General features: G+C 50.5%; 3 protein-coding genes and 2 long non-coding RNA genes across 14 annotated transcripts; 2 read left to right on the forward strand and 3 right to left on the reverse strand.

Moving 5' to 3' along the window:
- Positions 1-25265: 25265 nt before the first annotated feature.
- On the reverse strand, positions 25266-36701 carry LOC309631993. Its single transcript, XR_014246683.1, has 3 exons — positions 36063-36701; positions 27911-28685; positions 25266-26061 (listed from the first exon to the last, which is right to left on the reverse strand). It is a non-coding gene; the product is annotated as an uncharacterized lncRNA (long non-coding RNA).
- A 116-nt stretch (positions 36702-36817) lies between these two features.
- On the forward strand, positions 36818-65224 carry NUB1 (negative regulator of ubiquitin like proteins 1). Of its 3 annotated transcripts, none has more exons than XM_082398948.1 (15): positions 36818-36935; positions 39407-39524; positions 42046-42213; positions 43924-43982; positions 45006-45076; positions 47552-47734; positions 48242-48333; positions 49593-49699; positions 54818-55004; positions 55684-55791; positions 57216-57368; positions 61007-61153; positions 63106-63201; positions 63889-64066; positions 64309-65224. In XM_082398948.1, exons 1-15 carry the CDS (start codon positions 36865-36867, stop codon positions 64485-64487), a joined length of 1917 nt encoding a protein of 638 aa, XP_082255074.1. In that variant the 5' UTR covers positions 36818-36864; the 3' UTR covers positions 64488-65224. The 3 variants fall into 3 exon arrangements, with proteins under 3 accessions (XP_082255074.1, XP_082255075.1, XP_082255076.1); XM_082398949.1 differs by having other exon boundaries at positions 36929-37064; XM_082398950.1 differs by lacking the exon at positions 36818-36935 and adding an exon at positions 37129-37149.
- WDR86 (WD repeat domain 86) lies at positions 57375-94828 on the reverse strand. Of its 8 annotated transcripts, XM_082399001.1 has the most exons (10): positions 93577-93664; positions 89861-90059; positions 88159-89726; positions 87828-87952; positions 87103-87212; positions 83981-84122; positions 81056-81476; positions 73469-73604; positions 70323-70426; positions 69710-70022 (listed from the first exon to the last, which is right to left on the reverse strand). In XM_082399001.1, exons 4-10 carry the CDS (start codon positions 87860-87862, stop codon positions 69849-69851), a joined length of 1122 nt encoding a protein of 373 aa, XP_082255127.1. In that variant the 5' UTR covers positions 87863-87952; positions 88159-89726; positions 89861-90059; positions 93577-93664; the 3' UTR covers positions 69710-69848. The 8 variants fall into 8 exon arrangements, with proteins under 8 accessions (XP_082255128.1, XP_082255127.1, XP_082255126.1 ...); XM_082399000.1 differs by lacking the exon at positions 87103-87212 and having other exon boundaries at positions 87828-88670; positions 89635-89726; XM_082399002.1 differs by lacking the exons at positions 69710-70022; positions 87103-87212; positions 87828-87952; positions 88159-89726; positions 89861-90059 and adding exons at positions 57375-57771; positions 94314-94379 and having other exon boundaries at positions 93577-93864.
- LOC309632003 lies at positions 94416-101294 on the forward strand. Its single transcript, XR_014246693.1, has 2 exons — positions 94416-94541; positions 100850-101294. It is a non-coding gene; the product is annotated as an uncharacterized lncRNA (long non-coding RNA).
- Positions 101295-109869: 8575 nt separating this feature from the next.
- On the reverse strand, positions 109870-117906 carry CRYGN (crystallin gamma N). The gene is made up of 4 exons (XM_082399015.1): positions 117720-117906; positions 115540-115788; positions 113692-113837; positions 109870-110114 (listed from the first exon to the last, which is right to left on the reverse strand). The coding sequence occupies exons 1-4, from the start codon at positions 117738-117740 to the stop codon at positions 109979-109981; spliced, it is 552 nt and encodes a 183-aa protein (XP_082255141.1). The 5' UTR covers positions 117741-117906; the 3' UTR covers positions 109870-109978.
- Between the last annotated feature and the right edge of the window lie 12422 nt (positions 117907-130328).

Raw genomic sequence — 130328 nt, forward strand, 5'->3', positions numbered from 1 at the left:
CCTCTGGACCAGGTGGGGGATTAATACAGGTCAATAGCTCACTACACCAGGTAGAAGGAAGGAGACCAGTCACAGAGGCCAGCCCCAATGCTGGGGGTTACAGCAAGTAGAATGGAGGGTGCCAGGGACTGTGGGGAAGCAGGAATGGGGAGTTAGTGTTAATGGGGACAGAATTTGTGTTGCTAGATGAAAACAGTTCTGTGGATGGACGGTGGTGATTAACAATGTGAACGTAGTTAATGCCACAGAACTGTACACTTAAAAATGGTTAAGATGGTAAATTTTCTTTTATTTGTATTTTACCACAATTAAAAAAAACTTTCTAATGCTCCTAGAAAGTAAGAAAGATGTGGGATTTCCCTGGTGGTCCAGTGGTTAAGACTCCACGCTTCCACTGCAGAGGGGCACGGGTTCAAGCCCTGGTCAGGGAACTAAGATCCCACATGCCACGTGCCCCACCCCACCCCACCCCCACCCCCGCCAAAAAAAAGTAAGAAAGACGTGTTTCCTCACCCTCACCACGTGTCCAGCGCTATATCAGGTGTTTGTTCTTCCCAACAGCCCTGCAGGACGGACATTATTATTTGCATTTACAGAAGTTCTGGGAGGTCAAGTGACACGTCCGAGGCCATGTAACTCGCACGTGGCAGAGCTGGGGTTCAAATCCACGTCCGTTGGGCTTCTTCCCATGCCCCCCCCACAGGCAACTCTGCGGAAGAGGGTGGGGGGTACGTTCATGGAAGAGGCAGCCTTGGTGCTGAGTCTTTTTTTTTTTTTTAACATCTTTATTGGAGTATAATTGTTTTACAATGTTGTGTTAGTTTCTGCTGTATAACAAAGTGAGTCAGCTATACATATACATATATTCCCATATCCCCTCCCTCTTGCGTCTCCCTCCCACCCTCCCTATCCCACCCCTCTAGGTGGTCACAAAGCACCGAGCTGATCTCCCTGTGCTATGCGGCTGCTTCCCACTAGCTATTTATTTTACATTTGGTAGTGTATATATGTCCATGCTGCTCTCTCACTTCGTCCCAGCTTACCCTCCCCACCCCGCCGTGTCCTCAAGTCCATTCTCTACATCTGCATCTTTATTCTCAGCCATAAAAAGAAACGAAATTGAGTTATTTGTAGTGAGGTGGATGGACCTAGAGTCTGTCATACAGAGTGAAGTAAGTCAGAAAGAGAAAAACAAATACCGTATGCTAACACATATATATGAAATCTAGAAAAAAATGGTTCTGATGGTGCTGAGTCTTGAGGAACCAAGCACCGGCCTGGTGAACCGAAGGAGCAGGCAAAGGAGGCTACCCGGTGCGGGGGTCCGGGGTGCTTGCCCAGGAGTTTGTGCTTTGTCCCGGGCTGGTGGGCACCAGCAAGGGGCTGCTGTACCTTCTGGAGTTCTGGGCTTTCCTTGGGGTTTTCAGGACTCGTCAGCCCCCTCCCCTGCTTCACTGTCCCCCAAACATACCCACAGATCAGGGCAGGGAAGGTACAAAGATTCCAGAAACTGCTCTGAGAGTTAATCAGATTTTTTCTGATTTAGTGCTTTTCTTTTTTTAAAGGGTCCTCCCTCAATTGTATAAACTTCAGGCCCCACAAACACCTGGACGTGGTCCTGACTGAACCCATAGAATGAACTGTGAGTGCTCTTCTTCTCCTGGGCAACTTTTGTTTTTCTCTGGAGTTCATAATTAGCTTAAAAAATACTTTATTTTTTAGAGCAATTTTAGATTCACAGCAAAATGGGGTAGAAAGTACAGAGGGTTCCCATATACCCCCGAGCCCCCCAACCCCGACACATGGCCTCCCCCATCATCAACATCCCCCAGCAGAGGGGTACACTTGTAACTATTGATGAACATACACTGACACGTCACAATCACCCAAAGTCCATAGTTTACATGAGGGTTCACTCTTGGCGTTGTACATTCTCTGGGTTTGGATAAATGTATAAGGACATGTATCCAGCATTATAGTATCATCCAGAGTAGTTTCACTGCCTAAAATCCTCCGTGCTGTCTATTCATCTTTCCCTCTCCTAACCCCTGGCAACCGCTGATTTTTAACTGTTTCCATAGCTTTGCCTTTTTCAGAAGGTCATATACTTAGAATCATACAGGATGTAGCTTTTTCAGATTGGCTTCTTTCACTTCGAAATATGCATTTAAGGCTCCTCCTTTAATGTCTCCTTGTGGCTTGATAGCTCATTTCTTTTCAGAATAATATTCCATTGTGTGGATGCCCCACAATAATAATTACCTTTGTTAAAAAAATGCTTGTTTGTTTGTTTGTTTGCTTAGTTTTCTATGTACTTATCAAATCAACCCCAAAGCTCTGCAGACTATCTAGACCTCTTCTCAGGGCATTCAGGCTCTATAGGCTCTTCCGGAGCCTTCTGACCTGTTCCACCCGGACTGGCTGCCCTCAGCTGTCATCCTGGAATCTCCCTTCACCTTAATCTTGGGAATTCTCTTCCCAGCTCTACTGTTCTTTCATTCATTCGACGAGTTGGTGTTGAGAGCTTACTGTATGCCTGGTGTTGTTTTGGGAACTAGGATACAGCAATGAACAAAATGAACCAAAAAGTTTCTTCCCACTCGGAACTTGACTTCAAATGGGAAAGATAGACAACAAGTAAGAAAAACATGTGAGATGTTCATTCCAGGCATGCAAGGCTGCTTCAATATTAAAAAATCTATCAATGTTGGGACTTCCCTGGTGGTCCAGTGGGTAAGAAGACTCTGCCCTCCCAATGCAGGGGGCCCGGGTTCAATCCCTGGTCGGGAAACTAGGTCCCGCATGCATGCTGCAACTAAGAGTTCGCATGCCGCAACTAAGAAGTCCGCATGCTGCAACAGAGATCCCGCGTGTCGCAACTAAGACCCGGAGCAGCCAAAATAAATAAATATTTTTTTAAAAATCTATCAATGTAACCTACCATATTAACAGGCTAAAGAAGTAAAATCAAATGATCACATCAATCAATGCAGAGAAAGCATTTGACAAAATTCAACACCCATTCATGATAAAAACTCTCAGAAAAACTGGAATAGAGGGAACTTCCTCAACTTGATAAAGGGCATCTACAGAACACCTTGAGCTAACACTACACTTAACTGTGAAAAACTGAATGCTTTTCCCCTAAGATCCAGAACAAGGCAAAAATGTCCACTCTCGTTACTCTTATTTAACACATTGCTGGAAGTTCTAGCCAGAGCAACAAGGCAAAAAAAGGAAAGAAAAGACATAGAAATCATAAAGAAGAAATAAAAGTATCCCTATTTGAAGATGACATGACTGTCTACACAGAGAATCCCAATAAATCTTAAAAAAAAGCCCACAAACAAACAAACCTCCTAGAACTAATAAGTGAGTTCTGCAAGGCCACAGATTATAAAAGGACACAAAAATCAATAGCATTTCTATGTACTAGCAATGACCACGTGGACACTGAAATTAAAAAAACAATACCATTTACAATTACTCAAAAGATGGAAATATTTAGTGTAAATATAACATGTGCAGGATTTATATGCTGAAACTACCCAGTGATGATGAAAGAAATCAAAGAAAACCGAAATAAATGGAGAGACATAGCATGTTGATGGTTTGGAAGATTCGACCTAGTAAAGACATCAATTCTTTCAAAATTGATATTCAGGTTAACTCAATTCCTATCAAAATCCCAGCAAGAGTTTTTGTAGATAAAGAGAAGATTATTTTAAAATTTATATAAAAAGGCAAAGGAACTAGAGTACCTAACACATTTTTGAAAAAGAAGAAGAAAGTGGAAGAATCACTCTCCCCCATGTTGAGGCTTATTCTATAGCTACAGTAATCAAGACAATGTGATATTGGCAGAGGGATAGATACGTAGATCAATAGAACAGAACAGAGAACCCAGAAATAAACTCACACAAATATGCTCAACTGATTTTTGACAGAAGTGCAAAAGCAATTCAATGGAGAAAAGATAACCTTTCACCAGATGGTGCGGGAACAACTGGCCATCCAAAGACACAAAAATGAACTCCACTTAACTCTCACACCTTATACAACATTAACTCAAAATGGGTCACAGATTTAAATGTAAAAGATAAAACTACAAAACTCTTAGAAAAAATATCAGAGAAAATCTTTGGGATCTAGGGCAAGGTGAAGAGTTCTTTGACTTGACACCAAATGCACCATCCATAAAAGGAAAAACTGACAAATATTTTTTAAAATTTCTCTTGAACGACTCTGCTAAGAAGATGACAATAAAGGCTAAAGGATAGGAGAAAATATGTATAAAACACATATCAGACAAATGACTAGTATTTAGACTATACAAAGAATGCTTAAAACTCAGAGGTAAAAAACCCCCAGACAATCCAATCAGAAAATGAGCAAAAGACATGAACAGACACTTCACCAAAGAGGACATAAGGGTGGTAAATAAGCCCATGGAAGGCTGTTCACTACCTCTAACCATTAGACTACACAACTATCAGAATGGCTAAAATAGAAACTAGTGACAATACCTAATGCTAGTGAAGATGTAGAGAAACTGAACGACTCACCCATACATTACTGGTGGGAATGCAAACTGGTCCTCTGGAACACAGTTTGGCATTTTCTTATAAAACTAAACACTCACTTAACACAGTAATTGCACTCTTGGGCATTTGTCCCAGAGAAATGAAAACTTATGTTCACCCCAAAATCTGCCTATGAATGTTCATAGCAGCTTTATTCATAATAGCCCCAACCTGGAAGCCACCCAAGTGTCCTTTGGTGGGTGAATGGTGGGTTAAACAAACTTGCATATCCATCCCATGGGCTCCCACTAAGCAACGAAAAGGAATAAGCTATTGGTACATACAGCTACACAGGTGACACTCAAAATAAGTATGCTGAGTGAAAACAGCTAGTTTCAAAGGTTACATACTGTGTGATTCCATTTATATAACATTCTTGAAATGACAAAATTATAGAGATGGAGAACAGATTAGTGGTTGCCAGGTGTTAAGGAGGGAGTGGGGATGGGAGGGAAGTGGGTGTGGCTCTAAAGGGCAACTTGAGGAATTCTGTGGTGATGGGAATGGTCCTGTCTTCACTGCTGTGCGAAGTTGGTAATGGCTCCCAGAGGTAGGTCCAAACCTAGTGCCCAGAACCTGTAAATGCTGCCTTCTTTGGAGAAAAGGTCTTTGCAGATGTAATTAAATTAAGGATCTTGAGATCAGGAGATTATCCTGGATTATCCGTGTGGGCTTCAAATGTCATTACAAGTGTCCTTATAAGAGAGAGGCAGAAGGAGATTACACATGCGTGGGCACGCACGCACAGGAGAAGGTGATGTGAAGACAGAGGAGAGGAATGTGCAGTGGACCAGCCACCTGAAGCTGGAAAAAGCAAGGAGCAGATTCTCTCCTAGAGCCCCCGGAAGGGGAGATAGCGCTGCCTACACCTTGGTTTGGGACTTCTCGCCTGCGCAATCGTGAGAGAATAAATTTCTATTGCTTTAAGTCACCTAGTTGGTGGTAATTTTTACAGTAGCCACAGATAACTAACATATTCACTGTGTATTATACAATAGTTTTGCAAGAGGTCACCATTGGGAAAAACTGAAGGATAAACAGGGCCTCTCTGTATTATTTCTTACAACTGTATGTGAATTGACAATTATCCCCAAATAAAAAGTTTAATTTATAAAAACTAGGGAAGGGAGATGAAAAGTTCGCTATGGGAGCGGGGTCAGGAGGGGATACCAAGTGCAAAGGCCCTGGGTTTATGGGCCTGTGTATTAAAGGAACCTGGGTGTAGCTGCAAGCTCTGAGGTCAGAGAGATAACAGCCTCTGTGTGTATGGGGGGTGGGGAGGAGGGACCACGCAGGGCCCTGTAGGCTATTTTGAGAGCCTTGCCTTTTGCTGTGAATGAGATGGGAAAGTGTTGGAGGGTTTGAGCAGGACAGACATGAGCTGACTTACGTGGAACTGGACCAGTACGGCTGCCATGCTAAGCAGTCACGGTAGGGGTCAAGGCAAGAGCAAGGAGGCCAGATGGGAGGCTGTCCAAGCACTCAGGTGATACAGAGACCGGATTTGAATAAAAGGTAGTAATAGAGATGGTGAGAAATAGTTGCATTCTGAGCATATTTGGAAAGCAGAGCCACTAGGATTTGCTCGCAGGTTGACCCTGGGTGTGGCAGTCCTGCAAGTTACAAGGACCTTGTAACCTCCAGGTTACAAGGACGGCATGGCGTGAGTGCCGGGAGGAACGTGTTTGAGAAGAGGTCGGGGCTCCATTCTGCACGTGATGCATTTGAGATGCTTGTTAGACATTCAAGAAGAGACGTCCAGTTGGCATTTGGATGTTAGGCGTCGGGCGTTTAGGCTGGAAATGTACATGTAGCAGTCAATGTTTAGAAAGTGTTAATGCCACAAGACTGGATGAGGGTCCCAAGAGAATGAACATGGTTAGGGAAGAGGTCCAAAGCCTGAACCTTGGGGCAGTCCAGCGTTAAGGGGTCAGATAACAGGAGAAACCAAGAAAGGATGCGGAGAAGGGTCCGTCACAAATTAGTAGGAAAAACAGAAGAATGTAGCGTCCTGGAAGGCAGTTTGAGGAAGCATTCTAGGGAGAAGGCAGTGGTCACTGCGACAAATTTTGCCGATTGTCACTGAAGTCGAAGACTGAGCAGAGGCCACAGGCTATAGCCCTGAGGAGGCCGTTGGTGAACGTGGTAGCAACAGCCTTGGTGGGTCCAGGGGGCAAAGGGAAGAAGAGGAATTACAGACAAAAGTACCCTTCAGAGAAGTTTTGCAGTGAAGCAGTAGCTGGAGGGAGAAATGGGGTGGAAAAGCTTTCTTTAAATTGGGAGAATTAAGAACATGTTCGTAGCTGATAAGAAAGAGCCAGTGGAGGGACAAATGAATGATGCTGGGAGGGAGGGAACGATTTCTGGAACAATGTCCTTGTGTAGGTGAGAGGGGAGAGCACGGGTCGTTCATCTACGGCAGCAGTTTTCAACCTTGGATGGACGTTAAAGTCATCTGGGAGCATTTAAAGATCTCCAGCCCAGGCCACACCCCTAACCCATTAACTCGGGGTCTCTGGGATGACTTAGCAGAGAACGGGCAGGAGGGGAGAGTTTGGGGGCACAGAGGCAGGTGGGTGGGCAGATTGATTGTGGGAGAAGCTCTCTCCTGACTGCTGCTGCTTCCTTGGTAAAATGGGAGCAAACTCACTACTGAGTGTGAGGATGGAGGAGGAGATTTTGGAGGCTTGAGGAGAGGAGAAGCTTTGGGTGAGGATTTGGGCGTGGGAAGACTGCAGTCATGTTAATGACGAGGTCTAGGGTAAGACTGTGGAAGCGAGTGGCTGAGGGAGGGCGGAGATCAGGATCAGAGCGGGAGACGAGTTTACGAAACTGAGAGGCCAAGATTCTGGAAGTATACTCTACGTGGACAGTCCACTTATCAGGAATTAAGATGGCAGCAATGGTGGAGAGAGTGACAACGAGCTAGAAGGATTCTCTCTGGACCCCAGACAGTGTAGGTGTGGAGCTGGGGGAGGGGCAGCTCTTCCATCACCCTCGCCTTGCTATTATTTAGGCTTCAGCAAAATTGAACTTCCTAAAGATCCCAGATATTGTGTTGGAATTCCTGTTTCTTGTAACCCATATCATCCTCTTTCTTTAATTCCTTGTTTGGATGGTAGTTCTTCATAAGTTATTATTATTATTATGATTGCTAAGACTATTGCAGTAGTCCCCTTACTGGTGTTCCTGCTTTTAGTCTTGTTTCATTCCACTTGTTCACTGACACACCCCACGTCTTCTCCACATTTCCTCCAGAGTAACTTCCTGAACCACCAAACCTGACCTGGTCACTTCCTTGTTTAAAACCCTGCAATCACTCACTGTCCCTAACAACGTTATCACTTGCTGTGCCAGGCACTGCTTTAAGTGTTTCACATGCCTTCTTCAATCTAATCCTCAGTCACTCCAAAGGTGTGTCCTATCATTATCCTTATTTTATAGGGGACGAAACTGAGGCACAGAGAGGTTAGGTGGCTTGTCCCGTGCGTGGAAAACTGACACTATCACAGTATACAAAGCCTCTCATAACTGGTCACCCTCTCTGTACAGCTTCCTTTCTTACCACTTCCTCCCACCTTAAACTTTATGCTCCAGTAAAGCTGAATGACTTAAAGGTCCGAAGATCAGTCAAGCTCCCAGCAGGAAGTGTATGGCACAGAAAGAAGGTTTAATTGAAGAAAGTTAATGAAGGGCCTCTTTACGAGATGTGGGCAGGGCTAAAGGAACCAATCATGATGATGCGACATCCAGACACTAGCGCCAGACGGAGACCAAGGGGGCAAGGAGAGGGGATGGCATTGTCAGGACCACATGGGGTCAAGGCTGCGGAAGAGGGTCTGCCCAGCAGGGACCGTAGGGACACGCAGCCACTGTGGAAACCATGATAAATCCCCTGACCTACCTCTGATGTCCCGCAGCGCTTCCACTGGCCACATCCAACTAGAAGCCGGAAGGTGAGGGAGTCCGGATGATGCGGTCTGTCAAGGTCAGCCTCCTGGGACACAAAGCAGGCAGGAGGAGGACGGAGGACGGATCAGGAGAGACTTTTTGTCCCTTGCTTAGAGGAATAAATCTTGTGGTCCCACCCAGGGGAAACACCAAGTCCCATCAGCCACTCATCACAGCGAGGTGCTGTCAGTCGGTCATAATTCCAATAGGAATAGCGTTAGTGACCGACACTGCTCTGCATAGAAAGTAACAGGAAAAAAGGAAGAAAGAGAAAGCCCACTTGTTGCTGGTCACAAGACCTAAGCTGCTGCTCTCAGTTTCCTTCTTCCACTGCCCCGTCTGTATTTCCCTTGCCTTTTGACAGGGGTGGCCCCATTCTTCATTCCCATAAGATTCAAGTTCTTAGCTGTCCTACCTTTCTTGAGTCACCAGTTTCCCGCTGGCCACTATTTTTGGACTGAGGAGACTGTGAGGCACTCCAGCAAACCCTCTGGTTCAGATACTGTCCTCCATGGCCTATCCTGTGCCCACAATCCAATTTCCCCCGGTAACTGCGACCAGTCAACCCGACCAGTACAGTTGGTTCAGCAGCACGAGAAGCCCCAAAGCGGCCAGTAGCAAATCTGAGCTTCCAATGTAATGGGATCAAGATTGTGTTCGCTGGGGACAGTGCTCCTTCTTGAACACTAGCACCTCCAAACCTACTGAACCCAAGGTTATGGGGGAGAAGCAAACGTTCTGTAAGAGGGCTGTTTGATGAAGTAGCGAGAGAGGCATTTCTTCGTCCACCCTAGTCCTTCTGCACCTCCACACACCTAACGAGTACTTCATGCCTCTCCTCTCTCCTTGAATCTCTCCAGGTTACACTGGAGACCAACTCGCATCTCTGGGGGTACCCTGTCAAAGAACAGGCCCTGTGTATTCTGACTATGGGGGAAATAGCACCCTATATAGGTGGTATCTCCCAGAGGAGACACCACACCCTCGAGGGGGGCACCTAGCCTTGCGGGGTGCTGGCTTCCAGTGGGTGCCAAAACTGAGCCTTCAGGAGTCCATTCCCCGGTTCATCTAAACAGCTGCAACTGAGTATTTTGGTAACTGTGCACAGACCAGTGAATTCCTTGGGCATGAACTCAGTGCCACACATCTTTTGCTCTATAATGAGTTCCTTGGTTGGAGAGGGTGTTGTGTGGGTTACCATGACAACGAATAGGGCATTCTGAAAATCTGGTGCCGGCAGAAGCTCTGCAAGTAGGGAAAGAAAGTCTGTATCTGGAACAGGACTCCATTCCTAAGGGAACAAATGACTAGCTCCCTCCATGAAGGAACAATACGGATTATTAGGCTGGTCCGCCATGTCGGGGATTCAGCATCGCTCTTTGTTGGTATTTCTCAGTCCGGGACCTCAGTGGAGATGACATGCATACTGGCCCTAGTGAGGAGTACCTACTGAAAAAGCACCGGGGGGAGGGCCAGAGAGGCTGACGGACATTCACAGGACAGACGGGTCATTTCATCAGCCTGATGACCCAGATCCTCTTCTGCCCCTGATGGGAACTTACATGACCCCTTTGTGTCTTCACCTGATGCCCCTTCTGGGACTTCCATCCATGGACCTCTTTCCCAGACTTCCTGGTCTTGACCATTAGAGGTGCCCGACCAGCCAGCCAGTCTGTTGCCCGTCGCTCATTAGTCAGTGTAGATCCAGAGCCCCAGCCACCTCTCCTCCAAAGCAAAGCAGACGACCAGACTGGCCAAAACGGGACCACCGGGCGGCTCTCCCTTCACTACTGTCTTTCAGGACCATCCCTGAGTGGGACTTGATGCAGTGGTCGCACACCTCCATTTGACGGCAGCTATTGCACAAAGCCCCCTGTGAACAACAGACTGATTCTCCCTCCTCTGTTGTATAGGCGTAGGGAGCTCCTCGTGAAGCTGTAGAGAGAATACGTGTCTGTTGCGTAGGCCACCAAGTTTGTGGTGATGCGTCACAGAAGCCACAAGAAACAAAACTACCTTCCTAAGCCTCGGTTTCCTCGTCTACAAAACACATAGGTGGTCCCTTTGGGTGGGAGAAGAGACACTCCCGGGAGGCTGCAGGGGGGACTCCCCAAGGCCCAGCCCACCCCCCTCGTCCCCCCTCCTCTCCCCTGGACCGCACAGGTGCAGGTCGGGCCCGTGGGCCCCAGTACTATGTGACCCAACTGGCCAGAGCTGATCCAGGTCAGCAGACCCGGGTCCTTCTGATCTACTCGGTGTCTCCCCCGCTGGCTGGGCTGCAACAAGCCTCCTCCAGCTCCCAGGGCCTCCGTTTCCCGTCACGTGGGCCAGAGGTTGGGAGGAAGCCTGGAAGGAGAGAGTAGCTAAAGCCAAGGGGAGAGAGGAGCCGAGAGCAGAGGAAGGGGTACTGGGCAGGGTGTCCTGTCGGGATGAACAGCACTGAGCAGATCAAGTGAGCCCACCTTGGGGCCACCTGCTAGCTCATCTCACCTGGGAAAGCCCAGCTCATCCTGAAGCCGGCGCCCTGGTCCCCAGAACTCCCTGCTCTGCCGGCCCACAACCTGCCCGGCCCTTGCTGGACTGTGTCTTCTCAAGAACCCCAGCTCGGCCAGAGCAGAGGTGGGCTCCGCCTTCCTCGCTGCAGCTCCCTGGCACCCAGCACACAGCAGGCACTTGTCGAGAGGACGAATGAAAGGGGCCGGCCTAAGATGGGGTCTGGAAGAGGCCAAGTTAACGAGAACATCACCAAGGGACACACTGAGCTCAGCATTTAGGATGGTCCCCTCGAAGCTTCAGAGCTATCCTTGGTGCCATCGTTCCCATCGCTTCGATGAAGATTTGCACCCAGGAAAGGTGAGGTAGCCTGCCCAAGGCCAGCCGGCTTGCCAGGCAGAGCTGGGCCTTGACCCCCCCACCCCAGCCCGGCTTTGGAGCCCCGAGCAGCCTGCCAGTGGAGATCAGGGACAAATACAACCCTTGACCCCCGCCTGCATGTGCCCCCTGTTTCCTTGGAGGGACTGGCCCTGAAATGGGGGCGACGTGAGAGGGCGGGACACAAGGAAGGAGCAGAGCAGGCCTGTCCTCCACTGCAGTCAGTGCAGGAGAGGAGCAGCCCCGGGAGGGAGGCAGGAGGGCAGCTCAGAGGAGAGATGGGCTGCTCAGTTCCTTGGGCACGGGGGACCAGCTGGGCAGAGACAGGGGCCCAAGATTTAAGCCTTACGAACTGCACTGAATTTCTGGGACCAGACAGGACAGCCCCGGAAGGCACTAGTCGTCCGTTCTGCTCCTTCACCGTCCAGCTGACCTGGATCTGTTTTGGGGCAGGAGAGAGTGGTCCAGGGTGGGGAGGGTGTGGGCCGGACCAGGGCTCCCCAGCCTGTCCCTCACTGTCCGCGTGACCCAGCTCTGCAGCAGTCCACACGAGGAACTGCGGGGGGTTCCCTCTCCCCCAATATGCCCACCACCCCGCGCCCTGTGTGGAGGGCCGGCTCTCTACCTGAGCCTGGAGGTCCCAATCCTCCATGCCTCAGATTCCTGATCCAGGACCTGCAGTTGTTCAACGTTTATGGTAATGACATTGTGACTACGATTTTTTAAAGTGTGCTTCTTTTATAGAGTTACCAACAGAGAAATTTACATGAAATGATTGGATGTCTGGGAGTTGCCTTTAAAAATAAAATGGGTGGGGAGGCATGGGTGGACGCGGATAGGAGAAACTGGATTAGCCTTCGCTCTGCTTTGGTACATATTTGAAAATTTTAAAATTTCCACTGAAAACAATTTTCCCCTAAGGCTGCCGAGGCGGGGTGCTAAGATGCACCCTTGAGACCCGGCTGCCTCCCCCGCGCTGGGTTTGACCTCGGCGCCCAGGGAGGGCGCGGCGGGGACGCGCGGGCTCTGGCGCCACCTGGCGGCCCTCGCGGGACCGACACCCTGCGTTGCTTCCCGGGCGCGGGCAAATAGAGCGCTCCAAACCGGAGCCGGCCGCCCACGCCGGGCCCCACCCGGTGCTGCCCTGACCTCCGGAAGCCCTTTCAGTACCCCACCCAACCGCGCCCTCCCAGTCCCCCCTCTGACCCTCACTCCCCACTCCCCGTCGAGTGCCTTGGAGGGGCAGGTCTGGGATGTGAGTGACGCGACACACCGACACACCGGGGGACCTCCCGAGGGTGGCCAGTAGGCCCGGCCCACGCACACGGCACATCCACTCAACTCCTTAGGGTCTCGCTTTTTGTAATTTTACCAAAATTACACAGACTGAAGTCAAATAGTTACAGGAGACTGGTAAGAAAAGCAGCAGTTCCCACCTCCCCACTTCCTATTCGCGGGGGCAGCTGTCTGCGCTTTTAGCTGATTCTTTTATGCTTTACCTCCACGTCACAAAACAACAGATTTATAATCTCCGTTTTTCATTTGAGGTGTTTTCTGCTAAGGATGGAGAATGAAGATTTAGCTCTTCTTCACCCCCTTACACTTCCTGTCTCCTCACCTCCCAGTTGCCTCTTATTTGGGGTTAGATCAAGTTCCCCTTTAACAGATTAGGTAACTGCTACTCACAGATGAGCCATGGTTATTTCTTCCTCTCTGCCATGTTTCATTTGCTCTGGATTTTATTGTCTTGCGTGGGCTTTTGCTTCCTGCTCCATAGGTTTATCACTATTTTATCACCAAATTCTAACCAATTTACAAGTTGTATAAACTCAGCTATATTAGATATTCTATTAACTTCAGTGTGTTGAAGAGTTCTTTCCTGGGGCCTTCTGCCCTGCTCTGATGTAAATGGGCTCGTATTTTCGTCTGGGGCCCAGCTGGTATCCTGGACTTACCCTCCTCTCACTTGGGTGGCAGCCCATTTCCTGGATCCTCTTTCTTCTCATTTCTTGCTTTATCCTCCCATTTTGACTGAGCACATCCTTCAGTAGCTTTCTGAGAAAGGGTGTGTGAGAGATGAAGTCTTGAGACCATGCACCTGTGAACGTGTCTATTTCATCCTAGCCCTCCACAGCTGAGCTGGGTATATAAATGTTGTTTGGGAATGACCTTCCCTCAGAGTTTTGAGGGCACTGCTACTGCCTAGTGTTGATAAGAAGTCTGAGGCCGGGCTTTCCTGGTGGCGCAGTGGTTAAGAATCTGCCTGCCAGTGCAGGGGATATGGGTTCAATCCCTGGCCCAGGAAGATCCCACATGCCACGGAGCAACTAAGCCCATAAGCCACAACTACTGAGCCCACGTGCCACAACTACTGAAACCCACACGCCTAGAGCCCGTGCTCAGCAACACGAGAAGCCACCGCAATGAGAAGCCCGCGCACCACAACGAAGACCCAAAGCATCCAAAAATAAATAAATAAATACATTAAAAAACAAAAAAAAGGAAGTCTGAGGCCATTCTGATCCATGATCTTTCCTATCAAATCTATTCTTTTTCTTTTTGGAAACTTTTAGAGTTTTCTCTTTATCCTTAGTATCCTGAAAATTCATGATGATGTCCTTTTGAGGGGGTCTAACTTTACATTGTATGGGGCATTTAGGGTACTCTTTCAATATGTATTTCATGACCTTCGCTTCTGGGAATTTAGGAGAGAAAATAAAATTAGAAGATAAATCCAGAATATCCAAATTGCAGTTTTGGAAACAGGGAACAAAAAATATAGGAAAGAAGTTAATTTGTAAAAATACATGAACATTCCCCCAAACTGAGTATCGTTAAGTCTGCAGATGAAAAGTCCTTGGAAGGGGCTTCCCTGGTGGTGCAGAGGTTAAGAATCTGCCTGCCAATTCAGGGGACACGAGTTCGAGTCCCGGTCCGGAAAGATCCCACATGCCGCGGAGCAACTAGGCCCGTGCACCACAACTACTGAGTACTGAGCCTGCGCTCTAGAGCCCGCGTGCCACAACTACTGAAGCCCGCGTGCCTAGAGCCCGTGCTCCACAACAAGAGAAGCCACTGCAATGAGAAGCCCGGGCACCTCAGCGACCCCACTCACCGCAACTAGAGAAAGCCTGCGTGCAGCAACGAAGACCCAACGCAGCCAAAAAAAAAAGAAAAGTCCTTGGAAGTATTCAATGTGATGAATGAAAAAAGACCACGCAAGGCATGTGCTGGTGACATTTCTTGGCTTGTATGTTTGAAGCTGCATTTAAATATTGCACAGAAATGATCTAGACCTTAGTCTACAGTTTGGGCACTAAGTGCTACGGCTGAAACGGGGCAGAATTGATGCTGTTTGGCTGCATGAAGATGTATCCAGGAAGGCTTCACAGAGGAGGTGAAACTTGAGCTGGATTATACGGGATGGGTGGACGGAGAGGAGAGCTAGACATTCCAAATCAGGGAAACACTGAGCTTGTACTGAACCAGCAGGGTGTGTGTGTGTGCGTGCACAGGTGACTGCGCTGGGGTCAGGAGGCCAGGCTGGCTGGGATATCAAGGGAAGGGGAGGTGGGACCCTATCACGGAGTCCAGTCTGATCTGGCTGTAGCGGAGCCCTGCTCCTTATCTGAGATTTTCCACGGAGAAAACAATGGCCTCGCTGCGTTCAACCCAAGCCCAGTCACACCAGAGAGGACCCGGGCAGCAGAGGCCGACAAGCAGGTAGAGGTTCCTCTCGGAACGGAAGGGCAGTGGGTTCTGCTCATGTAAGTCACCTTCTCTCCCCACGGAGTCAGAGTCTAGGCACCAGGAGGGATCTTAGAGCTACCCAGACACTGAGCAGAGGCCAGACAGGGCACGGGATTTGCCCAAGGTCACACTGTTCATTAGACACAGAGCTGAGTTTAGAACCCCATCTCTGGACACCCCGCCCTGGGCTCTTTCCTCCCTGCCTGTGCTCAGGTGCTCACAGCGGGAGAGGCAGCCTTTCATCTGAAGGTCACCTGCACTCAGCTGCTCAGCCCTGGGGACATCATGGGGTGTCCCGCTGGGGAAGGAGGGGCCAGAGGGCCAGAGAAGAGGGGTTGCTGTTGGCAAAATCTGACGTGAGGATCTGCATTTTAAGCTCATGTTGAGGACGTTAAGTGCTAAGGGCAGTTACGTCCACTCTGCACGTGTTCCAACATAACATCCCACTGCTCTGCGTGTCGCCGCCGTATTCCCCAGGTCAGGGTCCTCAGGATGCCCCCTGTCAGAGGGTCCCGAGCAGCCAGCCCTCACAGGGAACCACAGCCAGATGAAACACGGGTTCAGTTCAGAAATGACCCAGGTGCTCAGGTTTGCGTCAAGGTTGCTGGTAAGCAAGGTTTGGCGGTACTTACCCTCTGAGGTTGGGGTCAGCTCCTTAAAGGCCGGGGTCCAAGGACACCGTGTCAGGAATATGGGGTTTGGGGGTGGTGTCCCCTGTCCTTCCTGGCTTGTGATTTGATCTCTGACCACTTTCTTTTTCCAGGAAGGACCAGTCATTCTTGTGCTCCCTGAGTCCCTGCTAATTTAATGTCATTTGCATTTGCAGCCTTTTAGGTTATTTCACCTGTAAATTTCCCTCAATAATCCCAGCTACATTACTTTCAGAGTCCTGATTGCAGCATTTAAATTTTTTAGTATTCCGTGCACCTCCCTCCAAGATATACGGGCGCTGTCATCAGGGCATCCAGAAAGGCCTCGGCTCAGCGGGATCTACGGGCGTTGCTTGTACAGGGGCTCGGAGACAAATGAGCTGCAGGAAGTGGTTGTCACTGCGCTCGGCCGCATCCAAGGATTGTCCGTAATGTGCAGCTCCTCACCGGCTGGTAAAAGCCCACCTCATGGAAGCGCTTACCATCCCACATCTTGGTCACTCATGGGAGATTATACATGTCCACACTTCTTTGTTTTTTAATATATTTATTTATTTATTTATTTTGGCCGCGTTGGGTCATCGTTGCTGCACGCGGGCTTTCTCTAGTTGCGGCGAGCGGGGCCTACTCTTCGTTGTGGTGCGTGGGCTTCTCACTGCGGTGGCTTCTCTTGTTGCAGAGCACGGGCTCTAGGCGCGCGGGCTTCAGTAGTTGTGTCTCACAGGCTCAGTAGTTGCAGCACGTGGGCTCAGTAGTTGTGGCGCACGGGCTTAGTTGCTCCACAGCATGTGGGATCTTCCCAGACGAGGGCTCGAACCTGTGTCCCCTACATTGGCAGGCAGATTCTGAACCACTGCGCCACCAGGGGAGTCCCATGTCCACACTTCTCAACTTCCAGCCCTGCAGGGTGTCCCCCTTGTACCACCACCGTGCCCCCAGACTCATTCTCCACCCTTCCTGTGTGGCTGGGTCTCGGGGCTGCACCCCCAGCTGCTCAGGGGTGGACCGAGGAGGCCGGGCGTTCTGGTGCCTCAGGACGACTGCCCCTTCGGGCGGCCCCTCGCCCGCCTCCAGGCTTCACGGGCTCTGCTAACACGACTGCCGAGGTCAGGCCTGGGTGTGGCTGCTGTCCAGGTAGGGCCCTTCTTGGGGCAGCTCGGTGCCTTTACCCTGCCCGTAGCTCTGCCGTCCACTTCTGTCTGCTTGTTGCAAAACCAACCTCCCCAAAACTGAGTGTCATAAATGATTGGGTTTTTTTTTTACGCACCTGGGTTCTGCGGGTTGGGAACCCAGAAGAGGCAAAGAGAGGAAAGTAGTCTCTGCTCCACGGTGTCCAGGATCTCAGCTGGGAAGAGTGGAAGGCTAGGGCGACTCGACAGCTGGGGCTGGAATCCCGTGGAGGCTTCCTCGCTCACTGCAGGTCTGACAGTTGAGACCGGCTGTCAGCCAGAGCTCCTACACAAGCCTCTTGGTGTGGTCGCTCTACACGAGCTGGCTTGGGCTTCCTCACGGCATGGCTGCTGGGTCCCGGGAAGGAGCCTCCCACGGAGCACGGTGAGGTCCATGGCGTCTTATGATCTCACCTCACGAGTCCCCCGGTGTTACCCACCCCATACTCTACCACTCCAGGCAGCTAGAGCTGCTACTGCCGCTGCCTCTGGACACCGGATGTAGCTGTACCAGGGCTAAATGAGTCTGCATAGACCGACCTCGTTTAGTCACTAGCTTCCCATCTGAGGTCTGGGACGGATGTGGCTGATTGGTGGAAACTTTTATATGTGCTTGCCCTGTAGCTGCCAGGGAGGCTGAAAGGGTGAGGTGCCTGGCATTTTCTGCTTGGGGTGGGGGAGGTGATTTTTGCCTGATAAAAGGGTCTCCCTAGACACAGGAATACAAATATATTAAAAGAGATGAAGAACTTCAGATGCTGTGGTGTGGGAGGGATTACTGAGTCCAAAGGAGGGAGGTTCAGCTCTGCAGCCCAGAGAAGACTGTAAGTTCTGACTTGTCTGTAACAGGTGCTGTTGGGACGTGCCCTCAGCTCGCCCCTTCGGCAGAGTATAAATTAAGTACAGTGTACATTTCCCCCCTTTTATCGATGGGAATGGTATGTCTGAGAAAACTGGGATACCGTCTTTTAACTGCAATTTCAAAACCTGTTTCGGAACATTTTAATAAAATGAGTGAGAAATTATAGACTCTAGATTGCGGTTATAGGATATCTTCTTTTGGCATCTTTAAATTCAACTTAAAATCAGCAGACTCTACAAAAGCAGTGACGATGAAAAAGAAATTCAATATAAATTATTCTGACATTGAGAAGCAAATTGTAACAACTTTCAGATCACATAAAAAGCAGTAATTGATTCAGGGGAAAATATAAATTATGAATAGAAGAGGACTTCCCTGGTGGCACAGTGGTTAAGAATCCACCTGCCAATGCAGGGGACACGGGTTCGATCCCTGGTCCGGGAAGATCCCACATGCCACGGAGCAACTAAGCCCGTGAGCCACAACTACAGAGCCTGCGCTCTAGAGCCAGAGAGCCACAACTACTGAGCCCACATGCCACAACTACTGAAGCCCGTGTGCCTAGAGCCCGTGCTCTGCAACAAGAGAAGCCACCGCAATGAGAAGCCCACTCACCACAACGAAGAGTAGCCCCCGCTCACCACAACTAGAGAAAGCCCGCGCCCAGCAACAAAGACCCAACGTAGCCAAAAATAAATACATAAATTAAAAAAAAAAAAAAAGAAGAAATGAATAGATTTTTGGATTGTTTGATAACCCAGTTAATGAATCGCATGAACACACTGGAAAAGAATGTAACTTCTTTGCCAATTTGACGTGAAATGCTGACATCGACAATGACAAAATAAAACTCATAGACTGCCACTTCAGGGAGGCCATCCGTGACACTCTGGTTAATAAATGTCATTAATTCAAAGGGTTTTTAAGATTAGTCACTGAGCAAAATAACTCAAAATGCCCTGAAACCTTACAACTCATATGTGAAATTTGATAGAGATTTCCTTAAATGCAAAAATAATCCTTAAAATTTACCAACAATGGGTTGTAAAGATGTTATTAGTCAGGGTCCAGTCAGGAGATAGAAACCTCACAGCAACTTGAACTTGAAAGTTTAACATAAAGAATTAACTTTAACACTGTATACAAAAATAATCTCAAAATGGATTAAAGACCTAAATGTAAGACCAGAAACCACAAAACTCCTAGAAGAAAACACAGGCAGAACATTCTTTGACATAATCAATATTTTTTTGGATCTGTCTCCTAAAGCAAAGGAAATAAAAGCAAAAATAAACAAATGGGACTTAATTAAAAAGCTCTTGCATAGCAAAAGCAAACAAAACCATCAACAAAATGAAAAGACAACCTATTGGGGAACTTCCCTGGTTGTCCAGTGGTAAAGAATCCGCCTTCTAATGCAGGGGACACAGGTTTGATCCCTGGTTGGGGAACCAAGATCCCACATGCCGTGGGGCAACTAAGCCCGCATGCCGCAAACTACAGAGACCACGCGCCCTGGAGCCGCACACCACAACCAGAGAGAAGCCCACGCGTCACAACGAAGAGCCCGCACTGCAATGAAAGATCCCGTGGGCCCCAACGAAGACCCCACGTGCCACAACTAAGACCTGACGCAGCAAAAAAATAAAGAAATATTTAAAAATAAATAAAAAGGCTTTGTTAACCTTAAAAAAAAACACACTGATAACTATTAAAAAAAAAAAAAGACAACCTACTGAATGGGAGAAAATATTTGCAAATGATGTGATGGATAAGGGGTTAATATCCAAGATATAAACACAGCTCATACAACTCAACATGAAAAAAACAAACAACCTGATTAAAAAAAGGGCAGAAGACTTTAGACATTTCTCCAAAGAGGACATGCCAATGGCCAACAGGCACACGAAAAGATGCTCAACATCACTAATTACCAGGGAAATGCAAACCACAATGAGATATCACCTTACACCTGTCAGAATGGCTGTCATCAAAAAGAACACAAATAACAAATGTTGGCGAGGGTGTGGAGAAAAGGGAACCCACATACACTACTGGCGGAATGTACATTAGTGCAGCCACTGTGGAAAACAGTACGGCAGTTTCTCAAAACACTAAAAATAGAACTACCATATGACCCCCAAATTCCACTCCTGGGTATATATCCAAAAAAACAAAAAGCGAATTCGATGCACCCCAATGTTCATAGCAGCATTATTTACGGTTGCCAAGATATGGAAGCAACCTAAGTGTCCATCAACAGATGAATGGATTAAGAAGATGTGGTATATATATACAAGGGAATACTACTCAGCAATAAGAAAGAATGAAATAATGCCGTTTGCAGCAACATGGGTGGACTTGGAGGGTATTATGCTAAGTGAAATAAGTCAGACAGAGAAAGACAAATACTGTATGATATCACTTATACATGGAATCTAAAAAATACAACACACTAGTGAATATAACAGAAAAGAAACAGACTCACAGATATAGAGAACAAACTAGTGGTCACCAGTGGGGAGAGGGAAGGGGGAGGGGCAACGCAGGGGTATGGGATTAAGAGGTACAAACTGTTAGGTATAAAATAAGCTGTAAGGATATATTGTAGAACACAGGGAATACAGCCAATATTTTATAATAACTATAAATGGAGCATAACCTTTAAAACCTGTGACTCACTATATTGTACACCTGTAACTTATATAATATTGTACATCAACTTCAATTTTTAAAAATTTTTTTTAAAGAATTAACATTAACAGGGGATCAGAGTAATAAAGGATTGGCTAGAAAGAAGTAAAGATGCTTACTTAAAGAACGCAGGCACAGCAGATACGGGGAGTGGCCATCACCCCGGGTGAGACAGAGCTCCCACGGAAGCGGTCCCTCTGCAGGGCTGAGATCCAGAACTTCTTGGAGAGGGCTTGGCTCGCTGCAAGGCAGAGAAGTCACTGAGGTGCCAGGTTGGCAGAACTTGCTGGAAATCTGCCCCTGGGGTGCCAGAGGGACCATCCACGGGGAGGTGTCATGCTTTAGAATCTGACCCAAAGCCATGGGAGAAAACGCCAGGGGAATCTGTTCACAGGACAGTGCCTTACGGGCCACAACCCCCCGTGAAGCTGCCCCGGGGGTGCCAAGGGAGCTACTGGCTGCTGGGAATCACTGGAGCTAAGTGCTGCGGAAGCCGCACGTGCTGCTGGAAACCCTGTGTCTTGCGGGAGCCAGATGCTGGCGGATCCCCCTGTGCTACAGGAGGTGGCCACCAGGAACGCACCTGAACCAGGAAGAGAAACCCCTTTCTCCTCCAGTGTCCCTCCAGCGCCCTCTGCTGGCGAAGCTTAACACATAGCAGCTGGCAAACAATAAATATTTCCAGGATCCAGCTTAATTAATTATAGGAGAACAACGAAGAGATATTGGGAGCTGAGATGCAATAAATTGACAACTGGCACAGAAGGTAAAGGAAACTTTTCTAAATTACTAAATCACTAACTTTTTATCCACCATGCTGGAGGGAAGACCATCTTTTTAATTTCTCTGACAAGATTATTGTCATTTAAAGAGTTCGCCAAGTCTATTTATCTCTTGTAAAAATAAAATACAGAGTGTGTGTGTGAAAAAAAAAAAAAAAAAGAGTTCGCCAAAGAACTTGTAGCCAGAAACTATAAGGAAAAAATGTTATAAAGGTGTAGCAGATAATTAATAATTCTATTTTATTTTTCTGGATTTTATAATGTTTGTGGTAGTTTTCAACTTAAAAAAATTTGTAACATATTTTTCTCATTCTAAGTATTTACTTCCATTCCTAATATTGTATTTGTAGTTATTGCGTTATTTTTCTCTATGAAAAAATGCTTTTTAAAAATTATATATTTTAGAGTTCCCTGGTGGCCTAGTGGTTAGGATTCCAGGCTTTCACTGCCAGGGCCCCGGTTCAATCCCTGGTCGAGGAACTGAGATCATGCAAGCCACACGGTGTGGCCAAAAAAATAAAATTAAAAATTATGTATATTTTAAACTTTATTGCCTAGCAGCATTCAATAAATGTTTGCATGAATTAAGATATATCTCCTGCTTCCTCTACTACATTATAAATTCCCTGAGGGCAGAAGTAGGGTTAAACTCAGAGAGGAACATCCAATCTGATCGGATGGGGAACTCAGAGAGGTCATCCAATCTAATCTCCTACGGACAGGAAGGAAAACGAGGCCTATGGGGCAGGCCACCCGGGTGTCATGTTCAAGCCCAGTGCTCTTACTAGCCTTCCCTGTGTGTGTGTGTGTGTGTGTGTGTGTGTGTGTGTGTGTGTGTGGTGGGGAAGGAGGGCAGGGATAGAGAGAGAAGTGCAGCCTGAGCCCCTGCATCCCCGGGTGGCTGAGTTGGGCACCCGTCCACTCCCCTGCCCATTCTCGGCACTGAAAAATGTGTTGGGAGCAGAGCCCCAAGAGGCTGTTCTTCAAAAATGGGAGTGGTTGGGGACATGTAATCAAAGTCTTACAAAGGTCCTGACAATCCCAGCAGCAGGCTGGGCCAGGGTCATGACGGTAGTCTTAAAAGGGAAATCAACAAATCAAAAGGTATGAACTTCAAAAAAGCTTAATATTCTTCATTTTCGCTCAAATTTTTGTACCAATTTATGTCTTCACCAACAAATTATGTAGAAGTGTATTTCCCAGTCCCCTCACCCTTGTCAACCTTGGATATTATCAACCTATGTCAGTCTAATAGCAGGCAAATGATTTCTCATTGTGGTTAATTTGTGTTTAATTACTAGAGGGGTTGAACATCTTTTTAAATGTTCGTGGATCAATCACTTTAATTTTTTTTTTTTGGTGAAAACATATAGTTGTTAGTTATTGCTGGGTTCCTCTTTTATTTAAGTGCTTCTTTAAGCTTTTTAAAAGAGAAGTAAAGGGCAGATTCTACTAGTGGATGGCAGCCTAACAGTAGATCACTGAGTATCACGCCTGCACATAGTAGGTACTCAACAAACCTGTGGTAAATTAATGAAAGATCATCAAGCAACCCGCTTGGTGAAATGTGTAGGGTACTATTCTGTCCTGCTTTTTTGCCCTCCTGATTGATTCCGAGCTTGGGTAGAGAAGTGAAATCTTTTCCTGCTTTTGAGGGGAGGGGAGCCAAGGTGGAGATAGGATGTGATGGTCCAGTATGAACAGGTGAACTGAATCCTACTTGGCTCATGATTTATAGAGATGATCCCAGAAAATACACCAGGGAGGGTGTGGCTTGCACACCACGGCACTTTTAGTTCTTGCTTGATGACAGACTCCGATTCTGAATCTCACCACAAGAGAGAGCCCTAAACTCGGGATGATTCCAAAATGTGGCAAGGCGCTGTCTTCAAAGATACCCCTCACAATTTTCAATCTTCCACCTAAAATTTTCCATCACACGTTTAAAAGGATGCAACTCCAAATTTAGTGCAGCTATTAACATATTTTAAAATAAGACTTATGTGACTCTTGGCTATACATGCAGTGATATCTAAATACCATAGCAATTTGATACCCACCACTTAAAAATACATAAACACACATCTTTGGTCAATTAATCTTTGACAAAGGAGGCAAGAATATACAATGGAGAAAAGACAGTGTCTTCAAGTAATTGGCATTGGGAAAGCTGGACAGCAGCATGTAAATCAACGAAGTTAGAACACTCCCTCACACCATACTCAAAAATAAACTCAAAATAGCTTAAAGACTTAAATATAAGACATGACACCATAAAACTCATAGAAGAGAGCATACACAAAACATTCTCTGACATAAATCATCACTTTCCCAGGACAAAAGAAATAAAAGCAAAAATAAGTAAATGGGACCTAATCAAACTTACAAGCTTTTGCACAGCAAAGGAAACCATAAACAAAACAAAAAGACAACCAACGGAATGGGAGAATATACTTACAAATGATGCGACAGACAAGGGCTTAATTTTCAAAATATACAAACAGCTCATACAGCTCAACATCAAGAAATGCAAACTACCCAATGGACATAAGACCTAAATAGACTTTTCTCTAAAGAAGACCTCTAGATGGCCAACAGGCACATGAAAATATGCTCAACATTGCTAATTATTAGAGAAATGCAAATCAAAACTACGTTGAAGTATCACCTCACACCAGTCAGAATGACCATCACCAGAAAGTCTACAAATAATAAATGCTGGAGAGGGTGTGGAGAAAAGGGAACCTTCCTACACTGTTGGTGGGAATGTAAATTGGTGCAGCCACTGTGGGGAACATTATAGGGGTTCCTTAAAAAACTAAAAATAGGCTTACCATATAATCCAGCGATCCCACTCCTGGGCAAATATCTAGAAAAGATGAAAACTCTAATTCGAAAAGATACATGCACCCCAATGTTCATAGCAGGACTATTTACAATAGCCAAGACATGGAAGCAACCTAAATGTCCACCAACAGATGAATGGATAAAGAAGATGTGGTACATATATACAATGGAATACTAGTCAGCCATTAAAAAGAATGAAATGATGCTGTTTGTAGCAACATGGATGGACCTAGACATTATCATACTAAGTGAAGTAAGTCAGAGAAAGACAAATTATCACATGATATCACTTAAATGTGGAATGTAAAAAAATGATACAAATGAACTCATTTACAAAACAGAAACAGACTCATAGACATAGAAAACAAACTTATGGTTATCAGAGGGGAAAAGGGTGAGGGATAAATTAGGAGCTTGGGATTTAGAAAAAGAAAATTAAGTAAATAAATAAATAAAATAAAAATATATAAGTTTTTCTTTAACTGTTCCTTTTTCTTCCTAAACTTGTCTTTCCATCCACTTCCCACATCTAATTTTATACTAATATAATATATGCTATGTTTGGAAGTCTTCTATGAATTATTCCTATCAGGTTTCTCAGCAACATAAATATAAATTTAAGGAAAGTTTACATCCTATGATCCGAAGTCTTTAAGTACTGAAAAGTTTCTTCTGGCTAGGGTTATCATTGCCATTATTAGTAACATGTATTTGATTAAAGCAATATATATGGGTTGCTAATTTTGGTAAATAATTGTTAAACATAAAAAATAAATTTTTATTGGAAATGCATCTCTTAATGAGGTGAATGAGGTTGTTTTTCTCTCCCAATCAGTTTATTTCTCTCTCTACTGGAATAAGATACATTAACATCAGATCAGTTCCTTTTTTTATTGTTACAGGTGCTGGTGCTGAGAAACTTCCACATAGTTAAGTACAAGACAAAGGAAGGGTTTTTTTTACAGCAATGCCACAAAAGTTTTTGGACTCGAGTTTTAAGCCAGAAATCATGCAGTGATCAGCAAGAAACTAACATAACATTGTAAAGCAACTATACTCCAATAAAAATTAAAAATTAAAAAAAAAAGAAATCATGCCATGATCCATCATTAGCAATTCTTTTTAAAGGTCTATCAGCTGATGATACAATCAGTTCTTGTGTCCTTCCTTGGTTCTGCGTGCTCCTGTGGTGTCAACATCATCTTCCCTGGGCATTTATGCTGTCAGCCTGTGGCACTCCTCCGAAGTGAAGAGGAGATATTGATACTTCCCACCATACAGTCAGTGCGTGCTGCACTCAGTAACTTCATGGTATGCAAAGAAAAAAACGGACAAAATACTCAAACCCACTTTTCTGGGTAAGGTTTAGCTCAGTGGCCACCAAAACACCTCTGCCTGCTGGTTCCTGGGGATGTCTGTGCAGGTATCCAGCTTTTGCCCGACTCTCATTTCTGCTTTGAGCAGAAGCACAAGCATACCTTGTGCTTCCTCTACACATCTTCATTGCATAAATTAGCTCCTGCTCGGCACTCACTAGAGTTTTCTTCTTGGTGACCACTCAGGCTGGCACATTTGCTGGAGCAGTTTCTCAACACTCATTCTCCTTATTTCTGCAAAAGGTGAACCCATTGTTGTCAGAGCTCTGAGCCGCTGACAAGTCCCCTGCACCACGTTTCATCTCTCTGTGCTCTGAGCCTTGTGCTTTCTTACGAATCCACGTCTATGCCTTCGATTTCTGTGCGTGAGCACAGATGTCTCAGAGAGTTATATGTGTAGCCAAGATCTCTCCTCTTTTAGTCATATTCTTCCCAGACATCCCTCTTGCCCATCTCAAAGATGTTTCCAAACTTAAATTTAATATCTCCAAAACTGAACTTTTGAGTCCTTCCAAACCTCTCCCTCCTAAAAACAATAAACAGAAATGAAACAGGCCAGTTCTCTTCCAGGGCCTCCCATTCCCATTCAGTGACTGGTACTGCTGTCCACCCAGCCAGAAACGTGGGAGTGACCTTGACCCCTCTGTCCTGCCCACTTCCTGTAGCCCATCCCTCACAACCCCTGGAAGGTCCAATCTCTAGCCATCTCTTGGTTTGGCCGCTCTTCTGCATTCCTAACATGCACACTGGTTCTCACCATCTTAGTGGATTCTTGCTCCCAAGGGGCAGTCATGCTGGGCCCCACGAGGCCGGCTCATCCCTCCAACCTTGTCTGACATCATGTTCCCTTTGTTCTCTCTCTCCTCTAACCGCACTGTCTTACTTGGGGGGCTTCCTCCTGCCACAGGCTAATCCCCTTGCTGAAACTGAGTCCCCCTAAAACCGAGTTCCCTTACTAAGTTTATGACTGATCTCTATCCCAAACTTTATTCCCTTTATTGTCCCACCCCTCTTCCCTTTCAGGACTGAGGAGTATCAAAGAAAAGGGGTGGTTTAAGCCAAGCAGGACCCTGCAGGACCTCCCTTAGTACAAAAGCCCCTGTGCTCTGGCTCTGAGTATCCCAGGACCTGCCTTCTTCCAGCAGCCTCTCCAGTCTGGTTGCCTCTCCTGCCTGGCTCGCCTCCCACACTGCAGTCTCTTTGGACTAAGGGGGTGTCCCTCTTGGTCAGACCCGCTCCAGGAGAGGCGGTCCCTTCCTGTCTGACACCCTCTTCATATTATGGGAAGGGCATGTATGGTTCCTAGCAAAGACAATGGGTATTTCTATGCTCGTGTAATGTGTCCAAAATAGATTCATCTTGAAATTTATGGAGTAATCAGAGAACAGAAGCTTCTAATAAGTGTTCCTAGGGAATTATTATAAATTAGTATATATTTACTAGGCATCTGCTGTGCTAGGCACTGATGGGAGAAATAGAAATTTAAGATCAAGTCTCTCTTCCCTCAAAGAAGTAATACGTGCTTGTTGTCAAAATTAAAACAGTTCTGAAGTATAAAGAGTAAAAGTGAAAGGCCCTATTCACTCCCTTTTCAGTCCCTCTTGGTGAGATCTTTCCAAGCTGTTTTCAATGTTCTTAGAGGTAAATATACATGCATCTGTAAATGCACGTATACACATACACCGGGTTTTTAATGGGACTATGCTAGACACATTGTTCTGTAACTTGCTTCTTACAGTTTTACACCTTCCCATGTCCTATGTGCATATAGATCTACCTCATTCTTCTTAGTGGCTGCATCGTGTTTATAATAAGGACATACTATCATTCATTTAACGTTGTGTATTGATGGACATTTAGGTTAGTTCCAGTTTTTCCTTATTAGAGTCACATGCATAAGAAATTAACTTGTATAAATTCAACCATATGTGTTCAGCAAACAGTGAAAACAAACAGAGGAACAATGAAGCAGTAAAAACAATGAGTAAGCATGTGTGGTGAAGAACACGAGCTCTGGAGCCAGACTACTGGATTCAAATCCTTCTCTGCCGCTTAGTAGCTGGGTGATCTTGGGCAAGTTACTTAAGATCTCTGTGCCTCACTTCCTCATCTGGAAAATGGAGGTAGTAATGGTGCTTTTCTCATCGGGTTCTTACAAGGATTAAATGATTAACACATGCAATGCGTTTAGAATAGTTCCTGGTGCATAGGGAGTACTAAATAAATGTTAACTATCATTTTATTATTATTATTATTAATTATTTACAGAGTAGAAGGTATAGAGGAAGTTTTATTAAATATGGCTAACATTTATGAATTGGTTAACATTACTTCAAAATTATTTTGGCTAAAAGAAAGTGGTGGGGTGTACCTACCTTCTCTGGTCTGCAGCTCGAGGGACACTGCAAAGTATGGTAGAATAAGTCCAAGTAAGGCCTTGTTCCCTTTTCTTTTTCACTTAGCTTTTGAACCAGGCAATGGTACAATTATAAATAATCTGAACAGTCTCTATAGTGTGACTTGTGATATAACAAAATTTAAAGATACCTTTATGGATGTGTTTTACTAAACCCAGAGACACTGGGCTGAGCCTACCTTGTGCTTTGGGTCTCCCCAGTAACAGTGCTGATTATATCAGACTTGCACCTGCTAATGCAGTGGCGGTGGGGGGGGGGCCCTTCCCAGCAAGGGTGAGGAAGCCGGTGGATGGCACAACCAGGAGAAGCAGAGACACACCTGAACAGGTAAACAAACTCCTGTTGCTAAGAAGGCAGTAAATCAATCAATCCTGTAAATCTTGGGGCTGCCCCAGACCCTTCTAGTCAAGAATTATAATCTAGTTTCCACGGAGTCCAACTGTGTTACCACGAGGCCAGACGAGGTTGAAGCTTCTGCTCTTCCTACTCCCATGTGAACCATTATAGTAAATCCTCCGTTATTTGAGATTCCTGAGTGAGTCTGATCCTTGACCTCACAGGGTCTAACTCAGACACTAGCAAATGGTTTCATAAAAAAGAAAATATGGCCAGTAAGCAAACACCGGAATGTGTTTGCCCTGCTAGTATGAAACACATACTAACATCACAAGAACCACAAAATATCTCCTTCCTTCTCTTCAACTCTCCTCCTCTTCCTGCTCCTTCTTTTTCCCTTGAAAAAGGCAGATTAAAAAAATATTATAGTATCTTATAAACTTTCAACGAGTAGTAAATAAGTCACAGGGATCTAATGCACAGTATAGTGAATATAGACAAGAGTATTGTACGATAATTATGTAATGTGATGAATATTGTGACAATGGCAATCATATTACAATACATAAATGTCAATGTAACATGCTGTACACAATGTTATATGTCAAATTTATTCAATAAAAAATTATAGTATCCAATTCTGGTGAGGGAGTAAAGAGAATGTATGAGTACAGTAAGTATGGAGAGTCTAAGATCTGTACCCTTTTATCTACTCATTCTACTTCGGGGAATGTCACCGAACAAAACAAAACAAAACAGAGCAACCAACAACCACAACAAAAACCCTAAGTATAGAAAAAGCTTTACATCAAAGATGACCTTCACCATTGTAAACAGTGAATCATTAGAAACAACCTTGCAACTAGTTGTCTGCAATCAATATCCATTTCCCTTGCTCTCTAATTATGATGGAATCCCTGACCTAGGTCAGCACATGGCTGTCAAAATTTATGACTACATTTCCCAGCCTCCCTTGCAGCCAGGTGACCATGTGACTAAGTGCTGGCCAATGGAGATACAAGCAAAAGCGAGGATGTGGCTTCTGACTGAGGCTCCCCTACTCTCTGCCTAGAATGTGGACGTAGTAGTCGTGAGCCAGCTGGGACTGTGCTGATGTGGGCAGCACCCGGGCGATGGCAGAGCAATGAGATGGAAAAAGCCTCTTTGTCTGCACCGTGGAGCCACCATACTAGAGCTGGTCTGTTTGGATAAGAAAACTGTAAATTCAAATTTCCCTTTGTTTGTTGGCCACGCCACATGGCTTGCAGGATCTTAGTTCTCCGACCAGGGATCGAACCTGGGCCCCGGCAGTGAAAGCACTGCATCCTAACCACTGGACCGCCAGGGAATTCCTCCCTTTGTTATTTTGAGTCTCTGTTCCAGCAGGCAAGTCTGCATCTAGCTAAAACACACATAAATCAAAAGGAAACAATGGAGTGGCATGTCCACTTGGTGAGATGTTAGGTAGCTGCTGAAATTAAGTGATGAAGGTGTGAAATAATAATAAACACTCTTAAGATATATTAATTTTTAAAAGGATGAAAAATTTTGCATGTGGATTGATGATTATATCTAAGTAAAGCTCTTATCAGAAAGAAAACATTGGAAATTTTACATTGAAATATTAATAATGGTTATATTTTAGATAATGAAACATTGAAGGATCTATATTTTTTCTTCTCACTTTATTATTTAAAATTTTTTAAAATTTTTTTATTTAAAATTTTTTGAAATAAAAAAACAAGAAAAGAATTGTTAAATAGTATTCCTAGGATGTTCCGGGTATTGGGATTGGTTGCCTTAGGCTAGGCCTCATGTGCAGGTAGCACAGGCATTGGCCAATGTTGTAGGGAACATGGGGAAGACACTCCCAGCAAAGGCTGCCTCACAAGACCACCCCTGATTACAGCAATTCCATTACTGACACGCTCTTTACAATAATTCCATTACTGGCTGCTATTTTATCCCCCCTTTGAGGTAACACACTAAGTGTCTGATACATTGGGATGAATCCCTTAATAGGCTGGAACAGCTTAGTAATTAGTGCTTGTGAGATAAATGGGCATGGGTGGGGGTGAGAAGGCAGATGGGGAAGAAAGGGAAAGTGGGAAACATCAAGAGATAGATGTTATCAACCTTAAGCTTTGCCTAAATGAGGTCTTGTTGACCTAGAGGCTGCTGGCTGTCTACCCAATGTCCATTCTCCCCTTCTTCCTTGCTAATTGATTACCAGGTTGTTGTTTTTTTTTGGTGGGGGGGTGAGCAGTAATTTCCCATCGTGCCTTGCAACTAGTAGTGACGAGGTGACATTTTTTTCCTAATCAGTCAGAAGTGAGAGGAAGTTTAGGAGTGGGGCTTCTGGACAAGCTATGGTTTTCCAGATAAAAATGGACAGAGTTAGTTGACATACTTTTCATTCTTAGCCCTTCCCCCTTCTTCTCATCTGGACCACAAACACAATGCCTGGAGGTACAGTTGACATCTTTTGTTGATGGCATAAAAAGTGTTAAAAGGTAAGTTTCAGAAAAAAAGTAAAATCATGCCTCACATTCAGATATAAAAATGAACATATGTTAAAGATTTTATTGAACTCATGAGGGAACTAAGCAGATGTTATAAGGTACCAAGAAGCACAAATTCATATGGAGTAAAGGAATGTTGAAATGAATGGAAAATGGAGATAAAACTGGCTTTCCACAGGGTAGGAGGGAAGACACTTGAACCTTTACCTGAAAGGGCAGAATCTGCTTAGTTACAGACAGGAATTCTGCATTGCTATTAGTTACCTACAGTTAGTTAGAGTTGTGAAATAGCTGCCTGGGTCTGATCAGGTGGAAGGGTGTGTTACAGATAACAGGTACTTTTCCATCAAAGTACAAATGTTTTTCTCCAGAAGGAAGATTAAAAGAAACTTCAGTGATGGTATCAGCTCTGGACTACAGACCTCTGGACTCCTTTGAAGGGAGAAAAATAAACCCCTATTTTCTTAAGTAATAATTGTTGGTTTCTGCTAAACGCACCAGGGAAGTCCCATCACTTTTACCTTTTAATTTACATAGTGGTCCATCAATAAATTGAATGTCCACTCTCAGGGGTGATAAAGCAGCTTGCAGCAGACCAACGTTCCCACTAACAACAACTAGAAAAGCCAGAAAGAAACGGCAGAATCCATCGCTTTGAAGGCAGTGAAGAGCTGCTGAAGAGACAAGAGCTGGAGGAATTAAGACTCCAGAAAGCAGGGGCTTCCCTGGTGGCGCAGTGGTTAAGAATCCACCTGCCAATGCAGGGGACACGGGTTCGATCCCTGGTCCAGGAAGATACCACATGCCGTGGAGCAACTAAGCCTGTGCGCCACAACTACTGAGCCTGCGCTCTGGAGCCCACGAGCCACAACTGCTGAACATGCGTGCCACAACTACTGAAGCCCACGCACCTAGAGCCCATGCTCCGCAACAAGAGAAGCCACCGCAATGAGAAGCCTGTGCACCTCAACCAAGAGTAGCACCCACTCGCCGCAACTAGAGAAAGCCCGCGTGCAGTAACGAAGACCCAACGCAGCCAAAAAAAAATAAATTAAATAAATTAAAAAAAAAAAAAAAGACTCCAGGGAGCAGAGAACCCCAGAGGGTGAGCTAATGTCTGCAGCCACTTTTATTTACCCTGAGGGCATCTGCCAATTCTGGACACAGGCATGAGGCTGAGAATCCAGACTTTGAGTCTAGAGAGGGCCACTGCTGGGGACAGGCAAACAGCGGAGCTTTTGGCAGAGACCGAGTGGGGAATTCCAAGGACATGTGCCAGATTCTGGGCAACTCTGCATTTCAAGAAACTGAAATTTAAGTGGAAAGCCTCTGAAAAGCAGAGGAAGCTTTTGATAGACTTGCAAGGTGAAGATTTGCATTTGAGACCTGCTGGGGTGCTGATGGGGTGGGTCACTGCAGAGCAAACCCCAGGCTCCCAGGTGGAAGTTGGAGACACAGAGGTAGACTGAGCCCTACCAGGATCTCAATGCAGCCGTGACTCAGTACGGTCTCTGATTAGATTAAGGAGATTGGCTACTCTTCTCATTGGTCTCTTGGAGTAAGGGGTAAACCCTCCCTGGAGGATAATAACATTTGAAGCCTCTACAACTTTTTACAAGCAAAATTTGGCACCTAATAAAAAATTACCAGATATATGAAAAACAAGAGAGAAAAGACAATAGAAACAGACCCACAGTTAAGTCAGATACTGAAGTTACCTGACTTTAAAATCACTATGGTTAACATGTTCAAGAAAATAGAGGAAAAGATGGAGAATTTTACTTGAGTATTGAAATCTGGAAAAATAAATCAAATGGAAGCTCTAGAGCTAAAAAGTACATTAAATAAAATTATAAATTCAGTATATTAGACACAACAGAAGACAGGGTTAGTGAACTGGGGACAAATCAATAGAGAATATACAAATTGAAGCACTAAAGGAAAGAATGGAAAAAATACAGAAACAAGCATTAGGACATGTGTGACACTATGAGACAGTGAAACATATATGTAATTGGTTTCCCAGAAAAAAGAAAGAGAATGGGACAATACAAAAAGAGATAATAACCAAGAGTTTCCCCAAACTGATGAGACATCAAATCATAGATTCAAGAAGCACTATAACTCCAAAGTAAGATAAACACAAAGCCAGCCACACCTAGCACATCATAGCAGGACTGCTGAAAACCAAAGATAAACATAAAATGTTAAGAGAATCCAGAAAAAAAAAAAAGATACATTACCTTTGAAGATTGTTGGCTGACTTTAGAAACAATAAAGCCAGAAGACAATGGAATGGCATCTTTAATGTGATGAAAGAAAATAAACCTGTTAAACATTCCCCAAAGTTTTAGGCATTAGGTTTTATTTAGAGAACAGGGATAGTGAAGATTTCTGATTTTATCTTTTTTTTTTTTTTTGGCCGTACTGCCTGACATGTGGGATCTTAGTTCCCCGACCAGGGATCGAACCCACGCCCCTGCCTTGGAAGCACGGAGTTTTAACTACTGGACCGCCAGGGAAGTCCCCCTCTGATTTTATCTTTTTAATTGTCTTGCATAATATGTGATTTATAAGTTATCTGGAATTAAGTAAAAAAAAAGAAAAAAAAAGTATTCTAGCATTCCATAGAAGTTTTTCAAACTGTAAGCCTACAGCAATGATTAGCTACTTTCTTGCCTTCATAGTCACCTTAGTTTTAATTCATCCCTAAATTTAAATCACAAAACAAATGTTGTATATAGAATTCTTTTTAACTTTAAAAATGGATTAAACAGTAGAACACAGATAGATTACCCAGAACTTAATTCAATAGTATTGATACCATGGTTTAATTTACTTCATCATCTCTGCCCTTATTTTATTTTATTTTTCAAAGTTAGTACATTGCCTACGTACGCATCTTTTGGGAGACAGATGAATGGAGTACTTGTGTTAAACATCTGGGACCAGGATATGTCAGAGATTCAAAACCAGGACACAGAACATGAGGGCTAAATGCTTCTAGAATGATTCTACCCGAGTCACAGGTGAGCAGGCCAACTCCTTTCTGATAGTACCTGAGATCTATTCTCCCAGCCCATGTCTCCTGAGTCTCGGAGTAACTCTCATCTGATATTTTCATAACTCCTTTCAGCTTCTATCATTTTCAAGGGTGACTGAAATTATGTATTCCCAATCAGATGGGAACAAACCTCCCTCTCCACCCGCTTGTTTTCTCTGTTCCTTCCAGTCTTCTCATCCAGCCAAGATGCTGAATAAAACGACCATATCTCCTAATATCAGTGAAACTGAAAACTTACCAGACTGAAAGTATGAATCATCATTCAAATTCCCCCCAAAATTCTAGTTTATAACCACTCCTCGGAAATTCCCATTTATAAGTAGAAAAATCAAGAATGAAGTTATTTTCTTTTCAAATCCATTTCTCCATCTATAAAAAAATTAGTTTACCACACAACTTAACCCACTGCATGTATATTGTTCTGATCCAAGCAACTATAAATAAAGCTGAACTGCCAAAACTTCCTGTTTCTTTTCATTTTTTCTAGCAAGAATTGGTAACATTTAGCATTAAATTTCACTGTCATGCAAAGGATGTTTAAGGATTTTCCGGTTTTACTCCACCGGAAGTAGGAACAGTTATGCAGAAGTCCCCTGATTCTTTATCACCACAAAACCCACAGCAACCAAAACACATACACAAATTAAGAATTCTTCATCTCAAGAAATTGCAGTTGAAGCCACTAAATGTAAGAGCAACAGAAAAGAGGCAGATTAATAAAATACAGTAAGACCCATAAAAGTTGAATTATGCATTTTCATCTTGAAAGATACTGCTGTATTGCCCTCTTAAGAGTTGGACCAATTTAACCTTCCACAAGTAAGGTATGAGGGTGCCTATTTCCACATAGCCTTGTTATCATAGCATGGTATCCAATTTTTTTTCAATCTGAGAGGTAAAAAGTGGTATTTTGGTGTAGTTTTATATTTAGTATGTCATCATGAATGAGATTAGTAATTTTTTGTATGCTTACAAACCATTTATATTTCCTTTTCAGTGAATCATATTTTAGTAGCTTTTGCCCAGTTTTCTATTTTGGTCTTTTTCTTATCAAATTGTGAGAGTTCTTTATGTACTAAAGAGATTTGTCTCTGATGTGAACTGGCAATATTTTCCCCCGTTTTGCCATTCGTCTTTTGCCTTGACTAAGAAGTTGATTTGGCCCAAGGTAAAGAACTTTAATTTCAAAGCTTTCCTAAGTGGTTGTGTCCTCAAAGGAGGCTACGGAGGTAGGAGACTCTTGTCTGGAAAGACACAGCAATCTGCCTGCTTCCTATGCCCTGTCAGGCCCGTGGGCAACGCCTGCAGGTCAGCAGAGGAAAAAAGGGAACAGGTGTCGCTCGCATGGTGTGTGCAGAGTCCTCCCGGTGGGGGCCAGGAACACTGGCACACAGGGCACCTTTGGGAACACGTTTCTCTGCCCGAAGATGGATTTAGGCGCACATCCCACCCGAGGCTTCCCCCAGAGAGTCGGAGGGCACCAGGAGGGGGGGGTCGTGTTTCCCTCTCCTGGTGGAGGGTGTCAGAGCGTGTGCAAAGCCTCTTTCAGACCGTCCACGGCTCCTGGTGAGATTCTAGACCCAACACATTCATTTTGGGAAAGGTGGTGCAGGGGCTACTCGTGTCCTGGGGATTGTCCCGGTGTAGGGAGAGGGCCAGATCCTAGCGCACGGTTTCTCCACGGTGCCCCGGCAGGCAGCGGTACTGTCGTCCCGGGTGAGGTGGGGGCCGGGTAGCTTGCCCAGGTACCCAGGGCTGGAACCGGCTGCCGGGTGCCGGGCCCAAGCTCTCAAGCCCCAGCCCTCGGCAGTGCTAGAGCGGGTCCAAGGAAGGGCCTTGGGATTCGCAATGGAAGGGCCAACAGCCTCACCGGAGTAAACTTTCTGGGGTCTGAGACGGACTCTAGCTTCCATTCCCGGGTCCTGCCAAGGGCGGGTGTAACCATCTCTCAAAGCTCGGCCAGGACCTGTGCTCAACCACCCAGGCTCTGCTCTCGACCTCTGAGCATTTCACACACTGCCCTCAGTTTTTATGCACCCTTGTCTTTTTGTTTGTTTTTTGGCCGCGCCACGTGGGATCTTAGTTCCCCGACCAGGGATGGAACCCGCGCCCCCTGCACTGGAAGCGCAGCGTCCTAACCCCTGGACCGCCAGGGAAGCCCCTGTGCACCCTGGTCTTATTTCCTCACCTAGACATCCGACATCGGCCGCGCAGAGGTTTACGTGTATGGACCACATCCGACGGCAGAGCGCTTCGGCAGCCGGCGGATCTCCACGGATCTCGTCGCCGACAGCGTGTGGGGACCGGCTCAGGAGGGCCAGCAATGAGCGGAGAGGCGCGAGGGCAAGGGACCGGGAAGTTCACCGAGGGGAGGCCCCGGCGGGGTGATGGACGGCGGGATGAAAAGCCGGACTTTAGGGGGTACATCACATCTGGCCCAGTCTGGTGGGGGCGGGGGGCGGACCCGGCTGCAGAAGGTCCAGACTCTCCCTCGGGGGGAAAAAGGGACTTCCTGCCAGGTGCTCTGGCCTCTTTCGAGGTTTCTGGAGAAACGAAGCCAGGCTCCATTTCCTCAAGTCAGGCAAACCGGGCCGGGCCAGCAGTCCCGCCCTGACAAGTGCCTCAGCCCTCAGAGGCTAGGCCGGCGGTCTCCGCAGCTCCGGGCTGAGGCCTACAGCACCTCGCGGCCCGGGTCTTCCCGCCAGCCCCGCCCCCGACCCCCAGCAAGTCCGGGGTTGGGGTCTTCGCCCCAGCTCCTTCTCGCCCTCCCCTCTGCCCACCCACATCTTCCCCCAGTCTCCAGCCAGGGTCCTCGCCCCACCCTTGTCCCGCACTCCCGCCTCGCCCCCGGGTCCGTCTTAGCCCCGCCCACAGCCTACCCACAACCCCGCCCCCATCTTAGCCCCCGCCCACAACCCTGCTTCGCCACCGCGTGGGGGCGGGGCGGCCCGGCGACAGAGGCTGCGGGGGCGGGGCCGGCCTCACCCGGAATGAAAACAAACGGCGGCCGCCGCCGCATCCGGGCATTCGGCGGGTCGCGGTTGGCGCTGCTGTGGCGCAGGTGAGGAGACGGCGGCTGGGCGTCCAGTCCCAGACCCGGGTCTCAGCCGCGCCGCCTGGCGCCCCCGCTCCCCCGGCGCGACCCCGACGCCAACCCCGTGTGGGTCGGGCGCGACCGCAGCGGCGGGAGGTGGGCGCCCTGCGCGGAGGCTCGGCCGGGACTGGGGTCGGCGGGCCGGGGCTTCAAGTCGCGCCGGCCGTTCGCCGCGCCCTAGGTTTGCTCTGGGCTGGGCAGAGGTGCTGGGTATTTAAGAAGATTGAATAGTGTCTTTGGAGGGAGAAAGAGAAATATATGTATATATTAAAATTAATTAGCCATACAAAAAGCTTGAGTCATAACACTGTAATTCCAGATATGCCATTTGGGATTTGTTTGCAAAGACAGATTTTCTTTGCTGTTTAATGAGAAAACACTGTTTATTTTCTCCAACCTTGACGATCTGATTCTGTATTTCTCAACTCCTTCCCATACTCTTATTTTTTAATACAAGATTCTTGTAATAGTCTGCCTAAGAGAAAAATTAATGTATTTTGAATGAATATATATATAGATATATATTTGAAAAGCTCTGGGGAAAGGTAGCGTTGATCGATTTATTACAAAAGTGAAAGTGAAATTTTAAAGGAACGTTTGATACCCTTTCGCTTTCAGTTTAGAGCAGTAGTACTAATGAATTTCTGCTTTTGGTGGGGGGCTGTGTTGCCGAACATTGTATGGCATGCATGAAACGTTCAGTTCTCCAGTTAAAATCGGAAACTGATTTATTAAACCTTTTTCCCTTTTGATTTGATTCAAAATATGTATCCTCGTTTATTCGGTTGTCTGGAAGTGAAGTTTTGTAAGTTTCAAGACAGTGGTGTAATCTTTTCTCAAACATGAGTGGTGGTTCATAGACCCTCCTTGCTGTTTATTTGCTGGTTGGGTGGAGTGTGGGCCGAACACTAGGTTTAGGAAATCCCTTGAGACTTTGATCAGGTAGCTGCTTGGATGGCACAGGGCTGTGCATTCAGCCTTCGAGATAGCTTGGCTCCAGTAAATGGCCCTCTCCCCACAAGTGATACTTTAGTGGGAATTTCTGAACATTTATGAGTAGAGAACTAACTTTGTGTAGTGGTCCTGTAAGTTATTTGTGTTTGGAAAGCTAATGCTCGTAAGTGCTAATATGCTTTTCTGTGCGAGAAGCAGTTTATTAGTGCTTGAAAATCTGGGGTTCTTTTGTAGGTTACCTGGATGCACACAGCCCCCTCTTTGATGTGTTTTTTTTCTTTATCCCTTTTCTCCCCGCTATCCTGATTACCCTTTTTCTTGCCTCCAAATTGATATAAAATAGATTTGAACTTTCTTTTAAGACACTTGTTTATGGAATACACTTAAGTTCTCAAACTTGATTTAAAAATCGGGTGAATTGAGTTTTGGGGAGTGTGGAATACAGGCCCTGAATAAAAAAAAGAAAGTTACTTATCTAGGTTACATTAACTCTTAACATATTTTTTCACTCCCTAGAATGTGTCTTCATCCTTCAGGAGTAATAACTTTTGACTTTTCTTACTGCTTATCTGTTTTGGCTGTACTGCCCCTGTCAGCTGTTTCATTCTCTAGCAGCCTCACTCACCCCTTTGAGTTGGTGTGCTAGTGAAGGACGAGTAGACAGCTCCATTGCTGCGTGTGATTCTTTGGGAGAGAGTAGTTACATACACAGGACAGAGAAGCAGCAGGGGATTTCGCGACAGAAGGCAGAATCCAGTGGTCCAGTGTTGTAGGCAGAAGTTCCAATGCTAGTTATGATGCTGCCTAATTTTGCATCCTTGATCGAGTCATTTTACAAACTTGGGCCTTGGTTTTCTCATCTGTAAAATGATGGCCCAGCCAGTATTGATTTGAATAGTATATGTAGATTTGCTTTTATGCTTTATCACAAAATAGCATGCATAACTTTTCTAGTATTGTGAACACTAAATTTTTAATTTAAAAAATTAAGATATAGAAAATATTTATTATTGATAGTTCATGGTTCAAGCTAGCTTTTCTTCATGTATACCTGCCAGGTTGATTGGTCTTTTGTGTTGAAATAGCCAACATACAGGAGAATTGATAAGCTCTGCATCAAATTGTTTAAGTTCACTACTTTAGGGATTTATCTTATCTTTTCTCTTAGAGAATAATAGCAGGTTAAGAAATAGAAAAGTGTAATAAACCTTGCTACATATTAGCAACTTTGAAATATGTATTTTTATGTAATATATATAATTGCATATGTAATATATATTTCAGTCTGTATGTAATATGTATATCTTTTAGAGAAGCCTGGAGCTAGTTAAAACCTAATCTAAAAGTAATTTAGATTAAACTGGAGAAGGAGGAGTGGAGGAGACCTCTGCTTGCTCTACAAAACCCGTCAGTGTATTAGGTAAGTTATAAAACACTTTGAAATGTGGCGTGGGGTATCATTGATGTACTGTTTTGCTTTCAAGGATGGCGCAAAAGAAATACCTCCAAGCAAAATTGACCCAGTTTTTAAGGGAAGACAGAATTCAACTCTGGAAGCCTCCATATACAGATGAAAATAAAAAAGTTGGTTTGGCATTGAAGGTATTTTTCTTTTAAGACATTAATACTTAGTTGTGTTGTAAGTCTCCTTGGTAAGTAAGATTCTGAAGTCACCAGAAATTGCCAGGCACAACCAGGTAAACTTTTGTCATAACCAAAAACATTAGTGAAAAGCAGGTTCCCACATTTTATTAGCAGTTGGCAAGCTTATTTTTATTTAAAAAGATTTTATTTATATGAGAATGGCATCTAATTATTTTGGCATATATCATTTCTAATACCTTCACGATGTTACCTAAGTTTACTAATCTGGGTGTTCCTGCTAGCGGGGCAGTTCCAGTCAGAAGCTTAGTGTGTGAGCTGTTCAGGGTTAGCGTTCTGGTGGGTTCTCAGCCCTCCTTGCTACTGTGGTCTGCTGTAAGACAATGCTTCCCTCCCCCAGCTTTGTTTACACTATGACTATCTGTTCATTTTTCCAAAATATATTTTCCTAATAATTATGCCTCGGTTTTTTATGGTATCATCAGAAATGGCATCATTTTACATAAGTGAAACTTCTAGAAATTGAAGTTTGCCTGCCTTTCGAAGCTGAGGAACATTAATCATTTTTGATAGAAATCTATTACATTGGAATATCCTAGAATGTACTTCTCTGTTTTCTCAGTCTGAGTATATTGAGATAAACAGTGTAACATTTATCAAGGACTAAGGATTGTCAGGAGGGCATCAAATTGTCCTGTGTTGTGACACAGTGACGTGCTTGGGAGGTGATAGCTGTGTCAGGATCTTAGAGTTTTCCTGTCTCTCTCGTTCCTGACAGGACTCACTTCTTAGTTGTTGCAAACCTTCTGATCTTTCTTCTGAATCTGCTTGTTATAAATTCTTGGCTTAGAAACTAGGTGTGACATAATAAGAAAGCTGTTTTCTGTCCCCAGTTCCTGGCACGGAGCTCCTAAAACCCTTGGAAATTCCCGAGTGGTAAGGGTGACAGGGGCATCTATTGTTCTAAGAGGCAGCTCTTTGGAGAGAGCTTCAGGGTGGGGCTGCTCGCCTAAAAGACCAGACTTTGATTAGAAGCTTGCAACTTTCAGCCCTACCCTCCCACCTCTGGTGAGGGCAGAGGGCTGGAGATCAAGCTACTCACCAACGGCCAGTGATTTAATCAATCCCAGTGATTTAATCAATCGTGCCTACATAATGGAGCCTTCATAAAAACCCTTAAATGATGGATTTTGGGAGCTTCCAGATTGGCAGACACGTCCATGCGCCAGAGAGTAGCACATTGCAGCTCCACAGGAACAGAAGCTCCTGCACTCTGGACCCTTCCAGACTTTGCCATATGTACATCTCCATATAGATGTTCATTTATACTCTTTATCATAAACTATAATAATAAGTAGAGCATTTTCCTGAGTTCTGTGGAGTTGTTCTAGCAAATTACCAAGCCTGAAGGGGTAGGGGTTGTAGGGACCCTTGACTTTGTAGCCAAGTCAGACAGAAGTGTGGGTAACCTGGGGGCCCGATACCTGGTGCTTGAAATGAAGGCAGACGTGTGGGATTGAGCCCTTAGCCTGTGGAGTCTGCCTCTAACTCCAGGTCGTTAGTGACAGAACTGAATTGAATTGTAGGACATCCAGTTGGTGTCAGAATTGGTTGGTGTCAGGAGGGGGAAAAAAACCCTCACTGGGTAATTATGTTTATGTTTTCTAGAGAATTACAGAAAGTTTTGTTTTTTGTTAAATTTATTTTATTTATTTATTTTTGGCTGTGTTGGGTCTTAGTTGCTACGCACGGGCTTTCTCTAATTGCGGTGAGCGGGGACCACTCTTCTTTGTGGTGCACCGGCTTCTCATTGCGGTGTCATCTCTTGTTGTGGAGCACGGGCTCTAGGCGTGCAGGCCTCAGTAGTTGTGGCCCACGGGCTCTAGAACGCAGGCTCAGTAGTTGTGGCGCACAGGCTTAGTTGCCCCATGGCATGTGGGATCTTCCCGGACCAGGGCTCGAACCCGTGTCCCCTGCATTGGCAGGCAGATTCTTAACCACTGCGCCACCAGGGAGGTCTTCTGATCTGTTTTGTAACTTATGTGTAGCATGAACATCTCCCCTATTATAAATATATACTTACACCATCATCTAACCTGACTTGTTCTCACAAGTTAGGAAAATTAGAATGTTTTCTCTGTTTGTGTTTTTGGTTTTTTTGTCCCCACCCTTTAGTGGTATTGAACAGTTCATTATTCCTTAAAATAATTATGTATATACTGCAGTTACATAAGTCACAGCCCACCTTGCTTTTCCCCCCTAGCGTAATCCCAACTGGTCTTACTTTCTCTCTTGGGCCTATTTTCCTGTCCTTTCCTGGTTTTGATGTTTCCCTGGGTCCTCTCTAAACTCTACACCTCTCAAGATGTCAAGCCACAGTCTGGATTTCACTATAACGGGGGTGACCACCACTCATTAGTTTTTTCGCCTTAGAGTCCCACGTGCACTGTTCTGTATTATACTTTTTTTCTTTTTTGAGTTGGTACTGTATTGATCTGTGTTTTTAAATTTTTCTTCATAGGACCTTGCTAAGAAGTACTCTGACAAGCTAGAATGTTGTGAAAATGAAGTAGAAAAGATAATAGAAGAAATACGTTGCAAAGCAGTGGAGCGTGGCACAGGCAATGAGCACTATAAAGCAACAGGAATCGCTACAATCGAAGTCTTCTTACCACCACGGGTGAAAAAAGTGAGTAGTTTCCCCAAATTTACATAGTTACTAATGCTTAGTTAACTTGGTAATGCGATTAAATAAATTATGAGTTCTTTTTGAAGATACAATCCAAAGATAAAATTCTTTTCAGTTACTTTACATGTTGAACATTTAAAAACTTAAAAGTCAATTTTATGGATTCTTAAGCTGGAACATTTACAAAGTAGTCTGGCCTGCAGGCTTCACAGAGCTGTGCGTCACATTCTTACCTTTTCTAGAGTTTGAATGAACATTTAGCAAAAATGGGGAATAAAAGATTATTTCAGATTTTCTAAAACTGTGTGCAGTAGGACACATCACAAAGGAATTCGTCTTTTTTTTCTATGCCAGTGGAAGCCAGAGGCATAGCTGAGCGCCCAAGCAGGGCCACCGTAACCTGGGCCACCTGTGTCAGGGCCACGTCCTCAGTAGTTGAAGTCCAGAAATGTTACTGAGGCAGGGCACCCAAGGGTGCCTCTTCAGACTGATCAATGTTAATTATTCTCAGAAGAAATGAAAGTAAGTGTGTATAAGAGTTACCATATGACCCAGCTATTTTACTCCAAGAGGAATGAAAGCTATGTCTACACAAAAACTTTTACATGAACGTTTGTAGCAGCTCAGTTCACAATAGCCAAAAGGTGGACACAACCCAGATGTCTGTCGGTGGATAAATGGAGTGCACCCATACAATGAATATTATTCAGCCATAAAAAGGAACGAAGTACCGATACTCTACAACATGAATGAACCTCAAAAACATTATGCAAGAAGCCAGACACAAAAAGCCACATACTGTGTTGTTCCATTGATATGAAATATCTAGAGTAGGCGAATCCATAGAGACAGAAAATATATTCATGGTTGTCTGGGGTGGGGGAAGGGGAGGGAATAGGAGGTATGGCACATGTTTGGTTGGGGAGATGGTGAAAATGTTCTGAAATTTGATTATGATAACGGTTGTATAACTCTGTAAATACACTAGAAACCATTGACTCATACTTTTAGACAGGGAACTTTAAGGTATGTAAGTTACATCCCTATAAAGCTGTTGAAAGTTTCTAGGAAAAACAAAGAGCTTTATTAGAAGAAGGAAGTTATATATATATCTATCTCAGAATGCCAGTTCGGGAATTTAAAGGACAGTATGTATATACAGGACTCTTCATTGCTAGTATCAAGTACCTGGGAAACCAGACCACCAGTCAGAAAGCTGATTGGTGAGTATGGAATCAGAGCAGATGATTTGCGTGGTCTCATAGGTGTCCCTGGTGGTCCCATATTTTCCTCTGAAGCCCAGCCATCCGAGAAGGAAAGGTTCCAAGAACACGTCTTGCTGCTCCCTCCTCAGTGGGAGCGCTGAAGGGACTATCTCTTTTGCTCACTGAGGTGGCCCCAGTGCCAGAGGTTGTGGGATGGGTCCTTGTGGAGCAGAGGCCAGCTCCCTTGAGTAGACAGGGGACACACCCCGCTGAGCAGCTGACGTCCCCCCAGAGACTGAAGCCCTGCCTGTGGTGCCACACTGCTGCCCCCTTGAGGACTTCCGGGTCACAGGGTCAGCACACGTCAGGTTTTGTTCAATAGCTTCATGCTAGGCATGCGAGTATTTACATCGTCTGATATCAACCTGTCTGGTTTTATAGGCAGAGTAACAGCTCCAAAAAGTGTCAAATTCAAGTGCATTTTATTTGTCTTATTTTTAAATAGGATAGAAAAAACTTGTTGGAGACCCGACTGCATGTCACTGGCAGAGAACTGAGGTCTAAGTAAGTATCTGTGTGCCCTGTGCCCCAGGTGCTCTTGGCTCTTTCACACCCGCTCATTTGATCCTCCCTGGCCGTCCTGTAAGAGAGATGGGGCAGGTATGATTATCGTCACTGAATGGAAGGGAAAATTGAGGCCTTGAGGCTGAAGGACTTTCGCAGGCTCACACTGGCATTTAAGGGCAAAGTGAGAACTCAGGACTCGCGGCACTCTCCTTCACTTCCTGGTGTGACTTGCGAGCAGGTGGGAACTCTGGGTGCATGTGCCTGATCCGGGTTTGAATCAGTGAATGAGTGATGGAAAGAGGACGCGGCCTGATACTGGCCAGATCGTTAGCTTTGAATTTTATTCCTCAATGCACTAATAGCTTGCTGTGGTGTTCAGTGAAGTGTTTCAGCCAGTTTCAGGCTGTTGGCCCATTTGTAAAATGAAAAAAAATACCTGCCTGTCACATACCAGTGAAAATCTAACTTTTGAGACCCGGTCAATTACTTCATCTACTTGTGTATTTTTAAATGGTAAGTATTTTGAATACCTCCAGGGATAGCCAGTCAGTGTTTCTTAAAGTGATTTTTCTCATTTTCTTCTTTGGTCTACATCAGGGCTGTTAGGGATGGATTCAGGAAGCATCATTCATTCAACACACAATGAGCAGAAGATTGTATGGAACAACCCCCCCTATTATGGGCTCCTCCAAGGAGACCACAGAAGGTATAGAGGATGGATTTTCTCCTGACATGCAGCTAGGGCCCTCCTGTTCAAACAGATACACAGCACCAGTGGTCTCTACTTCACAAGGAACCAAATAGTAAAACAGATAGTTTATAAAAGGACATTGTCTCTGACACAGTTTCAAATAACCATCTAGTAAGCTGACTTTATCTGAAGTAATGTTGTGAGTCAGTAAATTGGAATACTGGGTGTTTCTGAGAAGAATGTATAAAATAGCTATCATGATTAAAATCTATTTAATGGATAATAAATAACAAATTTGGTTACCTATAGTTTTCTGGTTTATTTTACAGAATAGCTGAAACCTTTGGATTTCAAGAAAATTATATCAAAATTGTCATAAATAAGAAACAACTTCAACTAGGTATGTTATGGCAAAGTATGCAGAATTTGTAAATCAAGTCAATAGAGAAATAATGACTTTGTATCTTTTTTTCGCACTCTTCCTCTGTTCAAAAATTTTGGGTGGCTTTATCACGTATATAATGCAAAACCAATTATTTTAGAGTTTACTAAAATAAAAATGTAAAGCAGGAAGCAACTTTTCCAGAGATACTCAGTACAGGTCTGCTGAAATGTTACAGAATGGAAGTCTAGGCGTGCTGAAAGTAAAATAGAGTTTCTAGTGAATTCTGCCTGAGGGAGAAGAGCTAAAGCTGAGTGAAGACGGGGAGGAGGCTGCGGTGGGGAGCACTCCAGACAGAGCGCCTCGTGTCAGAGCCCCATCGTGTGAACTCGAGGGACTGAAAAGGTCCGGTGTGGCTGAGTGTAGCAGGTGAGCAGAGGGCAGTGCTGTTTAAGGATGGAGGGCCAGGCGGAGAGGCCACATTGTAAAGATTATAGTGGTGGTTCTTAACCCAGGGTGACTTTGCCACCCAGGGGACATTTGGCGATGTCCGGAGACATTTCGGGTTGTCATGACTTGGTAGCAGGGGGCCAGGGGAGGTTGTGCTCATAACAGTTAATGGGAAGAGACCAGGGATGGTGCTGAACATCAGGGCACCGAACGGTCCCCACAGCAGAGACTTAGTGCAGCTCACGATGCCAGTAGTGCTGCTGAGGAACCCTGGACCTGAGCCTTACTCGGTATTAGAGCGCTTCTCTCCAGAGAGGTGGGAAGCCATTGGTGCTGGGGAGTGGACACAGTTATATTTGTGCTTCAAAGATCACTTTGGCTGCAGTAGGGGAATGGATGTGAAGGAGACGCGAATGGACTTGGGAGACGGGTTAGCTATTGCAGCAGTTCGGGCAAGCACTGTAGTCTGTTTGGTTTCCAGTAGGTTCCTATGGCCTACGGAGAGTCAGGTTCCCATCCCAGCCTGATGTAATGGGGCCTTCACAGCCTAGCCCTAGTCGGCCTTTCCGGCATCACCTCTAGCCATTTCCTGTTGCCTGTTTTAGATACCTTTGCACTGTTTGTCATCTCATCTCTACGTTAATTAGTTTGTGGTATCCTTCATTGGGCAGAAATCCTTGATTTTGATGTTATCAAATCCATCAGTTTTTCACCTTATTGTTCGTGTTTTAAGAAGTTCTTTCCTCAAGCCCAGGGCCGCACGGATAGTCTCACCAGAGGTTTTTGTTTGTTTGTTTGTCTGTTGTTGTGGCTTTAAAATCTAGTAAGATGAGTCTCCCTCTTGGCTCTTCTTTATCAAGGTAACTTGGCCATTGATGGATCTTTCTTTTTCTTTTTCTTTTTTTAAAATTATTAATTTATTTTTGGCTGCACTGGGTCTTCGTTGCTGTGCACGGGCTTTCTCTAGTTGCGGCGAGCGGGGGCTACTCTTCGTTGTGGTGCGCAGGCTTCTCATTGCGGTGGCTTCTCATTGCGGAGCATGGGCTCTAGGCGTGCAGGCTTCAGTAGTTGTGGCTCACGGGCTCTAGAGCGCAGGCTCAGTAGTTGTGGCGCACGGGCTTCGTTGCTCCACGGCATGTGGGATCTTCCCAGACCAGGGCTCGAACCCGTGTCCCCTGCATTGGCAGGTGGACTCTTAAACCACTGTGCCACCAAGGAAGTCCTTTATTTTTCAATATAAATGTTAGAATGGTTGTCGAGTTTCTAAATATATATATATGTGTATGTATATGTACGTATGTATATGAATGTGTGTCCAACTAGAGTTTTCAGAAATATGTTCAAATTTAGATGCTTATAGTTCATAATATTTTGTTATTTTATAATGTTTGCTATCTATATTTACCCTTTTTCCTTTTGTTTGTTGTTTTTTTGCATCTTTGACTTAATTTTTGTTAGGTTTGTATATTTGATTAATTTTTTTCATAGAGCCAGCTTTTGATTTTGTTCATATTCTCTTTCATTCTGTTCCACTGACTTCTCCCTCTGTCTTTATTCCCATTTTGTATGTGAGGACGTGGACAGTAAGTGGTTCACTCAGGGCCATAGAGTTAGGAAGGGGTGGAACCCAAGGTGTTTGTTTTTACCCACTTCAGTAAATCACCTCTCACGGTGTGCCTCTGCACTCTGGCCTCCAGTCCATTGCTGAGAACTGGATTATACCTCCAGCTAGAGGGGGGCAGAATTCATGTCTCTCTTTGCAGTAGATTCTCAAACAGTTGATTGCTTTAATTTGACCTTATGATGAGAATAAAGAAAATTACAAAGGATTAATTTAGTCAGCTCATTTTCACTGGCTGATTTTAACCAGTGCTTAACAATAACATAGGTAAACAGCCAAATTTAAACATCTTCTTACCAATCATGTGGCATGGTGGTTTGCAAGTGCTGACGCAGGCTTAAGAATTCCATTTAACATAGAAGATGGCCTATTACCCAGTAAATTTAATGACTTTTTATAACATGCATTTCTGATTTTGACAGGGAAAACACTTGAGGAACAGGGAGTGACCCACAATGTAAAAGCTATGGTGCTCGAACTAAAACAGTCTGAAGAGGACGTGAGAAAAAATTCCCAGGTTGAAGAAGAAGAGCAGAATGAAGCCAAACTAAAAGAAAAAAGAATTCAGAGGACTAAGAGAGGCCTGGAGATACTGGCAGAGAGAGGTACACAGAGCTTCAGGCTTTTCGCTCAAGTCCTCAAAGGTGGCAACAAATCACGCAAATGGGCCGGGGGCGTGCGTGGGAGGGGAGTATCACATTTCTTTTTTTTTTTTAATAAATTTATTTTATTTATTTTTGGCTGTGTTGGGTCTTCGTTTCTGTGCGAGGGCTTTCTCTAGTTGTGGCAAGCAGGGGCCACTCTTCATCGCGGTGCGCGGGCCTGTCACTATCGCGGCCTCTCTTGTTGTGGAGCACAGGCTCCAGACGCGCACGCTCAGTAGTTGTGGCTCACGGGCCTAGTCGCTCCGCGGCATGTGGGATCCTCCCAGACCAGGGCTCGAACCCGTGTCCCCTGCATTAACAGGCAGACTCTCAACCACTGCACCGCCAGGGAAGCCCGAGTATCACATTTCTTGTTGGCCTTTCTTCCCCTACAGTCTAACATTTTTAATGTCACCATCATCGCTTTTTAACATTGAATTAATGGAGTTCCTTTTGGTTTTGTTGCAGCTGAGATGGTGGTGGATCCAGAAACCACACCATACTTAGACATAGCTAACCAGACGGGCAGATCAATCAGAATCCCTCCATCAGAAAGAAAAGTAAGTACTGTAAGACATTTATGGCTTGTTCTTTGATCTGCTGTCAGAACAGAAGTGGTTTTCTATTTATTTTATCTTGGAATGTTATTGTAAAGGATTAGAAACAGCTTTCAGTCTGCAGCTCATAAACAGAGAACATGACCATGTGATGAGTGCTGCATCTGGCTGGCTCACCCTGTGAGTTTCAGTGCCTGAGTACGGAACGGCAGGACCTCGCTGTCCTGGAGCAGTGGCTTCCTGTGGCAGTGTTTGTTTTGCTGTAGTTTATTTTACTTGGGGGCCACATTCCCTAAGGGATGGATCAGAAGAGGGGGCTGGGGTGCTAGGTAGTTTGGGAAAAGTGTGACAGATGATTCTGCCATCTCTTCCCCTGTCTCTCCACAGCCCCGTTCTCTAATTTGGAGTAAGGGGGAAGTGGTTTTACCTTTGAACATATCCAAGGGGGTCTTTCTAGAAGCATCTACAACTTGGCCCATGAGATCAGTCTCTGAGCTGGAGTCCAGAAGCTTCTTATATGAAAAGCTTTAGTGACTGTGGGTCAAGTTAATTTTAATTTTTTGGTCTTTAAAGGACACTTTTGAGTAGGTTTCACTATATGAATTATGGATTTAAAATTAAGGATTAAAGTTAAGTTTTAATAAGAGAACTTTGTAACTGTCATTAAATTGATTTTTTTATGGCAACTATTTGCCCACTGCAGATATTACATTCGTATATTAAATGATGATATTTAGATCTTTAGGGGAAACCTTTACAAAATCGAATTATATACAAATTCAAATCTAAAAATATTAATGAACTTTAAAGAAATTTGGATCACCTTGCAAAAATTGTTTTAGAAATGCTACAGTTGACAAATACTTCAGAAAAAACCTGATTAAGAATAGAGAGTGAAATGAATGCTCTTTTTAAAAAGGATACAGTCATTACTGGCTGTTTTTTTATATGTTTAGTCTTAGGGATACTAGAAATAGATCTAGATCAGCCGATACTAAAATAAAGTGATGAAAACGAAGGGACAGTTGCCGGTTCTGACCATTTCAGCCATGTTAAATTGAGTTCTTGGTTTCAGTGTTTAAATGAAATGAAGGTTTAATTCTGTTTTCCTTAATTTTGGCTTTTAGATTTAGTTGTGATCTTGAGTTTTTTGTTTGTTTGTTTTCACATTATTTGATTTCTTTAGACTTAATATGCTTTTAATATAATTCGTTTTCTTATAGTTTAAAGTGATGTTTTTTTAAATCCTTATTTTTTCCTAGGCCCTTATGTTAGCTATGGGATATCATGAGAAAGGCAGAGCTTTCCTGAAAAGAAAGGAATATGGAATAGCCTTGCCATGTCTGTTGGACGCTGACAAATATTTCTGGTAGGCGCTTTTGTACTTGGTGAATGCCAGTTTGAAGGAAGATGACAGTTATACACAGCACCCTTCCCCCACCCCGTGCACTTCACACTTCAGATTTTCACCCAAGATGGTTAACGTAAAAGAGTAGTTATGGTGTAGACTGATTTGTGAACTGTTTCTCCCCGTTCCATTTCTAATTGATCTCTCTTCCCTGTAAAGAATTTTATAAACATATGCACTTATTTTTTTACAACAAGCATGTAGGGTATCATGTCTGTTTCTTATGACATATTGTCAGCCTGAACTGTCCATTATACAGTCCCTGTCAGCTTTTCACTTAATGATTTTGGTGTAGATGTTGATGAGCATTCCCCAAATCCATTGTTTCATTAGGCGCTCCAAAATGGTGATAACTTATTATTCCTTCTGCATTTATTGCTAGAATTCATTTGAAAAATATTTTTCCTTATCAGCTGTTTGGTCCTCCTAAGGTACAATTTGTACAGAAAGACAGAATAAAATGCTGGGTTCTTTCTCTTTATTTTCTTGTTTTCAGAATAAATGAGTTGCTTCCCTAGCATCTTCCAAAGATGACATCACCGGTGAGGTTTGCCTTTTTTTTTTTCTTTTAAGTATCAGTATGAGCTCATGGATTTTAACACATTTGATACGCTTCACACCTCAGAGCTTAAATTGGCTGTCTTCAGCTGGCAGGTGGTCCTGCATCCTTTTGACCCGATTCTGGCGTAATCTTTGTAGTCTCTGCTCTCTGGTGCCCAGAGCTGGTCCAGACTCATCCTGAATATTTCCTGCCCCAGAGCAACAGCCAGCACTTTCTCAAGGGCTCCTGGTTCCTCTTAATGGGAAACAGTACTGAGAAGCTATAATCCAGGCAGATGAAATATTTGAAAAATAGACTTGATGTTTGAAATATTCAAAAGGTAACAACATCAGTGTTATTTTCTTTTCCATTTTGAGGAATTCCCAATATATACAGTACATTCAAGAAGTTAAATGTAAGTATATATAGTTTGCCAGCTGTATTGGCAGCACCCTGTGTTATAAGTGAACAAACTTAAATTTAAGCAAAAAGGGGGATTTATTGTATAAAATATTTGGGAGGAGGGGGCAAAGCTGAAAGTAACCAGAACAAGGGCTTGGTGCCTCTCTGGTTTTCCTCCTCTGCCTCTTTGTCTCTGCTTTTTTCTGAGTGTCAGTTTTATTCTCTTCTGCTACAGGTAGCAGTGCAGGCTGTAAGTTAGGTCCTTAAATTCAGGTAAATTTTTTATTCCCTTCCATAATTGTTTCTAACTTTTTATTCTGGAAAATTTCAAACATATAAAAATAGCGACTAATATAATGAGTTCCCATACACTTATAATCCAGCTTCAGCAGTTATTGAGACATGGTTATCTTGATTTGTCTGTATGAGCCTTTCTCAATCTTTTTACCTTGGACACATCCTTGAAGTCATTTTCAGGTCTCAGGGAGACCCTGAATAAAAAGAACTCTCTCTTCATTTCACAGTACGTTAACATGTTCAGTGAGTAGTAGACATAATAATCCAATAATAATTGTCAGTGCCTTTTTAAGTAGAAAATACTGGGTTTTTCTCCTGGGGATTTGTTTATTCAGGTCAACTTATTAGTGTAATTTTTGTGCACGTTCCCTCTCTTCGTAAAGGAGATCAACTCTAATGCAAGTCAGCAGTGGAGGTGGAAGAAACTTAAGTTGTTCTTCTTCCTTTGCCCCTTGATGTTTTTCCTGCCTTCTCCAAGTAGGCTCAAAGTTCTATCACAGCTTTCTTTTGTACATCTTGGGGTATGGTATGTAGTATGACTGAGAGTAGTTTCTTTGCCCTATTTAAAGCTAAAAATGTAAGTTCTGCTTTTGGCCAAGATGGAGTAACAGGGACCGGATTTACGCTCTCCCCTGCAACAATTGAAAAACTGGGCAAAATGTGTAAAAACAGTGGTTTTCTGGCAATGCAGGACAGTGGTCCCTGAGGTGGGGAAACAAACGAGTGGAACCCTGTGAATTGTTTCAGCTCACTGCCTGGAGTTCCCAGGCCTCAGTGTGCGGAGGAGAAACCCAGGCAGAGCCTCCTGGTCTCCCCTGAGTGGAAGAGATGGAGCTCGGAATCCAGGGAGGCCACAGTGGTGGGAGGAGAGAGCTGCCTGCGGGAGAGTGCACAGGGCGCCCCTGGACTCTTCTGCTGAGTGATGGTCAGCACAGGCCTGTGAGGTCCCGCCCACCCTGCCCCCAGGCTGGGAAAGCACCCCCTCAGAGAAGCAGAGAGTTCACGGAGGGCGGGTGATAACCTGTGGGAAACGGGGCCTTGGCTAGAGAATTCAGTAGGGTGTGGCCTCGGAAGAAGGGCTAATTCTGCCCTACAGGCTGCTCTGGTCCCCACCTAACAAAGCTTAAAACTAAACCTTGAAAAGGTCACACCACTCTTTTCAAGTAACATGTTTTTAACTGCATCCCAAGCAACGCTTAATGATATTTATTGAACCCATGTACCGAGAAATACGAAAAAAAAACTACACACAATCCAGTTCCTTACAGCCAGTAATAAAACTAAAAATGACTTTTTAGCCAACCTTCCTTTTAAAAAAAGCAGATACCTAAGCTTAGCTTACCTTTCTTGAAATTAATATCTTTATTTTATATAAAAAATGTAAAACTCATGAGGCAAGTGTAATAAGTTTCTGTTAAATAACTGACTTAAGCCCAAATGGGATTTAATTTTTCTAAAGCTAGGCTCAGTATATTTTGTTTAAATCAATGTTATACATTGATTTTAATTAATGTTTTTAACATGAAAATTTATTGGCTATTGACTATTAAGGCTACTAAAGCAAAATCAATAAAAATATACTCTAAGACACAATTTTATACAAGGCTTTAAATTTTTTTCTGAGTGACATGATCAGGTTCAAATATAGTCCTAACAGTTTCAAAATTATTATATACAGGTGATGTCATGATCTCTTTTATAGGCCTATATATCAATAAAAAGTGTTATTTTTTTAAACTAAAAGAATGAAATGAACCTCTTTAATGTGAGACCTGTGCTGCGTTTTGGTTTTGGTTTTGGTTTTGGCTTTGGCTGCACAAATACTCAATTCTGGGTCAAACTTATACGCATGATTTTATTTTTAACTGAAAGGAGGCAGTTTCTGTCCTCACTCTTGATGCTTTAGACACAAACAAGCCTGTTCACATGTATGAGACTTTGAAAACTGGCTAAATGTCCGCTGCTTTCCTGAGAATGGTGGGGTAGGCTTCTCTCCCAGAAACAGAAGGCATCTACAGGTAGATCAGTAAATCTCACCTGGAGTGTAAGATCAGACCATGGTCCATGAACTTCTTCCTCTCCTCTCAATGTCACGTTCTCAGGCCAAGCAGAAGATTCAGAGAAGGTGCCCCTCACCCGGTCATACATCTGGATGTGTGTGCATGTGTGTAAAATATGGTGTGTATGTTACAAAACGTTCACAAAGAATAGAAATGTTCAAAGAAAGCAACCACAAATAAATATGGAAATCCTGCTCTGAGAGATTATTCTTATGCCCCAGTGGATTGTCTTGTACGCACCCTGGAGTGCAGGCACTCCACTTAGGAGACTTCTGCTTTAAAGCATAAATGACAGAGACTTCCCTGTCGTTTATGGCGCAGTGGTTAAGAATTCGCCTGCCAATGCAGGGGACACGGGTTCAATCCCTGGTCTGGGAAGATCCCACATGCTGCAGAGCAACTAAGCCCGTGCGCCACAACTACTGAGCCTGTGCTCTAGAGCCCACGAGCCACAACTACTGAGCCCGCATGCCACAACTACTGAAGCCCGTGTGCCTAGAGCCCGTGCTCCGCAACAAGAGAAGCCACCGCAATGAGAAGCCCGCGCACCGCAACCAAGAGTAGCCCCCACTCGCTGCAACTAGAGAAAGCCGGAGCACAGCAACAAAGAGCCAACGCAGACAAAAATAAATAAATTAAATAAATTTATTTTAAAAAAACAAACATAAATGACAGAATCAGAGCTCTTCCCCGCCCCCCACCCCGAGCAGATTTTGACGGGCAGGATGGGAAGCTTGAGGGCATGCAGGTTTTGTAGTTTTATACCAGAGCAGTCTTACTTTTAGTAGAATACCAACAAAAACAGATGAGATCTTTAAAGTTTGTGAATGTTCGAAATTTTACTTTCTTATTGAAGAGGGTTCAAACTTGAGATCTAGATTTGCATTATGAATTTCTAACATAATCACAATTTAAAATCAAAATAAGTTATCTCGATGCCCATCTTTGTCAACCTTCCGTTGCCTTGCCTGTCTTCTCCCTTTCTCTGTATCTGGGTTCAGCCTGCTGTGACAGCTGCAAAGTAGATTTAACCTGCACCTGGGCCCCAAGATCAGCTGGGCGTTCAGAGCCTGGCATTTGCCTGGATTGTTTTTCCCCTGCTGTAATGTGATTGGACATGAATGCCTTGTCAGAGTCTTCATCAAGTGAGGCATTCATAGTAAGGATTTTTTTGTTTTTTAGTGTGCTTTTAAAGCTCTGGGGTTCTGACTTTGGCTGTGTATTAGGATTACCTAGGGGGGTTTAGAAATACGACGTCGAGGCCCCACCTCCAGAGGTTTCTGTTAGAATTGATATAGTGGGGTCCTAGCATCAGTGTTTCTTAAAAAAAAAAAAAAAAAAAAAAATAGAAAAGGAAAGAAAAATTCCTCATCCTGGTGATTCTAGTTTGCAGTCAGGTTGGAAACCACTGCTTTAAAGCATGGTCTCCCCACGTTTGCTGAAGGGTTCTGACACAGTGGCCCTGATTTCCGCTTCCTGCCAAGCCTCTTTCCCAACATGGCAAGGGTGTGTGTGTGCATCTGTCTGTCTGTCTGTCTCTCTCTCTCTTTCCCCCTCCCAGGGCAGATGGTGTTGAGCTTCTATTCCTGAGCCCTAACTCCTTTTTTTTTTTTTCCCATTGGAAGGATTCAGATTATAAATACAGTTCCCTTCATAAACATTGTGATCTCTGTCTTAGGCTTTGGAAATACACCAAAAACTGGAAAAAAAAAATTCCAGTAGTTCACAAAAAGGTTTTTACTGCTTCTTGTCAGTGATGTCATTTCCTGTCTTTGGCAGCGAGTGCTGCAGAGAACTGCTGGACACTGTGGACAACTATGCAGTACTCCAGCTGGACATAGTGTGGTGCTACTTCCGCTTGGGACAGCTGGAATGCCTGGACGACGCAGAGAAGAAATTAAACATGGCCCAGAAATGCTTTAAAAATTGTTATGGAGAGAATCATCAGAGACTGGTCCACATAAAAGTATGTTGCTGTAATTAGTTTTAGGTATTAGTGAGCCCATTTGTAGAATTTGAGTTTATTCCTGTTAAAGTGTTTAGACTGCTGCCAAAGGTGATTTATTTGATAGTAGTATGCAATGTGTTCTTTTTAAGCCATATTTTAAGGGGATTGTTAAACATCTTATAAGTTAGCCTGTGACCAGAGGAACACAGTTTTCTAGTCACAGAAACCCATTTATCACTGTGACCGAGAGAGCTGGTGACTGTATTCATTAGAGTCTAATGAAAGGTTTAAATGCAGAAAATAGACATTTTGAACAGTGACAGTTCACACGAGTGAGTCACAGCTCCAGAGCTGGAATAAGGATTTTTCTCAGGCAGTTTCCACAGGTCATCAGAATTCTGCTTGGGAATTGCAGGGCAACATAAGAGATATTCCTGGTTTGGGTTTTTGCATACTTCCCTCCTGACCAGAGGGGCCCCTGTCCTGGGCACCTGGAGGTGATAGGTGTTCTGTTTGGGACAGGCGATGCCATTGTACCCTGGGATCCTTACTTTTGCCATCAGCAATAGTGAAGATAGAAACATTTTAGTAATGCCATTTTGCCCCTGTGGAGATGAAGGGAATTATAAATGTGAGTATTACAGACCTGTAGTGAGAAATAAGACAGTCTTATCTTTTTTTCCCCCAATAATTCTAGGGAAATTGTGGAAAAGAGAAAGTCTTGTTTTTAAGACTTTACTTGCTCCAAGGTATCCGAAATTATCACAGTGGAAATGGTGAAGAGGCTTATGAATATCTCAACAAGGTAAGAAAATGGATGTTCCAAAGTTGTGACCATTTTCACCTACTTTGTTTTTTAATCCCCAGAAGTTAAGTATTTCATAAACTCAGTGGTGACTGGTGAGGAAAGTGCATCTCCCTCCCTTCCCCTCTCCTTCACATATACTGTAAACACATTCGTATTTGTGAGAGTACAGGCAAGATGCTGTAATAAGAACACCTCAAAAAGGCAGTGGCTTTAACTGGCTGGAAGTTTCCGTTTCTCTCATCTGGCTGTGGAGGTGAGCAGCCAGGGGGCAGTGGGGCAGCTGGTGAGGCGGGTGAGCAGCCACGGCAGTGGGGCAGCTGGTGAGGCGGGTGAGCAGCCAGGGCAGTGGGGCAGCTGGTGAGGCGGGTGAGCAGCCAGGGCAGTGGGGCAGCTGGTGAGGCGGGTGAGCAGCCAGGGCAGTGGGGCAGCTGGTGAGGCGGGTGAGCAGCCAGGGCAGCTGGTGAGGCGGGTGAGCAGCCAGGGCAGTGGGGCAGCTGGTGAGGCGGGTGAGCAGCCAGGGCAGTGGGGCAGCTGGTGAGGCGGGTGAGCAGCCAGGGCAGTGGGGCAGCTGGTGTGGCCGGTGAGCAGCCAGGGCAGTGGGGCAGCTGGTGAGGCCGGTGAGCAGCCAGGGCAGTGGGGCAGCTGGTGAGGCGGGTGAGCAGCCAGGGCAGTGGGGCGGCTGGTGTGGCGGGTGAGCAGCCAGGGCAGTGGGGCGGCTGGTGTGGCGGGTGAGCAGCCAGGGCAGTGGGGCGGCTGGTGAGGCCGGTGAGCAGCCAGGGCAGTGGGGCGGCTGGTGAGGCGGGTGAGCAGCCAGGGCAGTGGGGCGGCTGGTGAGGCGGGTGAGCAGCCAGGGCAGTGGGGCGGCTGGTGAGGCGGGTGAGCAGCCAGGGCAGTGGGGCGGCTGGTGTGGCCGGTGAGCAGCCAGGGCAGTGGGGCGGCTGGTGAGGCCGGTGAGCAGCCAGGGCAGTGGGGCGGCTGGTGAGGCAGCCAGGGTGGCTCCTGTCAGTGCCTCCTCCAGCCAGCAGAGGGAGGGAGAGAGTCGGGGGCAGGCCTCTTTAGAGAGGTGACTCAGGAGGTGCTCCTGTTATTTCTGCTACATGCCATTGGCCTAGACCGTCTGGCTACACTCAGCTCCAATTCAGGGGACTTTATTACCAAAAAGGAGGAGATAATGGATACCAGCCCCTCCCACAACCCTCAGCCTATTTTCTCATGTTATACTGCATATAAGTCATGTGAGCAGAGAGGGTGTTGTCTCTTTGCATTTGCACTGGTTGATAATAGGTCACATTTAGAGGTTTTATCTAAAATCTGACACACCCTAATTCACATTGGGTACAGTCCAATTTCCTTTAGGTTTTAGCTTTGTGTTAAGCTTTAATGTTACTATGGTTACATGATTCTTATATTTTTCTTTGTAGGCATGTCAGCTCTTTAAAGAGCTATACATTGATCCATCAAAAGTTCACAGTTTGATGCAGCTGGGGTTCAGTGCCCAGGAAGCTCGGCTTGGCCTAAGGGCATGTGACGGGAACGTGGCCCACGCAGCTGCCCACGTCACCAGCCGCAGAGAGGTACCTCGATATGGTCTTGGCAATGCTTGGTTGAGGCCTTTGCCTTTGAGTAGGTGTGAAACTTGAGGCAATAGCAAAATTATCTCCAAAGTGCCTTAGCTCTCAGATATGAAAGAACAGAAAAAGACAATTCCGTAGTAGGTATTATTAACAAGGAACTCTGTATTGCTTCAGACTTGGAAGTCAGCAGAAAAACTTGTCTTTTTTAATTGCATCAGTTTTCAGACAGTGCAGTTTCCTTCCTTTTATTCTTGCTATGGTGGCAGGTAGCTCATAAGTACAGTTACCCAAGCAGTCTTCTCTCTCTCTCTCTCTTTTAATCATAGTACATTTCTGGAAAGCATTTTAAAGGGGCCTGTGTTTTCCAGGGAGCCATTGTTACAGTTCAGGATGTCATTCCTGCCTGGAAACATGAGTCAAATCATATGAACAATTAACATTATGTTATAAAAGCAAAGATTCAAAACTATAATCATTTAAAACAATTAGAGATAAGTACAGTTAAAAGAAAAACTTAGAATTTCAGAGTTGGAAGGAATGTTACCATATCGAATATGGTAGTTTTACAAACAGGCTCAGAGGTTGTCTTTTCCGGGGTCATGGGTCAAATCGGTGGCAAAACCTGAACTAAGGCTCTGGTTTTCTCCTGTACTTTCTAATTCCCATCTGAGAATAGCATTCTGAGTTTTTACAGAAGGTTCTGAAAAGCCAAGAGATATTATAAAATGGTAAAAGTTACCACTTCACTTCCTAACTTTTTATAAGTAGCAAAAATAAGTGTTTTTTTAAAAAATAGTGGTGTCCTATCAGATGTGCATTTAATGAATTAAACTATAAGCCCTTGGAGAAAATAAAAAAACAATAGTGTATACAGTGCAATTGACCCTGCTCACTCTTCCACTCAGTGGATGTGTAGTTGGGATGCTTTTGGTTGAAGGCAACAAATTCAGACTGGCTTAAACACCCACTTAAGAGGGTAAGGGAGGGATTCACTGGCCTACTTAACTGTAAAGAGCCCAGAGGAGGGCTGGGTCTCAGGTTAGCTGCTTCAGTGGCTTCGCCCTGTCGCTGAGTTCTGGTTTCTGTCTCTCTGCCTCCTCTGTGTTACCGGGGTCATCCCATCACACCAAGAGCATGGCCCGGGTCCCAGAATCCTCAGAGACCTTCTGAGCTGCTAACTGATTGGCCACCTTTGAGCCGGTCGCCGTGGCCAGGGGAATGCCAAGACCTGACTGGCTTGAGCCTGTCTGCTTAGCTTAGGCTGGTCAGGGCCTACTTGGGGAACTAGTCAGCTTCCCACACCCTAGGGAGAGCTGGGGTGGCTGGTGGGAAGACCAGCTCCGAGTCCCATAGCAGGTGAGCTCCCGTGAATCTACTGTCCTCTCAGCTCCTGAAGCTCCGGGTTTGAACATCTCACTGAGTAGTGGTAATAGGTGATTTCTAAAAGTTTGACTTTTTTGTACATCGTGGCCCTGAGTACAGGCCAGTTTCTCATCTGGCAAAAGAAACAGACTAATGAAACCGAGGTCACTGTACAGTGCTGAAGTGTTGCGAGGCCGTGAGAGGCAGCGTGGCGGCCTTCCTAAGAGATGTTCAGTCATTTTGCCTGTACGCAGCCGTGACTTTAGAACCCAGTTCTCTCACAACATTTGACCCTACCGTGTCGATAAGATTTCGCAATACAGTGCTTACTGTCATTTCCTTGGTTTATTTTCCTAATTCTAGTATAAAGAGAAATATCGTGTGTATCTACATGGGTCAGAGAAAACTGACTTAGGCATTTGTAATAAGGAAAAAGGGTTCTTTGAGGCCCCAACTTTGTGTCAGCTCTGAGGCCCGTGTCTGCTGGCTGGCTGGCTGGGAGGGTCTTTCTCTGCTTGAATGTTATTCGTGCTTCTTATTAGCCTTTTGAAATATAAGTGGAAGAAGCTGGAGTTGCAAGCAGAGGATGGGACGGGGTAGAGGCATTTTACATGGTTTGTACGTGTGAATGAAAGTGGAAATGTGAGTGATAGGACTACTTCCGCCGGCCTGCGTGGGTTTTGTGGTGAAGCGGGGGGGGGGGGGGGGGGTCAGCTGGGAGGCGGAGCCGGGGCCTGGGAGCTGGAGCCGCAGGAGCGCTGGCGCCTGACTGGGTGCGGGGAGGGGCCGCTGCGGGACTGGAGTAGGTGCGTGAGCTGCCGGGCCTGTGCAGAAGGGTTCGGAGTCGGGGAGACTGGCCCGGAGGAGGCAGTTAGAGGGCGCGGTGGAGGTGCGGACCGCAGCCCCGGGGAAGGGGGTGGGCAGCGGGCTGGCAGAGCTGCCGAGCCGTCGTCAGCCCCGCTTGCTCACAGGTAGGCTCTCCACTGCTGTAAACAGGGAATTACAGGCTGAGGTTGTCTTCCTCCCTGGAAATGTGGGCAGTCACCCCTTCTGCCTAGTCCTACTGCCAGCTGGGAGTGTTTGGTTCCGTGGCGAGGATTCCTTTCTTCTCCTGAGAGGTGAGGCCGTGTTCTTGCTCTAAGAATGTAGAGGGGACCCTTGTTGCTTGCACTGAGCCATGGAGGTAGGAGTAGATACATCAAAGGAAAAAGCTGTTTTCTCTGCTGTTCTCCCTGTGTTGGGCCGAGGGCTGACCATTTCTAGAATGTGCAGAAGCCGTCTCTCTGCTCTGCTGTCGGTGATGACCTTGACTGGGTCACCTGTCTTGAGAGATTTCTGTCTTCTCACTGGCAAAATGATGAGGTTGGATTCAGTTAGTGGTTTTCAAACCTGTTTTAGTTTTACTGTTTTCATCAGCAGAAATCCTTTTAAAATGATACTTGTGGGAATTCCCTGGCAGTCCAGTGGTGAGGTCTTGGCGCTTTCACTGCCGGGGAGATCCCTGGTCGGGGAACTGAGATCCCACAAGCCGCATGGCTCGGCCAAAAAATAAATAAATAAATAGAAATAAAATAAAGTGATACTTGTTTTCAAAACAAACTCAGAACTCTCCTGATGAGGGCTGAGGTGGGAAGAGGAGAAGAGACTGAACCTGTGGCCTTCCTCAGGCTCTTGGAGCAACGCCAGGCACCTCTGAGACTCAGGGTTGAGAACCACGGGGGTAGGTGACCTTTGTCACCTGGCGGGAGCATTCTTGGGGTTTTAAGTGGACTAAGTTCTCGCTACCCAGGGAGTGGGGGGCGGATCAGTGGCTTCAGTGCCATCTAGGACCCACCCACCCCCTCCACGGCCCCCACGTTCAGAGTCACATTTCGGTAAGATCCCAGGTGACTCAGAGGCTGAGAAGCCCTCCCACCCATGCAGGAAGCTCCTCCCCCCGCTTCCTAGAAGAAGGCACGTCCACCTCTCTGTGGGTCCGCAGGATGTGCCCGCTGGTTCCCAGTGGCCTGTTCTGGTGCCAGGTGGTGGTCCCCTAGGTGCTCTCTTCCCTCCCTGGACTGACGTCTCCGGCTCCCGCTGGGCTTCCCCACGAGCAGCACACCCCTGGTCTCTGCCCTAGTGGCCCTCATGCTGGGCGGGACGGGGAGAGAGAGGGTCACCTCTCCTTGTGGTTTTCACTTTGCCTGGTGACCCCGAGAATCCTATAGAGCATGGATTGAGAAGGCTTTCTACAAGACCGCAATCCCTAACTTGGTAACTCTGCTGTTTTCCTAAAGAAATTGGACCAAATAAGGAAGGAGGAAAAAGAGAAGAAAAGACGCCGCCTGGAGAACATAAACTGTTTGAAAGGAATGGGCTACTCCGCTCGCGCAGCCAAGCAGGCGCTCCACCAGGCCAGCGGGAACCTGGAGGAGGCCCTGCAGGTAACCCCTCCCCGGCCTCTGGCCTCCCTGAGCAGCCCTGCTCCAGGCCCAGGCGCCACCCCTCCACTTCTTCGTTGAAGCTGCTCTCTTGTCCTTCCTGACGCCAGGAGCCCCGCGGCTGCGGGCCTTCCTCTTCATTCCTGGTTTGGATCTAAGGGTCAGAGCTCTCTTGTTCTCAAGCCCAGTGGCAGAGCCAGAACGACGAGCCCCAGCCACCTCAGTGCCTGTCCACGATTCCGCAGGGCTCATAGGGCAGGAACTTTGATGAGGTTTCTGTTTGCAACAGCAGTTTAAAAGTAAGGTGGACGAGAAGAAAGGTGATTGAAGTTTTAAGATAATTTTTTTGAATTAAAATGTTTTCTTTGAATATTTAGTTTTATTATTTAGTCAGTAGTACATGTTGGCAAAGGGGCTTTTTAAAGAAGTCCTCAGAAGTGACTAAACAGGTTGGGATCCAGATTAGTGGTAACTCTGCCTGGGTCCACGTCCTTTCCAATTTTTGTTCAAGGAGCAGACAGGATACTTAATGAGGCAGGTGCTGTGCTGAGTCTCAGCGGAGATGACGCCTGCCCTGGGGGAGCCCACAGGCTAGTGGGGAGACAGACGCAGAGAGCACAGTGGCGTAAGGGCTACCATGTGGGAGCGCAGCACAGTGGGGGAGCAGGGGCTGCAAGCTGAGCTGGGGGGGCGGTCACGGGAGAGGGTCCGGCGGACGGAGGAGAAGCGGGGTCAGCGCCAAGGGCTGAAGCATGAGGCCGGGGGAGTTGAGCCCCCCGGGGTTGCCGAGGCCTGGGTTACACCTGCTGGAGGTGGGGTGGGGTGGGGAATGGCCAGAGATGCGGCTGGACAGGTAGGCAGGGGCTAGGCGGGCCGCGTCACCTTGTTTGCCCTGCTGGGGAGTTCACACTGAATCCTGCAGGCAGTGGGGAGCCTGCCCTACCTTTGCCTTTTACTCTCAAGACCTCCCATCCTGTTCTACAGAGGCCCCATTAGTCAGTCCGTTAACCCTTGGACAGCATGGGTTTGAACTGCTTGGGTCCGCTTATGCGTGGACCTTTTTCAATAGTAAATACTATATATAGTACTCCACGATCTGCGGATGCGGAGCAACTGTGGATACTGAGGGCCCACAGTAAGTTATACTTGGGTTTTCCACTGCGATGAGGGTCAGTGCCCCTAACTCCTGCGTTGTGCAAGGGTCGACTGAATTTTCAAATATATGTATTAATATATTTTTTTAATTCAAAAATGTTATTTGAATATCTCATTTGATTTCTTAGAGAAATTTAAAAATTCTGAATATGCGGAGGGACTGATGGGGCTCAAAACTAGTTTTTAATTATACAAATAGTACATAAATACATTTGATCGATATAGAAGTATTTAGTGTTAAAAGGGAAATTCCCCAAAAGGGCTTTATAAGGTTAAGAGTCAGTATCATGTGACAGAGAAATCAAGGGTCCAAAGAACTCTGCTCTTCTCCGTGACATTGTAAACCTACAGCATGTCACCTTCCAAAGAGAAGTCACATTGGGCAGCCCTGGACTGCTTATAGCTTTCCGTTTATAGCTCTTTATGACCTTGTCACCCCTAAGGCTGAGCTGCAGCAAGCTTCTGTTTTCTTGGAATCCTTCCGCCTGCTCTCTCACATCCTTTCCTGCTTCCTCAGATGCACTGTTGTTGCCTGAATAGTCTCGTTCATCCTCCAGACCTCAACTCAGACACAACCTTTGGCGGGAGCCGCCTTTGAACAGCAGCCTCTCCAGCCGCAGCCTGTTCAGGGTCCCTCTTCTCTGCTTCCAGAGCACCCCGAGCCTTGTCCGCCACAGTTGCCCCCACCTGTTCGTGTGTCCCGCGGCTGTGCCTGCCTAGCACGTGACAGGTGCTCAGTCTCTGCCTGAGTGCCCGAGCGGACGCTAGTGATGAGTGACGGGTGTCCCTGTACGTTTTAGATTCTTCTCCGTCATCCTCAGATGTGGTGGTTAAACGATTCTGGTCCGGAAACCAACAGCCATCAAGAAAGTCCTTCTCGGGAAACCGTTGACCAAGTGAGTGCAGGCGCCCTGTGCCCCTCTCCGCCCGGGCAGCCTCGTGTGGGACTGGCTGGCGGGACGAGGCTGGCGGCCAGGCGGGGCCCAGTCCTGGGCTCCCTGGGGCTCCCTGGGCTCCGGGGGTGACGGGCCCGCCCGAGGGCGCAGCCTCCGTGCAGCAGTTGCAGCGGGTGGAAGCGGGCACAGGCGTTTCCTTCAGAGTAGGAAACCCAGGGAAGCGACGGGAAGGCTTTCTTCAGGCTCTTCTCCTCTTTTCTGCACACGCCTCTTGGGGCATCGCCTCCCGTTCCTGTCAGCCCGTTCCCCTGCCTGTGACCTGCAGGGATGCCACTGTGCTGTCCACGTGTGCCCCCCGTCACGGTAGCCTGCCCAGCGCGCTGCACACACGTAGCTAACGGTACTGGTGACAACTAGGTCTGTGCCCGCAGCGCTTCCTCTGGCTTGCCAGCCGGTTGCCGTTCTGAGGTGACTGGGCACCAACGTGGTCGCCTCAGGCCTTCCTCCTTCCTTTCCGAGTCGCCGCACGCGCACGTCAGCGCGGGAAGGCCGGTGGCACACGCGTGCGGTGGGTTGTAGGAACGTGTCCCCCCGAGACCTGGCTGTCCCGGCCCTGCGTGGGGGCGGGAGCGCCGGGCGCGCGGCGTGTGTCCTGGGCCCTCAGCAGTGCCGCCCCCCTTCTCCCAGCTCGTGTACATGGGCTTCGACGCGGCAGCGGCCGAGGCAGCCCTGAGGGTGTTCAGGGGAAACGTCCAGCTGGCAGCTCAGACCCTCGCTCACAACGGTGGAAGTCTTCCTCCTGACCTGCAGCTCTCGGCGGAAGACTCTTCCTCAACGCCACCCACGTCCCCGTCCGATTCTGCAGGTGGGTCTGCGGTCTCTGAAGACCGGCTGGGAGGGAGTGTCTGCTCGGGCGGAAGCCGGCAGGCGGGGCGTGCGCCTCCCGGGGCCGCGAGGGGCGTTCGCAGACCTGCACGCCTCGGGCTGCTCGGGCGCTGTGGCGGGAGGGCCGAGCTGGAGCTGACGTGGGTCCCTTTGGTCCCCGTGGAGGTTTCTCTTTCTGTCCTCCTCCCTCAGCTCCCCTGTTGCTGCACTTCTTTACTGCAGGGACCTCTAGCGCCTCAACAGATGAAGATATGGAGACAGAGGCTGTGAATGAAATCCTGGAAGATATCCCAGAACATGAAGAAGATTACCTTGACTCAACTCTGGAAGATGAAGAAATTATTATTGCAGAGTACTTATCCTATGTAGAAAATATAAAGTCAGCAACAAAGAGAAACTAAATGATGAACAGAAATAAGCACTTAAGTTTCTGCTTATAAATTCTATCATTATGAAAAGTGTAATGCAGGTCTTTTTTTTTTCTTACGTTTTATCTGATTTTGCTCCAGAGTGCTTCCTACCTGGGGGTGGGAGGGGTAGGCGGGGAACAGGGATGTAAAGAGTAAGAGACTTGGTGGGGTGGGGGGGGCGGGTGCCGGTCCCCAGGGTCCTTCTTGGGAACTGAGCTGCCTCTGGCCTGATCCTGCGGTTCCCAGCTGCCTTCAGGTTCCGCAACCCTAATGCCGCCCTCCCTGCTCCTTTTTTTCCCCACCCAGAAATGGGAAGGACTGGGATAGGGTGGCCCCTAGGGAAGGGATCCGGGAGGAGCTCATGGGAGCGGAAGCTGGCCCTGTCTCCTCGTCTTCACCCTGCCCGGCTCTCCTGCCCTCCTGAGCCCCCTGCTCGATCGTCTCCTCCTTCCCATGATGCAGCTCTGCCTTCCTGCTTCAGCCTCTCGGCCCCGTCCCGGAGACGTCCTTCAGATCCTCAACCACGGCAAGTGCTCTGGGGGCCTGATGACGAGGCATCGGCTCCCGCAGCCGCACCAAACGGTGGCAGACGCCCTCAGCCTGAAACGTCCGTGTTTTGTGCTTAGCTTAGTAAAGTAGGCACTTGAAATTCCAGGTTGAAATTCAGAATATATATATGTATTCAAAGTTCTTCTTTACAAAAATAAAATCTTTTATTAAATGGTAAAGTCTTAAATGCTAACCAAAGCAACTTATTTTTAATTAGCATTTTTAGATGCATTTCTGTCCTATTAAATTCGCTGCTGGCTAAGGTAAGATACCTGTCAGAGATTAAGGTATGTTTTCTCCATGTCTTTGTGGGGTTTCTTGGGTATATTACAGAAGACTGTCTCTAAAGGTATGTTGTTAGCCTCTTAACAGCTCAAATAACCGTTCTCACTGCACCCCGCGACCCTCCGTAAACGTGTACTGCATGAAAACCCTGTCCAGCACCAGGACACAGCTGGCAGCAGCCGGGTGCTGATGAATCAAGTGCCAGGTGTGTTCCCAAGGCTCTCCCTGCCCTCCAGGAGTCACCAGAAGCCCCTGTGACAGAGGGCAGGTGGGCCACATGGTGGCCGTCAAGGGGCTGGCTGAAATGCTTCAGCTTTTCAGGAATCATTTTCATAAAGCTTGGAGAGCAGTCCAGTTTGAATGGGTGGAAATATTTTCTTGTCATTCTTTTAAAATGGATGATACAGATGGAAATAAAAGGTGGAAAATATATTCAAAAATTGTCAGCCTAACTTTGCAATGAGTTACTCAAACTCCTAAACTGTTGAGTGTTGAAAATGTCTGGATGGTCTAGAGCTTCATTTAGTTCGAGATGTTTGCTTCCGTTGACTTCTGTGAGGAAGTCAAACGTATGCCCTCAAAAGCACCATCAATGTCTGTTGTTAAAAGATGAAGTGTGGGCTTCCCTGGTGGCGCAGTGGTTAAGAATCCGCCTGCCAATGCAGGGGACAAGGGTTTGAGCCCTGGTCCAGGAAGATCCCACAGGCCGCGGAGCAACTAAGCCCGTGTGCCACGACTACTGAGCCTGCGCTCTAGAGCCCGCGAGCCACAACTACGGAGCCCGCGTGCCACAACTACTGAAGCCCGCACGCCTAGAGCCTGTGCTCTGCAACAAGAGGAGCCACCGCAATGAGAAGCCCACGCACCGCAACGAAGAGTAGCCCCCGCTCGTCGCAACCAGAGAAAGCCCGCGCGCAGCAACAAAGACCCAACGCAGCCAAAAATAAAAATAAAATTAAAAAATAAAAAATAGAGACCCATCTCACATAAACATAACTTTAAAAAAAAATAATAAAAGGTGAAGTGTACAAAGGCTCTGGGCCTGTGGGGGAGGGGAGGCTGAGTCGGGGAAGTAGGGTTCGCTTCCTCAGCGTTGGAAGCGGCTGGGGGCCGAGGCGATGAGGGGTCTCTAGCCTCATCTGAGACCATGTCAGACTTGGATTTGGGGCCTAGGTTGCAGCTTCTGGCTAACAAGTTACTGTCCTGGGCTTGGGCCAGGTGTGGCTTCTAGCTTCCCAAATGGATCTTGGAAAAGGCTAGGGAATTCAAGCCACACTAGCAGGTCTAGTGCTCCATTTTCCTCTGAAGAGACACAGAGAAGCCAGTTCTTGAGCTCGGGACAGTGCCGGCTATGCCCTCTCCACGCACCGGGAGACGGGCTTCGGTCCTGGCTCTGCCTCTAGCTGGTTGTATGCAACTTGACAGGTGGCGACTGCGTGTCACTCCCTGCTCAGGAATCACTCCCTGCTCTGGAATGCAAGAGAAGGAGCAAAGGACATTTGTGATGAAAATGCTGTTGAACAGGAGGGAATGTGCTGAGCCTGAAGTCACAGGGCAGATGGGCTTTGGGGGGGTTCTCCTTGGAGAGTCAGAGGGAAAGGACATTCCAGACCTGGGACAAATGAGATAGCAGCTGAGTGCACCATGTTCATGGGGTCGCAGGGGCTGTTCTAGACCCGCCAGAGAGGGTGTGCTGGGGGAAGAGACTGAGGCTGGAAAGATTGCCGAGTCCAACTACAAAGCACCCTGAAAGGCAGGCGGGGGTCTAGACTTGAGTGGTGAATACCAGGGCCGTGAGAGGGCTCCGAGCAGGAGTGGCACACACAGGCCTGTGAGGCCGATGGGGTCAACGACGGGAGGCTGCGGCGAGAACGTGCTGTGCTCAGTCCGATCTGATGCCCATCACTTGTATGAATTTCTGTCTGCTCTTGACTCTGGTGACACTGCCATGTCCTGTCCTTGTTTTCCTGCCCATATGTCCTATAAGTACTTCCTGTCCTTCCCCTACCCAACTGAAGGTATTTATCAGAGGCAAGACGATATCATCGAAGGCAAAGAAACATCTTGTGGTTATCTGGTCTTTATATCCTCCTCAACATCTAGCAAAGCCCTCTATGTTGCTGAAATAAAAATTACCCAACAAAATTGATAAAACTTTAGCCAGACTCATCAAGAAAAAAAGAGAGGGCCCAAATCAGTAAAATTAGAAATGAAAAAGGAAAAGCTGCAGAAATACAAAGGACCATAAGAGACTGCCACAAGCAACTATACAGCAATAAAATGGACAACCTAGATGAAATGGACAAATTCTTAGAAAGGTACAATCTCCCAAGACTGAACCAGGAAGAAATGGAAAACACGAACAGACCAATTACGAGTACTGAAATTGAATCTGTGATTTTAAAAACTGCCAACAAACAGAAGTCCAGGACCAGATGGCTTCACAGGCGAATTCTACCAAACATTTAGAGAAGAGTTAACACCTAGCCTTCTGAAACTCTTCCAAAAAATTGCAGAGGAACACTTCCAAACTCATCCTATGAGGCCACCATCACCCTGATGCCAAAACCAGACAAAGATAGCACACAAAAAAGAAAATTACTGAAATAAAATTTACCCAAATATGTCATGCTGTATAAATGCAAAATAGCGGTTTTTCACTTCTTACTCTTTCTCTGGGAGAGGCAGGCTGGAGAAAACGAACGCAGCAGCCGTTTTAGGATCTGCCCCCCGTGGTTGGATAAGCTGCCTGCTCTGCTAGCGAGAGCTGTGGAGGCAGGAAGGCAGCATCAAATGTCAGCACCAAGGAGCGAGAGTCTGCTTGCTCAGACTGCCTCTGTCAGCAAAGCAGACTGAGAAGGTGACTAAATCAGCGCAGGTACTCAAGGTGGTTCTCTCTGCCTGCCCTCCCTGAAGTGCGCTTCAGCTCCCCCGAAAGCCCCTCGGGGTGGGCCTGCCGTTGTAACCACAGCCTCGGGCCCTGGAGAAGAAGAACCGCTAGGAAGTGAGTGCTCCCAGACACGACAGGCCGCGCACGTGGAACCCCTCACCTGTACTCCGTGCTGAGTCCCACCCAAGGAAGGCTGGGTGATGCCGCTTCTGCAGGTTCTTCTCACCGGCCAGCCTGTTTTCCTGGCGAGGCCCCTGGGTTCCCAGGGTTTGGGGGTCAGGCCTAGAGCCCATCACAGAGGTATGCAACCCTTTCTACCGCCCCTGGTGTCAATACCCTGTACCTGTTCCCAAGGGGGTGGGATCCACCCATCAGGCATGGACCTGGGCACCCCAGGGAGCAGGTGAAGCCCGTCCTGCGGCGCATCTTGCATGAAGACGCCGGCGCACCCACCTCTCTGCGTCAAGGGCTGCCTCTGCCCGGGGAGGCTTGTCCTTGGCTAGACGCTGAGCTCTCAAGGGCGGACACTGTCCTCTGCAGCGCTTCCTCTTCCTGCACGGGGCGAGGGGCCAGCCAGGGCCTGGCATGGAGGGCCCTGTGGGCGCGGAACGTGGGCCCCTCCCGGAGCCAGAGGGGCTGCTGGGCGCGGCTCCCCTCAGGGCCTTTTAGGGTCTGAGCCCCGCTTCCCCCTTCATGCCCTCCGGGCAGGTGCTCCAGCGGCCTCCTGTGTACACCTCCAGGGCCTTCGCCACGTGGGGCGCGGAGCTGGCACCTGTGCGGGGGCCTTTCTGCTCCACGCCCGAGAGGAGGGGCCTCCTCGATTCCGGCGGACTAGCAGGCGTCCCCGCTGTCACCCAGGCAGCTAAGGAGCCGGTTCCTTGCTCCCTGGCCTCTCCCATGCCACTCCGCACTCGAGTGGCGCTGCAGCGACACTGGAGGGGCTGTGAGGCCGCAGCCCCTGGGGCCAGGCCCAGGCGGGCGTGAGGCCCCTGCTTCCCGGCACCCCTTCTCCCTCCGAGATGGGGCTGGGACTCCGTGGGCAGAACAAAAGATGACGTGTCGCAGAGCACTGTTAAGGACCTGTATTTCGGTTCTTCACAAGTGGACAATTTGCCAAAATAGACAGTCTGCGGCTTTTTTTCTTTGGCCGCGCCGCGCAGCTTGGGGGATCTTAGTTCCCCGACCAGGGATCGAACCCTGGCCCTCGACAGTGAGAGCACGGAGTCCTAACCACTGGACCGCCGGGGAAGGCCCGGTCTGTGGCTTTCTGAAGCGTCCGCTTCGCTCCGCAGGAAAGGCTTGGCCTCGGAGGACCTCGGGCGCCGGGGCCGCGGGGCTGGAGACCCTGAGAGTCGGGAGGGTCCCGGGAGGGTCCCAGGAGGGCCGGCGAGCAGGCTGAGGGCTGGGTTCCGCAGGGGCTCTGGCCGAAGGAGGTGGGGACCGAGAGGCGGGCTGGGGACGCGGTGGGCGGCAGGCATGGCCTCCCCACGGGCGGCTTGGCGAGGGCTTCGGAAGTCAGCGGACGCGGAGGACAGGCACCACCGCCGCCCCGGTCCTTGCCCTCGGAGCCCCCGGTGCCGGCGGGCCGCGCTCCCTCCGCGGGTCCGTGGGCGGCCGGTCGGGGCGTCTCAGGCCGGCTGCAGGGGCGCGGCGGCGGCGCAGCCCACTTTGTTGCTGAAGAGGCGCGAGAGGCTGCGCTTGGGGGCGGCGGGACGCGGCGGCGGGGCGCGCGGGAGGCCGCGCACGTCCCAGAGGCGCAGCGCGCCGTCGTGCGAGGCCGTGTAGAGCACCTGGCCGTGCACCTGCGGGCGCGGGGCGTGGGCGGCGCTGGAGGGGGCGCGCCACCGCCCCCCGACCCCGCGCCTCCCCGCAGCTACGGGGTCACGTAGGTGCAGGCCCCGCCCTGCCTCGGGCCAGCGCCGGCCCGGGCCTCGGCGGGAGCCGCGAACGCCCAGGCCGCCCGATGCGGGAGGCTCTGCCCGCGGGGGAGCGCTGCTGCCTGGCCCCGCCTCCCCCCTCCCCCTCCGAGGCAGAGGCGCAGGCGGGCTCGCCCTCGCTCAGCCAACCAGCCACGGGGCCCCGGAGAGGGCGGGAGCGCCTACCTGGATGCAGTTGATGATGAAGGCGTGGCCGCGGAACACCCTCCGCAGCGCTCCAGACTGGGCGTCGAAGGCGCGCGCGCGGGCGTCCCCGCTGCCCGTGAACACTGTGAACACACGGTGGCACTTGCTTCCCGCCCGAGAGCCCTCGTCCCCTCGGGACTCCGCAGGGCGGGGGTCGTGGATGGGCAGGGCGGTGAGAGTGACGGGGACCCTCTCCGGGACCCACCGCTCGCCTCCCAGGGATGTCATAATTGCCAATGGGAAACAGCAGAAGCCCCTTGAAAGGAAGGAGGTGGCACCTTCCCTATCTCAGTACTTTCCTGTGAGTTCAGGGTGACGCCCAGGGGCCCGGAAGCGCCCTCTGTGGGCTGCAGCCGGCTCTGCAGGACTTCGGCTGCCCCACCGCCCTTGGGCTTCAGGTCAGCCTGCCAAGTCCTTCCAGGTGCTTCCACCCCTCCTGAGTACCACCTGGGCCCAGCTTCCCACTCTCAGGCCATTTGGTGGAAGCCTTTGGTGAAGCTTAGCTTCCCTGCCGGGTGTTTCCAGCAGCTCTGAAGCCCCTGCCTCGGGGGGGTCATCCCTCCCTCCCCACCGTCTGAGCAGCCTCTAGGGACAAGGACCAACCAGAAACTCATTCCTCCCCCTCCTCAGTAATGAACTTGGCCCTCCAAACACAACCCAACGCCTCCGGGGTTCACTAGAGGTGCCCTGCGCAACCTCTCCCAGGGGGAACCTCCCGATTCTGCCTCCCTTGGGCTTTTTCCTACATTATAACTTAGTCCAAGAGTTCTCAAACTCCCGAGTGCAGGCTGGGCCCAGCTGAGTTTCTGATTTAAGGAGGTCTGGGGTGGGGCCTGAGAACCTGCATGTCTAGCCAATTCCAAGTAATGCTGATACTGCTGGTCAGGGACCACACTGACGGCACTGGCCAGAGAAACTCCCTTGTCCACTTACCATCTTAGCCCCGGTTCTCCCGGAAGCTGACCCTGACACTAGGTTTTGAGTGCAAACGGTTTATCTAGCAGGGCATTCCAGGAAGTGGGGAGAGAAACAGGAAGGAAGGAGGACTCCCATGCAGGTGTGTTAGGGAGCAGGTGACTACTGGGGGCCCTTGGGAGAAGGGGCGGACCGGGTCTCAGAGTTGTTCCACCCAGGGACAAGGACACTGGGCTACTTATCCATCAACTCCCAGCCCTCCCATGACCTGCCTCACAGGAAAACACCCTCGGGCAGAGGACCTCAGGTGCTGCAGCAGGAAATGCCCCTGAGCGTGGTACCCATAGCATCTGCTACAGCCACCCAGCAGCCTGAGTGAGCCACAGTAAGCACCCCCTGGGGGCTCCCTGTCCTTGGGGTGTCTATTCCTTATCCCATTTCCTGTGTCACCTGCCTAGTCCCAGGTTTGCTGCTAAAGCTACTAGCGCATGTGGACTTGGAGGGGAAGTTTCATTTCTCGGCCTCTTCAGCTCCTCTCCTGCCTTCCCCTCCACCAATGCACTGTGGTTACTGGGCATCCTGAGGGTGGGAAGAGGGTCCAGAATTAGGTCTGATCATCCTGTAGCCTGTTGGCAAAGACCAAGGACCAAGTTCCGTAACAGCGGGCAGCAGGTAGGGTCTGTGGGATTTGCTGCAGCGGCAGGTTTCATCCCAGCCGCTGCCACGGGGAGGCGCTCTGGGCAACGTTCTTCTCTTTAAATTAGAGGTCCCCGACAGGAGCAGAGCCATAATCACACTTGGACACAGGAACAGGAAAAAGATCATTTTTCTGCGTCAGACACCTAAATCCTGAGGGCATCTCACACTCTATTTTCGGAAATCCATTCTATCTTCATCTAACACCTGTGCTGTGAAGTCAACTTGAATTTTCCACTGTGGCTCCTCCCCCACCCCAGTCTGCTCCCTCACTGCTGTGCTAGGAAGATGGTTCTCAGGCTCAGCTTCGCCTAGGGGGGCTGGCTTCCTGCTGCAGGTGTGTGTGTGTGTGTGTGTGTGTGTGTGTGTGAGAGAGAGAGAGAGAGAGGGAGAGAGAGGGAGGGAGGGAGGGAGGACGCTGATAGCAAAATATAACATTGGGGATCGTTTTAGGAAAGAGATATCCATCAAGCTGGGAGCCCCACTCCCATGTAGGTGTGGTGAGGTTGTGGGTTTTGCTTCCCCAGAACAGTGCCTGTCTTCTGCGTGTGTCTGGGGTGTAAACAACTGGTGGCAGCCCAGTTGGACAGAGCCAGGAAAGCCCAGATGTGTGACAGTTTGAGACCTGTGGGACAGAGAGCTTGCTGACTACCCAGTAAGCCACGCTGCCCTTCTTTCTTTCCAAAATAACCCTGATTAATCCTGGCAGCAGTATCCCCAGATAAAAGTTTTTATTATTCTGTCTCTTTTGCAGGCAGTGCTCAGAGATATGTATGCAGAAGTCTTTGGGTGGAGTTTCCAGGAAAGATCTTTAAAGGGGCCTACTCATCTAGGAGACACAACCTTTTGCCCTGCCCTCCTCTTCTTCCTGCCTGCCTAAAACATATGATGGCTGGAGCTCCAGCAGCTATCTTGAACCATGAGGCCCCCCCTTAAAGATAGCCGATACATGCTAAGGATGATGAAGTAAAGTGAAAAAAGGAACCTGGGTGTCTAACAACTTCGTGGAGCCATCCGTTCCAGCCTAGACCGCCAGCCTCTGAAATTCTTCTGAGAGAAAAATAAACCACTATCTCATTTAAATCCCTGTTATCTGGACTTTCTCTTATCTGTAGTCAAACCTAATGCCAAGTGAAGCCAAACCCATGCGGCCCTCAAGTCTGACTGGAGTTAAGTGGTGTCACTGTCTGGAGAATTGAATGTGTCCTTGAGACCTGCTCTTGACCTGAGGTCCTCTGAACACGCAGGTCGCTGCACGTCCTAGCGGGGTAAAGGTGGGGAGGAGCCCCTACACCCTTATTTGGAACTTCTTTCGCTGGAGGAACAAACACATGCACTGAGGGGGCACAGCCGCCGCCCTTGGCCGCTGACCAAACTGAGTGGCAGCTGAGACTCCAGGAGGGAAGAGTGCAGTCAGAAGCAGCAGAGAGGTCTGCGCGAGAGCGGATGTGCTGGGGGGCGGGGCGTGAAGGGGACAGGCAGGCTGGGGCTACGGGGAGGGCGGGGTCACTTACAGGTGCCCGCGTGGTACTTGAGGGCGCTCACGCTGTGTCTGTGGGCCGCGAACGTGCGCACACTCTCGCCCGTGTCTGCCAGCCAGCACTTGACCGTCCTGTCGGCGCTGCCCGAGTACACGTGCCGGTTCACCAGCTGGGGGTGGGGGGAGGGAGGGTCGGCACCGGACATGGGTACCGCTGACCATAGGGGGCACCCCGGAAGCCCCTCCAAACCTCTCTCTGTGGAACGTGGAGGGGCACATGCAGGTCTCAATGGAGACACTGTGGACAAGCCAGAAATGCCCCTGCCCCTGGGTCGCCCCCCACCACTACCCACTCCAGCACCCCAGGTCACGATGCTCCTCCCTTCCCCTCAGGGCTGTGTAGCTCAGGCAGACCCGGCTTCAGATCCTGACTGGCCCTTGGCCAAGTCAGTGACTCTGCTCTCAGCGGCTTCACCCGCAGACAAGGATCACGCCAGACCCTTCCTTGTGGTGCTCAGACACGACCGTACAGCGTTCAGCACCCGAAGAGCAAGGACCAGAAAATGTCGGCCGGCACCGCTGCTACTACCGCCAGGTGTCTCTCTTTAGCAGTTCCCTACAGCTTGGCCCCCGGGAAGGTCAATGTGACTCCACCTGTAGCTGCTTCTGTTCCCTGGTACTGTTCCAGCTGAGAAAGGGGCACCCAGGGCAGGGCTTTCACACTGGACTTCTGCTTGGGGAAGGGAGATAGGAGAAAGCTCTAGAAGTAACCTGACTGACCACGGTGTGTGTAAGGTAGCCCTCTGCTGGGACCGGAGCTGGACACCCAGGGGCCATCATAGGGTCCTGCCCCCCTGCCCCTGGACACAGGTTCCCCCACTTCCCGCTCGCCGCTGCCAGCTGCAGTGGCATTCACACCCCTGCTTGGCGTTGCAGGAGGTTAGGAAAGGGCCTGGGAGACAAGGGAAGGGCATGAGGAAGCCCCGCTCCCAGGAGCATCCCTGCCAAGAGGGACAGGGTACTAGCGCGAGGGAAGCCCAAAGACAATTGAAATAATTCTGCAAATTTCCCTACAGCAAACACCACGCAGCCCAGAGAGCTCCCGACCAGCACAGCACCTCTGGTTATTGGAGACACAGACACGAACCGAAGGCTGGCGGAGTGGGGTACTCAGCTGCCGTTAGCTGGCTGATGGCACCAGGCCTCCTCCCACTTTGCAGGGCCCAGGAAGAGAAGGGCAGGCTACAAGCCCCCGAGACAGCCATCCAGGACGCCGCTGGGGCCCAGGGGCCGCTGGAGGCTTAGGAAAGATGAGGTCCTTCTCCCAGGGGCAGCAGGCGGCGGGCCTAGTTTGTTTGTTTTGCGGGATCTTAGTTCCTCGACCAGGGATCGAACCCGTGCCCCCTGCCGTGGAAGCGTGGAGTCCTAACCCCTGGACCGCCAGGGAAGCCCCTAAAATGGGCATCCTTAACTCGTCCCAAGTCCTCCTAGCTCAAGCACACACTACCTACCCATCTTGGCCACTTTCCACTCCAATTCCCACAGCTGACTCAGTTTCCCCATATTACTTCCCAGTTTAAATCCCAGAGAATAGGACTCTGGCCCAGTGCATCTTTCCACCCCACAGCCACAGCACAGGTCAAACTTGGCCTTGGGCCAATCGCTACGGCAGAGGGGGTGCAATCTCGAGGGACACGTATACCTCTTGGAGGCAGAGGCTGAGGGTGGACCAAGTGGGCGACAGGCCTGGCCCGCGTCTCTCAGGCCCTGCCCTCCGGTGCTACTGGGGTGACGACTGGCCCAGCCGATGGAGCCTGGCTTCTGGCCTCTCCCGCTGGCGGTCCACTCCCCGAGGACAGGGCCGCGTGCGATGTCCGCACACCCGAGGGCTCCAGCAGGGTCCAGAACGTCGCCCGGTCCCCCCTCCGTCTGCACCACCACCGAGAAGGGCAGGGGAACCTGCCTGGCAACCCCACCTGCTCTCGGCCTGCGGGGCCCCCTTCAGCCCTGCGCCTGGAGCCCGAACGTGGCCCGGCTTCCCCAGGTGCACGTGTCCTCGCTGTGCCCTGAGATCCCGGGCACATGCCGTGCCCCCTTCAGCCCTGCGCCTGGAGCCCGAACGTGGCCCAGCTTCCCCAGGTGCACGTGTCCTCGCTGTGCCCTGAGATCCCGGGCACATGCCGTGCCCCCCTTCAGCCCTGCACCTGGAGCCCGAACGTGGCCCGGCTTCCCCAGGTGCACGTGTCCTCGCTGTGCCCTGAGATCCCGGGCACATGCCGTGCCCCCTTCAGCCCTGCGCCTGGAGCCCGAACGTGGCCCGGCTTCCCCAGGTGCACGTGTCCTCGCTGTGCCCTGAGATCCCGGGCACATGCCGTGCCCCCCTTCACAAGTCCTCTCTGTGCTGACCCCCCCCCCCATCTTCTGTGGGAAAGCCGCCCTCCAGGACCCTCCTCAGGCCGCCCAGCACTGTCTGCGCCCTGCCCCCCAGGTCGAGTGCCACTGGCCCCAGTGTTTCCTGAATGTCCCCCCACCAAGTGTCACTCCCAGAGGCAGCCCCAGACCTCCAGGGACCACACTCTCCAAACTACCCACTGAGGCTCCCAGACCTATGATAAGGGGAGTGGGTATGGGCAGCCTGTGAGATGGAGACCCCAGTGGCACATCTAGGCCACTCGGCCTCTGCAGCTCTGTCTGCCCGGCCCCGTGAAGGAGGCACTGAGCGTCCACAGCGGCCGAGACAAAGGGAAGACGCCTCCTGCTCATAGCGGGTGTCCCAAAGACACAGGCCTGGCGCATGTGCTTAAAAAGCAGCACGCTTTCAAAGCACAGATCCTGAGCCCCGAGGCTGATAAGCGGGCGGACGCCTCACTGCTTGCTTTGGCTGGTTTCCTGAAAGGACACCCACGGGGAGGAGCAGGGCAGCCCGCGGAGACCAGAGAGGCTCAAGGCAGATGGGGAAAGCAGGACAGACCCTGACAGGGCGAGTCACAAAGGCCAGTCCAGCAGGACTCCCTCCCAGCAGCCAAGCAGCTCCGAGAGGACGGGACGGGGCTTATGGGCCACCTCCCTGCGTGTGATCCACCCAAGCGGAGGGCAGGCCTGGGGTTCTGCTGCTGCGGCCCCAGGGGTGCGGCCGCGGCCTCCCCTCCACTCACGACAGGCCACGCACAGGGCAGCGGGAGAGAAGCAGCTGGGCCAGGTGGTGAGCAGGGCCAGGTGCAGAGCACAGCCAGGCTCCGGGCACTCAGCCTCCTGTCGGAAGAGGCTCCCCGACTCCAGCACGGTATGGGCCCGGACACACCTTTCGAAAGCTGCTTGTCAAAAGCACAGGTTGCATGTTCAGTCCTGGGTTCAAATCCTGTCTCTGCCCTTTACCAGCTGTGAGACCTTGGGCAAATTGCTTGCCCACTCTGAGCCTCTGTCTTCTCATGTACAAAATGAGAAAAAATAATCACCCTTACAAGTGGCCGTGAGGATAAATTCAATACTGCACGCAGCCTGATCTAAGCCGGGAGCCGGTACGTATCCCTAAAAGGCAGCAGCAATCTCTGCTCCAGCCCCTCGGGCTTTGGCAGGACAGTGCTTTTGTAGGAAAAGAACGGAGGGCCTGACGATGCTGCAGACGGGCAGGTGCATGCCCCGAGCCCCTGGGCTGCCCCACACCTGGCAGAGCCTTTCCTGTCCCTCTCTGGCTGTACTGGAAATGTTTATTTTAATATCTCATTTCAAAGGTGGGTACATAGGTGTCCCATTTACCGTTTGCTATACTTTATGTTTGAAATGTTTCATAACTAAAAATTTTAAAATATGAAGGGACAGAAAAGCATCTCCACTTTCTCTTTCTTCACAAGGACCACCCGGTTGAGCCCAGACCCTGGGAGTCCCTCCGAAGAGCAGGGTAAAGGAGCGGTCCCCCTCGGTGGTCAGCGGGCTTGACCTTGAGTTTGTTACTTGGAAGTGAGCCCTCACCTCTGCTCTGGCCCACCTTCTCCGTAGGAGGCCTGTGCACTCCTGCTCTGCCCCCACCTGGCTTCTGGAACCCTCTGGGGTTGGCGTGCTTGACCCTGGATACACATCCCACAGTAAAGAGGAAAGGCAGAGGCCCCTCAGGGCTTGGCCGATTTCTTGGGCCCCGCCTCAGCTCCCGGCAAGTTCAGAGTGGGCCGCAGGCCTGCAAGGAGGCGGCAGGATGCTGCAGTGGGTACCTCATCCACACGGGCCGACGGTTCGGAGACAGGCATAGGAGGCTGCATAGCTCTGTGAGCTTCCTCTCTTCTCCCCAGCCTCTGAAAAGGTGGCCCCCAAGTTTATCTCAACACACAAAAGGGCCTGACCTGTTTCCCAGGGACGGTGTAAACACCGCAGCTCCATGGAACAGGCCCCCCGGGATCCCAGTGGACACCTCACACTCAGCCTAACGGGAAACCACGGATGACAACTCCCTCGCTCTCCACCTGCCGGCACGAGTGCTTCCTCCCTAAACAACACCAGAGGCCAGGCCGCAGGGCTCGTAGAACCATCCCGCGTCTCCAGACCCCCGGGAACCCTGCCTGCCTCTGCAAGGCGTCTGGGAAGGCAGCCCACCGCTCGCCAAGCTGGGAGGGTCGCAATTCTGGGAGGTCCCCAAGGAGAGATCCTTCCCTGGCTTAGGTGGCTCAACCTGCATGTGGACGTGCAGGGAAGGGACAGAGGGAGGAAACAGACATGCAGACGTGAACCGAGGGTCATCTATTTGGAGAAGGTAAGGTGAGCAGGGGCGGGGGGTGGTGCCCCGACTCTGTGCTGTGCTTCACACTCAGCCCAGAGGTGACAGCAGGGCCCCAGCGACGGCCCCGCATGGCCAGGGTCTCACGGGCTGGGGCCGAGACTGGCAGGTGGCCCTGCAAGTTTCTGATGGCAGGGGGCACGTGGGGAAGCCCTTCTATTAAAGAGGCAGATCAGGAGGGGAGGGAAAGGGTCTTCCCCGACCCTAACGTGGGGAGAAGGCGGGACCCTGGAAAGCGGGCAAAGCCAGCACACCCAAAGGTCACCCGCACGTGCGTCTCCCAAGTCGCGGTACACCTACATCTGAGTTTGTACCGGGGAAACACAGCAGGGAGATGTGACGATACAGCATCCAAGCTACAGGGGCCCTTGTGGCCCCCTCTGAGGGGACGTCCTATCAAAGCAAAGGAAGCCTGGACGGCTGGGGGTCGGCGGGTCCTCCGTTTCTCGGGAAGGCACCAGGCCATCTACTGTGGAGATGGTGGCCCTGGACCTTATCGAGCAGAATCTTATCCCCCAACTACTCTGAAAAACGGGGGCTTTTCTGCCTCAGTCCCACCGTGGGGCGAAGCAGGCTGTGACTTAACAGCTAATGAAGTAACTAACCAACAAACCAAATAACCGCATGTTTCCTGAGTCAAGCGCCGCTGCTGCTGCGGCACCAGCGCGTGTGCTGCCTTTGTGCCCGTCCCTTCAGGCTCCGTTTTAGGACCGGCCTCTACGACGGGGCCCGCTGCTCCTGACACTGGGGGCGACCCTCCCCGCCCAAGCCAACAGCGTGGGCCCTGCCTCCTTCCAACTCTGACCCCAGGGGCCTCCACACACTGCACTGTGCCCACCCTCACCCCGCCCCGTCCCCATCCCACCGCCCAGCAGGGCCCTCTCCCCACGCCCACCACCCCCACCCCCGCCTGGGACCCATCCTGGACAGACCCTGGTGTGTGCTCATGGGAACAACACTGACTTCACTCTGGGAGCTCCCCACCCCACCCCAGGAGCTCCCCACACTACGAGTTGGCCTGGCCTTCGTGCTTCTCACGGTCTCCTGAGCCCCCTCCTGCAGAGGTCCGGCTCTGCTCCCGGGCTCATTCACTCCCACTGCTGTGCCCGACACCGGGCTCCGCACCCTGCAGGCTGACTCCAACATGGGAGACGGACTTGCCCCTGGGCGGTACCAGGAGACTGAGCCCAGAGACCCCGACCGTCCTCAGGAACCCAGAGCCCGTCCCCCCATGCCCCGCCCAGGACGCATCCCCACTGCTCCCTGCACACCTCTCCCCATCACACACAATGCTGCCTCCCAGGTGCCTCTCGGTCCTCCCTTTGCCTCCCCAAATCCCGGGATCAGATACCGGGTGGCTTAGGGACCTGCTGTACAGCACAGGGAACTCTACTCAATACTCTGTAATGGCCGAGATGGGAAAAGAATCTAAAAAAGGAGTGGATATATGTGTATGCATAACTGATTCACTTTGCTGTACACCTGAAACTAACACAATATTGTAGATCAACTCTACTCCAATAAAAATTAAAAAAAAAAATCAAAGTTAAAAAAAAAAAAAAGAAAAAGAAACCAGGTAGCCAAATCTCAGCTCAGTAACAACCAATCCCCCGCCCTGCCCCCATCACTAGAAAAATGCAATTTAGACAACCAAACAAACATGGACCCTCTGGCGTTCACCAGGGGCCAGAGATCATTCTGTCCAAGCAAAGTGGAGCCCTTCTCTACTCCACTGGTCCTGGGGCCCTAGAGCTGCCCTTCACCTCGAGAACCCAAAACGGGCGTCCTGGCCTGGCTCTCCAGGGGACTGCCACACACTACTTCCTGCCACCTTGAGCCCACCCCCATCACTTCATCGGTGGCTCCCCAGAGGCTCGGCGCCTCCGAGCACTGCACCCCAACCTGCTCACCTCGGGTGTGGGAACTGGCCTGGAGAAGGGAAAGGGCTGTGGCCGTGACCCGGGCCAGGAACATCCAGACCCTAATATCTAGATAGAGGGACGGACCATATCCTGCAGACGTGCCCGCCAAGTGCAGGCCACACATCCTCATAGCAACACATGCTTCACAGCAACAGTATCACAGGCGGACGGGCGTCAAGAACTGGCTCTGCAGCAGGCACTGCGTCCGCTGTCAACTCACTACATCCTCACGACCACCCGGGGTGGGCACAGCTCCATGTCCATAATCCCTAATCCAAACCTCGGCCGACGCGTTTCAGGAGTTTTAGGATTTGAGGACCACACTCGTGTTTCCACAGCAAAGGTACACGTAGTCCCAGGAAGTGAGGTTAAACTTAACTACAACCAGCCTCATATCAAAATGAGTGCTGATGCCAAGCCTAAGAAAAAACCTTCCTTTTTTTCAACTTTTGGATTTAGGAATTATGGACCACGGTTTGTGCGTGGATGTAATCCTCACTCCACACGGAAGGAAATCAAAATTCATGTGTTGACAACAGCCCTAACCCTGGTACCCGTGAATGTGACTGTATTTGGAAATAGGGCCTTTAAGGAGGTAATTCAGTTAAAATGAGGGCATTAGAGTGGAACCTCATCCAGTATGACTGGTGTCCTCACGAGAAGAGGGACTCTGGAAGCGGAGGGAAGATGGTGTGAGGACACCGGGGGAAAGGCCGTCTACAAGCCGAGGGGAGGGGCCTCGGAGGAAACCAACCCTGCCGACACCTTGGTCTCGGACTTCCGGCCTCCAGAACCGTGAGCCAATCAATGTCTGTCGTTTAAGCTGCCCGGTCAGTGGTGCTTTGTTCCACAGCCTGAGCTGACTGGTACACTGGGGTGGGGCGGCAGCTCAGAGGAGGAGCCAGGGCCTCCCTGATAGCCAGGCCGGCCTCACCTCCAGACAGATGACGGAGCCCTGGTGCTCCTGGAACACCCGCAGCTGCTGCCCACTCAGGATGTCCCAGGCTCGGACGGTGGCGTCCGTGCTGCCGGTGAAGGCCGTGTGGCCAGGCGTGGCCAGCACCAGGCAGAGCACGGCACCTGTGTGGCCCCGCAGTGTCTGGTGGCAGCAGCCGCTGGCCACCTGCCAGACCTTGGCCGTGCCATCCGTGCTGCCCGTCACCAGGAGCCCCCTGGCCACGGCCTCCTCCGCGCACGGAGCCCCAGGGAGGTCCTGGGGGGCAGAGTAGGCTAGAGTCAGCACACAGTTGCGGTGGCCCCGGAACTCCCGGGCCACCTGCCCCTTGTCCACGCTCCAGGCTCGAGCTGTCCGGTCGTAGGAGCTGCTGAAGAGCTGGTTGTTGGCGACCAGGATCCTGGTGGCAAGAGGGGAAGGGTCAGGGGTCAGGGCGCGCAGGGCTGCCCGGTAGGCTGGCGTCTTACGTGTTCAACGAGCCCAGGTGACGGGTGAGAAGAATGAATGGTCCCAGTGACTGGGAGACCCGAGTCTGAGAAAATCTCAAGGCTGAGGAATCTCAGGCCCCCTGCAGGAGGGGGGCAGTGAGGGAGCCAGGAGAGCCCGGTGGGGGGGGGCAGGGGGAGGGGGGAGCAGAGCCTGCCAAACAGTAACTATTCATGACTCCTATTCTCATCTTGATGTATGCTAAGACTTTCTCTGCAGAAAATACACATCGGTCTCTAGCATAGAACTCTGTGTATAACTTCAAAGGGCATGAGTGTGGACCCTAATTTACACACCACCCCCAAAGGGCTACGGCCTGAACCTGGAATGAGGCGTGTCGTCTGTGTGGCCACAGGGGGGTCAGGACCCTCATCTCAGTCTCAGAGGCACCTGGTGCCCCCTCTTTGAAAAGGTCTTGCCTGGGAGACTAGCATGGGCAGGAGGAAAGATGGACACGGAACAGAGCAGACCTTCCTTCCACGGCTTCTCACCTCTGGGCGGTTCTCACTTCCCACAAGTCACTAAGGACGCAGCACAAGAAAAGCACACTCTCTACTGATGGCTTCTTCCCTAACGCCAGGAGATACGGTTTTCACCACACGTGTGTTTCTAAAGGAAAGTGATGACGTGGTGCCTCGGGTGATGTTCTGGCGGCCCGAGTCCTGCCGGGTGTGGCCTGTGACGGCAGGGACGCCAGGCCGGGCCGGTGCCCCCAGAAGCTCACACACCTGGCCCGGCTCTGAAAACACGAGAAGTGTAGCCCACGTCCTCACCTCGGGGCCATCACACATTTGTGAGCACAGTTACTTCATAATACAAATATGCACCCTGAGATGTTTAGAAGAGCCAACTGCGCAAAAGCAGTGTGTGTGTGTGTGTGTGTGTGTGTGTGTGCATGAGTGCATATGTGTACTTGTGTGTGAACATCTGTGTGTGTTGTGTGTGCACTCGGGAGAGTCTACACCTGGCAGAGCATCATTTCTAGCCTTAATTGTCCAGATTTACTTTTGAGGAGCCACTGATTCGTTTCCAGGTACAACCGGAGCGCCGGCTGCTCCCCTGAGATGTGGCCTTCTTCCACCCACCCCATCCTCTGTCAGCCCTTCCAGCCGCTCACAGCCTCACTAGAGGAGGCGCCCCAGGCCCACACTTTTACCTCAGTCACAAACTTCTTTCTCAAGAAAGAGTGTGGAAGAGGCCAGCAAGAGCTGAAATCCGGGTCCCAATCCCAGCCCTCCTCCGCCCCGGCCTGCGTGGTGCTGGCTGGTCTCCCAGGTCCCCGGGCCTCGCCTGCTCTATCTAAGGGGTGTAGGGGGGATAAAAGCTCAGCTGCAGGAGGCGGGGGCTGGGGCGGAGCTCTATGGGGTCCCCACTGGGGTCCTTCTCCACTCAGAGCCATCCTGAGCCAGCACGACCCTTCTGCCTTTCCGCTCAGGGATGCTTCCCCGTTCCCGCCCTGCGGGAGCACCGTTCCGTCCGCAGGCAGCTGGTACTCCGGGCAGTTAATGATCGGGCTGACCCACCACTTCCACCCACCGTGCGCTGGAACATTAGGCCAGACGGGTCCCACCCGGACCCAGGCTCCACAAGGCTCAGGCTGCCAGGATCCCCTCTGGCTGAGAACATCCTTCCGTCCCTGCCCCCCACCCCGCCAAACGCCCGCCTGCACGGGGCCCTTTCCCTGCTTAGTGCGCTGCCCGGGCAGCTGCCCTTCCTGGCCAGTGAGGTCACGAGGGCCCCGGTGCCCAGACTCCTGCTCATACCGGGCATTCCCTCGGGAGTTTGCGACGGCCCCAGGTTAAAGAAATAGTGTCCAATTGATCTGAGCACCAAGGAATCTCCATGGCTCAGCTCAGACCCAAACGCAATACGTTTTTGCAAAAATTCAAACCTCCATGAGACGGAGGGTCTGGGATATTTTCAACAGCAACACGGAGAGGAGAGGTTTATAAACGCCCGCGACTCCCTCTTCAGAACAATCGCCGTTCTCCTCCTCCTCCGAGCCCCAAGTCCACCATCAGGTACCAATTAAGCCATTTCCTCTGGAATTTGTTCCCTCGGTAGGAGCTGTAGCCTCCAACCCCTTTCCCTGCACCCAGCTGGGGGCAGCTGTGCTGCCAGGGCCACGGGAGGGCTTTCAGGCTCTGGTCTGAGTGTTGGTGGTGCCTCCCCGCCCCACCTCCGCCTCCCAACCCCCCACCTGCAGCCTCGGGCAGTCAGCGCTTGCTGCGCTGGGGACACTGCTGCCCTTCCACTGCTGTGTGCTCCTGACCGCCTCCCCGCACGTCCACACGTGTTCCCCAGGGAAGCTAAGCTCCTCCAGGGCAGGGGCCCCACAGCCTACATCTCTGTCCCCTGGGACTCGGCCGGGTACCACGAGGAGAGGCCGAGTCCTCCCCGCCTGGCAGGCACACCGACCTGTTCACAATGGACGTGTGTCCCCGGAACACCTGCAGACACTGCCCGGTCAGCACGTCCCACTTCCTGATGGTGCAGTCAGCACTGCACGTGAAGGCGGCTTCGTCCTCCAGCTGGCAGAAGGTCACGTAGCTTTCGTGCCCTGCAGATGAGGGGGGGGGGAGACGTGAGCACAGCAGGGCATGCCAGCTCCTGTTTTTCTTTGAGAATGTTTGAGATGGGGAGGAAGGGAGGAAAGCAGGGGGGCGGCGAGTGTTTGCAGCAAGTCCAGTAGTGACTAGCGTGTTGAAATGACGCTTTAAGTCTGGGAGAATCTCAGGAATCGTGGGAGCCAGGAGCAATTCAGGGGGCACTTAGCCTGCCCTGGAATCCTTCCTCCCTCCTCTCCTTCCCTCCCCCCTTCTTAGTCATCTCTTTTTAAGTCTTCTTCAAACTTTTCAGCTATTTGTATTCACTCAGTCATTCAACAAATCCCATGTTACAGAGGCAGGAAGTACAGAGGCCAAGGGCATGGTCTTCAGAACCAGAATGCCTGGGCTAGCAGCCTGGTGCTGCTACCGGCTGCCCATGGGCAAGTTATTTCACCTCTCTGTGCCTCGATTTCCTCATCTGAAATGGGGAGAGTGACGGTGCCTATCTCACGGTGTTCCTGTGCCGGCTGTGTAAATGTTAGCCGTGAGCTGTTCTTATGTTTGGGGAGAGACACTGTGGTAGGCAGAATTCTGGCCCCAAAGAGAGCAGCAGGTCCTAATTGCTGGAACCTAGAAATGTTACCTTTCTTGGAAGGAGACACATTTATAGATGCAATTAATTAAGGATCTTGAGACGGGGAGATTGTCTTGGATATCAGGGTGGGCCCTACACGCCATCACAAGCATCCTTATAAGAAGGAGGCAGAGGGACTTCCCTGGTGGTCCAGTGGTTAAGACTCCATGTTCCCAATGCAGGGGGCCCAGGTTCGACCCCTGGTCAGGGAACTGGATCCTGCATGTCGCAACTAAGAGCCCACATGCTGCAACTAAAGATCCCGCATGCCGCAACTAAAGATCCCTCATGCCACACCTAAGACCCGGCACAGCCAAATAAGTAAGTAAATAAATAAATAAACACACACACAGAGGAGGCAGAGGGAGATCTGAGGACACAGAGAAGGCACCGTGAAGACAGAGCAGAGGTTGGCAGGTGCTGGCCCTGAAGACCGGAGTGATGCGGCCACAAGCCAAGGGATGCAGCAGCCATCAGAAGCTGGAAAGGCAACGGCATTCTCCCCTACAGGTTGCAGAAGGAACCCAGCCCTGCCAACCCCTTGATTTCATCGCAGTGACACTGATTTTGGACTTTTGGCCTCCAGACTTGTGCCGGAATAAACTTGTTTTAAGGAAACCCAGTGTGATCATCGGTCACAGCAGCCGCAGGACACAAATACAGATACAGAGATGATTAAAACACATTCCCTGCCTTCAAACAGAGCAGCCAGCCCAGAAGGAGGGACAGTCAGCCAAGCTTGATACGTGCTGGGACAGAGCGTGACGAGGGTGGACAGAGCAGAAGCCTGGGTGTGGCAGGCAAGGAAGGGTCTACGCAGTGCCCATGTCTGTCGGGAGAAGAGGAAGAGCGTCTGGGAGAGAAGCTAGCACACACCAAAGCAAGAGGGGCCCCTGGGGCCAGAATTTAGGCGTTTGGCAGAAACGGTGGATGAAGCAGACACAGTGAGGGTGGAGGTCTGGGACGGAGGGAGGGCCCCGCAGTCTGGGGTCTCGGCCAAGTGCACGTGGTCATCCTCTTACGGGGCAGTTGTCAAATCTTCTGACTCTCACCCTGGCTGTGGGGTCGATGTTTACCCCTCGACCATTATTAAGCAGCCCAGGAGTCCTCCATCCTTGGACACAGTAGGGCCTGTTTTTCAGGTAAAAGTGTTTCCATCTCGGATATAAGCACTTCCAACAGCAAACTGAAGCTGACTCAATCGGAGAAGAATTCAGGGACCAGAAAATCAACGGAAGCAAAGGAATGTTAGACCTAAGAGCCATTTCACAGACGAGGAGACTGATGAATTCAAATAATAACACATGGGAGCGTCATATTTATTACTTCAAGGATTTCGATCAGATTTTAAAACTTCATCTAGATATCTGGTATCTTGTAGATGGGGATTTAGAATCTCTTGGGTAGTTTCAAGCTGAGTCACACTTTTTTTTTTTTTTTTTTTTTGGCCCTGGGGTCAAGCTTAGTTTCTCTTGGAAGAACCCAACTTCCTGGGTTCTAAGAAACAGAATTTTTTTTAAAGTAAGAAAGAATCCCATCTTCTTGGATAGCACATACCAGGCCTCTAGGAAAACAACATTTGCGTAAATTAAGTAAACACGGGAAGAGGCTGCAGACTGTTTCCCTCAAAGTGCACATCAGTTTTAAAGTCGAGGGCAAATGTGTTTGGCAAAACCCAGCCCAGCTTTTTGCCAACCCCAAAATGTTTATAAAATATTTGAGGATTCGCAACGAGCTTTCCCCGAGACCAGATCAGCCATCAGGAGGGGTCGGGAGGGCTCAGCACCATGAGAGGGGTCCCCAGTGCTAACCAAGGCCAGGAGAGGCTCCCTCGGGGTGTCACTCCCATTCCAGCTCCTTCCGTCCCATCTCAACAGCATCTGACAGCAGGAAGGCAGAGTGTCATGTGAACCCGTCAATCAGACCAAGAAAAACACTGAAAATCCAAGCGTGGCACCTAGACTCGGTGAAACTGCAGCCATTAACCAAGACCGTGAGAGTGGGACAGCTTTTCTGATACGTAGAAGTAAAAAAAAAGGATATATACACTGATTGCAAATCAACAGAAATATAAACAGACTTGAAGAAAAGAGGTGATAATAAAAAGAAGTTTTTCAATGTAAAAAAAACTCATCTCTGAAGCTGGGCCAGGCTGACCCTCCGCCCCCTCAGGGGCCTGGCCAAGCTGGCAGGGGTCCCTGCATCGATCAAGTCTCTCCCCCCCGCACAAGCCCCTTCTCCGGCACAAGACGCCCATCTCACATCTGACAACCCAAGGGAGCGATCCGGGCTCAGAGCCCTCGCAGCACAGGGGCCCTGGAGGCTGCGGAGCGCACCCCTGACTATAATCCACAGACCTTCAACAGGGCTCCACCGCCCCGGCAGGATCACCAGGGGTGGAGGAGTGAGGGCTGGGAGAAGGGAGGGCCCATCACGTCTCCAGGGACCACAGCGCCTCGGCCACAAGCTGTTGGAATTGTGCAGAATAAGCAAGAAAGCCAAACTAAAAATAAATGTTTTTGAAGGGATGTAGAATGCAGATAAAATGCGGTTATTATGTTCAAAAGAATATGCTGAGGCTCAGGGTTTCCTGCCAAGGTAGCCGGCCCCGTCTCCCGGCTTGCACGCCCTTGGACTTGCTGCAGGTTTAGAGTCCAAGTGCCCCCTCCCCATGCAGCAGCAGCTCGCCGCGCTGGAGACCAGGGTCTGCAGGGGCAGAGGGGCCTGGAGTGGGCACGGCCCAGCTGAACACGCCTTCAACTCAGCATGAAAAGCGGGGCCTCCTCTCGCCCCGCTGCCCCTGGAGTCTTTCGTCTGCCCCCGTGGGTGCTCGTCTTCTCCAGCCTGCTCCCTGCAGCGCCCTCACCCGCTGTGGGCTCCGTCTCCTCCGCTGCCAGCAGGGTTCAGACAATCGGGAGCCCTAGGAGGGGTCTCTAGTTCGGGATACGCTGACCGAGGCCCTCAAACCACGGTCACACCTCCCTGGAGGGAGCCCCCTCCCCAGCCGTTTCCAGGCGGCAGTGACCGCTCCCACCCTCCCTCCTTCAGGCCTGGGGATGGTGACAGCCCCTCTGGTACTCGCCATAAGTACAGTGGTTCCCCACACTCTGCCCACATTTTGCAAGCGTCCCTTGATTAGACCCTCCTTGAGTTACCACTCGGAGGTGCCAGTTGTTTCCTGCCGTTGTCTGAGCACGGGAGCCCTGGCTGGAATGGACAGGGTCTGACAAAGCCATGAGGACTCAGGCTTGGGCCACCCGCCCCCAAGCTCCCAGCCCGGGCTGATGCTCTGGTCACTGCTGCCGCCACAGGGTCTGTCCTCAGCCCAGCCTCTCCTGCTCCACAACCTTGACCAATCTGCTCTCCCGCCTCCATCCCCGTTCTCCTTAATCCGCACCCACAGGGGAGCTCACCTGCCCCAGACGGTGGTCTCCGCAGAGCCTTAGAGTGAACTGCCAGTGTGGGCTTCCTTCACATCCGTGCTTAAAACAAACTGTTTTTTGATGGAATTTTTTCCTTGACCAGGACAAAGTTAATAACGATTTGTTTATGTCTGAGAGCCTTCCCTGTGCTCCCAAGTGCCCGCTTAAAAATATGTATGAGATGATTCAGCAATCCCACGTCTGGGTATATACCCAAAAGAATGGAAAGCAGGGCCTGGAAGAGGTATTTGCACACCCATGTTCACAGCAGCGTCACTCACAATGGCCAAGAAGTGGAAGCAGCCCAAGCGTCCGCCGACAGATGACGGATAAAGAAGATGTGTAAGATCCACACGGCAGAAGAGCACTCGGCTTTCAAAAGGAAGGACATTCTGGCCCATGCGACAACCTTGGGGACATTGTGCTGAGTGAAATGAGCCAGTCACAAAAAGACAACTAATATGTGATTCCACTTATGCAAGGTACCCAGAGGAGTCAGGTTCCTAGAGGCAGAAAGTAGAACAGTGGGTGCCAGGGGCTGGGGGAGGGAGGAATGAGGATATTGTTCAGAGGGGACGGTTTCAGTTTTACAAGAGGAAAAAATCCTGGAGGTGATGGTGGTGATGGCTGCACAACGTTTTGAACGTTTAATGTCTCTGAACTGTATATTATAAATGGCTAAGATGGTAAGTATTATGCTGTGTGTTTTTTATAACAATTAAAAATTGTCTCAGTTCCAGGCCCTCCTGGGCCAAGAGGTGAACCCTGGCTACCCCAGCCCACCAAGTTCCTGCTCTTCTGAAGTGCACACAGCCCCTTAGTTAAGCAATCGTTCTCTCAATCCAATCTGCAGATTCCCTGGGGCGGGATCCGAGACTCTTGCACCTTTGAATCCGACACAGGCACCCAGCGCCGTCAAGCCAACAGGCAGGTGAGGGGGAAAGGGCTCTGGACCCAGAGGGAGGAGCGCAGAGGGCTGGCAAGCCTCAGTTTCCTCATCTACAAAATGGGATGATAAAGAGTTGTGGGAGGCAAATGAAGAAGAGCTTTGGAGCTGGCATGGCACAGTGCCAAGGGATCCTGTTACTCACTTCGGGCATGAAGGATAAGACAGCGAATACAATGAGCTAGGAACTCTTTCTTAACTGGCTTGATGCCCACCATGACCTTATGAGGTTAGGTTCCTCTTGTTATCACCCCCAATTCACAGATAAACAAACTGAGGCACGGGACTTCCCTGGTGGTCCAGTGGGTAAGACTCCACGCTCCCAGTGCGGGGGACCCGGGTTCGATCCCTGGGCGGGGAACTAGATCCCACATGCATGCCGCAACTAAGAAGCCCTCATGCTGCAACTGAGGATCCCGCGTGCCGCAATGAAGATCCTGTGTGCCGCAACTAAGACTTGGCGCAGCCAAAATAAATAAATAAATAGGGCTTCCCTGGTGGCGCAGTGCTCAAGAATCCACCTGCCAATGCAGGGAACATGGGTTCGAGCCATGGTCCGGGAAGATCTGGGAAGATCCTCTGGTCCCCAACTGCTTCTGCACCGTGAGCTCGTCTGCAGAAGGAAAACGCATGGCAGGAGCTGCCAACCCAGGCCGCTCTGCCCAAGAAATCCAGGCCTGACCCACCAACAGGCTCTCCTTTGAAGCCTTCTGTGGGCCCCAAGCTGTGCAAGGAGCTGGCACTCACCCCGAGGTGGCAGTTTCTACGATGGCAGTGGAAAGAGCCTGGATTTGGAGTCAGGAGACCTGCAGGGTCTGCCACTGATCAGCCGTGTGGCCCCGGGGGAGCACAGCTTCCCTGCAACTCTGTCCTGCCCAGAGCAGGAGCCACACAGTGGGCGAGAAGCCTCTCTGCCGCCGACCAGCCGCGAGACCCTGGACAAGCCCTGCAACCACACTATGCATCAGGCATGCTGACAACAGCACCTGCCTCACGATGTGAGTGTCTAGGAGACACTTAGAATATGCTGCATGTTGGTAAATATCTGCATCTCCTGTTCTCATCTATAAACTGGTGTTATCATAGCAGCACTATTCACAATAGCCAAGACATGGAAGCAACGTGAATGTCCACCGACAGATAAATGGATAAAGAAAATGTGGTGTGTATACACACACACACACACAATGGAATACTACTCAGCTATCAAAAAGAATGAAATAATGCCATTTGCAGCAACATGGATGGACCTAGAGATTACCATACTAAGCGAAGTAAGTCAGAAAGAAAAAGACAAATACCATATGGTATCACTTATATGTGGAAACTAAAATACGATACAAATCAACATATCTACGAAACAAAAACAGACTCACAGACATAGAAAACAGACTTGTGGTTGCCAGGGGTGGGGAGGGAAGGAATGGGAGTTTGGGATTAGCAGAGGCAAACTATTATATAGAGAATGGATAAACAACAAGGTCCTACTGTATAGCACAGGGAACTATATTCAATATCCTGTGATAAACCCTAATGGAAAAGAATATGAAAAAGAATATATATAAATATATATGTATAACTGAGTCACTTTTCTGTACAGAAGAAATTAACACAACATTGTAAGTCAACTATACTTTAATACAATTTTAAAAATAAATAAATAAATTGCTGTCAATTGTTCTTAAATTTTTTTTTTTTTTTTGGCCGTGCCATGCAGCTTGTCTTAGTTCCCCAACCAGGGATTGAACCCAGACCCTCAGCAGTGAAAGCGCAGAGTCCTAACCACTGGACTGCCAGGGAATTCCCTAAACTGCTGTCAATTCTATCCACCTCACAGTTGCAAGGGTTAATAACATAAGAAATATGTACTTAGAAGGGTATTTATAAAATATAGGGCACTAAAATGTCAAGACATTTTTATTAATATTTCACTGATACAAAAAAAATCCTATGTACTTCCCTGGTGGCGCAGTGGTTAAGAATCCACCTGCCAAGGCAGGGGACACGAGTTTGATCCCTGGTCCGGGAAAATCCCACACGCCACAGAGCAACTAAGCCCGTGTGCCACAACTACTAAACCTGTGCGCCACAACTACTGAAGCCCACGCGCCTAGAGCCCAAGCTCTGCAACAAGAGAAGCCACTGCAATGAGAAGCCCGCGCACTGCAATGAAGAGTAGCCCCTGCTCGCCGTAACTAGAGAAAGCCCGCGTGCAGCAACGAAGACCCAATGCAGCCAAAAAAAAAAATCCTACAGAGGAGCAGTTGGCAGGTCCTTGCTTACCATGGGGGCCACACAAGGATTATCACACACCCAAAATGACTCTCTCACAAGTCTATTAGTGCAATTTCAGGATAAGGAAAGGTTATTTTTGTCCCCTCTGTCCTTGACAATTCTTAAAGTGCAAACCCTTATAAAAGAAACGACCCTGTCAGCAGTTTTTCTGTTTGATAGCGTTTTCCCGTGGAGTGGGAAGGCCTCCAACTAGGGCAACAGAGGGTCCAGCGTGGCCTTGCTAGGAAGCAGGTTCTGGTGTCCTGTGGGGACGAGCCGCTGTGAGGGTCACTAAAGTGGGTGTGAAGGGGACTTGCCAGGCACAGAGCCGGGTGAGGATGGCAGGGCAGGGCTGGGCAGGACTGTGGGCCTTGGGGACGGAGCCAGGTGCCCACTAGGCCAGAACCACCCTGGAAAGGACTGGAGCTTCCTGAGGCAGAAACTGGCCTACAAATTGGGCTTCCACAAGGGGTCCCAGGCCCAGGGCTCCCCAGGCCAGCCGATCATCAGAGTCACCTCACAGCTTGTTAGAAATGCCAATTCTGGAGTCCTACCCCCAAAGGCTCAGTGAAACCCAGACCTAGGCACCTGCATCTCTGAAAGCCCTCTAGGTACTGTTCTCATCTTTGGAAAGCAATACACACTGGATTTAAATTTTCTAACAGATCTATGCCTTGGCAGTGTGTGTGACTATCTGTGCGTGGTGGCCAACTCCCCATTATCTACACCAGCTCCCAAATAACAGGCAGTCCAAAATGCATCCCTACTGAGCTTTGAAATACCTACCATAACTGCTTTGATGTAAAACCAACAGGATGGGACTTCCCTAGCGGTCCAGTGGTTAAGATCCGCCTGCCAAAGTAGGGGACACGGTGTCGAGCCCTGGTCTGGGAAGATCCCACATGCTGCGGAGCAACTAAGCCCGTGCGCCACAACTACTGAAGCCCGCATGCCACAACTACTGAAGCCTGCGCACCTAAAGCCCGTGCTCCGCAACAAGAGAAGCCATCGCAATGAGAAGCCCGCGCACAGCAGTGAAGACCCAACGCAGCCACAAAATAAATAAATAAAAAATAAAAATAAAACCAACAGGGTGGGACTTCCCTAGCGGTCCAGTGGCTAAGACTCTGCTCTTCCACTGCAGGGGGCACAGGTTCGCTCCTCGGTCGGGGGGAACTAAGATCCCACGAGCCGCATGGCCCAAAGATAAATGAATAAATAAATAAAATAAAATGAAAATAAGAAAACCCGCAGGGTCAGGATCAGCCAATACGGAAGCTAATTTACTCCCTGTGCCTAGATGAGCCAGGAGGCCTGGGGCAGGCCACCCAGGATTTGCTGATTATGGTGGAAAAACCAGCAGTGAAAAATAACTGTGCACACAGCGCAGGCAACCTGGTGCTTCCACAAGGGGCTATAGGAGCCACTCAGACAACAGAGGGACCTCTCAGTCCTGTGCTGCAGGCATGTGACAGGGACCCGAGGTAAGAAAAACATCCACCTCCCCTTGAGTAAGCCACAAATACAAATCAGTGTGGGTGTATTGGTAGGGCTCTTTCATAAAACAATATTTACGCCTATGTGTACCTCCTGCTATTTCATGGAGTTTCCAAACATGCCAAATTGCGGGTGAAATGAGGCAGCGAGAGAGCAGGGCAGGGGGGTCGAATGAGGGAGGGGGTTTTCGACTCTGCCCCCCCATGGGCTGTGTAAACCTCTGGCGAACTACGTAACTCCGTGCCTCAGTTCCCCTGCCTGCACGAGTGGTGGGAAAACGGTACCACACCATGCGGAGTGCACTCGGTAGTGCCCAGGCCGATTAACAAACCACTGTTGTGACTACAAAGGCCCGGAGAGAGGAGATGTTCAGCCAAAGGTCACAAGGCCTGTGAGAGACGAGGGAAGCTGAAAGGGGCAGAGCTGCGATTTCTTTTTGTTTGTTAAAACTGCGGTGATGGAAGGGATTTCACCCAGCGGTTGACAGGTGATCTGCGCCCTCGCAGCCTCGCCCCTCGGCTCACTGGCCCGTAACGTAGCCCCCTCTGCACTCCCACCCCACCCAGCGCTCTTCCACGAGGGCTGGACTTTGGGGAAGGGGTCTGCGGACGAAAGCGCCCAGGTCTGAGGCAGGCAAGCGGCAGAGAGGAGGACAGAGCGAGAGGTCGGAGGACGCGGCCGAGCGGGTCTACCTTGCAGGAGGGCGCAGCACTGGCCGTCCGCGGTGCTCCAGAGTCGGGCCGTGCCGTCCTCGCTGCCCGTCAGCAGGCGCTGCCCGTCGGGGCTCAGGCTGAGCCAGTTGATGCCCCCGCGGTGGTCCGCGCAGACCCTCAGGGCAGACCCTCCGCCCCCCATCCCGCCGGTCGGGCGGCGGACTAGGAGGAGGCTGCGCCCCGCTAGGCAGGGGCGCCCGGGTATCCTCGCCGCGGCTCCCTGTGGCTGCGTCCCGCGGCCATCGCGGGGCCTCCGGCCCCCGGCTCCTGCGGAAGCACGCGGCGCGGGTGAAGCGGCGGACGCTCGCCCCCGTGGCCTCCCGGCCCGCGGAGCCGGCGGGGGCTGCGCTGCGCGGGGCGGCCCACTCGGGACTCCCGGTCCCCGGGTGCAGCAGTCGCAGCCCCACCGGCGCGGAACGCCTCCCTTGCCCGCGCCCCCAGGGAAGACCCGCACCCCACCTGAGCAGAGGCGTCCCGGGGCGCGCGGGAAAGCCCGGCTCTCTTCTCGGGGCGCCGGGGACTGGGGGGAACACGGGAAGCGGAGCGCCCCGCGTAAGCTCCCCGGCCCGCTCCGCGCGCTCCGGGCGGCCGAGGCGAACAATACGGTTCAGCCTGGCTCCTCCTCAGAGACCACCCCTCAACCTGTCCCCTCCCACTTTCCTGGCCTGCGCTCCCGCCCCCGCCCTCGCCCCCGCCCCCGCCCCCTCGGGACAGACCTCAGCCCGCGGTCCCCGCGCCCGCCCCGGGGACGCTGCGCACCGCTCGGCGTGCGACGGTTCCGGCTGCCCGGCCTGCGCCTCTGGGCTCCCGCCCTCTGCCACCCCCGCCAGGACCAAAGGCCGGGACGAGGAGGAGGAGGAGGAGGAGGTGGACTGCAGGGTCTGGGCTGGGGAGACGCTCACGCCGGGAACGCACTCGGGCCGGCGGCTGCGCGCCACCACCAGGCAAGTCAGCTCCTTCCAGGCTCCCAGTCCTAAGGACCCTGCCAGAGGGGCTCTCGGGGGACTTGGGGTCGGCCCTCCTCGTTGGAGAGCGCCCTTAGTCCGCCCTCGCTGGGGAATTACGTGCACACCCCGAATCCTAAATAAGTCCCGCAAGAGGAGGAGGAGCCCCCCTCCCCGCGTCCCCAGGCTCGGCGCGCACCTCTGACTGTCCACCGAGATCTCTGCCGGAATCCGACGCCCCGGGCAGCGAGACCTCCTGGAGCGCGGGTCTGCGGGTTCCCATCAGGCAGTTCCGGTGCCGGCTCGGCGGCCGGGGGTGGGGGTGGGGGCGGGGGTGGGGGCGGGGTGACCCCCTACTCGGATCCTCCAGGTCCTAAAGGTAGCAGGATTTCCCCGAACCCTCCAGGGCTCTTTAGAGAAGCTAGCCAGGCGATCTCAGATCGGATTTGTGTCGGTGTGTTTTGGGGGGCGGGGAGCAGGGTGGCTCCGGAAAGCTAGCCCTCATCACGACGACCGGACCTTCTAATGGTTGACCACGTCCAGACTCCGAAAGAAAAGCCCATAATGGGGTCCCATGGGGCATTGGGCCATTTATTCTCCAAGTGGTCAAAACCAGAGAAAACCATTCTTTCTTTCCCCAAATTTGTGAATCACCTTGCAGCTCTGCTTAAGGAGTGGGAACTTACTTCGTAGGCGATGGGGACCAGTGAAGGGTTTGGGGAGGGGTGATGGTTAGACGTTTGGAGACGTTTGGAAAAAGACTGGTGGAGGTGGGTTGAAAGGAGGCAGGAGGGGGCTGCTGGGATCCAGCAGGAGAGAGGAAGGCAGAAAGGGCAGGGATATTCCAGAGGTGGACTCTTCAGAAACTAGATGCCTGCTGGGAGGAAGGAGGGACTCTGGGAGTCCCCACTGAGCCGAGAGACTGGGTAGATGGTGGCTGATGACACCTGTTCAGAGGATGCTTCTACGGGCTGATCGTGAGTTCATTTTAGGACCTGTGTACTTAAAGGGGCCATTGCAACATCCAGATGTGAAGACTGATGGGCATCTGGCCATACAGGTGTAGCCTACAGCTGAGGCCAGGCAGAGAGGGTGGGAGTCATGAGCATGCCTGGGAGCTGCAGCCCTTGGGGAAGGTGAGGTGAAGAGTGAGAAGACATAGGGAGAGTTTACACAGAGAAGAGCTGATACCGACCAGGGTTCTTGGCTTTCCCCAGTCAATAGAAATTGACTAGAGGCCAGACAAGAAATTCAGGCAAGGCTTTAATTGGGGCCCCTGCTGCAGCAGGGGGGGAGCGAGAACACACAACAGGTTCCCTTGCTCTCTCGCTCCCTGTGTGTGTGGGTGAGCTTGTTCCTTCTATGGGGTGAGGGTAGGAGTCTGGGGGTCAGGCTGGAGGGGTGGCATAGGTGCTTTACCCACCCTTCTGGTGGTGTTGTGTGCAGGGGGCATGCACAGTACCCTGCTTTTGCTCCTGACCCCCATCTTTTGCTCCGGGCTCTTCAAAAGTGGCAGTAGGGGTTTTTTGGGTCTTTTGTAGCTTTTTGCCCATAATTTGCCCCAACTGCTCATGCATGCAGTTATTTTTAGTCCCATATAGTTTCTTTGTATTTTGTTGCTTGAGGAGAGGTGTGTCCAGATGCGAGCACTGCAACACTGCAAAGGGTCCAAGGTCCCAGCCTGTCTCAGAGCCAGAGGAGACCCAAATGTTCTGAACAGGCATCTATTATCTTGGACACCAAGAAGAGAAGGTGTTCAAGAAGTGGGGAGGTCCAAGGCAGGGTGAGATGATCATGGCCACACCCTCAAGGAGCCTGCCTACTAGTGTTTGAAAAAGGACAGCTACACTATGAGAAAAGTTGAATTTCCAAGGAGCCCACACAATTGAAGTGAGCAAGATGGGAGGCATACCTTTCTGTTCCTCAGTCGCCACCAACACAAACCTGCTCCCTTCTCAGCTCCCAGCACACGGAGCGGATTCAGAAGCACTGCCACAACGTCAACCAGCCAAGGTCCAGTATTGCTCACCCCCACCATCTTCCTCTTTCCAAGTTGATACAGTTTTTGTTCATCTTGCCCTTCTCCTTTATTCCTCTTCCCCCACATTGGCTTGGCCAAAGTGGTCCCCTGGTAGGGAGTGAGCCAGCCGGTCTATTTCCTTATGTGTGTGGGGAGAGTGTGTGTGTGAGATGGTGTGGGGTGTCTCGGTGCCTGCATGTGCAGTGAAGATGCTATCTTAAGCCTGCTTCTCTTCTCAGGTCAAGCATTACAGACTCTGCTTTGGTGAACTTCACCCAAATCTAACAGGGGTGCAAGAAGGTGGGAAAGTTGGGAAACAGCACCTAATTCCTCTGAAACTGGGGTCTCCCGCCTCCCACCTTGAGAACACAGAGCTGTAGAGACCCGGGAGCCAAGCTAGGTCTGCCAGCAAAACTGTGCAATCAGCAAACACTGGTCTCCCTCCCCCACGTCATGCACTTAACTATCTTCCAGAGACTCCTCCAAGGGCCCAGATCCCTCATGGGAGAAACAGGAGAGGGGCAATGTTTGATTGAAGGTTGGCGGGGGGGACTCCGGGCACCAACAGCGATGGAGGAGACCATTTTGTGCCAGGGGGTGCTCAGACACATGCCACACAAATAGCCACAATTCCACCTGCTAGAAAGAATGACTGCTGCAGGGGCCTACTCTGCAGGGCATCAAGAAAGGCAGATGGGTACTGAGTTTCTTCTATTTATTTATTGGGTTTCACTGGGTGTTAGTTGCGGCAGGCAGGCTCCTTAGTTGTGGCATGCAAACTCTTAGTTGCGGCGTGCATGTGGGATCCAGTTCCCTGACCAGGGATCGAACCCGGGCCCCCTGCATTGGGAGCGTGGAGTCTTAACCACTGGGCCACCAGGGAAGTCCCAGGTACTGGCTTTTGATTTGGGGTGATGAAAAAAGTATGACTAGATAGTGGTGATAGTTGCACAATGTGAATGTGAATGTACATAATGTACATAATGTCACTGAAGTGTACAATTTAAAATGGTTACAATGGTAAATTTTGTTATGTGTATTTTACCACACACAAACACAAAACATATTGTATTATTGGAAGAAAAAAGAGGGCTTTGTGAAACCTCAGTATTATTACTATTATAATTAATGTTCGGAGGACGATTATCAGAGAATTAAAATTATTGTTTGGGGAATAATACATGGCCATATACCCTTAGAACCCTGTATATGCACGTCCCACACTGTGAGTGTTGCCAGGGTCCAGAGAAGGATGGGACCAGCATTAGATATCAGAGAGTCCTGTAGTCTCTGAGCAAGGGTCCTGAACCAGAATGCGCCGGACCACTGGGCTCAGGTCTCCCCACTCCCCAACCCCCTCATTCCCAGGATGACATGCTCTCAATCTGCTCCAAGGAGTCACCGTCCATTCTAAAAAGGGTCAAGATTTAAAAACAAGCAGGTTTAGAAAACCAAATCTCCCTCTCATGACAAGAAAATCTCTTTTACTGGCCACTGTCTCGCTGCTGGCCCCCAAAGTCAGCAGTCAGGCCCTCTGGACAAGAGAGTTGCCACTCAGAGACTGGCCCAGAGGAAGGTTCAGAGACTCGACACACACATGGCTCTCCAAGCTCACCCCACATCCGGCACTGGAATGTCTGGGCCTTTCCTGGGTGTCTGACCGGGGCAGTGTTAGTAAAGACATGGCTATTCTGTAGTATTAAAGCCAGCTGGTAAACATCCCATCCCTCCAAATTTCATTTTATCTCCCCCACAGACTCTTCCTGGCAGCTTTGGAGAAATGTCAGAGGCTAACTAGACAAAGGAAAGGCAGTTTTTCAACAGCTTTCAGAATTCACTAGCTTTGACTTCAAGTCTGGCCAATGTGAAGTAATAGGGATTGGATTTACCCTCCTGCTTCCTACCTGAAACAACCAAAAACCAGACACATAAAATATGTGAAACGGTTTTTAAGACACTGGGCATCTGGCAACAAAGGACAGCAGTTCCTGAGAGACAGGGACAGATGAGGTGAGTCCTATGAGAGGCCAACTTACTGCCCTGAGAGAATTTCCAGACCTCAGAGCAGGAAGGGGTAGCCTGGATGGAGCCCAGTGGACTCCCTGAGTTTCAGAAACAGCTGAGCAACCAGGACAAACAAGTGCCTAGAGTTGGATAAATTACCAGAGAGCGGAGACCCCTGGAGACCTACAGAAGGTCCCTCTCCAGTATGCAGCTGGAGACAGATTAACACGTGCATGGGAAGAAACTACCCAAGGTGGGAAAAGGATTACTGCCCAACCCCACACAGGGCTGAGAGTAGTGCACCAAGGACATGAAAACAGTTATTGTAACTGTATTCCATGTGTTCAAAAGGTGATGTAGAATCAAGGACTCCCAACTGAAATTCTAGAGATGAAAGCAATGTCTGATATTAAACAATAGCAACACTGGATGGAATTAACAGCAGATGAGGCATTTCAGCATAAAATATTAGTAAACTTGAAGACATAGCAGTAAAAACTATCCAAAACGAAAAGCAGAGAAAAAAAGAATTTAAAAAACGGAAAAAGCATCAGTAAGCTGTGGGACAACTTCATGCAGCCTAATATATGAGTGATTGTACTCCTTGAAGAAGGGGGAAGAAAGGAGGGAACAGAAAAAAATATTTGAAGAACTAAGGGCTGAAAGTTTCCAAATTTGATGAAAGTTATAAATTCACAGATCCAAGGAACTCACCAAACTCCAAACGTAAGAAACACAAAAGACACAAGCTTCATCAAGAAGAATATATAACCTGAATAGCCCTGTATCTATATTTAAAACTGAATTTGTAGTTAAAACCTTTCCACAAACAAAACTTAAGACCCAGATGGCTTCACTGGGGAATTGTACCAATTATTTAAGGAAGAAATAAGACCAATTCTCTAAAATGCTTCTAGAAAATTGAAGAGGAGGGAATGCTTCTCAGTTCATTCTGTGAGGCAAGTATTACTCTGATATCAAAATCAAAGACATTATAAGAAATAAAATTATATGCCACTATTCATCATGAGCATAGATGCAAAAGTTCTAAACAAAACTTTAGCAATCGAATTCAACAATATAAATATAAAAACCATAAAACATCAAGACCAAGTGAGATTTACCCCACGAATTCAAAGTTGGTTTAACATTCAAAAATCAATCAATGTGGGCTTCCCTGGTGGCTCAGTGGTTAAGAATCCACCTGCCAATGCAGGGGACACAGGTTCGATCCCTGGTCCGGGAAGATCCCACATGCCGCGGAGCAACTAAGCCTGTGCGCCACAACTACTGAGCCTGTGCTCTGGAGCCCACGAGCCACAACTACTGAACATGTGTGCCACAACTACTGAAGCCCGCGCACCTAGAGCCCATGCTCCACAGCAAGAGAAGCCACTGCAATGAGAAGCTTGCGCACCTCAACGAAGAGTAGCCCCCGCTTGCTGCAACTAGAGAAAGCCCACGCACAGGAAGGAAGACCAAACGCAGCCAAAAAAAAAAAAAACTATTGTGTTTCAAAGTGAAAAATCAGTCTACAGAATGGGAGAAAATATTTGCAAATCATATCTCTGATAAGGCTTTAGTATTCAGAATGTATTTTTTAAAAATCTTACGACTCAACAATAAAAATGCAAATAACCCAATTTAAAAATGAGGAAAAGATTTGAATAACATTTCTCCAAAGAAGAATACAAAATAACCAATGAACACATGAAAAGATGCTCAACATAAACTAGTCATTAGAGAAATTCAAATTAAAACCACAATGAGATACCACTACACCTATTAGAATGATTAAAATGAACAAGTCTGATCATTCCAAGAATTCTTGTTGGCAAGAATATGAAACGACTGGAACTTTCATATACAGGCACACCTCGTTCTATTGCACTTCACAGATGTTGCCTTTTACAAACTGAAGGTTTGTGGCAACCCTGTGTCAAGTCTATCGGCACCATTTTTCCAACGGCATCTGCTCACTTTGTGTCTCTGTGTCACATTTTGGTAATTCTTGAAATATTTCAAACTTTTTCATTGTTATTATATTTATTACACTGATCTATGATCAGTGACCTTTGATGTTACTATGACTTGCTGAAGGCTCAGATGATGGTTAGCACTTTTTAGCAACAAAATATTTTAAAATTAAGGTATGTACTTTTTTTTAGACATAATGCTATTGCACACAGTACACTACAATATAGTGTGAACATAACTTTTATATGCACTGGGAAACCCCAAAATTTGTGTGACTCACTTTATTGTTACATTTACTTTATTGCAGTGATCTGGAACTGAGCCCACATCTCCGAGGCGTGCCTGCACATCTGATGAGAATATAAAACAGTACAACCACTTCGGAAAACAGTTTGGCAATTTCCTAGAGAGTTAAACATACACCTACCATATGACTCATCCATTCCTCTTTAGCCAAGAGCACGAAAGCATCTGTCCATGTGAAGACTTATGCATGAATTTTCATAGCAGCTTTATTTCCAATAGTCAAAACTGGAAACACCCCCAGATTTCAAGTCAAGAGTTTAGCTGAGCTAATGCTGCCTCAGCATCCATTTTTTTGGCCAGGGGGCCTCCAAGGACCTTCCTGCTGTTCCAGGGGGCCCGTCTCTCCTTCCCTCAGGGTCCTGGTCTGATCTTTTCTACCCTCTCCGGCCCCAGCCCAGGGTCCCTCCCATTACTCAACAATTAAATATAGCACAATTATTCTTGAAGTGGAATTACTAGGCTTCCATTTGCTGTTAAGGGGGCCAAGGGAGCTCTTCCCCTACATTCCAGATTTCAGCCTCAGAAGGAGAAATATTTGAGACAGAGAGACTTTCCCAAGCATCCTGATTTTTCCTTGTGCAGGTGACAGCCATCTTTGGTTTATGGTTTCAGACCAACTTTGCCAACTCCTTGCAAGTAATTACCTGAAACTAACCCATCACTCATACTCTTCACCAGCATCTTGCTTGCACCGGCTTACGAAGAGGTAAAACCAGGTCTCTGTATTCGCCGGCCAATGGAAAAGTGACGATTTACAAAGGTGGTAGAAACTTTCCGACATATTCCCCCCCCCCCCCACATAACACTAAACAAACAAAAATTCCTGTGCTTTTGGAATGTTTATTTTATTCCAGTATAATCGAGTGACCATCATAAGGCAGGCACAATTACACGATGGGTAATAACTTTTGGCTTCCATGACGACTTCTCAGGATAATTATTATCTTCCTGATTTTACTGATGAGGAAACTGAAGCCTTGAGAGGTTAAGCAAAGTCGCTCAGCTGGTGAGTGGAGATTGCATATCTGTTATCGCCAAGCCTAAGGGCGTGTCCACCAAATGACAGAGTCAGTGGCTTGGATGGAGCGGGCCCACCCTCTGTGCGAACACATAGAAGGCTCGTGGTTCTGCCTTTCGCTCCAGTCCCGCTGAATTTTCCTAGAGAGGTCTTGGGCAAAGATCTGGCAAGAGTCTCTTTCCCCGAATATTCAGATGAGGATCTGTGGGTGCTGCCCTAAGAGCATTTCTCTGAGGATGAGATAAGCAAGGCGACAGTCTCAGGGTGGACACACTTCCCCTGTCAGAGACCTCAGAGCTGCTGCACGTGGGCCCCGTGCTCTTCATCCTCATCTGACACACTGTGGCAGCCTGGTTAGGGTGTGTGCGTGTGTGTGTGTGCATGTCTGCATGTGTGTGTGTGTGTGTGTGTCTCGGAGGGACAATGAGTGAGCCTGGTTTAGCAACATCTGTTTTCACTCATTCCAGAAGATTTCTAGCTTCCCTCAAAGCCATGCATTTGCTTGCTCTCTGTGTGGATTCTGAAGCCAAGTGTAATTCGTACCGGGGTTGTTAATCCTACAAAGGGTATTTACATGAGTTTTGGGTTCTTTCAAGTGGAGACCAGGGCCAGCTCACCCCTAACTCCACACCTGCCTTTATTTTGCTGGGAGCAGAAAGGGAGGTCGACCAGGGGTGTCAGTCAGCATTCTTTGGCTGAAACAAAAGAAACTGAGTTTGGGGAGTTTAAGCAAGAAAGGGGGATTTGTTGGAAGGACAGCGAGTGCAGGAGAGATGAACACCCAGATTAAAGAAGGTCAAGAACTTGGGAGAAGCCAATGTCTCAGCAGCCAGAACTTGAGGAATGCATCTCTGGGATGTGGCTATGAGTTTACTTGGCTCCAGCCCTCCTCTCTCCCAGGGTGATTTGGTACCAGATTTCATTTCCAAGGAGAGAGAATTAATTGCCCTACCTCGAGTTTCATTTGGTTGGGAACAGGACCCTGGGACTGCTGCTTCAGCAGAATCACAGCAGCTGTAGTAGATCCAAGTCGCTCCCTGCCGGCGACCCTCTGGCAGGACCCTGTGACTGCTGCCCAGGGCTCATACACAAACACCCTTCTCTCTATGGTCACTGAGGAAAAAGGCCCCTGCCTCCCAGGGACCGCCCATGTGAACCTCACATGCATTGCCCCACTCCCAACGGGTGACAATCCAAAGAGCCCCCGCCAACCCAGCTTCCCATGCCTCAAAGTAGTGTGATAGGGTGGCTGGTCTCTTGAGTCCTAGAGCATGAGCTATGTTCACTCTCATCGAGATAGTCTTTTTTTTTTTTTTTTAACTTTTTATTTTATATTGGAGTAGAGCCGATTACCAATGTTGTGATAGTTTCAGGTGCACAGCAAAGGGACTCAGCCATCCATATACATGTATCCATTCTCCCCCCAGACTCCCCTCCCATCCAGGCTGCCACATAACATGGAGCAGAGTTCCCTGTGCTATACAGTAGGTCCTTGTTGGTTGTCCATTTTAAATATAGCAGTGTGTACGTGTCAATCCCAAACTCCCTAGCTATCCCTTCCCTCCACCTTTACCCCCGGTAACCATAAGGTCGTTCTCTCAGTCTGTCACTCTGTTTTGAGATACTGTCTTATATTCTATAACCTATGGACTAAATGATAAATCAGACACCAAAACCCTACCCTAGTTATCAAAGAGAAGAATATTTTTAAGATGTGCGTGTCTGGGTCTGAAATCTGGGAAAACCTCTGCTGTGGTTGATGGCAGGAGTTAGGTACGGGCTCTGGAGTCGGCCGGCTGGAGCTCTTTGCTTATTTTGCCACTTGTGGTGCAGCTCTGGACAAGTTACAGCTACCTTGTTAAGTCTACTTCTTTAGCTGTAAAAGAGACAAGAGTCACATACCCACCTCATTATAAGTAAAAAATAGTTTAGCACAGTGTTTTGGGCATAGTAGTTGCTCAATAAATGTTAGCTGTGTTGTCGTTACTAGTTGTTTACTGATAACCAAGTATGGCCAGGCCCTGCTTCAACAGCCAGATTAGATTCCCTTAGAATTTGCTAAATGTTCCTGTGTAAACAAGTGATGTTAAAATCTTCTCCCCCACAGAAAGTTTACTTTGGCATGATGCCACTGGCCTACCCCTGTGGGATGTGATTAGCAAAAAATCCTAAGAAACTTGTTCTTTTCTTTGCGGGAGTGATCTGCTGAGGACACAGCTTGTGATGATCAGCATGGGTCCTGAGGACCCAGGGAAGAAATTCCTTTCTGGCTGGAGTCCCAGGAATCGCTGTGCTTCTCCGGGGAAATGGGTTTATCTCTTGGACCCGGCCTCATGGAATCGATCTTGTTTCCCTGCTTGCTTTGGCCCCATCAGGAGTCCCTCTCCAGCAAAGAATCTGGAGTTTGCTTGCTACGTAGAGCATCGTGGACGCTAACATTACCATGGCCTCACCTTTTTCCTTCTTTTTCAAAAGTCCGATGATTCCTTCATACACTTTTTCCATCTTATTTTTTGAGGAAGGTGGACACTCTCCCTGGCCCTGGCAGCCAGCCCCCATGTGGTGCCGTGGCGCTTGAGCCCCACGCCTGTCTGTATGAAGGGCTCTGCCGTCTCCGAGGTTCCTCTCTGGCAGGCCCCAGGAAAGGATTTCCAGCAGCCGCCCCGTTTGGGGGGCGCCCCATTCCTGCTGCCCTCTCTGTCCACGTGATCCAGGAGCCCCGGGGCCCAGGGTGGCCTGGGCCCAACTGTGAAGTGGACACGCTGCCCTGCTCCCCAGGCCAGGCACTCAAGGGCAGCCTCCCCAGTCCTCGATGGGAAAGGGACCCGGGAGACAACCTTCCCAGTCCCAATGCTGGGGTCTCCGCCCTGGCTGTTGGGGACTCTGGGGTCCGTGGAGAGAGGGGGTGGCTTTGTCCTCCTGTCCACTCTCCAGACTTTGGTCCCCGAATCAGGCAGCCTGCACCATCACAAGCGCCCTCCCCCTCTTGCTGAACTTGGACCCTGTCACACGACCGATAGCTCACCTGGCCCCCGCCCCCCACCCAGAGTGCATAATCCTGGGGGCTGCACGGCCAGGAGCGGGGTTCTCACCTCTGACCGCTCAGCCTTCTCCCGCCACATACCCTGACCGAGGGGCTGGTCTCAGCGTCCAGCGAGGCCGGCTCCAAACCCACAGGCCCGTCCAGGGCAGCCGCCGCCCAGCCCCTTCCCGGCAGAGCCATGCCAGGGCACAGTGTCCGCTGGACTCTTAGGGATGTTTTCAATCACTCATTCCAAAGAGGGGCTTAGCCTCCGGCAGCAGGGAAGCCAAGAGCCTATTTACAAAAGAGCTCATTTTACAGGTCCAGGCTTCACGGGCCCCAGTGCAAGGCCCTCCCTCCTGTGTCATCGGGCTCGCCCTGACATTTGTGTGGCTGGGCAGGGACTGGGGGTCAGGAGGTCAGGGCTCAGCCCAGGTCCTCACCCCGGCTCTCTGAGCCACCCTGTGGGAGGAACGACCCCTTGTGCACTTTCCATTTCCTCGGCAGCCATCGCACAGCACTGGATGGGGGTTGAGGGGTGCAAGTGAGAGATTCCCCAGGTACGGGGAGGTGTGGGCAGGTGGAGCCCACGCTGTCCTCCAGAATCTGGGGAGGCTCTTCCACATCCAAATTACCTCCCGACAGCCCTCAGCCCCCCAGCAACGAGAAGCCAGACTTTGTCTTTATTGTGGTGACATATACGGGACAGAAGATTTACCATCCAAACCATTTTCCAGCGCAGTTCATTAAACACCTTCACGTCGTTGGGCAACCATCACCACCATCATCTCCAGAACTTTCTCATCTTCCCAAACGGAAACTCTGGAGCTACATTTTTAAGCTCTCTCATTCAACAGGTTTTTATTGAAAATCCCTGTGGTTTCTTTCTTTTTTTTTAAAATAAATATATATATTTATTTATTTATTTTTGGCTCCGTTGGGTCTTCGCTGCTGCGCACGGACTTTCTCTAGTTGCGGCGAGCGGGGGCTACTCTTTGTTGCGGTGTGCGGGCTTCTCATTGCAGTGGCTTCTCTTGTTGCGGAGCATGGGCTCTAGGCGCACGAGCTTCAGTAGTTGCGGCGTGCGGTCTCAGTAGTTGTGGCTCGTGGGCTCTAGAGCGCAGGCTCAGTAGGTGTGGCGCACGGGCTTCAGTAGTTGTGGCTCGTGAGCTCTAGAGCGCAGGCTCAGTCAGTAGCTGTGGCACACGGGCTTAGTTGCTCTGCGGCATGTGGGAATCTTCCCGGACCAGGGCTTGAACCCGTGTACCCTGCATTGCCAGGCGGACTCTCAACCACTGCACCACCAGAGAAGCCCATCCCTGTGGTTTCTGGAGGGAACACAGATCTGTAGGGCTCTGGAGGTGGAGACAGGAGGCCGTGTCAGGGAACGTAGGGGGTCCTCAGGGGCGCAGGGGACCCCGGGCTCACGGGGGGTGGGGCAGCGGCAGCGAGGTTGTGGGAACATCTGTGGGGTTTTCAAAGGGAATGTTTTTCCTGTGACCAGACGGGCCTGATAAACAGCGCATGCGCCTTGCTGGCCGGCAGGGAGCGCGGGTCGGGTGGAGGGGGCGTGGAGCGGTGGGTGGGTGGGAGGACCGAGGGCTGAGGACACGAGGATGGCTCTGTGAGCGCCCCGGCTCTCCAAACCGCAGGGCTGGGACAGAAGTATGTGAAGCATGTGTGAGTCTCTTCAGAAGGCGCTGGCCCTCGGTCCACCGACCCCCTGGACCGACATCAGACAAATTACAAGCCTGCCCACAAGCACTTTGCTGGGAATCTTGTTTTTCTTCTTGAGACAAAAAGCAGATTCGCTTACAGATTATGGAGCAGAGAGCTGGGGTGAGCGGGAGGTCACCTGGGAGCACAAGCCTATTGGTGAAGCACTAAATCACCAGTTAATGAGGTGCTGGGCAGCAGGATGAGTTTAGAGAAACCTCTGGAACGCGGGAAGGGCTGCGTGCGAGGCTGGCTCCTCCCCTGGCTACCGGGCACTGGACCGAGCTCCTCAGCCTGGGGGATTCTTCCTTAATTCCCTAGGAGGGGCTTATCTTCACTGTACAGCTGGGGAAACTGAGGCACGGGGCAGTGACTTGTCCAAGGACACATCCTAGCGAGTAACAGAGAGAGGATTGGGGCGGAGACCCAGAGCTGGCCCTTAACGCTGCTCCGCCCACGTTCTGGGTGACGTCCAGTGCATCACTTACTACTAACAGCCAGTATTCATACGGCACCTTCTCAGGGTTACTTGTTTGGCCTTTACAGCTGTATACAGTTGGAACCACAGACATGATCACACTCATTTCACAGAGCAGGAGACTGAGGCCTGGAGAGACCACTTGGTTCATGTTATAGGCTGAAACGTGTCCCTCCCAAATTCGTATGTTGAAGTCCTAACCCTCAGAACCTCAGAATGTGACTGTATTTGGAGATAGAGGGTCTTTCAAGAGGTGATAAGTTAAAATGAGGTCGTCAGGTTGGACTCTAATCCAATATGACTGGTATCCTTATAAGAAGAGATTAGGACACAGACACGCACAGGGGAAAGGCCGTGTGAGGACACAAGGAGAAGACGGCCACCTGCAAGCCAGGGGGAGAGGCCTCAGGAGAAACCACACTTGCCAGCACCTTGATCTTGGACTTCTGGCCTCCAGAGCTGTGAGAGAAAACATTTCCATTATCTAAGCCCCGCGCTGACTGATACACTTTGCTCCCATTTCACACCAGGCCCTGCTTCTCCCCGTGATGCCTGCTGACCAGGATAAGGACGTCTGGATTCCCTTCCTCATGGGCCATGGGGAGTTTGAACGAGCTGATGCAGAGGACTATGCTTTTGAGCATGTGATGGCTACTGGGTGGACTACTGTTATTTTAGCTGTTGTATCGATAAAATACACCTGTATGTGCAAATGCGTGTGCAGTAGAGTGGTTGGGAGCAAAGGTATCAGCCAGACCGGGTTTGAATCCTGACTGTTGTGTGACTTTGGGCAAGTTGCTTAACCTGTCTGTGTCTAGCTCTCCTTCATAGTGGTGATAATAAGCATATCACCATCTTGGTGTTATCGCAGACAATAAGTAAAATTACACAGGTTCCACTAGTACAGAGCTGGCATCAAGTCAGAGCATAAAATAAAAGTTCAACAGTATCATCATCAACATCAACAACGGGGAAAGGGGTGTGAGGTCCCGGAGGCCTGGGGCCAGCGAGACCCGCTGACCCCTCCCCTCCCAGGCCTGATGTGGAGCTTTGAGGGTCAGACAGTGGCAGGAAAGACCAGCTGAGCAGGGACAAGGTCATGGCTGCGGGCAGGGCCTCCCACACGTGGGGACGAGTGTAGCTGAGGTCACACGGAAAGCGCCACATCCCCGAATAAACTGGCAGAGAAAGGGAAAACAAGAGCATGGTTTTCAACAAACCCTCTTCTCAACTCACACAAGGCGAGGTACTCCGGGCTCAGAGATTTGACTGGTTTGCTGTTAGTTTTGTGGTGGTTTCTTTCTTTTTTTTTTTTGTTTGGTGCGTGGTGGTAGTTATTATGCTTCTATCATTTACACAATAAGCTAGTCAAAGTTAGATGCAAATTTCAGAAGTATTCAAGTGATAAACGTGGAAAACAGGAAAGCATAGAATAACTTGAATGAGATAAAATTGGAAAGGGTTCCTAATAATAAAAAGAAAGAAAAGTCAAGAAAAATCAATAAATCCTTTTCCTTAGCACTGGAAATGTGTATGTGTAAAGCATACAACAATAACTAAAGATAAATTGGGATAAGTAATTGCAATATATGACAGATAAAGGCCTATTTTTACTCCAAACTACGGCTTTCCATCAGCCATGTGGTGGTTTTCAGCTGTTGGTTTGGATGGTGAGCGCCGCTGCTCAGGATTCTGGTGGGCAGCTGTAGGCGGGGAGCGCGGAGTTACCCGGGCCACTCCCAGGATCCAGCAGGCCCTCTCTCACTGGGGACAGGAGGCTGGACACTGAAGTATGGGTGGGGAGGCATTGGGGGCCTCTTATTCCCGGAAATCCCACTACCTCCCAGGCCAGGCTCCTTCCTCCCTCTCTCCTGGGGCTGTGACCCCCCCCTATCAAACCCACCCCAACAAGGTGGGCCCAGTGTCCTGCAGAGGGCCCGGGCCACAAAGAAGCTCCGTGGATTCACCCTCGGGATGAAGAGAGCCTGGGCCCTGGGTGGTGCAGCCGTGTGAGCAGCTGCGGGTGAGCAGAGGCTCTCTGCTCCCTTCAGCCCTGAAAGCTTCAGTCCCTTCGGCTTCCTCCTAAGTCTCCTACCCCTCCATCCCCCCAGAGCCCACCTGTTCAGGCAGCAACTCCCCCTCATCTTCCAAGCCCCTCAGTTTCTCTCTCCTTACAGGGTACAAGGGGTGATGTGTCCCTGGGATCCAGCCAATCCTTCCAGAAGATCCTCCCCATTAAACTACACGATCCCCCAGAGATGCAGACTCAGGAACCCTGAGTCAGGCCTGGCTGTGGAGTGGACCAGACCACATGGCCTGCCAGCCATCCCTGATCAGGGAGACTACAGCCTAGAGGGAGCCCCCACCTCGCAGCAGACCCCCTCGGTGCCCTGCCCCGCTCCATCCCCATCACATCCTTGCCCCGCCCCCATCACGCATTCCCTGCCCCCCCTTTCTCCCCTAACTGGCCGGTGGGTGGGGTTCCTGGAAGCGGAAGCGCCCTGGCCCCATCCTGGTTCCACTGGGAGCTGCTCTGGGACCCGAGGTGGTGACTCCCCATGTAGGACGCTGGCTTTTCACGTGTGAAGTGACAGGATTGAACTCCATGACCTATAGGTCCCTTCCAGCCCTAATGCTCCCCCAGCGGGTGCCTCACAACGTCCCCCCTCCACCCTTCCTGATCAGTCCCTCCCACGCCGGGGGCTCCTGCCAGTCCCCTGCCCAGGGCCTGGGGGCCCCCTGCCCAGCTGTCCCTTGGTCACGAAGGGCAGAGGAATCACGCAGCGCTTGGCTTGTATGATGTTTATTTCCCACGGTCCGAGTCCCGGGCGGGCTGAGGGGACTGTCCCTCTCTCCGGCCACTCCTGGTCGCAGCCGGACACCGGCGGGCGGGCGGTTAGTAGAAGTTGGCCACCCGGCGGAGGGACTGGACGCGCGCGCTGTGGGCCTCCCAGTCGGAGAAGCTGCGGAAGTCGCCCCGCTCCACCAGGTACATGCGGCCGCGGTAGTTGGGCTCCTCGTACAGGACCCACCTAGGCCAGAGGGCGGCGGAGGTCAGGGGCCTGGTGCTGAGCAGCGCAGGGCCCGGCCGCTCCTGTCCTGGCACCGCAGCGGCGCGTGCCCTCCTCCCCCGCAGCCGCCGCCCCGCGCCCCTCCGCCCCGGGCCAGCCCTTCGCGCCCGTGACCCCATTCCCGTCCTTGGCTTATTTCTCCCCCCATCTCCCGCCTGTCCTTTCACTGCCCCGTGTGTCCGGGCCAGTGCTGGGTGAGACATTTTGCACCCAGGGGTGCTCAGCTGACACTTGAAACTGACCAGTCCAGAATGTTCATCACAAGGGCCGGAAGTGGTTCCAGGATGCACGTCCTCTCATCCCCCCACTCCCCCCCCCCCCACACACCCCACTCCTTCCTGCTCCTGGAAAGGCCTGTTTGCACAGACAGCACCCAGCACGTGGCGGGGGCCTGGCACAGAACGGGAACCGATTACTATTCATTCGTTGGATCGTTCAGCAAATGTGCTCCTGGGTCCACGTGTGCGCCCAGCCCTGCTTCAGGCCCTGGCGAGTCTCAAATCAGTCAGACGCACAGGTTCCTGCGGTGGGGTGAGGGGCGAGGGAGGCAGCTGCACGGAGGAGGGATCCTTCCCCTCCCCATCACAGCTCCCCGCTCCGCTCCGGGGCAGCTGCTAACAGGCCGGAGAGCAGAGACCGGCCGACAAGGACACGGACTGGTCTATGAGCACGTATGGCTGGGCTCTGGGCCAGGGCAGGAGAGAACAGGGCCCTGCATCACCAGAGGCGATGGGGCTGCAGGGGAAGGGCCCCAGGGCCCAGGTAATCGGGAAGGTTTCGGTGGGGGGATGGGGGGACCCCGGAGAGCTGTCTGTGCCTGAGGACAGAGGGGAGGGAGTGTGATCTGAGGAGAGGCCTCCGGACACGTGGGAAGCGGGGCTGTTGCAGCCCCGTCACTCTACTGTCCCTGAGGCAAGCAGGCAGCTGGGAGGGCCGGGGGACCCCCCCCCACCCCCTGCGCACTGAGCCGGGCTCTGGAGCCTGTGCTGAGGGGCGACGGGGTGGCAGCGGGGAGCGCGGCGGGGCTGAAAGCCAGCTTGGTCCACACCCACTCTTTGTCCAGGGCGGCCCTCTCCACCTCACTCTGGCCTCTTTCTCTTTGACCACTGATAGAACACAGCGTTCTTCTCTGTCAGTCACGGAGGGGCTGGGGGCCTTGGGAAGCAAAGCAGGCCTCAGTCTCCAGGCCCCCGACAAAGGGGCTACACACCCAGGTCTGGCTGCTGGGGTCCCTTCCGGCCCAGGCCATGGGGTGCTCTGACCTAAGGGTTCTTGTCCGCGGACCCCAAAGCACTCTGGTGTTGAAGGAGGTTTCTCCCCAGGAGACACATCCTCAGAATCTGTGAGCCCATCCAGCACAAGGCCAGCTGCCACTCACCTGCCACCGCCGTCCCTCTCCTCCCCCGTCCCAACCCCACATCCGGAGCCTGGCACAGTCCGCTGAGGGTCAGGGGTCAGGCATGAGGAGAGAAAGGCGGAGAGTGGGAGTGAGTGGGGAGCACCTGCCAGGGAGCACCGGGCGGGCTGGGGCCAATCTGGCCTCCCCTCCCCCCACCCCCAGGCCTCCCCGTGCCCACCGCATCCCCCCACCCAGCCCATGACCTCCCCACACTCCCGCCCACACGCTGAGGCCGTGGCCTGAGGCACCTCCAAGGGAGTCAGCCCCTCCCTCCCTCCCTCGAGGAGCTGGGAAGGACCCCCAGCAGTGTCCTGGGCTGCCCTGGAGCACGTGGGCGTCCCCAAAAGGAAGAAGAGGAAGCGAGCAGTTAGGCCTCCGCAGGAACCCCTCACCCTCCCCTGCTTCCTGCCGTGGGGTGGCGAGAAGGCAGAAGGAGGGAGGGAAGGGGCACGCCGTCCGCATCGGCACCAGGACTGCGCCCTTGGGAAGTGGGCCTCGAGATGCTGGCACATCTCTTCCAGGTGCCCTTCAGGACATGGGTCTGTGGGGACAGGCCATTCCTGAGCGACTTGGGACCCAGAAGAAAATGACTCCTGGCAGGTAGGAGGTGGTGGGGAGACCCACCTTGCACCCCCAACCTCAGATGCCAGGAAAGCCCTCGAAGGAGGTCACGTCCATACTAGGGGATCCTGGGGGGCACCACTGGGCAGCTTTTCCTTGCCAAGGGCTTACATTATTTTTTTACAAGTTAAAGTCACAGGAGGCCAAGGACGAGGGCTCCATGGGGAGTGGAGCAGAGCCCGGGTCCAGACGTGGGACCCACCGCAGGCAGTCCCCCGCGGAGTCTTTGCCCCTCTGAGCATTATCTCTTCTTAGGTGAAGTGGGGGATGAAGTCCCTACGGTCAAATCTTAGCTCCTACCTTACTGCCTTCTTCTCTAAACAAGCCCCTGGAGTCCCCGGGGTGGGTGGAGGGGGATTGGGCCTCGGGGCTCAGGACACCTTCTACGCAAAGGTATGACTCTGGCCTCACAAGACACAATTTAGCCAGCAAATGGTTGTTTTGGAATTCTACCCCCGGATTCCCAGGTGCCATCAACTTAGGGCAAACCTGGAATTTCTGAACGGCCTTTGGGTCAGGGGCCCAGGGCCCAGCAGCCAACACCTGACCTCGCAGGGGAAGGTGGGGAGCAGTTCTTCCTCCAGCTCAGCCACCTCTTCCTTCAGTCCCTCCCATGACCACTCGCGTGCACCCTGATCCCGTGCCTCAGAAACACAGACAGCAAAGGGATCCCGTAGCTGCCGAGAGAAGAGCCAGGCTCCTGGGACCCACGTTTTGGGGCTCTTCTCCTGGGGCATGGGGTATGAGATCTGGGGAGACACCCAGCTCTAGATCAGGGACAGTCTGACTTGAAGCCAAAGGCCTGGCTGCAATCCCAGCGGGGCTACTCCCAGCGGGGTGGGGTAACCTTCTGGGTCTCAGCTTGCTTCTCTGTAAAATGGGGAAACGCTCTCTACCCAGCTGGGCAGGTGGGAGGAGGAGGAGCTGGCCAGCTGGCGGGTGAGCAGGGGCTGTGAAACTTGGCACAAAGGGTGCGCACAATGGGCGTTCAGATGGCCTCGGCTGGTGGAAGGAACCGGGTGTGCAGGAGTCGACGGAAGCACAGGGTTCTGACGGCTCTCTTGGGCTAGGGCGGACGAGCCCCTCTGGGCCTGGGGAAAAGCCTCCCAGCCACTCTCCATCCCCCAGAAGTGAACCACTGTGACATCATCTCCCCGGGAGGCCAGCGTGGCAGGGCTGGGCGTGTGGTGGGAGAGGTCCAGTTCGGGGTAAATAAGGGGTGAGCATGTGGGCAGGGCCACCCTTGCCAGAGCAGACTTTCCCCAGCTCGAGAAAACCAAAGCGCATTCCATGAGCTCAGCCTAGTCAGAGAGAACGGCTAGGTCTGCAAAGTGCCCTCCTGCCACCGAGGGGGGCCTTTGGGGCCCTGTGTCCCCTCACCATGGCCTTCCTGGGCCAGGGGGACAGATGAGGGAGGGACAAGGTCTCTGGGCAGGGGACAGGCTGCCCCCCTGCTGGGGTCTGACCCAGCCTGGCAGGCGGGGAACTGTGGTCAGCGGCCGCGCGGGTTCTACTCACGCTCCGTCCCCGTACACCTTGATGGCGTTGACCCAGTTCTTGGCCCAGCCCTGACTCTGAAGGAAGGGGCAGTCGTCCTTGAACTCCAGGCACTGGCCCGTGAAGTTGCAGCCCTCGAAGATTTCTAGGCGGAAATGCTCCCCATGCTGTGGGCCCCCCGCAAGGGGAGGAAGGAAAGAGGGTGAACAGTGGTGACGTTTCCCGTCATAAACAGGAGCCCGTGTGGGCAGGAGCTTGGACCCACCCAGCACCCAGGGCACCTGTGAGTTCCTGGGCTGGGGGGCCGGTGAGTACCCCGACCTCAACGCACGCCCCTCAGACCAGAACTGCCGCTCGTTCTTGCACATGAGATTTGGTTGGATGAAAGGGGTCTATTAGTTTAAAAAGATTCAGAGCCCCTGAACCAGTCCAGTCGCTTCTTTCTTCAACTGCAGACCCCAAGGTCCAGACAGGGCCAGACCTCCTGGGACAGCGGCCGCCCTCGGACCGGCCCGGGCCGCTGGGCTTCCTCCTGCCCCAGACATACCACCACATTCCTCTGCCCTTCACCCCCTCCTGGGCTACAGGCCACTGGCAGCCTTTAAATGATAATATTTTACAAACTGTAGTAGAATGTTTATTAAAACACGAAGCCAAAAATCTAAAACAAATAACAGGGATCTCATTTGCTGAAATCCCTGCTGGCTCCCTGGGACGAGGATATACATCTCCCCATAAGATTCCCCGTATTTCCAAAGACCGAGGTGGGCCAGCTCCCCACGGGCTCTGGCGCCGGCGGGGCTGGGTCTGCGCCACAGCTGGCCCCGAGGATAGCTCTTACGAGAACAGCATTCGAAAGATACCCAGGATAGTTTTCATATAAATAGCATTATGCAAGATCCAGGGCCAGCCATGTTAATTCCTTTTTCCAAATGTCCGTGACCTGGTGGAAATCTTAAGAAAGCATTCTTACAATTTGAGAGGCCAACGCCCAGCTGGTTTTGCAACCCATGTAGAAAAGAGAGGGGTTTCCACACAGGAGGCCCCTCCCCTGGGGGTCCTCAGATGTCCGTCCAGGAGAGGGTCCTCCTGCAGACACAGGGCCGAGACTCTCTGGTAAGTTGTTCACTCCTGATCTCAGGAACCAGCCATTTCCCACCCTAGCTTCCGGAGCTCACAGAAGGTCAGTTAGGACTTTAACGTGGAAGAATCCTAAGGAATGGGAATGCCCAGTCCTCAAACCCTACCCTCGGGGCAACTTCGCCATGGGGGGGTGACACCTCTCGTTGGCTCTCCCACGTGTACCGGGCACCCCTGTGAAAAGGCAACCACCTGCTGGCTCCTGCCCCCAAATTCCCGCTGCCTGGCCAGTGATACCTAAGCTTCTTCCGTGGGCCACTCCATCGAAGGCTCCTGAAAAGCGCTAGCAGATGACCTGCCTGGGTGGACGCACCAGGACCACATCGGCCTTACTTTAGCTGAATGCTCCCCCGTCTGGTTGCAAATCCAAACCTCTAATGTTTTCAATAGCATTTTAAGTGGAAAATTCAGCAAGATTTTGGCATCAGAAACTGAAAGTGGTTTCCTGATACATGGCTGAAAACGCAGGCATGAAAACTCCCAGGGGCTTTCCAATTGGGTCCCCATGCACGAGAGTGGCTGGGTCTGTGTGGGGACATCTCTCGGGCTTAAAGATCCCACGGTCTCATCCGTTCCTAAAGCTGGGAGGGCCCTGCCCCTCCCCCCGCCCCCCCCCCCCGCGCCCCCCGATTACTCATCCCACGTCTGACCAGGCCTAACCGGTCCCTGGGTCACTCCAGCAGGAAACCCCCCCATCCCGGCCAAGTGGAGTGGCCCAGGCCCACTCACCATTCCAACAGGCCGACAGGAGCCCATGTGGTCGTTGTGTCTGTTCCAGCGGTAGAAGTCGGGGTAGTCGCCGTGCTCCAGGACGAACTGCTGGCCCCGGAAGTCGGGGTGATCGAAGCAGACCCAGGCCCCACTCTCCACGCGGACGGAGTTCACCCGGTTCGTAAAGCCTCGGTCTTGGAAGTTGTCACAGTCCCCGAAGACCTCCAGCTTCCGCCCCGTGAAGTGCTTGCCCTCGTAGAGAGTAATCTAGAACGGCCAGGTTAGAGGACCCGGAGTCAGGGGCTTCTCTCCTGTCAGTTTTGGGAAGGGACGCAGGGGGCCCAACATCCACCACTGAACCCCAGTTCCCAGGCCCTGAAGCCCCGACCTGCGGCATACAGTAGGCGCTCAACACTGTCTGTTGCCTGGGTGAGAGAATGCCTGGATGGCGGCTTGAGGTCAGACCCCGCGCCCGGCTCGCCCCGCCCCGGGAGGCCACGGTTGAGCAGACAAATCTCAGAAGATACGAGGGGACAGGGATTTCCCCTTTGTTCAGGGGCCCGTTTGAAAACAGGGTCTTTTCAAACTCCCACTGCATTTTTTAAACTCAATTTTTGTTAATTGTTAAAACATAACATCCAAGGAAATGTTTCAAAAGAAAACACTTCACCTACAACCCTATAACCGAATATTCACTTTCCAGAAAGTCGGGTTTCTGAGACTGGGCCCCTTAACAGGAGATATTGAATCCAACGAGCCAAGTCAGGGCCTGGCACGGGATTAACGGCTCAAAAGAGGGCTTTTTCAATGCAACCCCGTCCCTTTGTGTCCTAGGCCTCTCCTTTGGGTGACATGCATGCGTCAGATCTGGCGCTTTCTAACCCAGCGGTCAGTTCAGACACTGTGTCCTATGGTGATGTAGCACTGATGGGTAATCCCTGTTCCCAAACTAAACATGAACCACATGGTAACTAGACTTAGTGTGGTGATGATTTGATAATGTATAAAAATATACAATCACTATGTTATACACCTGAAACTAATACAACCTTGTTAGCCAATTGTACTTCAATAAAAATAAAACAAAACAAAAACAAACAAACAAACAAAAGAACCATACCAACCCCAAAACTCACTCACTTTCTGCAGAGGAACCTAAAATTCCAACTCTCAATAACCCTTTGGGTTTCAAGAATTGTGCTCCTAGAAGGGCCCTGGCAAAGTAATGTTACCTGGGGCCCAGTAACTGTGGTCATGATGTGTGTGTGCTGTCACTGATGGTAGAACTGCTCCTCTGGGCCCCTCGGAGTTAGGCAAGGCCAGATGCTTTGGCCAAAGGGATGTGCGTGGACGTGGAAGCTTTGAAGACCACGCACCATTTCTCGTCCCTCCCTTTCCCTCTGCTGATACCAAGGGGCCCCTCTGCAGCACAGAGGAGGGGGTGCAGGCCACAGTGGAGGTGAGCTCCTGGGTTGCTGCTGAGGCGTAACCTAGCCCCTGCAGACAGATACAGTAATGCTCTCACCCACTCACCTTGAACGCAGCCCCTGGAAACCAAAGGCAGTCTCAGATTAGCTAGAATAGGGAGCCAGGGAAGGGGGCAGAGATGCAAATTTGCCAATCTTCCCGCACAAGGCAGGTCTGATCGAGGGCTTCCCCCACCCCAGCCCCCAGATATTCAAGGACAACTGGTCACCCACAGGATTCGAAGGTCCCTCAAATTTCAACATTTTGCAGAGAACCGGCCCCAAGTGCCCCCGAGCAGATCCCGAGGAAGGAGCAGCCACGTTAGAACAGCCTCAGGCAAAGAAGCGGGGCCCAGGGGCTGCAGGGCAAGTCAAGGATGCCCACTCCAACCCCGGCACCCCTTAGGCCTGAGCACCGTCCCTGCTCCGGGCTCTGGGGCAGGGGGTTGGCGCCGCAGAGCCAGTGCTGGAGGGACTGGGCGGAAGGCCTCCCCACCCACATCACAGAGGCCCTCAGCCGGGGCCAGGCACCCCGTTTTGTTCAGAGGTTTAGCCCACTCTGCTCGGGGTTGTCAGATGCAAAGGGCATCAAGCGGGTTGGCCGCCCCTGTCCCCGGCCCCCATCCTGAGCACAAAGAGCAATGAGAGCGGGTGTCTGGGCCCCGCCCCAGGGGCCCTGCGGTGACCCTGGGCGGCGGCGGCCGGACGCGAGAGGTTAGAGCGGGCACTCACCTTCCCCGAGCGCTGCGCCATGCTGCGCCTGGTGCGCGGTCCCACCGGCCCGCGGGGGCCCCAGATATAGCGGGCGGCGCCCTGCTGGCTCAGCGCCGCCCCGACAAAAGATTTGCTGGGCCGGCGCGTTAGTGCTGTCGGGCGTGCTAAACCCGAGAGGGGCCGCCCGGCCCGTGGGACCCAACCCGCCCCCGCCCCCGCCCGGGGGTCTCCCTGGTGCCATCGCGCCCGCGAGCCCAGCCAGACCCCAAGGCCTCCTCTCTCGCCGACCCAGCCGGCCTGCCGGCCCTGCTGAGTCAGGACGGGTGGGCCCCGCCCACCCCCCCGACGCTTCTGCCCTGGGGTGGGGTTCCTCAGGCTCCCCTCGCCCTCCCGCCTCCGCACAGAGCACAGAGCCTTACCAGACCTCCCGCCGCGCGCTCTGCCACCCGGGGACCCAGGCTCACATTGCTACTGAGTTCGCTCTCTCTTCGAGTGAAGAAGGATGGACCCCTGCTCCAGAGGGCAAAGAAGACAGCCCCTGCCCGCCCTCGTGCCCGCTGCTCTTGTCCATCCCAAGTTTGTGTATCCTACCCACAGTGAGGCCAGACACACCGAAACGGTGGAGTTTGGCACAGAGAAGGGTTTCCTGCAAGGGGCGTGAAAGGAGAACCGGCTGGCTCGTGCTCGAAAGGCTGCAACTCCCTGATGGGTTTCAGGGAAGGTTTTCTTATAGGCAAGGTGAGGGAGGGGAGTTGCAGGGTGTGAAGTGATCGGCTCCTGCACAAGTCTCTGCTTGGCTGATGGTGAGGTAGTGGGGCGGTGTCACAGGGGTTAACGCGATCAATCGTCAGGCTCCAGTAGGCCTGGGGGCCACAGTGCTCATGGTCCTCAAGTAGTTAACTTCTTCCATTTGGTGGGGATTTTAGCATCTGTGAAACAACTCAGGAAATGTGCATCAGATACTGATATCTAGGTACTTCAGGGAGGAACTAAGGATTCTGTGACCGCCACATGGCTGATTTACTGTTCAAATTCTTACCAGTTCTCCTGGCCCCACTGCTCTTTTTATCACTACATGTTCACATCCTTCCACTCATTAATTCTTGAGCCAGGCTTTTGTGACTCAGGGGAGGCCTGAGAGACTACAGCTTTTCTACAGACAAGAGCCAGGCAGAGGGCATGGCGGGGAGGGGTCTGTCAGGAAGGTCCCATAGGGTCCTGCTCCGTTACACTTTGGTCTTAGCTCCCAGCCCCACCTTAAATTTTCTGCTCCAGCAGCACCCTGGGCTGCCCCTACATCTCTATGCCAGGCTGTGGTCCTGCAGACTCCACTTCTGCTGTTTTGCCCCCCAGAATGCTGTCCCTCTACCTCTGCCCCGCTCCACCCAGTCCGTGCTCACCCTTGATCCATTGAGGTGCCACCCGTCCCGACTCAAACCCCACTCGCCGGCGGGCCGCAGTGCTCTGCACCCAGACCACCCCGGACGGCAAGGACGGGTTTACAGAAACACGCAGCCTCACCCCAGCGTGGGACTTTCTCAGGGCACAGACGTTCTTGGCACATAACGGAGGCTCAAAGATTGTTTGTGGAATGAACAGAGTCAACACTGAGGCCACAAGACGCGCGCCCCCAAATTGCCAGGGGGATGAGACGTGCACACAGAGAACAATGCAGGGCGGTTAGCTGGGGCGAGGGGCCAACCCTGAGCTCGAGGGAGAGAGAGCTCATCCAAGCCGTGGTGACCCCAGGGGTCTTCACAGAGGACAGGGCAGAGAGGACGCGGTGTGGGGAGCAGTCTGAGCTGTTCTCAGGAAAGAAGATTTTTATCACCGTTTCACGGATGAGACACTTCAGGTCCAGGAAAAGGAGGTCATGGACTGTGCGAGCACAGGGGTGACCTCGTCCCTGCTCTGGGAGGCTGGTACATGTAGTGCAGACCCTACCACCTGCATGTCACCCTTGCATCCAAGGACAGGCCTCCCAGGGGGCCTGGCCTGACTGTCGTCCCCACAGGCAACCACACTGGCCAAACCACACATGCTAACGTTTGCTTTCGGACACGGGCCCTGTTGGGGAAATGGAATTCAAAACAAAATCTCCCAACCCAGAGAGCCTGTCCATATAGGTTGAAGAGAAAGAACAGTCGTATTACTGACTAAGCATTAAACCAAGAGATGATGTGTCCCAGGTAATCTGCTACAGTGACTGCAAAGACAGAGAAAGCTCAGCCTTTCACAGTCAGGCAGACATATTCATTATGTACATGTTCTCAAGATAAAATTGCTCATTTTCTCATATCTTTATGCCCAGATACAAGAAAATTAGGCTTTGCAATAAAATAGGCTTTGCACTTCAGAGTAAGAAGGTGACAGCTGAAGTTAAGCCCCTTTCCTCCCAGGAAACTGGGAGGTGGGACATCATTGTTTCAAAGAGATAGCTCCCAGCTGCTGGAGGAAACCGTCAGAGTATTAGATTGGCAAGAGGTTTCTTTAGCCATTAAAAAGGTGCATGTAACACACCATTGTAAAGCAATTATACTCCAATAAAGATGTTAAAAAAAAAAATGGTGCCCATACATGTGAAAAAGACAAAAAAATTCTGGAAGAAAAAGGGGACGGGAAGTCTCTTCCCTTGTATTCACCTGGGAAAATTAAGCCCCTTATTATTTTTTTAAATATAGGCTTTATTTTTCAGAGCAGTTTTAGGTTCATAGCAAAATTGAATAAAAGTATAGAAGGTTCCCATACCCTCCCCACCTCCACGTATACCGTCTCCCCCACCATCAGCACCCCACCCAGACGGTACATTTCTTGTAGCTGATGAGCCTATATTGACACATCGCTATCACCCGAAGTCCATAGTTTACATTACAGTTCACTCTTGGTGTTGAGTTTTGACAACTGCAGAATGACATGTATCCATCATTATACAATCATACATACAGAGTATTTTCATTGCCCTAAAAATCCTCTGTGCTCTACTTATTCATCCCTCTCCCCCCACCCCAACCCCTGGCAACCACTGATCCTTTCACTGTCTCCATAGTTTTACCTTGTCCAGAATGTCATCTAGTTGGAGTCATACAGTATGTCGTCTTTTCAGATTGGCTTCTTTTAATTAGTAATATGCCTTTACATTTCCTCTATGTCTTTTCATGGCCTGATAGCTCACTTCCTTTTAGCATTGAATAGTATTTCATTGTTTGGATGCATCACAGTTTATCCACTCACCTACTGAACGACATCTTGATTGCTACCAAGTTTTGGCAATTATGAATAAAGCTGCTATAAACATTCATGTGCAGGTTTTTGCATGGAGATAAGTTTTCAACTCCTTTGGGTAAATTTCAGCAATACGATCCAGCGATTCTGGATCATATGGTAAGAGTATGTTTAATTTTGAAGAAACTGCCAAACTGTCTTCTAGAATGGCTGTACCATCTTGTATTCCTACCAGCGATGAATGAGAGCTCCTGTTACTCGGCAATCTTGTCAGCATTTGGTGGTGTCAGTGTTTTGGATTTTAGCCATTCTGATAGGTGTGTAGTGGGATCTCATCATTTTCAGAGTGTCTTATCTTTAATTTGTATTTGCCGTTACTATGCCAGGGCCAGAGCCCACAGACAATGCACACAGGTGATGTGGGCAGAATTCAAAACAGAGCAGTGATTTGGGGTATTTTCTGCAAAGAATACTGAAAAATGACCAGTCACAAGCCTCAGAGAATTGGTAAAAAATGAACCTGTCGATAAGATTTCTGCAATTTTAACCTCCATTCCCCATTCCCTATGCAACATCTCAATTCTCACTCAGGATTTTCATTATAAGGAGGTCAGGTCTGCCAAGACTCACATGATCTATGTGTGCCTGAGAAGAGCTCCTCCCCTAAGTAGCTATCAATACATACATATACAAATGCAAGACTGGCAAAACCTCACCAGTAGAGAGTCATATCTTTGAGTGAATCATCTTCAAAGCATGGTTAAAATGTGCTTTGAAATAGGTGAGATCTTAAGCCACATATGACAGCTAGTTGAGGACAAAATACTGGGGGAATGGGCTCAGCGTAAGTGTGGTGACAGTGGAAGGAGCAAGGCTGAGGATGCTATCTTGATTTTTAGAAAATCTCAGTAACATGCAAACTTAAAAGCTGTTAGTAGCTGCTCAGTGTCAGAAAGTTGCAAAATGTGTGCTGATTCAGTGCCCACCTGCCTGCCTGCCTCCTCCTGCATCTTGTTTTTGTCAAGTCTCTCTCCCTTTTGGGCAATTTAGAGCATAGAGAGCTCTAGAGAATAAGGAACAATGACACACCCACTACCCAGGTTTTATCATATTAATGTGTTGCCATGTTTATGTCAGGTTGATTTATTTTCTTTAAAGAAAGAAGTCATCAGAAGCTTTCCCTCCCCACGTATACCCACTATCCTGATTTTTGTGTTTATTATTTCTTTGCATGTTTTCACATCTTTACTGTCTATTTGTGTACCTGGAAATAATACACATTTTTACAATGTGGCAATATTGTATATGCATCCTTCTGTCATTTGTTATTTTGTTGTTAGTGACCCCAGTTTCTGAAACGGTGAATGAATAACTCTTGGAAAAGTCCCTCAGAAAACTAAGTAAAATCTCCCATCTAGTTAGTAAATTGCATGCTGGGAAAATTCGGTGTATATTAAAATCAGGCAAAGAATACTGTCTTTTTTTTTTTTGGCCGTGCCGCAAGGCTGGTCGCATCTTACTTCTCCAACCAGGGATCGAACCCCTGCAGTGGAAGCACGGAGTCCTAACCACTGGACCACCAGGGAATTCCCAAGAATACTGTGTTTATGGGTGAAACTGCGGGACAACTGCTCATTGCATGTTGCAGGGTATCGAGTATCCTTGGGCCCTGCCTACTGAAGGCTACCCTTCCTCTGTCATTCTGACAAATTGAAACACCTTCAAATTTCCAAAAGATCCCAGGGGCCAATCTTGCCCCCTTTGGGGTCCACACCTTTAGTAAAATTGCCAGGGGAAGCATGAGCACACCTTCAACTCCACAGGATGAAGCAAGGGCCCCCCAGACCCGTGCATTTGTGTTCAGCTGCTACATCGTCCATACGTACATCATGTTTGCTCTGCTGTTTACTGCTTATTCATATCCTTTGCTCATTTTTCCCGAGCCCTTGCTGACTGATGTGTGTGTATTAACCGGGTTCCCTGCTCTGCCCTAGTTCAAATCCACTTCTAGGAGATGAGAAGACATCTCCTTCCCAAAAGAGGGGCCAGAGGTCTCCAGGGGGGAACATTGGATTGGGGTAGGGAAGAAAAGGGTGGTAGTGCAAAGGCTGGACGCCTGGGTCCTGGAAAGAATCCCCTTGTCCCCCATATCCTATCCTCAAATACTGTGCCGCTTAGGTAGGTGAAAGGCGCCGAAGCCTGACCCCTAGAGGTGGTTACAGTAACTACACCTCCCCCTCCCTCCCAGGGAAATTGCTAGGGTCCAGGTAGTGGGAAGACATAGAATTATAATAAATTCAAAAATGGGAACAGTAATAATGACTCTCATAGTGTTTACACAGTAAGGCACCAATGCAGACTTATTATATCATTTAATTTTCTCAACAATCTTAAGAGGTAGGGGACTTCCCTGGTGGCGCAGTGGTTGAGAATCTGCCTGCCAATGCAGGGGACACGGGTTTGAGCCCTGGTCTGGGAAGATCCCACATGCCGCGGAGCAACTGGGCCCGTGAGTCACAATTACTGAGCCTGCGTGTCTGGAGCCTGTGCTCCGCAACAAGAGAGGCCGCGATAGTGAGAGGCCCGCGCACCGCAATGAAGAGTGGCCCCCTCTTGCCACAACTAGAGAAAGCCCTCGCACAGAAACGAAGACCCAACACAGCCATAAATAAATAAAAATAAATAAATTAACCCCCCCCCCATACACACACAAAAAGAGGTAGGTATTATACCCCCATTTCATAGATGTGGAAAGTGAGGCACAGAGTGAATAAGTAACTTGCCCAAGGTCACACAACAAGTAAGCAGTGGAGTTGGGATTTGAATCCAGAATCCATGCCCTTAACCCCTACAGATATACAATTTTAACATTCCTTCAGCATTTGGCAGTTTTCCAAGGATGTCCAGCTTGTCTATTCCTGTTCTTGTTTTGAACTTTGCTTCTCCAGTTCCCCCTCCTTCACCTAAGTCTTCAGCATTTCCTGATCTAATGCCTCAAAGGCCAAGATTAAAAACTGCCCCTCAAATGCAAATTCAAAGCACAATGAGACATCACTGTATCTCATTAGAATGGCGGAAATTTAAAGAGACAACCAATGATAAGTCTTGGTGAGGATGCAGGGCAGGTGGACACGCCTGAGCTGCTGGCAGGGATGTAAAACCCTGCGGCCACTTGCAGAAACATATTTTTATAAAGTTAAGATACACCTACCGTGCGACCTGGTGCTTACCCACGAGCAATGAGAACATTCGCCAAAGACTAGCCCGCGTTGCTCACAGCAGCTCACTCCTGATAACCCCAACGTGGAAGCGCCAGGCCTCCTTCAACAGATAAAGAAATCACAGTTCACCCAGACAGGGGAACACCCCTCAGCAGGAAAAAGGGACAAACTACTGATACACATAGAAAAGCAAAGAAAACAGCAAAGAAAAGTCTCAAAAACATTACACTGAGCCGAAGGAGGCAGACAGAAAAGACTGCACATTGGATGATTCTATTTGAAATTTGGACAAGGTAGAACAAATCTTCAGTGATGGGCAGTGGGTAGGAGAGTGCATGGTCCAGAGGTATGTAAATTATTATTGTGTGTAAATTATACCTAAAAAATAACAACTGTATTAAAAGAGTCCCCTTTCATCCCAACACTGCAACCCTCTCTTATATTTTCATTCGTCACCTGCCACAAAAATAGTCCACTCCCTCTGGCTTCAGTAACCACCCTCTTCCCCACCAAGGAAACTGTCCTCTCAAAGGGGGACCCACCTCACCCCAGGGGCTGGACCGAAGGGGTGGTACCGTGCCTCTCCACGTAGCAGGGACACCAATGATCGTCTGGAAACTTACCTGCACCTCCCTCCCACTTCAGGCCCACCCTCACACACCTCCTGCTTCTACAGCCTCTCCCCAGGGGGTAGCAGCCCCCCAGGACCCCCAAGTCATGACCTCCAGCCCAGACTACTCTGCTCCATGGCTGAGGACCCAACTGCCTCCCGGGCATCTCCGCCCACCCAGATGCCAAGGTCCTTCAAGGTCAAGATGTTTAAAACCTGATCCGTCTTCCTCCTCTGAAACCCACTCCATGCCCTGCCCAGTGACCCGAGTCCTGAACCTGGCTGCCACCTGCAACCTCTCCTCCCTCTGTGTCACCCTCACCCCAAGAGCCTCAGGGCCCTGCAGACCTGGCTTCCCCCTCCCCACTTTGCCTTCCTCACGGTCCCTCTCTGCCCCTTAGTACCGGCCAGGGTGGCCCCCACAAGAGTGAGGGTGATGTGGGAAGATCCAACAGGAGTCACGCAGCCTGGCCGTCGCAGAGGGGTCCCGGCCTGCGAGGAATTAGTTACGTGGCTACTGCGTGCTGTCCAAGGGGAGGAGCGTTGGTCCCCTCTTGTTCATTAGCGCAGATGGATGTCACCACAGGGGATGTCCTGGCCACTTGGGACGGGAGAGGGCTGGTGTCTGCTCCGTCCCGTGCAGAGGGCAGCTTGTGTTGTCTCTCCCTGTGTCACCCACCACTGTCCCCCCGGAGCAGGGCTCAGGTGTCCCGAGATCCACAAGCCCCGGGCCTGCTGTGACGGCAGGAAGGAGCACCCCACCGAGTCACACCCACTGTGGTCTTGGCTTTTGGCCCTGAGTCCCAGTCGCCTAAGCTGGGAGAGGGACAAAGAAACTCCTCCTCCACAGCCCTGCTATGAGGTTTCAACAGCAGGTGAGAGTGAGCAGTTAGGGCCGGGCTGAGATCTCCACTCTCCTCCTTTCTCTTTTCTTTTTTCTTTTTTTCTTTTTTGAAAAGTAATTAATTTATTTTTTGGCTGCGTTGGGTCTTCGTTGCTGCACACGGGCTTTCTGTAGTTGTGGCAAGCGGGGGCTACTCTTCATTGCGGTGCACGGGCTTCTCATTGCCGTGGTTTCTCTTGTGCAGCACGGGCTCTAGGTGCGCAGGCTTCAGTAGTTGTGGCTCGCGGGCTCAGTAGTTGTGGCTCGCGGGCTCTAGAGCGCAGGCTCAGTAGTTGTGGCACACGGGGTTAGTTGCTCCGCGGCATGTGGGATCTTCCCGGACCAGGGCTCGAACATTGGCAGGCAGATTCTTAACCACTGCGCCACCAGGGAAGTCCCTCTCCTCCCTTTTCCTTTTTTTTGGTGTTTAATAAATTCTTATTGTTTAACTGGTGACCACTCATTACAGATCTCCACGTCACTAGAGTTCTGTACAGTTATTCCATTTTACAGATGAGCAACCCAGGCCCCAGGAGAGCAGAGTGACAGGTCACAGGACAGTGGGTGGCAGAGGGCTCATCTGAGAGCCCGGGGTGCAGGCTGGCTGGCTTTGGCAGACAGGGAGACTGGCTGCAGCGGCAGAGACCCCCAAGGGCCCTGGGCAGGGGCAATTCCCCGGGGGGGGTACTAGTGGAGCCCCTGCGCAGCACCCTCTGGGTGGGGTGGCTGGTGAGGACAGAGTGCCCTCATGAGCTGTGAGTGGCTCTGGAGGGAGGACCGGCTTTGTCCCGTCCAGGCCCTGGGACACCTGAGGGGCAGGTGCACCTCCTACTGGCTTTTCCTGCCACGTTCCCTGGGGATGAGGATCAGCCTGCTGATGTGTGTCTTCCACTCTTTGTCACCTGCCCTCGCAGTGTCGGATTCTTTTTTGTCCCCTTCCCTCGGCAGGAGGTTGACCTATAATTTTTCTTTGTCACGTTTGGCTGTCTCTAGTTTGTGTATCAAATTATGCTGGTTTCATAAAAGATGATGGGGAACTGTTTACTTCCATTCTCTGGAGGAGTTTGTTCCTTGAAGGTTTTGGTAAAACTGGCCTTTAAAACAGTCTAGGCCTAGTGCTTTTAAATTTTTTAAAATTAATTAATTAATTAATTAATTTATTTTTGGCTGTGTTGGGTCTTCGTTGCTGTGTGCAGGCTTTCTCTAGTTGTGATGAACAGGGGCTACTCTCCGTTGCGGTGTGGCGGGCTTCTCATTTCAGTGGCTTCTCTTGCTGCGGAGCATAGGCTCTAGGCGTGTGGGATTCAGTAGTTGTGGCACGTGGGCTCAGTAGTTGTGGCTCGCGGGCTCTAGAGCGCAGGCTCAATAGTTGTGGCGCACGGGCTTAGTTGCTCCGCGGCACGTGGGATCTTCCCGGACCAGGGCGCGAACACGTGTCCCCTGCATTGGCAGGTGGATTCTTAACCACTGCGCCACCAGGGAAGCCCCCTTAGTGCTTTATATATGGTTAGATTTTTTGACTACGGATTCAATTCCTTTAACACTTATAGTTCTATTTGGGCGTTGTATTTTTTCTCGAGTCATTATTGGTCATTTATAGTCTTCCATTCCATTGACCATCCATCTAAGTTTTCAGATTTACTGGCATATAGATGTTCATAGTGTCCATTTAAAATTTTTAAATGTTTTATCTGCTGTGATACCCTTTTTCCACTGCTAATATCCGAATCCGAGTTTCTGGAACATCTGCACGTGGCCCTCGGTCCCTTCCCTACGTGTTGAATCTGAGTCCCCCGCCCCTAACCTGCTTCCCGTCCTGCGCCCCCGCCGTCCCAGGGGCGCCCTCATCTGAGAGGGAGAAACGCTAAGAGGAGGCCAGCCTCCGGGCGCCCTTTCCCGGCTTCCCGAGACTGGAGTGCGTTCCCATTGTGGGAAGAGCTGGCGCTGTCCGCTTTCCCTCAATAGACAGCATCGCCCAGGCCGGGCTGGGGGTGAGGTGGGAGTCGAGAAGTTTAAGCAGCAGATGCTCTCCTCCGTGGTTCCTTCTGTTTCCTTGGCCTCCCTCACCTCATCCCCGAAAAGGAAGCCGGGGCGCCCATCAGCAGATCAGTCTTCCCCAAACAGAGCTTTCACCTGGCTTCTCCCCGCTCAGGAAACTCATCACAGAGCCGCCAGTAGACAGAGGGATGGAACTGCATCTCCCCTGAGAGGCCAGAACCGGCTCCGGGCGCCTGGTGACTTTTGGCACCTCGAGGGGGTGGGGAGCCCACCGGCCAGGCAGCACTGGCGCCTCCGGAAAGGTAACGCAGGAGCTGTTGGTGGCCAGTCACCCATCAGGGGCGGGTGGCGGGACGGGCGGGGAGCCTGCGAGGAAGATGCAGCCCGCCGCGCCCTCGGCGCCGGGATCTGGGGGAGAGAGGAAGGGCCGCCCTCCTCGCCGGGGGCCGTGGCGCGTGCGCGTGGACTTGGGGCCCGGGACAACCGCGTGACATCTGCCACACCCCCTTCCTTGCGGAGCTTTGAGATGTTAACACGCGGAGCACCGGGCCTCCCCCTCCCCCCGCCCCCCCCCCGGCCCCCCCCCCGGCGTCGGGCTCCCCTCCCTCTCCTGCGGAGTCCCCCGCTTTCCGATCGCCCTTCACCCCGAAAACCCGAAAAGGAATCTCGGAACGTGAGACAAGAAACCATGGACAAGCTTGCAGGTCACTAGGGCAGGGCCTCGGGAACCTACACCCCAGTACCGGCTGCAGCGAGTCAGGAATGCGGAGCAAAAGGGCGCAGAGTCCGTGCCTTCCTCGGACTCCAGGGGGCGACAGAGCAAACGTGGCCGGGGGCGGGGCGGGGCGGGGCGGGGGCTCAGGCTCCGCCCCAGCTGCTCTCAACTTAGAGAGACCCACCTCACCCCACCCTCACCCTCACCCCCACCCCCGGACGCACCAGCAGCCCTTAAAATAGATGTTATTTGGGGTTAAGTCACATAGACAACTGGCTGCAGGTGCCACCTGTTTAAGAAAAGTCGTTGGGAAAAACAACCTCGAGATTGAAATAAAATTTTTGTCTAAAACAATTTTCATTTTGTAGTGGAACACCAGAATCCAGCTCGAGAAACAGGCATAAGTGGAAACAACCGATTGGGTTCAACTGCTTCTTCATTTTGCAGGTGGAAAAAGGTGAATGCAGAAATGTGGATTGTCCCCCCCAGTGGCAGAGCAAGGGCAAGAACGTGGGTCCTCCACCCTCCCCAGCAGGCAGCCCAAGGTCACTTCTTTATTCCAGGGGCTGAATCTTCCCGAGGGGGTTATGTAACCCAGGCAGCTTCCAGCAGCATCGGCATCACGTTGCACTCGTCAGAAATGCAAAATCTAGGTCTCCCCCGGACCCACTCAGTCTGACTCTGCACGAAGCCCCCCACCCCCAGCCTGAGGCTGCAGCGCGGCTCACACGCTCACGTATGTGATGTATGGTCAGGCCTCTCGAGATGGCAGTTCTCTCGCTCCTTCCGGACTAGGGCCTGCTTCACCTACACCCTATGCACAAGACTGAGCTTCCTGTGTACGTGCCCCAGGCCCCAGCTGGCGATTGTTCTTATCAAAGGGGCGGTGAGGGGTGTGCCCTTCTGCTGGTTTCCCTGGTAACTAATGAGCCCACCTGACGTCAATTCCCCCCATAACTGGTCATCTCCCCTTCCCCACCGGAAGCGAAGGCTGCCGCCGCGGCCTGCCCACTGTCGGCCTCACACGGTGGGGTGTCGCTCCGAGACCTTGCTTCAGATGTGTAAGCTCCCCCATCCATCAGACCACTGGTGTCTCTGTTGCTGACTCTGGGCTCTTTCTTCGGTCTTGTAGGCCTGCGGGGTGCGGCCCAACAGGGCACACGTGTGTACGCATTCACGTGCACGTGAAGCATCTGGGGGCCGTGGTCCACTCTTAGAAGGCTCGTGCTCTAGTCTTGGTTCTCACACAAATGCGAGGTGACCCCTGGCAGGCGTCACAGACTGAATGTTTGCATCCCCCAAATTCATAGGTTGATATCCTAAGCCCCAGCGTGGTGGTGTTAGGTGCTGGGGTCTTCGTGAGGTGCGCAGTCATAAGGGTGGAGCCTCACGAATGGGCTTGTGCCTAATGAAGGCCCCAGAGAGCCCCCTCATCCCTCCCACCACATGAGGACCATGCCTGTAAGCCAGGAGGCAGGCCTCTCCGACACCCAGTCTGCCGGCGCCTTGATCTTGGACTTCCCAGCCTCCAACGGTGAGAGAGAAACCTCCGTTGTTCTGGGCCACCCAGTCTGTGGCATTCTGTGAGCATGGCCCGAGTGGACCAAGGACAGCAGGTCACACCTTCTCGGGGCATCAGCTTCCTCCTCTGTGAACTTGAGAGTTCCCGCCGTGTGAACTTAGCTTGATCGTGCTTACAGTGACCAGCTCGTTCTGGTTTGCCAGGGACTGTCCTGGTTTTCAAAGTGAAAGTCTGACCTTGTGGGACCCCCGAGGGCGGCCACAACAAGTACCACAAATGGGGTGGCTTAGAACAGCAGAAATGTATTCTCTCCCAGATATGGAGGCCAGAAGTCTGAAATCCAGATGTTGGCAGGCTTGGTTCCTCTCTGGAGGCTCAGAGGGGAATCAGTTCCATGTTCCCCCAGCTTCTGGTAGTGGCTGGCAATCCTTGGCATCCCTTGGCACGAAGCTGCAT

This window comes from Balaenoptera borealis (assembly GCF_965194805.1).
Source record: "Balaenoptera borealis genome assembly, chromosome: 7".
NCBI lineage: Eukaryota > Metazoa > Chordata > Mammalia > Artiodactyla > Balaenopteridae > Balaenoptera > Balaenoptera borealis.

What these genes read in the sequence shown, in the direction of transcription:
- NUB1 (XM_082398948.1), top strand. Translation starts at nt 36,865, where the DNA reads ATGAAAACAAACGGCGGCCGCCGCCGCATCCGGGCATTCGGCGGGTCG. An exon ending in GGCAGAGAACTGAGGTCTAA is followed by an intron (nt 43,983 to 45,005) that starts GTAAGTATCTGT and finishes TTTATTTTACAG; the next exon opens with AATAGCTGAAACCTTTGGAT. An exon ending in GGAGATACTGGCAGAGAGAG is followed by an intron (nt 47,735 to 48,241) that starts GTACACAGAGCT and finishes GTTTTGTTGCAG; the next exon opens with CTGAGATGGTGGTGGATCCA.
- WDR86 (XM_082399005.1), bottom strand. Translation starts at nt 93,739, where the DNA reads ATGGGGGGCGGAGGGTCTGCCCTGAGGGTCTGCGCGGACCACCGCGGG. An exon ending in GTGCTGCGCCCTCCTGCAAG is followed by an intron (nt 84,123 to 93,576) that starts GTAGACCCGCTC and finishes CCTCATCTGCAG; the next exon opens with GGCACGAAAGCTACGTGACC. An exon ending in TCATCATCAACTGCATCCAG is followed by an intron (nt 70,023 to 70,322) that starts GTAGGCGCTCCC and finishes CCGCGCCCGCAG; the next exon opens with GTGCACGGCCAGGTGCTCTA.
- CRYGN (XM_082399015.1), bottom strand. Translation starts at nt 117,740, where the DNA reads ATGGCGCAGCGCTCGGGGAAG. An exon ending in CCTGTCGGCCTGTTGGAATG is followed by an intron (nt 113,838 to 115,539) that starts GTGAGTGGGCCT and finishes GGGGGCCCACAG; the next exon opens with CATGGGGAGCATTTCCGCCT. An exon ending in AAGGTGTACGGGGACGGAGC is followed by an intron (nt 110,115 to 113,691) that starts GTGAGTAGAACC and finishes CCTCTGGCCTAG; the next exon opens with GTGGGTCCTGTACGAGGAGC.